We start from the raw sequence: 144,179 nt of genomic DNA, 5'->3' as shown, positions 1-144,179 counted from the left end.
TGAACAAAACAAAATGTACTCAACACCAGTACTTTTGCCACACCTTGACTCAGTTTAGCATCAAGTATCATAGCAGTGGAAAGTCAAAAACTTATTTTACTCAGCATGCTAATTTCATGGCAATAACAAAATATGTTTTGTTTCATTCAAGGTGAGGAGGGATGTAATGTTGTAGTATCCCTTTAATCTCAGAGCGATACGCATTCAGTAATGTCAGCCTTAAGATAAACTACCTGTGCGTGTGTTTGTTGGATGAATGTTTACTCGTGAAATACACCATCAACGAAAGTAATGTCCGAGTCACTTCAGTCATCATTAATGTCTGATTTTATCTAATACGTAACCCCCAAAGTTACTTCAATAGGGTATCCAGGAATCTGCTAGGGTATATTTGGAAGTGAATCTGAAAAAGTAGTGTGAAGGTGATAACCAGGTAGACCTGTAGCAGTGTCCAAAAATTCTGGATCAGTATGATTTGCAACTAATTTTCGCTATGAAATACCGCGTGAAATGGAAGCAAAAATATTTGTTTATTACGAACAATGATTGACTGTAAGATTGGTGGCCCTTTTGGAATTAATGAGTTGTCACGATATTACACCTGGGACTGTAAATAACATTTAGCATGGTTTTAGATACATTTTGTACCCAGCGAAAAATAACATCGAACAATGAAGTCAAGTGTTTTAATGTTAGGTGTAAATATAGTCTCGCGGGAGCATCTGTTAGTAGTCTTCTTTATCAGTCTTTTTTTTTAAAACCTTGCTGGTCACGGCTACCGCGTGACTCTAATTGAAAGTGTACATACTGCAGTTACTGTCCGTTTTCCTATACACAATACACAGAGCTCTCTCAATTGACGCGTGACCTCTACAAGTAGTGTATGTTAGAAGTATAGGCAATTGCCTAGTTAACGTCACTGTGTAAAAAATAACCGGCCAATATTTGCTGTATTTGCCGATGCTGTAACTGTTTGCAGCATTAAAATAAGTGATAGACAAAAGATTGCCGTGACCAGGATTCGAACCTGGGTTATTGCGGCCACAACGCAATGTCCTAACCACTAGACTATCACAGCGTCTTGGTAAAGCGTGACTTTATATTGGCGTCATAGAGTCAACGTTGTCTTGTTTCGTGACTGCGAAATAGCACCCATGTTTTTTTTATTTATCTATTTACTTATTTATTTATTTTCATTATTTATTTTAGCTTAAGGGCTCGGATAGCGGCGTTTTCACCTATTTTTGTGGGACCTGAGAGCATATAAGACATATTGAATTGCACTTCGAATGAGAGGAATGTCCTTCTGATATCAAATAATATTGATATTTTGAAAATCGCGATAAAATACACGAGTTATGGCACTATGATTAAAAATTGATATTTTTGAAATTTAACAGTCCTCAAAGTAAACTGTATAAACCTAATGGCAATAAAGGTGTATGATCTGCGATGACGATCAATTGAAAATTTTGTCCTTTTAAATTGAAGATAAACATTTTTTCCCAAAAAGACCTAAATAATTTTGATGTTTTTTGTCAAAAAAATATCTATATCTTCAACACAAAGTTCTAAATTTCCAATTGATGACCAACAATCCTAGCCACTCCGATAAAGGTGCGATGATTGTTATTTAGCGCGTTAGCGCTGCTCACTAGCAAAATTGCAAATTGCGCGGTATTTGCAATTTTCTGTTATTTCCACGTTAATAGCGCTAATGTCGCCGATAGCGTGATAATAGCAAACCTCTGCTATTTCGTGCTAATTGTGGTGAACCAATTGCGCGCTATTACCAAAAGTGCTCAAACTGTTCTCGGCAAGGTAAGTGATATTAGCGCTAATATCGTTAATAGCGGCCATTAGCGTAATGCGTGCTATTAGCGTGAGTCGTGCTATTTTCATCACTAACGCTATTAGCACTCATTAGCATGTCACTTGCAAAAGTTCTAAAAATGCTCTCAATAGCGTAAGGTTTGCTAGTGAGATGCGCTAATAGCGTAATGCGTGTTATTAGCGCTATTAGTGCTAATAGCGCTAATAGCACTCATTAGCATCAGATGCGCTATTAGCGCTAATAGCGTAAGGCATGGTATTAGCGCTATTAGCGCTAATAGCGACAGGTATGCTAATAACGATATTATATTTTCACGGATGGTAGGTGCTATTAAGCTACTTGCGGTTCGCCATTATGCACTATGTGCGGGAGAGCCTCGAACTGGCAGCATACATGAATGGGAATTGAACTAGTCATAACGTTCTGTGTAAGGTTACATAATTCTTCCTTTCATGTATGCTGCCAGTTCGAGGCTCCCCGCACATAGTGCATAATGGCGAACTGCTAATGTAATTAGCGTAATAGCACTCATTAGCATGAGATGCGCTATTAGCGCTAATAGCGTAGAGCATGCTATTAGCGCTATTAGCGCTAATACCGACATGTATGCTAATAACGATATTATAACTCATCGTATTATGTGCCAAATTGTTTATTTTCTGCGAATGGTAGACGCTATTAGCGCTAATAGCACTAATAGCACTCATTAACGCGAGGTGCGCTATTAGCGCTAATAACGTAAGGTGTGCTATAAGCGCTATTAGTGCTAATAGCGTAGTGTGTGCTAATAGCGATATTAGCGCTCATTAGTGTATCGTTTGCAAATTTTAAAATTGACCATTTTCTACGGATGGTAGGTGCTATTAGCGCTATTAGCGCTAATAGCACTCATTAGCGTGAGATGTGCTATTAGCACTAATAGCCTAAGGCGTGCTATTAGCGCTAATACCGACAGGTATGCTAATAACGATATTATATTTTCTACGGATGGTAGGTGCTATTAGCGCTATTAGCGCCAATAGCGCTAATAGCACTCATTAGCGTGAGATGCGCCATTAGCGCTAATAGCGTAAGGCATGCTATTAGCGCTAATACCGACAGATATGCTAATAACGATATTATGACTCATTGTATTATGTGCCAAATTGTTCATTTTCTGCGAATGGTAGACGCTATTAGCGCTAATAGCACTCATTAGCGCGAGGTGCGCTATTACCGCTAATAGCGTAAGGTGTGCTACTAGCGCTATTAGCGCTAATAGCGTAGTGTGTGCTAATAGCGATATTAGTGCTCATTAGTGTATCGCTTGCAAATTTTAAAATTGACCATTTTCACGGATGGTAGGTGCTAGCGCTAATAGCACTCATTAGCGTGAGATGTGCTATTAGCGCTAATAGCGTAAGGCATGCTATTAGCGCTATTAGAGCTAATAGAGACAGGTATGCTAATAACCATTTTACAACTCATTGTATTATGTGCCAAATTGTTCACTTTCTGCAAATGGTAGACGCTATTATCTCTATTAGCGCTAATAGCGTAGTGTGTGCTAATAACGATATTAGCGCTCATTAGTGTATCGTTTGCAAGGCACGAGGGCGGCAGGCCAGAGGCGGAGACTCCCCATACGACAACTAAACACTCTAAGTGAGTTCCAATATAATAGGGCCCCGCAGGGCAACAAAGCTAGTGTGACCACTGTCCCCACATCAACAAAAAACATCAAGGCCGCAGGGCCAGCAGGCCCGAGGCCGCAGACTCCCATACGACAACTTAACACTCCAAGTGAGTTCCAATATAAATAGGCCCCACAGGGCAAGAAACTTAGTGTGACTGCTGTCCCCAACATCAACAAAAAACATCAAGGGCCTTGGGGCCGACAGGGCCAGGCCGGTGACTCCCATCGACAACTAAACACTCCAAGTGAGTTCCAATATAAAAGGGCCCGCAGGGTAAGAAAGCTTGTGTCACTGATGTCCCTACCATCAACAAAAAACATCAAGGCCGCAGGGCCGGCAGGCCCGAGGCCGGTGACTCCTATACGACAACTAAACACTCCAAGTGAGTTCCAATATAAAAGGGCCCCGCAGGGCAAGAAATTTAGTGTGACCGCTGTCCGCAACATCAACAAAAACATCAAGGCCGCAGGACCGGCAGGCCCGAGGCCGGTGACTCCATACGACAACTAAACACTCCAAGTAAGTTCCAATATAAAAGGGCCCCGCAGGGCAAGAAATTTAATGTGACCGCTGTCCCCACCATCAGCAAAAAACATCAAGGCCGCAGGGCCGGTGACTCCCATACGACAACTAAACACTCCAAGTGAGTTCTAATATAAAAGGGCCCCGCAGGGCAACAAAGCTAGTGTGACCACTGTCCCCACCATCAACAAGAAACATCAAGGCCGAGGGCCAGGAGGCCCGAGGCCGCAGACTCCCATACGACAACTTCACATTCCAAGTGAGTTCCAATATAACTAGGCCCCACAGGGCAAGAAACTTAGTGTGACTGCTGTCCCTAACATCAACAAATAACATCAAGGCCGCAGGGCCGACAGGCTCGAGGCCGGTGACTCCTATCGACAACTAAACACTCCAAGTGAGTTCCAATATCAAAGGAAGGGCCCGCAGGGCAAGAAATTTAGTGTGACAGCTGTCCCCAACATCAACAAAAAACATCAAGGCCGCAGGGCCGGCAGGCCCGAGGCCGGTGACTCCCATACGACAACTAAACACTCCAAGTGAGTTCCAATATTAAAGGGCCCCGCAGGGCAACAAAGCTAGTGTGACCCCTGTCCCCACCATCAACAAAAAACATCAAGGCCGCAGTCCCGGTAGGGCTGAGTCCGGCGACTCCCATACGACAACTAAACACTCCAAGTGAGTTCCAATATAAAAGGGCCCGAGGGCAACAAAGCTAGTGTGACCGCTGGCCCCACCATCAACAACCAAACATCAAGGCCGCAGAGCCGGCAGGCCCGAGGCCGGTGACTCCCATACGACAACTAAACACTCCAAATGAGTTCCAATATAAAAGGGCCCCGCAGGGCAAGAAATTTAGTGTGACAGCTGTCCCCAACATCAACAAAAAACATCAAGGCCGCAGGTCTTTTTTTTCATGAGACGGCGACCACCGAGCTCTACCCTCTTTCCCTACGTGAGTTCCAATATAAAAGGGCCCTCGCAGGGCAAGAAAGCTAGTGTGACCGCTGTCCCCACCATCAACAAAAATATTAAGGCCGCAGGTCCGGCAGGGCCGAGGCCGGTGACTCCATACGACAACTAAACACTCCAAGTGAGTTCCAATATTAAAAAGGGCCCATGCCAGGGCAAGAAAGCTAGTGAGACCGCTGTCCCCACCATCAACAACAAATATCAAGGCCGCAGGGCCGGCAGGCCAGAGGCCGGAGACTCCATCGACAACTAAACACTCCAAGTGAGTTCAAATATAAAAGGGCCCGCAGGGCAAGAAACTTAGTGTGACCGCTGTCCCCACCATCAGCAACAAACATCAAGGCCGCAGGGCCGGCAGGCCCGAGGCCGGTGACTCCCATACGACAACTAAACACTCCAAGTGAGTTCCAATATAAAAGGGCCCCGCAGGGCAAGAAAGCTAGTGTGACCGCTGTCCCCACCATCAACAATAATATTAGAGCCACAGGGCCGGCAGGCCCGAGGCCGGAGACTCCCATACGACAACTTAACACTCCAAGTGAGTTCCAATATAAAAGGGCCCCGCAGGTCAAGAAATTTAGTGTTACCGCTGTCCCCAACATCAACAAAAAACATCAATGCCAAGAGGGCCGGCAGGCCGAGGCCGGTGACTCCATACGACAACTAAACACTCTAAGTGAGTTCCAATATAAAAGTGCCCTGCAGGGCAAGAAAGCTAGTGTGACCGCTGTCCCCACCATCCACAAAAATATTAAGGCCGCAGGTCCGGCAGGGCCGAGGCCGGAGACTCCCATACGACAACTAAACACTCCAAGTGAGTTCAAATATAATAAGGCCCCGCAGGGTAAGAAACTTAGTATGACCACTGTCCACAGCAACAAACATCAAGGCCGCAGGGCCGGCAGGCCCGAGGCCGGTGACTCCCTACGACAACTAACCTCCCCAAGTGAGTTCCAATATAAAAGGGCCCCGCAGGGCAAAAAACTTAGTGTGACCGCTGTCCCCACCATCAGCAACAACCATCAAGGCCGCAAGGCCGACAGGTATGAGGCCGGTGACTCCCATACGACAACTAAACACTCCAAGTGAGTTCCAATATAAAAGGGCCCGCAGAGGGCAACAAAGCTAGTGTGACCGCTGTCCCCACCATCAACAAGAAATATCAAGGCCGCTGGGCGGCACGCCAGAGGCCGGAGACTCTCATACGACAACTAAACACTCCACGTGAGTTCCAATATAAAAGGGCCCTGCAGGGCAATAAAGCTAGTGTGACCACTGACCACTAATAGCACGCTTTCCCTAGACTTACAAACTTTTAGATTTAGCACAATTGCATTTGACGTGCTATTATTTGCTAGCGCTAATAGCGCTATTAGCGCTAATAGCACACTGTCCCTAGACTAAGAATCTTTTTACATTTAGCACAATTGCATATGACGTGCTAATAATTGCTATTAGTGCTAATAGCGCTATTAGCGCTAATAGCACGCTTTACCTAGACTTAAAAACTTTTTAGATTTAACACAATTGGCAGCATACATGAATGGGAATTGAACTAGTCATAACGTTCTGTGTAAGGTTACATAATTCTTCCTTTCATGTATGCTGCCAGTTCGAGGCTCTCCCCGCACATAGTGCATAATGGCGGAACCGTGCAAGTAGCGAATTAGCGCTATTAGCGCTAATAGCGCTAATAGCACTCATTAGCATGAGATGCGCTATTAGCGCTAATAGCGTAAGGCATGCTATTAGCGCTATTAGCGCTAATACCGACATGTATGCTAATAACGATATTATAACTCATCGTATTATGTGCCAAATTGTTTATTTTCTGCGAATGGTAGACGCTATTAGTTCCAATATAACTAGGCCCCACAGGGCAAGAAACTTAGTGTGACTGCTGTCCCTAACATCAACAAATAACATCAAGGCCGCAGGGCCGACAGGCTCGAGGCCGGTGACTCCATACGACAACTAAACACTCCAAGTGAGTTCCAATATCAAAGGGCCCCGCAGGGCAAGAAATTTAGTGTGACAGCTGTCCCCAACATCAACAAAAACATCAAGGCCGCAGGGCCGGCAGGCCTGAGGCCGGTGACTCCATACGACAACTAAACACTCCAAGTGAGTTCCAATATTAAAGGGCCCCGCAAATCAACAAAGCTAGTGTGACCCCTGTCCCCACCATCAACAAAAACATCAAGGCCGCAGGGCCGGCAGGCCTGGAGGCCGGTGACTCCATACGACAACTAAACACTCCAAGTGAGTTCCAATATAAAAGGGCCCCGCAGGGCAACAAAGCTAGTGTGACCGCTGTCCCCACCATCAACAACAAACATCAAGGCCGCAGAGCCGGCAGGCCCGAGGCCGGTGACTCCCATACGACAACTAAACACTCCAAATGAGTTCCAATATAAAAGGGCCAAGCAGGGCAAGAAATTTAGTGTGACCGCTGTCCCCAACATCAACAAAAACATCAAGGCCGCAGGGCCGGCAGGCCTGAGGCTGGTGACTCCATACGACAACTAAACACTCCAAGTGAGTTCCAATATAAAAGGGCCCCGCAGGGCAAGAAAGCTAGTGTGACCGCTGTCCCCACCATCAACAAAAATATTAAGGCCGCAGGTCCGGCAGGGCCGAGGCCGGTGACTCCAGCACTCCTGAGGCACGGACAAGAGATCGGAAGAGCGTCCCCCACAGGGCAAGAAAGCTAGTGAGTCCTCTGTCCCCACCATCAACAAAAAACATCAAGGCCGCAGGGCCGGCAGGCCAGAGGCCGGAGACTCCCATACGACAACTAAACACTCCAAGTGAGTTCAAATATAAAAGGGCCCGCAGGGCAAGAAACTTAGTGTGACCGCTGTCCCCACCATCAGCAACAAACATCAAGGCCGCAAGGCCGGCAGGCCCGAGGCCGGTGACTCCCATACGACAACTAAACACTCCAAGTGAGTTCCAATATAAAAGGGCCCCGCAGGGCAAGAAAGCTAGTGTGACCGCTGTCCCCACCATCAACAATAATATTAGAGCCACAGGGCCGGCAGGCCCGATGCCGGAGACTCCCATACGACAACTAAACACTCCAAGTGAGTTCCAATATAAAAGGGCCCCGCAGGGCAAGAAATTTAGTGTTACCGCTGTCCCCAACATCAACAAAAAACATCAAGGCCGCAGGGCCGGCAGGCCCGAGGCCGGTGACTCCCATACGACAACTAAACACTCTAAGTGAGTTCCAATATAAAAGTGCCCTGCAGGGCAAGAAAGCTAGTGTGACCGCTGTCCCCACCATCCACAAAAATATTAAGGCCGCAGGTCCGGCAGGGCCGAGGCCGGAGACTCCCATACGACAACTAAACACTCCAAGTGAGTTCAAATATAATAAGGCCCCGCAGGGTAAGAAACTTAGTATGACCACTGTCCCCACCATCAGCAACAAACATCAAGGCCGCAGGGCCGGCAGGCCCGAGGCCGGTGACTCCCATACGACAACTAAACACTCCAAGTGAGTTCCAATATAAAAGGGCCCCGCAGGGCAAAAAACTTAGTGTGACCGCTGTCCCCACCATCAGCAACAACCATCAAGGCCGCAAGGCCGGCAGGCGCGAGGCCGGTGACTCCCATACGACAACTAAACACTCCAAGTGAGTTCCAATATAAAAGGGCCCCGCAGGGCAACAAAGCTAGTGTGACCGCTGTCCCCACCATCAACAAGAAATATCAAGGCCGCTGGGCCGGCACGCCTGAGGCCGGAGACTCTCATACGACAACTAAACACTCCACGTGAGTTCCAATATAAAAGGGCCCTGCAGGGCAATAAAGCTAGTGTGACCACTGACCACTAATAGCACGCTTTCCCTAGACTTATGATCTTTTTAGATTTAGCACAATTGCATTTGACGTGCTATTATTTGCTATTAGCGCTAATAGCGCTATTAGCGCTAATAGCACACTGTCCCTAGACTAAGAATCTTTTACATTTAGCACAATTGCATATGACGTGCTAATAATTGCTATTAGTGCTAATAGCGCTATTAGCGCTAATAGCACGCTTTACCTAGACTTAAAAACTTTTTAGATTTAACACAATTGCATATGACGTGCTATTAATTGCTATTAGCACTAATAGCGCTATTAGCGCTAATAGCACACTGTCCCTAGACTAAGAATCTTTTTAGATTTAGCACAATTGCATATGACGTGCTATTAATTGCTATTAGCGCTATTAGCGCTAATAGCGCTAATAGCACGCTTTCTCTAGACTTTGAATCTTTTTAGATTTAGCACAATTGCATATGACGTGCTATTATTTGCTATTAGCGCTATTAGCGCTAATAGCACACTGTTCCTAGACTAAGAATCTTTTTGGATTTAGCACAATTGCATATGACGTGCTATTAATTGCTATTAGCACTAATAGCGCTAATAGCACGCTTTCCCTAGACTAAGAATCTTTTTAGATTTAGCAAAATTGCATATGACGTGCTATTAATTGCTATTAGCGCTAATAGCGCTATTAGCGCTAATAGCACGCTGTCTCTAGACTTAGAATATTTTTTGATTTAGCACAATTGCATATGACATGCTATTAATTGCTATTAGCGCTAATAGCGATATTAGCGCTAATAGCACGCTTTCCCTAGACTTAGAATCTTTTTAGATTTAGCACAATTGCATATGACGTGCTAGTATTTGCTATTAGCGCTAATAGCGCTATTAGCGCTAATAGCACGCAGTCTCTAGACTCACAATCTTTTTAGATTTAGCACAATTGCATATGACGTGCTATTATTTGCTATTAGCGCTAATAGCACGCTGTCTCCAGACTTAGAATCTTTTTAGATTTAGCACAATTGCATATGACGTGCTATTATTTGATATTATCGCTAATAGCGCTAATAGCACGCTTTCCCTAGACTTAGAATCTTTTTAGATTTAGCACAATTGCATATGACGTGCTATTAGCGCTAATAGCGCTATTAGCGCTAATAGCACGCAGTCTCTAGACTTAGAATATTTTTAGATTTAGCACAATTGCATATGACGTGCTATTAATTGCTATTAGCGCTAATAGCGCTATTAGCGCTAATAGCACGCTGTCTCTAGACTTAGAATATTTTAGATTTAGCACAATTGCATATGACGTGCTATTAATTGCTATTAGACTAATAGGCTAATAGCGCTATTAGCGCTAATAGCACGCTTTCCCTAGACTTAGAATCTTTTTAGATTTAGCACAATTGCATATGACATGCTATTATTTGCTATTAGCGATAATAGCGCTATTAGCGCTAATAGCACGCAGTCTCTAGACTCACAATCTTTTTAGATTTAGCACAATTGCATATGACGTGCTATTATTTGCTATTAGCGCTAATATCGCTGTTAGCGCTAATAGCACGCTGTCTCTAGACTTAGAATATTTTTAGATTTAGCACAATTGCATATGACGTGCTATTAATTGCTATTAGCGCTATTAGCGCTAATAGCACGCTTTCCCTAGACTTACAAACTTTTAAGATTTAGCACAATTGCATATGACGTGCTATTAATTGCTATTAGCGCTATTGACATATTTGCAAATGATGCACTAATAACTGCTAAAACGCTAAGAGTGGTTTGGTAATAGCAGTTTTAACGGATTTTTCATTAGCGTTGCTATTAGCACTATAATGCATAGAGATAGCATACTAATTAAATGCTAATAGCATTTTTAGCATAATAGCGCTAATTCTGCTATAAGCCATCATCGCACCTTCCTCCACGCCTTCCGATCCTATAATTCATTATCTCCGGTACGGATCTGTAGACCGGACTACACCCTCTTCCTTAAAAAATAATAACAATAACAATAAAAATTACAACAAGAACAACAAAATGCAACAACAACACACACAAAAGGACAGATGTCCATATTTTATGAAAGTTTATTTCTACGCAATTTTATGACAGAAAAATATATTTTACGATAGAGAAGAATATATTTTTACGATGCTATAACTGTTTGCAGCAGTAAAATAATAATAGACAAAAGAATGCCGTGACCAGGATTTGAACCTGGGTTATTGCGGCCACAACGCAATGTCCTAACCACTAGCCTATCACAGCGCCTTGGTAAAGCGTGACTTTATATTGGCGTCATAAAGGCATTGTTGTCTTGTTAAAACAATGTTCGTGACTGTGAAACAATTTGATATCGCGAAATGGCACCCGTGTTTTTTTTATTTATTTATTTATTTATTTATTTATTTATTTATTTATTTATTTATTTATTTATTTATTTATTTGTTTGTTTGTTTGTTTGTTTGTTTGTTTGTTTGTTTATTTATTTATTTATTTATTTATTTATTTATTTATTTATTTATTTATTTATTTATTTATTTATTTATTTATTTATTTATTTCACGGCAAGCTTATGTTTATGGTACTGGTCATGACGTGTTTGAAATTGGTTTACTAAGTTACGAGCAGTTTCAGTATTGTTATAAGAAATTTGAAAAAATCTATCAAGATTGCGTACCAACAAAATATGAAGTGCGGACATCAATGTCTTTATGAGTGCGTTGTTTGAGTGTTTCGTTTTTGTTTGTTTGAATTGGGGAAGGGCAAGGGGTGTTTTCTAACCCAGCCGACGTTGTATCAATGTTGAAATAACGTCGAAATCCTAACCTGACCCAGTGGGTAAAGATCTATCACTCGATTCGTTAGTTATAGGAATACATTGCAAAACCTCTGGTTAAAATTCTGAATGGCAATCAACCAAGGCATGGCACTGTTATGTTTGAGTAATTTAATATTTGAATTTTATTTGCATTTTGTGCTGTCAAGAGTAGATATCATTTAAACATATATGGCATTATGTGCTATCTACTGTAGATAGCATTTAATCACATATGGCATTGTGTGTTGCCTATACAGTAGATAGCATTTAATCACATATGGCATTGTGTGCTGCCTACAGTAGATAGCATTTAATCACATATGGCATTATGTGATGTCTACAGTAGATAGCATTTAATCACATATGGCATTGTGTGCTGTCTACCGTAGATAGCATTTAATCACACATGGCATTATGTGCTGTCTACAGTAGATATAATTTAATCACATATGGCATTATGTGCTGTCTACCGTAGATGGCATTTAATCACACATGGCATTGTGTGGTGTCTACCGTAGATGGCATTTAATCACATATGGCATTGTGTGCTGTCTACAGTAGATAGCATTTAATCACATATAAGCATTGTGTGCTGTCTACCGTAGATAGCATTTAATCACATATGGCATTGTGTGCTGTCTACCGTAGATAGCATTTAATCACATATGGCATTGTGTGCTGTCTACAGTAGATGGCATTTAATCACATTATGATATTGTGTGCTGTCTACAGTAGATAGCATTTAATCACATACGGCATTGTGTGCTGTCTACAGTAGATAGCATTTAATCACATATGGCATTGTGTGCTGTCTACAGTAGATAGCATTTAATCACATATGGCATTGTGTGCTGTCTACCGTAGATAGCATTTAATCACATATGGCATTGTGTGCTGTCTACAGTAGATAGCATTTAATCACATATAAGCATTGTGTGCTGTCTGCAGTAGATAGCATTTAATCACATATGGCATTGTGTGCTGTCTACAGTATATAGCATTTAATCACATATGGCATTGTGTACTGTCTACCGTAGATAGCATTTAATCACATATGGCATTGTGTGCTGTCTACCGTAGATAGCATTTAATCACATATGGCATTGTGTGCTGTCTACCGTAGATAGCATTTAATCACATATGGCATTGTGTGCTATCTACCGTAGATATAATTTAATCACATATGGCATTATGTGTTGCCTACAGTAGATAGCATTTAATCACATATGGCATTGTGTACTGTCTACCGTAGATAGCATTTAATCACACATGGCATTGTGTGCTATCTACCGTAGATATAATTTAATCACATATGGCATTATGTGTTGCCTACAGTAGATAGCATTTAATCACATATGGCATTGTGTGCTGTCTACCGTAGATAGCATTTAATCACATATGGCATTGTGTGCTATCTACCGTAGATATAATTTAATCACATATGGCATTATGTGTTGCCTACAGTAGATAGCATTTAATCACATATGGCATTGTGTACTGTCTACCGTAGATAGCATTTAATCACATATGGCATTGTGTGCTGTCTACAGTAGATAGCATTTAATCACATATGGCATTGTGTACTGTCTACCGTAGATAGCATTTAATCACATATGGCATTGTGTGCTGTCTACCGTAGATGGCATTTAATCACATATGGCATTGTGTACTGTCTACAGTAGATAGCATTTAATCACATATAAGCATTGTGTGCTGTCTACAGTATATAGCATTTAATCACATATGGCATTGTGTGCTATCTACCGTAGATGGCATTTAATCACACATGGCATTGTGTACTGTCTACCGTAGATAGCATTTAATCACATATGGCATTGTGTGCTATCTACCGTAGATGGCATTTAATCACATATGGCATTGTGTGCTGTCTACAGTAGATAGCATTTAATCACATATAAGCATTGTGTGCTGTCTACAGTATATAGCATTTAATCACATATGGCATTGTGTGCTGTCTACCGTAGATAGCATTTAATCACATACGGCATTGTGTGCTGTCTACAGTATATGGCATTTAATCACATATGGCATTATGTGCTGTCTACAGTAGATATTATTGAAAGTATATGTAGCTGGGGTGAAAAGCCGACGATTAATTGAAAATTTTGTCCTTTGAAATTGAAGATAAACATTTTTTTCCCAAAAAGACCTAAATATTTTTTGATATTTTTGTGAAAAAAATATCTATATCTTCAATACGAAAGGTCAAAATTTCCAACTGATGACCAACAATCCTAGCCACGCCATCGGACCCTATAATTCATTATCTCCGGTACGGATCTGTAGACCGGACTAGACCCTCTTTCTTAAAAATAATTACAATAATAATAAAAATTACAACAAGAACAACAAAATGCAACAACACACGCACAAAAAGACAGATGTCCATATTTTATGAAAGTTTATTTCTACGCATTTTTATGACAGAAGAATATATTTTTACGATAGAGAAGAATATATTTTTACGATGCTGCCTACAGTAGATAGCATTTAATCACATAATGGCATTGTGTGTTGCCTACAGTAGATAGCATTTAATCACATATGGCATTGTAGGCAGTCTACCGTATAATTATAGCTTTTAATCACCTATGGCATTGTGTGCTGTCTAGTAGATAGCATTTAATCACATATGGCATTGTGTGCTGTCTACCCTAGATGGCATTTAAATATTGTTGATGTTTTTGTGAAAAATATATCTATATCTTCAATACAAAAGGTCAAAATTTCAAATTCAAATTCAACAATCCTAGCCACGCCATCGGACCCTATAATTCATTATCTCCGGTACGGATCTGTAGACCGGACTAGACCCTCTTCCTTAAAAATAATAACAATAATAATAAAAATTACAACAAGAACAACAAAATGCAACAACACACGCACAAAAAGACAGATGTCCATATTTTATGAAAGTTTATTTCTACGCATTTTTATGACAGAAGAATATATTTTTACGATAGAGAAGAATATATTTTTACGATGCTGTAACTGTTTGCAGCAGTAAAATAAGTGATAGACAAAAGATTGCCGTGACCAGGATTCGAACCTGGGTTATTGCGGCCACAACGCAATGTCCTAACCACTAGACTATCACAGCGCCTTGGTAAAGCGTGACTTCATAATTTTGTGTCATAGGGCGAATTTCTCGACGGGTGGCTTAGCAGTTGGCTTGTCTAACCTTTATTTATTTATTTATTTATTTATTTATTTATTTATTTATTTATTTATTTATTTATTTATTTATTTATTTATTTATTTATTTATTTATTTATTTATTTATTTATTTATTTATTTATTTATTTATTTATTTATTTATTTATTTATTTATTTACTTTTTATATATTTTATTTTTCATTTTTTAGATTTAATAACTTTACCGACAGCAAATGGTGTCATGCGTGATTAAATGTTACATCACTCATATTATATAAACTCTAAACAGTCAATTCGTTTGTCATTCAGCATTTTGAACACCATACTTATTTATCACGCCATCTTGACAGAAAATGTGTTTATTTTATTTTTTATTTTTTACAATGCTGAAAATGCTTGGGCCGCATATTGTTTGTTTAACCAGGTTGGTCCGTGAGGGGCACATGCTAATCCATGGGAAATCCATGGACAGTTCCAAGCTCATACAATAAAAATGCACAAGCCTGGATAGCTAGTGCAGGCTAATATTAAAGATGCATGCTGGCCCAGATAGCTTTGAAAAACAAAAGTAAGAAATGGAAGATCAAATCATCAACTCAAATCAAATTTATTTATCCAATTATGATGAAAACAATATACAATGAAAAAGTAAATATAAATATAAGTCGAAAACTTCCTACAAAATAAGAGTGCAACTTTGCTACGTCACCGCATCAATGACCTTCCAAATATATAAATTCACGCCGATCCTTGCTGTTTATGGTTGTATATATATAATATACAATAAGAGCAAATATTTTGAATGATAGACATTAAGGGGGATGATGGATGAGGACACTACTAAACGCAGAACGTGAGGCCTAAAGTTAGGCCTACATTAACGGAAGTGTTCGGCACAACATTTGTCTTATATGTTAGAAAAATAATTATCAAGCACGAATCACGTGGTTTTATTTAAAACAAACTCATATTAACCATAAAACGAATAAAAACCGCAATCTTTCAACACGCGATATTCAAAATTCCCGCGCCTAAACTTTCTAGAGCAATGACGTCATGGTTATTTGTGCTCATTTGTCGTCAGGCTTCATTGAATTGTTAGGACGTCATTGCTCTAGACAATTTTGAATATCGCGTGTTGAGAGATGGCCGTTTTTATTCGTTTTTATGGTTAATATGACTTTATTTTAAACAAAACCATGTGATTCGTGCTTGATAAATCTTTTTCTAACATATAAGACATAATGTTGTGATTGCCGGACACTTCATTTAAGGACAATTACTTATACAAACGACAAAAGAAAAAGGAATGCAAGGTACAAATTACACTGAACTTGAAATCGTGCACAGCTCGGTGCACATGGACGAAAAAGTGAAAAGTAAAAATGCGATGGCCAAATGCTGTCCACATGTCCACTGGGCAACAATTAATTAACAGTGGAATGATGCTAAATAATATTATGAAGTAAAAATTAATAGTAAAATGTACCAGAAAATGAGGGTGCCGATCACAAGTGCTGACATGACAGCAAAATACGAAAGATTAGAGACTATTATTTTGTACCAAACCCAGGGTACCAAAGAAGCTCAAAGAAACATGATGGAAATTAAAAATCACTTGGCAGATATTTTCCAAGGAGATTGTTTTTATGTGCATGTGCTGTTTGAAAACAGCAACCGAAGGTGCATTCTTCAGATTTGATGGTAAATTATTCCAATGTAAAGCACCTTGGATTCTAATGGTGTTATACGCATGAAGAAAATAGCAAGGAAAAGGAGAAAGAGGAAAAGGCCACTCCCAAACACAATTGTACAATTTATAAATTCTGAGCCCTTACTTCGTGAGAAAGGAAATTCCTTTCTCAAGGCCCGATGCAAAGGCTAATAATATCATATCATACACTTTTTAAATTTGACAAAACAAAGAAAGACAAAATTTTGCCGTGACCAGGATTCGAACCTGGGTTATTGCGGCCACAACGCAAGGTCCTAACCACTAGACTATCACAGCGAGCTGCGAGTGCGTGAGTCCAGTTTTGTGTCATAGAGTCAACTAGCTGTCAACTTATCTAATGTCTTATGCAAACAATTCTGGTGATTATGAAACACATGGTGAAACCACACAGGTGCAGGTGAAACCATGGAATATTGTGAAACAGCGCCCCTTATCAATTACGAGAGCTTATTAGATTACAATCGCAATTGTTATTTTTTGAGGGCGCCATCACACTTTTTCATCAGAGGTATTTAGTGGCATGCATTGGTCCTCGATCTCTGTAAACAAACGGTCCCATCGAATGTAGTGGCTAGGCATCCATGATGCACTGATGTCTACAGTAGAATTCACCACGACCTTTGCAGGACTTAAACCCCATTAAAAGCTATTAAACCAAGATAACACTCATTGAAAACAGCTCAACTATGTTACATCAGATCTTCTCTGGTTAAATCCACACACACACATGTGTCTGTTATGAGCAATGAGCTGGTATTATAGTTTCAGTTGGGTGAACGATTATAAAGCAAACGCAAAAGCAAATTACTGTGTGGCCTTTGTTCACGAAATGAGACAATACTGTGCATATTGTTAACCACATTCTTGAAAATGAGAAACATAATGGGTGTGGGCCGTAACACGGTTTGGAAATAATTTCTTCATATTTTTTGGTGTTATCTGTCGTTTACATATCCTTCCTAAAACACCAAAGTGCGAATATTTCCAAACACCTAAATTAGCTAAAAATTTAGGACATGTTACAAAACTATATTTTCTAGAATTTCAGAAGAGTACTTTTAATATTGGCCGGTTATGTTTCACACAGCGACGTTAATGTACTATTACCTATAACATACACTAAAACACCAAAGTGCGAATATTTCCAAACATCTAAATTAGCTAAAAATTTAGGACATGTTACAAAACTATATTTTCTAGAATTTTAGAAGAGTACTTTTAATATTGGCCGGTTATTTTCACACAGCGACGTTAACTAGGCAATTACCCATACTTTTAACATACGCTATTTGTAGAGGTTACGCGTCAATGGTAAGAGCACTGTGTATTGTCATGATTGTGTATAGGAAAACGGACAATAACTGCAGTATGCAGTATTGAAATTGATAATAAATTTTAGTAAACTGAGCTATATCACTCTACTGAAGACAGCGAAGATGTCATCTCTATAGACGAATCTCATTTCACGCATTCCTACACCTCAATGGCAGCCATAGCTGGGTCCCCGTCGGATATTTTCCACGTAAAATATGAAATGATGCGTCCTTGGTGGGGATTTTAAACTGCATTTCATCATCCGTGTTACACGTAGACAAAAGAATGATGAAAGTTTACAACACAATAAAACATGATATCGATTTTAAGGGGGTACTACACCCCTGGTCAATTTTGTGCCTATTTTTGCATTTTTCTCAAAAATTATAGCACATTGGTGACAAGTAAGATATTTATATTATAGGGGCAAGGACTACAACTACTGTACTGAAAATTCAGCAACTCAAAGCAAGTAGTTATTGATTTATTGATCAAATATTGGTTTCCCTCATTTTTGAAATGCAGCACTAAAATAAGTGATAGACAAAAGATTGCCGTGACCAGAAATAACATTTCCAGTGCAGTAGTTGTAGTCCTTGCCCCTAAATATACATATCTTATATACTTGTCCCCAATGCGCTATAATTTTTGAGAAAAATGCAAAAATAGGCACAAAATTGGACAGGGGTGTAGTACCACCTTAAGCGGCTTTAATCCACCCAATTGGGCAGTCACAACACCGGTTTGGTGCGCCGGGGACCCAGTCATGGCCGACTAAATTCTGACCATCACTTGGCTCGTGAGATTCGTCTATAATTAGGCCTACATGCTTTTTACTGAAGACAGCGTCAGATACCATTTAAAATAGTCCTATAATTAAATGCTATCTGCTCACGACAGAACAAGATAATAATGCCACGGAACACAACGCAAGATACCATTTATAATTAAATACCAGCAACTGAAGACAGCGCAAGATACTATTTGTAATTTCTACTGAAGACAATATAATATACTATTTATAATTAAATGATGTCGACTAAAGACAACACAAGATATCATTTATAATTTAATGCTATCTACTGAAGACAGCGCAAATATACCATTTATAATTAACGCAATGTATACTATTTATAATTACATGCTATCTACTGAAGACAGTGCAAGATATCATTTATAATTTAATGCTATACTGAACACAATGCAAGATACCATTTACAATTTATTGAATACCATCTACTGAAGACAGCGCAAGATGCCATTTATAATTAAATGCTATCTACTGAAGACAGCACAAGATACCATTTATAATTAAATGCTATCTACTGAAGACAGCACAAGATATCATATAAAATATTGACACCCGCCAGTGATAGTTTGTTTGTTTTTTCAATGCTGAAACTGCTACCTTTTTTAAAATGACAAAAATACAAGCAATAATTTGCCGTGACCAGGATTCGAACCTGGGTTATTGCGGCCACAACGCAAGGTCCTAACCACTAGACTATCACAGCGCCTTGAGAATTACGGGAATTCTGCATTGTGTCATAGAATCAGCTTTATCTTGCATGTGCAAACAATTTTAACGATTGCGAAACATCTGATATCGTGAAACAGCGCCCTTGTAAGTTGAAAAGGCTCTCTATTGCAATCGCTATTGTTATTTTTGAGGGCGCTGTGACACTTCTTCACTAGAGGTCCATAAGCGGAATAGTCCTCGACGGTCCGATCGAATAAGGTGGTACTACACCCCCCTGAAATCCTTTTTGACTAATTTTGCTCAAAAATAACAGCACACTGGTAACAAAAGTTATGTATATTATAGGGGCAAGGAATCCAATTACTTCACTGAAATTTCAGTGATTCAAGACAAGTGGTTCGTTATAATGTTAAGAAATGAGGTACAATCTAGCGGTACCTCTTTAACGCACCGCTTGTCTTGAAATTTTGACTAGAAAAGGGAGAATGTATGTAATCATGGTAGGTTATTTTGGGTCATATTTATGAATAATTCTGCACTGTTTTTCGCAAAATTTGCCCTTGATAAAATCAACATCAACTCTACAATTTGCAAAAAGTTGTGAAGTTTATGTACCCATTTTGTTTGTCTGCAATAGGCCTAACTGTTTACCTTCTATGTCTAAATTCTCTAGAATATTCACAAAACATGTAAATATCGCGTTAATTATGTTCTAAAACGATGCATGTATCAGTAGGTCTACTTAAAACATTCCTCTTTTAATTTTTGAAGGGAAAAAATCCAACATGCCAAATTTGACCTGGGAGCACATCAGACTCAACCAATTGCATTTTGAAAATAATTTTGATTTTTGAAATTCACGATATAACACAAATTTTATGAAAAATTATTTTTTTTAATGTTATTTTTGACATTTAACAGTCCTCGAAAAAACCTTTATAAAATCTAATGATATTGTACTTAAAGTGTATGTAGCTGGGAGAAAAAGCCGTCCATCATATGACAATTTTGACCTTTCGTATGTAGGTGTTTTGGGGAAAAAAAATAATTTTACATACGACATGTACGATGGACGACTTTTCTTCCAGCTACATATACTTTTAAAGTACATATCATTATATTGATAAAGTTTACTTCGGGTACTCTTAAATATCAATAATATAAACAACATAAATTTTGAGTAATTTGCAATAAAATTTGTATTATATCGCGAATTAAAAAAACAATTGATATCGTAAGGACATTCCTCGTATGTGTGTCTGATGTGTTCTCAGGCCCCACAAAAATAATGTGCAAATGTGGGTGGCCGACCCCTTAAACTTACTATTTTATGTTAATTTTGATAAGTGGTTATAAAATAGAATAGAAAATGTGTTTGCTAACGTCCAATGAGAGTGTATGAACTTTGTAGACGTCTTTGGGCTTGATTCGCATAGCCAACAAAAACACCCTTTTGACACTTATCTTACTATAAATAGGGGAATGTTGTATCTGAGTCCATCAAAGGCTCCGTCAGTTTCGATCCAAATGTCGCCAAATTCATACGGGACATCGAGGCATATACCGAGACGGCAATGCGAAAATTTGGTTGAAAACGGTCAAGAATTAGCTGCAAAAACAGTGAAAATATGGGTAAAACGGGTGTTTTGTTATAAAAATCAGTTGCCAGCCTACGCGTCACTGCAGCTGGCCGGCAGCGCGTAGGCGCCGCGTGCGTAATGCGCACTACGCCAATGAGCGCGTAAACGGCGCAGAGCCACGCGACTTGCGAGCCAGAGATCAGTGGACATGATAATACGGAAAGAAAGAAAAATAAAGGACAAAAAGGTACATGGACGGGTCACGGGATTATGATTACGGGTTTAACGTCCACAGACACGCTATGAGATGACGTAATAAATACGGGAAAAAGATGTGTGTTGCTGTATAAACAACATGAAGCGGTACTATGAAGAAAAATTAAATTAAAATGGGGACAAAAAAGATACGAGTAATAGGCCAACGGGTTAAAGTAACTAAATGAAACGGGAACGAAACAAGAAGTAGGCCTAAAGAAGTAACGCTCCTATTTACTCATCTAGCGGGGACCCGCGCAAAGCGCGGGTATCCCGCTAGTTCCCCCAAATTGGCCAAATATTAAAATTTGACTTTAATTGCCATTTAGGTCCAGAGGATTAGGCTTCGTGTGGCAAAAAAATGATATATTTTTAAAATCCACACAAATTAGTATAGGCCTACTGCATTTTTTCTTGAATCGTGATTAATGCTGTCTACTGAAGACAGCAGCGTCTGTGCGTTTTAACCCCCTGGACACTACTGGTCATCTAACAGCATTTCTGATTGGTTGATAATTTGAAATGCTCATTTCAATTGCCAATTATGACTAGGCTTTAAACTTGTATTTGCAAATGATTTTATTAATGCCCTCCTTGATTGGTTCAAAATTGGACACAATATTCATTCCGGCCAATCGGCAGGTAGTTCTCATGGGGTTAATCACCTAAACGTTTAATTTATTATAAATTTCTCTTCTCCAGCGAAGCACGGTGTTTTTATGAATTGTGATCTTATTTTTGTTAAAAACTAGGTGTTAAGATTTAAAATGACAAAATCCCATTGACTCACGAAATAAATCAACTGGCAGCTAACATTATGATTCTTACTCTTGGATAATGAGCCAATTTCTTTTATTTTTATTTGTTTAGTTTTTGTTTCAAAAACACCCGATATCTTACCAAATAGACAACATCATGTGGCCATGTATTGTGTTGACCCATGGAGCAAATTAATGGCATATTTCATAAATTACTCTCCCACCTCCACTACTTATACCAAAAGCTATATCATCAATAATGTTGTCATTCTTTTGAGATCTCCAAATTCCTCATAATTTTGAGAATTCTCAGGGATAGACCAAGACATATACGTCGTATTGTTGAGAATACCTGATTTGAAATGCTACAGCAATTTTAAAATCCCACGTTTGGAGTGGATTGGCTATAACAGTTATGCGGCCCATACACGTTCAATCTTATCGATCAATATAAAAGACCCCAGATACAAGAGTGTACAGGATGTATCAAAATGATTGGTACCCATCAGTTTTCAGTGATCGTGGACAAGATCAAAATACAATATAAGATCCACCAATTTGCGTATAGATTAATTCTGGCCATTCTAAGAGGATCATATGTTACATTTGGAAGAAGCGGGCTTTTCAATAAACACCAAAACCAATGGGTACCAATCATTTTGATACAGCCTGTATACAAAATCTACCATTGAACACGCATAATGGTAAATTTTGTACCCACTCCTGCATATGGTGCCAAATATTGATCAATATTTTGATATGAATGAATCTCACGATAAGATAATAGTCGTATTAAGTTTAAACTGACTCTGTTTTTATTTCTAAAAAATACAGATAGCTACAAAATATACACATTTATTACATCGAGAATACTTTCGTCCTTACGAAAGTAAAAAACACAGGAATAAGGATATTTACATTCTATATGCGATTATTCTGTCCAGAAAAATAGCTGCACAATATGAGAGTTTGGACTTCCAGATTGTTTCCCCCAATCACTATGATCACTGATTGCTGGAAATCCATGATTTTCAAGGTGTCCAAAAATATATTCAGTTAAAATTGGAAATCCTATACATTTGAGCTAGTTCAGGGCATGTGCCCCCCCAACTCAACACAAAAGTTGACAATCATGAGAGTTACCAAATCTTTCAAAGACCCCCTTTGCAATGATTTTTCATCAAATTTACCCCCCCCCTTTTTTTCATGCAAAATCGAGGACAAAATTTGGCCCAAAACAACCCCTTTTTTGTAGTTTATATTCGACCAGAATTTCAAACACCCCTTATCAATGACACTAAATATTGATTTCTCAAGTACCCCTTTTATCCAAATTTCGCGGACAGTGCAAATTAAATACCCCTATTTGGCTGATTTCACTGTCAAATTTCACGGACAGTGCAAATTAAATACCCCCTATTAACTATTTTGCCAATTTCACGGACCTTGCTACTGGTAAAAAAAGAACCCCTTTTCTGCGATTTGGTAACTCTCATGGGTGTCAACTTTTGTGTTGAGTTGGGGGGGCGGGATGTGGGCTGGGTGTTGTTCCGTGATTTTTTATTGAATTATCAAACTTTTTCCATGAACAGTTTCGATAGGAATTCAAAACTTCAAATTATAGAGTAGGCCTAGGCCTACTCCTTATAAACTTTTTATAGGGTGTGTGCACCTATTTTCTGGATTCAACCCATCAAAAATCACTGAATCCGTTTGGATTCTAAGAAAACATTATATTGTAGAAAGTTTTACTTAATCAAAATAAATCTTGGCATTCATTCGTATCTGCTCCTGATCCCAAAATGAAGCACCATTAAAAAAAATAATTAAAGCGATACAAATTATTAATAGACGTACACAAATTGGAGGTGACTTAAGGTGGTACTACGCCCCCTGATAAATTAACTAATAACTAATTGTGCATTTTTCTCAAAAAATAACTACAAACTGGTAACAAAAGTTTAATAATTTGTAGGGACAAAGAATCCGATTACTTCACTGAAATTTCAAGGCAAGTGGTTAAGAAATTAGGTACATTCTAGCAGTATACCTGTTTTCTTATCATAACTTGAATAACGTACCCATGGTACCGCTTGTCTTAAGTCACTAAAATTCCAGTGTAGTGAAAAATGCAAAAATAGTCACCAATTTTTCAAGGGGTGTAGTACCATATTATACCAAAGACCTGCATTATTCCCATATTGGCGGCATGTAATTTACCTCTCATCCTCCATAAATAAAATCGCAGGACACTTTCACAGACAGGAGTCTCTTATTATTTGTGGAGTTTCATTTCGATTATATTCCCCTCAGGAGTAATAACTTTGCATCCCCGTTTTGTATAACCAATTTCAGTACATTTCAGCTTTACATGTTTATCTAAAATAAAGTTTCAAGAAAATTTGACAAGTTCATAATTTATCACAAGGGTATCCCAGGAAGGGTATTCAAAAAACATCTTTAAAAATAAAGGCGTAGCCAAGGACAGCCCCACCCTCCCCCGTGAAAAGTCTTTCCCCCCTCTCCCTGCGTGTGATGCTTTCCGCCCTGTTATTTATTACAGATATTTGGACCTTTTTATAGTTTTTAGCCCATCTTTGACAATGTCTGTGCCGCTTGCGAGTTGCCTTGTTCCCCTCTGAAAAAGTCATGGCTACACCACGTTTATATTATGCAAATGGCTTGAGGCAAATACAAATATTTTTCAAAAAAGAAAATGAGTTGAATGATTGCATGAGTGGTGTTTTTTTTTCAAATTCAAATTATACAAAAAACTGTCGGCCTATTCCACTTCATGAATATTTACACATAATATTAAATTGGAGACAACACATCACATGATGGTGGTAGCATTATCAACAGCGATTCCCGTGATACCAATTTGTCATCAGTGTTCGTTGATTAGGAATTAATTAAATGCCATCAACCATCTTTGCTGTTTTGGGCTCCTTGTATGAGATGTTGAAGTTAAATGTCACAAAATTCGTTTTAGGGAGCTCAGACATATTTATTAGCGTAACCCAGCACAGCTAAGTTCTAGGAAGAAAACAAAAAGCCGGGAGATGCATCCAAATTTTCAATTTTGGTGCATTTTGAAAATGCACCCAAAATTAAAACCACCCAATTTGGGTTTTTTTTAAAGAAAATGTGTGATCTTCCTACATACCAACCTATTTTGTTTTCAGGCTGCATACCAGTTACGCCAACATAACTATATCTGAAGGCCTTACATGAACTTGGTGATCATTATAAGAGAAAAATTAAAAGTGGACGGAAAATAATAAAGTATCATACACCAAGTAAACTGTTCTTTCATGGCATCAGATTATAAGTTGTCGCAGATGGCTATAAATTTATACACCACGTATAACACCATCATTTCATCCAAATAAGCGTCAATGTAAGTCAGTATTAATCATTTAGTTATGACGTCATCACAATCATGACGTCATCGGTGATGTGTTCTGTTGGTGTCCATTTCTCAGGGCATTCAAAAGTTCTACATTTTTGCCGGAAGACAGGTAAGAGTCTACAAGATTCGACTTGAGAGTCTGTTGTGCGCATGAGCTACGCAGCAAGAAGTTGTCATTATCAGATGTTTGCTGTTGATGTTGCTGTTCTTGTTTGACGGTGACGTCAGCTGCTGGTGATGAAGTTGCTGATGATCTATCCTCGTGTTTGTCGTCTGCGTCAATGTCGTCTTGCTGCTCTGACCCTTGCTCGGATTGGACGCGCTTCTTGTTCTGCTTACGTTCCTTGGCTCGTCTGTTCTGGAACCAGATTTTTACCTGAATATGAGATAAACCAAACAATACGGGACAAAAATGTTAAAATCACTGAGGAAATTCGCATAGCAACTATTATAATATTAATAATTATACGCACCGTTGATTGGCTCACACATAAGATAAATGACACAAAACATTGTGTGAAATTTGAAATCCGTGTGAATATTATGCCCGCCTTGAAATAAGAGTTCATTCCTTTGCATCTCCATTTGGGGTACTTGCCATCCAAAGTATCAAAAACGAAAATCAAAAACAGATTTGTATTGTCAAAAAAGCATTTTTGTGGCTAAAATGATTAATCCATTGCTCTATACCTAACAAATGTATAATCAAAAACTACTTCAATTATTTTTGAGGTGCACCTCAAAATTGAAGCAGTTTTTAATTTCACTTTAAGCAATTATTACACTGTACAAAATGCAGTTCTCATGAATTTGAATTATTTTGAAACTAGTATAGAGCGGTTACCGCACCAAAGCTGAACCATGGCTTCGGCAGTATATTGTGGTATACCATTGTCACCCGGGAGGTTCACGCCTTCTTGGGATGTGAAAAGGACCCAAAATAGGAACATTGACCTCAGCCATATAAGGAGTGTCACCCCCGGTGGGGAAATTATTTTAATTATATAATCTGTATTTTTTTTCTCTTTGATTTGACACCACTCAGGGGGTCATACTTTCTTGGCAGTTCAAGATATGACCCATAATTATGAATAATTTGATTAGGACTCACTAAAATGCGAGTAAACAAAAATGCCACCAAATATAAAATCACAACATGCGATATTTTTTTAATTTCATTTGAACTTTCTATCTACCTGTCTTTCAGAGAGTCCGAGTGACACAGCAAGTTCCGATTTCCTTCGGATGGTGATATAGCGGCTGTAGTGGAATTCCTTCTCTAGTTCGAGCCTTTGATGATCAGTGTAAACCACACGATATTTGTCTTTGGTTCGGGTTTTACCTGCAAGAAGATAGAAAGTGAAATAGAACATCTTTAAATTGTCTTTTATGCATGGAAGGTTTTAAAACAGTTTGAATGCATACAAATTTGATCAAAGTGGTGTAGTATTCTGTATACCGGGATTCTGTAGGTTTAACAATCTACCTTCCCATATCCAGAAAACACAAACATGTTTTTAAAACGTTATAAACGTGTTATATGCCGGTTATGATAAAGATAATGATTTTAAATGAAAAAAAAAACCACATTCCCAACAACAGTATTAAAAGGTTGTCGAAATGTTTTTGTAAAATATTTTTGTCAATCATTTTTGCAAATTATTTTTTCAGCACTTAAATATAACATTATGTTATAATATTTTGCAGTAAGTTTTCAACAATGTTTTTGAATGTTATTAAAATGTTTTACACCCTTTATATAACCCGACATTTAAACGTTTTCTGTCAAAAGTTTCTGTGTTTCCTGTGTCATTATATACACGTTATCTAATAGACAAATAACATTCTTCTTTAATTTAATGAGATGTGCAAGTTAAATATGTTTCAAATTAACCCTACCAACAAGTGTCTCAGAACAATATGGTAATTAACACCAAATGTACATGTTTAATTAATATTTTAGACATAAGGTAAATCATTATTGCAAAGTAGACTTGATCCTCCAGTCCGTCAACATATACGCACGGTCATCGGGTCACCGATCGGGTTGTGCAGAATTATTAATATAAAGACGCCGCAAGTCATGGCCTAGTGCAAGGAATCAGGCTAATTGCAGAGAATATCATATGGAAACCACCAAAGTACGACATCGGGCCAAAGTTATGATTTGACCAATGAGCAGTGTCGTTTCTTGTCGGTTTATCCATACATGTCAGATCGGACCAATTGATTGGTCAAAATTGATCATATGCCGATTGTGACTAAAGTCTAAATGACCCTTAATTGACTGATAAATGTTGAACTTAGACCTGCAATGTTTTATCATTTTACAACTTTTTTACGGTCTCTTCTTGACACAAATGTAATAAACTGATTATCAATGTGATCAGAAAATGTAAATGATTTCAGGAATAATGTGATAATGATCATGTGAAAACTTCTCGCGAATGCAATTACCTGTATTACCGGGATTTAATCTTGACTAATTAGCTTATACGATCTAAAGCGAATTGTGATATTGATAATAATTGCATCAAGCTCATGACAGTAACATGCAAATTTATAACATGTTTGCCATTTTTTTCGTCACGTGCAGTACGTTTCAATTTGGTGAGCCAACAATAAATAATAAATTAATAGCATTTTTATGTATAAATTGGATGTGTGAATCAATCGAATCGACGTGATGACATTTCCATCATTTCCATCAGATTTCTACATTGTATTATAAATTTCACATACTAGCGAATATCATTCACCAATTTATGGTCGAGGCTCACATGTATGTAAAAATACCGCGAGCAGCCACTAGAGGGCGGAGTTCAGAAGTTGATTCACTGACCTAATTTATGGTATTGACGATGAAAAAGGAAGCATGACTTGACATTTTATCGTCAAAGGCAGCATGACTTGATATTTTATTGTCAAAGGCAACATGACTTGATATTTTATCGTCAAAGGCAACATGACTTGACATTTTATCGTCAAAGGCAACATGACTTGATATTTTATCGTCAAAGGCAACATGACTTTATATTTTATCGTCAAAGGCAACATGACTTGATATCATAGCTTGGCATATCTGTTCGGGTTCCGCCCTGAAAAAGAGCCTCGAACCATGTCTTTATATCCAGTCTTACGCGGGTAGTAACATTGAGGGTTTCAGCATGTTCAGAAAGGCATTTGAAATATTGATATGCAATCATCCGTTATCTTGTTTATTACTGCTGCTGGTATACACCCTATCTCTTTACAGATGTCCAATCTAAACATGATCTCAACTACCGCTACAAGCCGCTTCGATTGTTTTAGACAACTAAACACACTTTAGTAAACCATAAAATTGTCGTTTGCGTCTTGGATCAAAGTCGGTTACCGCGAAAATTTACGATCTTTTTAACAGTTATCTCTGCAAATACATTTGTGTTGGGAAACCTCTCACCTGGTTTCCCTCCTTGCTTTCAATGATTTAGCGTTTTGCCGTAAATATGCATGCAGGGTGGGAAAAATTGCTCAGATTTGTTTGATGAATAAATATAACGTTCAACCGTTGCTTTATAAGTATTTGCCGAACCCATGTGCCGAAAGTGCCGAATGCGTCATAGGGGAAACCATATTGTCATTTTCGGCAAAATAATGACACGGGCCTACTCATATATGCATGCTGAACTTCAAAGCTTCCGTCACGTAGAAAATTTGAATAAATTTGATATATGATAAACTGACATTGAAGAATTTGCTTTCTAACCAAACCGGATGATTGCATGCATATAGCCCTGTTTTCCACACCGTTGTTTATAATAATATTGCGCCCAAAAAGTATCCGAACACTTAAACCCTCATATATCATTCGGTACGATGCGACTTTATTCCCAACTTTTCGGGAATTTATGCCAAATGACGAATAATTGTCTACTGTTGAAATGTAGGCATAACAATAGATATAGGTTGTATCAAACTGATGTTCTTCATCCGTTTGTTGCTGGTGTTTTTGAAAAGCGCGCCTCTTTCATTCCCACCATTGTATCCGCTTAATTTTGAAGATGTAGATTTTATACTCTGTAGTTATGTATATCTTAAAATCTGGCATTTCAAGTTGACTCAATGGTATGTTTGGAATATGCAATCATTTCATTTCAAAAATACCAAAAGCAGACTCCAGAGATGAATAACAATCATTTTGAAACAGCATGTAGTCCTGTTGCTTTCTTGTCGCTCTTTCATTTCAATCTTAAACAGAACATTCAATTTATAGGCTACATGTTACTTGACTAAAAGCTGTAACTTTTCTTTGTGTGTTTTGTATCGTCTTAATTCTTCTCACACGCACACAAGAATATAAAATAAAATGCAACATTCGGAAATAAATAAAATCCCTTAAGTGTTTGCCAAAATGGTTGACAAAGACCTTTATTCGTATTTAATTGGTGTTTTACTGACCGTTTTACAATTTGTTTTTACAAGCTTGTCATAACTACATGTGTCAGCAATGGTCAGTGGAAATTATATGAACAATTTGACAATTGTTATATTGGTGCAATCTTGCACTGTCTGTGCAATCACGGTAATAGATGGCATATAAACCACTCACTAACCACTTTTCTTAAATTGCTTTATTACTTCTCATTGCCAGAAAACACTTCAGACTAACAGAATAACATTGACAACGAATGATGGACATATACATTGTAAAAACATGTGCTATAATTCTATATGGAAATTTCCAGTCAGCAAAGTTTACGTATTTCGTAAAAATGTTGTGTAAAACTAAACAACTAAACATCGTAAAGTTGCTTAAGTTTTAGTTTTTGAGCTATGGGACTGTGGTTCGTTGTTGGTTGAGGCCGTCGAGCGAACCTTTATAGGAGTAGTGGACCCTACCCCTAACCATTTAGATATCTAAACATTGAAAATAGTTTGAATTGAAACATAAAAAACAAAAGACAACTAAATGTATCTAACAGTATATGTTTAGCGTATGTCTTATTTTGATTTATTTAGTGGCACTTCAATCTTAATCAAATGTTTTTATCATGATTAATCAACTAAAGATCATTAACTGTTTCTAATGAAATTTTGAAGTCCCTGCTCTTCTTTTTTGGCAAAATATGTGCCATGTTATCAAGCAAAATCAGTCTGAAGTCGGATATAATTGATTTTCAGATATAGCCAAACAAAGACAATAATTTCTTTTGTTGCATGTTGTTTTGGAAACACTTCAACTGTTCATATCTTTGGAACTTCAATTTCAAAGGGGTTTTTCTGCAAAATGTAGCTTTGCAAATGCTTTATACCTGCTCCTATAAAAGGCAGGCAGATTTTGCTTGATCTCACCACATATATAGTATTTGAAATTAATTTCCAAACTAAAGGTTTCTTCAAAATCAAGGGTCGTTCTGAGTCATATAGTTGAATATTTTTGCGTCCAACCAGGATTATTTTCATATTTTTATGAACCTCTTTTATTTACAAAAACTTATAGAACAACGAGCCATATAGGATAATACTTAGACCTATATATTTGTAGGACTACTAAATTTAAATACGCAGATCTCACGTTGGGCTTTTAGAAATGGCAAAGGGTGAAGTGCCCTTAAGGTGGTAAGTGATAAATTTGTGCCAATTTTTGAATTTTTCTCAAAAAATAATAACACACTGGTAACAAAAGTTATGTATATTATAGGGGCAAGAAATCTGGTTACTACACTGGAATTTCAGTGACTCAAGACACGCGGTACGTTATGATAAGAAAAGAGGTACCGCTAGAATGTACCTCATTTCTTGACATTTATGATGAACCTCTTGTCTTGAATCACTGAAATGTCAGTGAAGTAATTGTATTCCTTGCCCCTATAATATATATATAACTTTTGTTACTAGTGTGTAGTTATTTTTTGGAAAAAAAATGCAAAATTAGTCACAAAATTTATCAGGGGGTGTAGTACCACTTTAAAATGACTAAACTAAAATTGACAAATCGGGACGAAAATTTGCCTTTTCTCCTTTACACTAAAATCCTGTCTATTATAGACTGTACAAATCCCGGGGTAGAAAATGTACTTTTCGTTTTGGACACCCTGTAGGTAAAAGGTTTGATCCCCGGTTTTTTTTCTTTCTAGGATCTTATATGTAAAACTTGTCACGAAAGTACATGACGCATGCATGACAACTTCAAAACCTTAAGAACCAAAACAAAGTTTCTTCAGTTCTAAAATGAGCAATACATAAAAGATTCCTTAATTGTAAGAACAACTTGATAATGAAGGAAGTGAATGACACAAAAGGAATGCATGTAATAAACGGATCAAATAGGAAGACCCGATGATATAATTACATATCAATGAGGTGATGGTCAGGTCGGTTCGTTAATCTGTTTATGGTTGAAACATACACTGGTTAAATTGGAATTAATAAATTTATGGGGATACAATGTTTAATGATATAGTATGCATTTGTAGTACAGCATAAAAATGATAAAATATGCACAATTTAAGCCAAAATAAAGGGATTTCAGCTCCATACAATTGTATTAATTAAACATTTGCAATGGTCGTCAGTTCCTACATGTATATTTCTGATAAAACCTACAATCTACATCAAAATCAGTTCCCTGTGGCCCCACCCAGTTCCTTAAAACATCCTTCTTCGTTCCTTCCTTCCCCAATATAACATTCAACCGCCGTTTTTCTCGCAAAAATTACAAAATTTTCAGAAAGTTGCCAATCTTCTTTATAATTCAAAATTGCACTCTCTAATCAAAATTTGACAAAGTTATATCTGTACAACTTGGAAATTGATGGTCAATTTTCTGCAACTTTCCACATGTGCATAGCATAGGGCCCGGCATAGGGCCTTTAACAAACAATGTTTAAGATCATCAAAATATGGCGTATTAAAATTAAACCAACAATAACAAAATGCATTTTCGTTTAAACAAATACCAAACAAGACAGTGCAAAACAAACAATTTCGAAAGTGAACAAAATACACATTTTTTAATGTTATAAAAGTTACAGACTTCATCGCTGAAAAACAACTTTTATGTTCGTATATTATATTACTTAATGACAAATCTAGAATAAATATCATGAAAAGGTGACGTTTACATGTTAGTTCTTACCTGTTTGTGGATTGACTCTATAGGTCCCTGAAGCCTTGGCCCATTCATATGAGCATCTCATCTGTCTGTCCAAACTCATCATGCCTTGTTGTCCCATTCCACCGTGAGGAAACATTTGGGTTGGAACCGTCGGGTATCCTGTCGTGAAGTCCTCAAAAGTAGGAATTGCACCCGCCATCGCACAAGCTGTTGGCGTCGAACCAGTGAGAAAGGCTGCATTAGAGTTACTTGATGGAAAGCCTTCAGTAGATTGATACCAATCGCCACCAGTAGGGGGAGAGGAAGGGTATCCTGGGATTGCTGATGAGACTGGGGGCCAAGATGAAACTGGGCTGTGTTGTTGAGCTGCAATTGCCGAACTTTCAGCGCAAGAAGGAAGATTTGATGTTGTAGTTCCTATCATGGTTGGATGTTGAAACTGAGTCGTGAATTCTGGAGGAAACTGTGTCTGTTGTTGTGTCGCAGTTGCTGTATAGTTGAACGGCGAGACGGAGTGATAACTACCCACGGGGCTCGGGTGTCTGTACATCTCTTCTTCTTGTGAGTAGGGAGAGGCTTGACGTTGGTAGGCACTGCTGTCTGGATAATCAGGACTAGGTGGAAGATATTGCTGATGTGCTATCGCCGGTGTAGATGTTCTTGGATAAGTCTGAGGCTGTTCCAATGTGTAATGATCATGCATCATGTCCAGAGGCGTAATGTTATCAAACGAAGGCATCGCTCAGTTTTAAATGATACGATTCGTATATTTAGTGTCTTCGCTAAATGACAGTCAGATATATGATTGACGATTTATTTGCTAAGCAAGTACTTGAGATATCAGTATCTTGACGACGAGTTCGCGTTAGACGTTCCTATCCTTGCAACTACAATTCGACACTGACACACACCTGTGCGAGTACTTTCAACTTTATAGGCCTACCAGGTAAATAACAACCCGCTTAATGAGAATTCCAAGTGATGATGCCTCGCACCCAAACTTGACAAAAAATATAATCCACATCAAAAGAGGACCAGAAGTTTATCCTATTGTTTCCTGTTGTCATTCATTTGCATAACAAACGGATTAGACCGATTTGAAAGCACGCCGCCAGTCGGTAAAGCTTTAAGGTGGTTTTGGGTCAAACAATTAGATGGGTAGATCAAAGGCAGCGCTGTAATTGGATCCATGTCATCTTCCAATGATAAGCTTCACGTACTTGACTGCATAGTGATATTTCAATAGAGAAAATATTCTTTCTTCTTTGATTAAAATTGTGTTCTTCAAAACCTACTTGAAAAGGATTTTTGATATCCACTTACCATGCCACTTAAGTTCTGATGTGCATGACCACTCACCTTTTGGTCGTGTGCAGAGCTAAGGAGACTTGAATCTTCGATTTCAACTTCAACATCGTTCAAGAGCGAGAAAAACTAATAAAATCTATAAACTTATGTTCAAATCTATTTTTGATGTTAGAGCATTCAAACTTATTGGTCTTATGTTCTTGATACCGGTAGAACAAGAGTTATAACATGGATTTATGATAAATGATTTGGATGGTTTCATGTAATGATTAATGTTACATAATTTCAGTTCTACTTTTATACCACTATTAATATATTATTGTGGTATTACTACATTTATTATTCCTACAACCTCCAATTTGTCATTGCTATTATTATCAGTATTTATAATCTTTCAATTTATTACATTTTCATTTGTATTTTTTCATTATTACTATTTATATGTATTATTATTACTATTATAAATAGTTACGACAATGATGGTCTCTGTGTTAAATTTAAATACTTAATTATATAAGTGCAATCCATGTAACATTAATTTCATTTATTTCTGTATGTGAAGATATGATTTTATAATTATGTGAAAATAAAACAATCTGAATCTGAATCTGAACTTGATCTTTATATATAGGCCTCTAATAGAAAACAATAATGAAGATGATAATAGTACTAATACATATGCATGTATATTATTATGTTATTTTAATATTATAATATTAAACCTGAGGCGAAAATACCTAAATAGATATTTTCGTCTCAGATTAAACCATGAGAACAATAAAACTAAAAATGTAATGTTGATTCGAAGTTGTAAATTTTGAATCCATTTATTTTGGTTCTAATGAATATTAAATTGTTTGGGCATATTATTATTATTAAAATTGAAAATGAGGAAATAAATAGCGAAATAAAAGCACTCAATAACTTATTAATTATTACTATTTCTATTATATAGTAATTATGAGTATAGTGCGAAATTAATTCACGACATGACTAAAATCGAAAGAATGTAATAAAATTAATATAATAAAATTAATACAACAAAATTAATTATAACTTCATCAATTAATTATAACTTTTATTAATGTCAAATTTTAGGCCGAACCTTTTGATTCCAGATGGTATTTTGTAAAAATTAATTTGTAGTATATAATTTGAACTATGTAATGGTCTCGATGCTGTGATTGTGTGAATGCATTTTCACTTACAATCGATTTGTAATAAAGTTATGATTATTAGATAATTTACATAATAAGTCTATTATATTTTCTCGTCTTTTCTAGTTCAACATCGCGTCTCTTTGCGCCAGTCATCGGTGACATCAGAGATATTGGTATAACACATGACTCAACACGAATCGATGTCAAGAGTGGATTAAACCTAAATTGATAAAGGCTTGATCTCATTTAAATAGCTGGTACCGTTATCCAATTATAGCGCATCCTTTGATCTATTCAAATCGTAGATCGCATAGGCCTTCCACGTGAGGCCTAAACGTATTCATCATGTTCATGATACGTTATGGTTCAATAGTTGACAATGGTTGGTTGATATTCACTGGACACTTGAAGTTTACTCGGACCACGGACAATGACCTATCCTTTTTTTTTCTTCTTTTTTTTCCTCAATTGAAATGAATGTTGCTTGTTTGTTTGTGTTTACGATATACATACATTTTTAGTCCTTGTAAATGTAGACATTTCATTTCATTTCATTTCATTTTATTCGCCAGAAAAACATTATAAAATACATATATTGCACATTTATAAGTACTACATCAAAAACAAATAGATATTTAAAAAAACGATTAAATATGAGCCCCTTGAATAAATTCATCAGGACTTTATGTTTCATTTGGCAAAATTTGAAAAAAAAATTAATCCCAAAACATTAGTGCTGTATTTTTCTGGAATGGGGAGTGAGGCCCGCTATTATATAGTCCTATCACTCTTATAAAAAAAGGAGCTTGAAAAAAAAGTGCAACTTACTCCCCATTCCAGAAAAATACAGAACTAATTTTTTTGGGATTAAAAAAATATTATGAAGTTCTGCCAAATAAAACATAGCTCAATCCTAATAATTCATTTAGTCCTAACTGGAGATAAAAGAAAAAATTAACTATTTTACTAATTTCTTGAAAAAGAACTAAAAACATGCATTTTCGGCATGTTTCCTGACAATCGAGTCACAAAAATTAAGGACTTTGAACAAGTCTAAGCATTCAAAGTCTTGAGTATACGCCGAAATTTTGCTCTAATTTTCACTTTTTTTGTGTTACTTCAATTAAATGGTTGGGTTAAATGGTTGGTTATAAGAATGTAACATATCTTTTCCAAAAATTAGAATGCATATACTGAAATTAGTCTTAGTACAAGTCCATGGGCTTGATTGTCACAGCATAGGACAAACACCCTAAAAACGCATGTTTTTGGCCCTTATTTCCAAAAATTGGCCAAATATTAAAATTTGAATTGTATTACCAGTTAGGACTAACTAAAGGATTAGGATTTAGCTATGTTTCATTTGCAAAACAGGATAATGTTTTTTTTAATCCCAAAAAATTAGTTCTGTACCGTATTTTTCTGGAATAGGGAGTAGAACCTTTTTGTTCCGTATATAGCACCCTAAGGATAAAGAACCTTAAAATGTTCTATAAATTGCAGCTATAAAAAAAAAACACCTTAAATAGGAATTTTCAATTTATTAATTCTGTGACTCATCGCAAAGTTGTATTTCTACACAAACCATTTCAACATATTGAAATGCATACATATCTCAGCTCAAATATTGTCAATAGATAGCACATCTCCATATTGCTATCTTCAGCAGATAGCACTCCACATTGCTATTTTCAGCAGCATATCTCCATATTACTATCTTCAGTAGATAATCTCCATACTGCTATCGTCAATTTACACCAACCAGAGAAGATGAGAATCAATCAGCAAACAACAACAACAACAACAATAATAATAACAATTTACAACAAATCGCAAGTCCTTAGAAAAAATAGCGCCATATAAGGATAAAGAACCTTAAAATGTTCTGGAAATAACGAATTTTACACAAATCATTTCAACATTGAAATGCATGAATGTGTCAAGTCACAATATTGTCAGTGCAAAAATTGAACACAAACATAACCATTTGGACAAATGAAGGCAGATTTGTTTTTCAGAATATGTTATCTGTTTAGTATTTTTGGTCCTCAATTTTTTAAAATTCTTTATGTAAATGATTTCAAATTAGCTTAACCTCTTTTTGGAAATCATGCAGTATGAAAAAAGTTTGTAATAGCTTTCCAGAATACAGATAGGCCCTGTATTAAATAAAAATTCCTTTAAAAAAGGAATGGGGCGCCCAAATTATGTGAGCTTGGACGAGATATGGTGAATTCCATGGCATGGTGTTTAGATTTGGTCCCGGGGATTTGGTATCATAATGATTTTTTCTAGGGAAGAGTAGAAGATGATCAAATGCAAGACAAATGTGTTTGATTGGGGAAGGTGTATCACAGGACCGTTTTGGATGAAATAAATTGAATTGGAATGAAGCTGTCGTGTCAATTTGCGATTATGTGGGGTGGGGGAGTTCAATTTTGGGGCATATTGTAGTGATGATATTGCTTTGGATATTGAATATTGTTGAATTTCGTTATGCAGGGGGGTATATGATGGATAGTATAGAAGAGGATCTACCCCTATGTTGACCAAAAGAAAAGTTTTTATGAATGTATAACGTCTGTGATACATATACATCATAACGTCTGTGATACATATACATCATCTACTTGCTAATACACTGAAAATCTAATAGAGATGAAGGATAAAAGACAATTACAGAACATTCATTCTTCAAAAGTAGCTATATGGGTATACAATGTTTACAAGATAAGAACGTTAATGTTTTGTACATGAACGTAACATCTTTGATACATAGTTGTTAACACACTGAAAATCTGACTAGAGATTTACAATTTGATGATATCCAAAAGAAAACTTAGCATTGAAGAATTAAAATAATTACAGAACTTTCATTTGTTAACATACACGTAGCAATGATTAACAATGTTGAAAATACAAACGTAACGTTTTGTTCATAAACATAACATCCTCGACACATAGGATCCGCATAATTTGTTGATTAATGTCATAAACAGTCACAAAAGATTTATGGTCTGATCATTTTATCATTTTAAGGGGACCCGATATTGCATTTGGAAGAACCAGGCTTTTCAATTACTATCAAAACTGCTGGGTACCAAACTTTTGATACAGCTTGTATAGTAATTTGTTCTAATTTCCATGCAAAAGGAGCCAGTTGTTTCATCCTTAAAACAAATAGGCTACACCATAATTTCCAATTACCCCATGCAGAATTGCAGATAGATAAGACCTTGGTAAGATAAGCGTGTTAATTGTTATGTCACTATCACTATCTTGATCTTGATAAGATGCCTGACTTTGAAACTTTGGGTACAAAAACTCATACTCTGCAAGTTAGGTCAAATTTTGCACTATGATTGTTTATTTGAGCTTATTGGACTATGCCATTCAGATTAGGCTATTGTAATCCATAGTGTTGGTCACCGTCTATCGGGTTCTAAGAGGCGGTAAACTGGTTACAAAGGTCAAAGTGGTTACAAAGGTCAAAGGTCTCGATTTATTTGGTGTTTTTACAAATCCATTAATTTTGTCTTTTAAACAAAGAATATACGCACACCATTTTATCCTGTGCATAACAGAAAACAATAATAAAATCAAATCCAAGCATATTGTGGATTTATTTCTGAGCAAGGGCATAATTTTAGCAAAATAGCACAACAATTGCGGAGTAAATCTAGTAAGACTGAAATTAGAAGCTACTCACAAGTACATGCCAATATTGTGGGACGCCTCCGTAGAGGGCGCCCCAAAAAGATAACGGGCCACATGTAGACTGGGCCCGGGGCATCCATAAACAAAGTTGTAAGCATCCGAATGCTGAATAAAGGTTGTGTAGTGGGTTTTGTTGCCACAACACTTTATTTTGACAATAACGATGACAAAAATCATTAGGTTTTGAAAATAAGGGTCTCTTTATAGTTCCACTTGAATCCGCGAGTTTCAGCTGAGCTGATCAAAACAAAAAATAACAATACTATTATTACTATAAAAAATAATACTAATGAATATGCATTGATTACATATACACCCTACAAGGTGACAAGTAAGATATGTATATTATAGGGCAAGGATTACAACTACTGCACTGGGAATTTTATTTCAGCACAGACAACAGTTGTGGAGTTACAGTCAAAAATGAGGGAAACCCAATATTTGATCAATAAATCAATAACTACTTGCTTTGAGTTTCAGTACAGTAGTTGTAGTCCTTGCCCCTATAAAATAGGCCTACATATCTTACTTGTCACCAATGTGCTATAATTTTTGAGAAAAATACAAAAATAGGCACAAAATTGGCCAGGGGTGTAGTACCCCCTTAAGGTTAGCAACTATTTTAAACTGTTGAGGTTTAGTAGTTCACATCATCAATAGAAGAATTCAAATATCACAGATATAGGCCTAGGCCTATACTTTTGTCGGTCTTGTGGTTCTTGAGTTATGTTGTAAAGAGGGCTGGAACAACAACACTTTTGTAAAACGTACATAAATAAATTAAGCAAGTTTTGCATGATTTGTAGAATGAACTTTTGCAAAACATCAAAGTGTTATTTTTCAATAATATATTGATTTAGATATTGAAAGTCGATATTTTGTCTGCTTGGACCAACAATACATCGTGTAGGCCCTACCCTAAAGGCTGTGATCACATAGAAGTATACGGTATACGGTTATTCTCTATTCGCTATACGGAATACCGTATACCGTATACTTCTATGTGATCACATCCTTAGGGAAAATATAGATTTGGCTCTATTTTAGCGAAATTTTAGGCCAACTCCCTGGGTACATTTTTTCCAACTCAATCCTTGTCTACTTCTTTCGGAATATCCCTGTTCTGTTAAGGGCTGGTGCGATTTGCTGAGCAAAATGCTTAAGGGTCAGTTTTTCATTCTTTATTTAGAAAAAGGGTTGAGAGTGCATTCACATCACACGCCGCATGCTTATAAACTTTTTTTTACAGAGAAGAAAAATATATATGCGCGCGCAATTTGCTAACCAGGGTTGCTGGTCGCCTGCAGCTTCCCACACTGAATAATGACAAAAGACAAGTACAAAATTGTATTTTGATGACAACATTTATGACAAGCAACTGTTTAAAAGTTGAAGGTTTGGACAGAGAACAAATAATTGCTTTGAAATGATAAAACTCAAGGACTTCGCGAACCGAAAAGGCTTCCAAAGTACTATTTTATTGTAGCACTTGACATAGGTGCAAGTGTTAAGCAACCAGATATATTTGCGTTGTTGTGCATTGGCGATGTCTTCAGCAACATAGGGAGGTGGTTCTAGTTATCTGTTTTATTTAATTGACGGTCACTCCGCATCAAAACAATTTAAATAGTCATAATCTAAGATGTGTTTTTGATGAATGACTATTTGCTTACTTGTGACACTCTTTTAATCATTGTATTTGAGCATTTGTAGGCTGATGATCGATTTTCTTATGGTCCAGGATGTTTCGGATTTCATTTTCTGCACTCTAAATTACAAGGATTTAAAAATAAATCCTTAAGACTGTAGTTAGGGACCAATCAATTTTAGATTTAAAATTAATCTTATAGATTTGAATTTTAAATCTTAAAGATTTAATTTTAAATCTTAAAGATTTAATTTTAAATCTAACACTTGATTGGTCCCTAACTACAGTCCCTTGGGATTTATTTTAAATCCTTGAAATTTAGAGTGTGGGTCTCCCCGTCAGTCCGAAACACCGTCAGTCCGAACCACCGCTAGTCCGAATTTTTAGAGATAGTAGGTTTAGGGTTAGGTTCAGGGTTAGGGTTAGGGTTAAGGTTAGGGTTAGGGTTAGGCTAGCCTTAGGTAAGCTTAAAATTCGGACTACGGCGGTGGTTCGGACTGACGGGGTACCGGGTGTACCCGCTCCGGGTGGTTTCAGGGTAACCTTTCATCGTACGCATGAGTTTGTGTGTCATCATGGGCCTGTTTTCAAAGAACAGGAGGTAGTCTTAAATTATTTTGAGCAGTACATAGTCAAGGGGAGTCGGGGGGGGGGGGGGGTAGTGTCCTCACAGAAATTTTTAAGGGATAAAATGGGGACGGCAAGTAAATAAGCACTGGCCTGGATACAGACAATTTAAGGATCGCTGTTCAACAAGAGTCAATACTATAGTTCCGGGTCATCGTGGTTTTTGAATGATGACGTCACTACTTTTCGATTCTGTATCATCACTGGACAAAAATGGATACTTTTCAGGATATCAAAATCATTCACGTCATCATTCCAAACATATTTTGAATAGTTGGTTGAATCAGAGATATTATATTATCGACTGAAGCCGCCGCTAATGGCACTCTGTGGCATACCCTGGGGTGGCATATACATGTATCCATATTAATATCTGCAGTAGGCCTATTTATATTATAGGCCTATCTTCTTATTGCTTATCTTCAATAGATAACATATCTCCATATTGATATCGTCCGCAGTAGAGATCACATCCGCATATTGCTATCTTCAGTAGATAGCATCACCATGATTGCTATTTTCAGATAGCTGCATCATTGTTATCTTCAGTAGATATTGCTATCGTCAATAAATAGCAGAATTTTATTTCTTCAGCAGAATAGTATTAATTCTATTTTTCAGCAGGTAGGCCTAATATAACTTCAGAAGAAATTATTCAACTCAATCTCTCCATACTGTTATCTTCAGTGGATAGCACATCTTCATATCATCTTCAGTAGATAGTACATCTCCATATTGCTGACTTAAATAACATACCTCCATTCAGTAGATAGCATATCTCCACATTGTCACCTTCAGTAGCATATCTCCATATTGCTATCTTCAATAGATGGCACATATCCATATTGCTATCTTCAATAGATAGCACATCTCCATATTGCTATCTTTAGTAGATAGTACATCTTCATATATATATTCAGTATATAATATATCACCATATTGTTATCTTCAGCAGATAGCATATCTCCATATTGCTATCTTAAGGAGGGCATGGTGGCTTAGTGGTACGGCCTTGGACTCATAATCTGAGAGCTTGCTCGACGTGCGTGGGTTCGATTCCCCGTCCCGCCACCGTGTTGCGCCCTAGGCCTTGGGCAAGGCGCTTTGCCTCGCTTGCCTCACCCCACCCAGGTGCAATGGGAAGCTGTTAGGGGTAGTCACAGTCGTTGTACTGATGGACCCTGCGCCACTTGTAGGCTGCAAACGTGGTTCTGACATATTCTAATTATTATTATTTCAGGTATATTTTATTAAATGTCATAGCAGTATTAAAACACTGAATTGCGACACAATTTACAATTTATAAACATCAACATTTACACATTAATTAATACAACAGAAAAATATATATCTATGTACAATTTCAAAGTAATGTATTACTACATCAAAAAACATATTTAAAAGAAAAAGGAATTATAAAAACACAATTTAAATCAAATTCATAAAAAGTCAAAGAGGTAAGAGTAGTGCACTGGTATGGAGCTCAATTATTGCACACAAAAAAACTTTCATATTGAGTGAATTTTATAATGATACTTGAATATTGCACACTGTTTTGGTGAAAGGTTTTCACTGAGAATATACGAGCTATTAAACTGCACTTTAATAAAAGTTAAAGGACAAGGATGAAAATAATGCAAACAGCTAGCACAACAAAAAATAGTAATTTAGGAAGTATAGGAGGGTAGTTCATTTAAAAGACTGGTAAGATAGGGCAGTGGGCTGTTCTTGAATCGGTCAGTTTTGAATCGGTATGGTTTGAATTTTGCTTGTTTCCGGAGTTGCATACTTGATCTGAACTTAGAGCAGGGGAACCACCTTGAGAATCTTTCAGAGCTGCTAGCTTTGATAGCAAATTCCTTGCAGATATGAATTCTGCGGTCCACAAGAGATTGAAGGTTGAGGACTTCCAATGCATCAGAGTAGGTTGTATAATCTGATGAAAGGATGCAACGGCATACGCGCTTCTGAATCTTCTCAAGGTGGTTCACCTGCTGCTGAGTGAGGCCAGCACTCCAGAGTGGTGCAGCATACTCTAGACATGGGCGGACATAACCTTTGTAAACGGTAAGGAGATCTTCTTTGTCAAGCCCGGCTCCTTTCAGTTTTCTGAGCATGAACAGCTTTCTGTTGGCCTTATTGTACATTGTATTTACCTGACCCTCCCACTTCAAATCCTTATCAATGATACCTCCAAGTAGTTTTAGTAGTTTGACCTTATCAACAACCACAAGATTCTGACTAGAAATACGGACTTCCACGTTGGGAGCAGGTTTTCTACCAAAATGGACTTGCATGACCTGACATTTTGTAGGATTGAGCATCATCTGATTATCAACAGTCCATTGGTGCAACGAGTCCAGGCTTTTCTGGATCTTACTAGGTTTCCCAAGGCCCCTGCTTTCACCTATGGTCAGGTCGTCGACATATTTCCATACGTGGATGTCCGATTTCTTGTCATTCTCTTGGGCACTGTTGATAATACTTAAAAATATTATTGGGGCCAAGATTGTACCTTGTGGAACCCCTCCCAATAAAGTTTCCCATTCAGACAGACTATTTTTATACTTAACTCTTTGTTGCCTACCAGAAATGAAGTCGGCCACCCACTGCACAATAGATGGTGACACACCCATGCTCAGGAGATTTGAAACAGCAATGCTGTGGTCGATGACATCGAAGGCTTTTGAGAATCTGTTAGTACCAACGTACTGATTGTACCAGATTTCTCAGCCTCCGAGACCAACTGGTGGTAAACATCTATCAAGCAGTGGGTAGTCGACATACCTTTCTGGTTGCCATATTGCCTCTCATCGACCTGGGATTGAATAGAATCAACAACAAATTTGGAAACCTTGCCTTCAGCTATTTTGGCCAAGTTTGATGTAAGTGACACTGGTCTTAATTTGTCAATGGAGGGGGGTGTCGTCTTCGGAAGCGGGATGACATTTGCTTGTTTCCACTGTGATGGCACTACACCTTCTTGAAGAGAAGTGTTTATGATGTCTGTGACAGGTGAGCTAAGCTCGTAAGCAAATTCTTTTAAAACCTTCTGAGGGATGTTATCAGGGCCACGCGCTGTCGAAACCGACACCTTCTTCAAGTCACCATAGATCTCCCATGGCTGGAATTGAGGGGGGGGGGGGATCTTTAATCGGGAGGTAGGCAGGCAATTCATCACAATTGAGGGGTTGTTGAACTTGGGAAAAACTTGCCAGCTGTTTGTTGATAGCATTAGAAACAGCAACATGATCAACAGGGTCTACACTCGGCACATGGATAGTGGGGTTCGATTTATTCATGTTGGCAAATAATCTTATTTCTTTGTGCCATTTACCAGGTTCAGTCTTTTGCAGATACTTGACTTTATTTATATTATGACTATGTTTAGCTTTCTTGATTTCATATATGACTTGATTCCGCAGTTTATTAAATATACATTTGTCCCCCGAGGCAAATGCTTTCTGCCTTCTCTGAATAAGATTCTTGACTCTGTCCGTCATCCAGGGCTTATCGGTGGAGTGCAGTCGGACAGTCTTTGTTGGAAAAGACGAGTCAATACCCTCATTCAGAGTATGATAGAAGGCATCAGCCTTGGATTGGACATCAGGAGCATTGTGAACATCTGACCAGGATTGTTTTTGAATCCATCTACCAAACTCACACATTTTAGAATCAGTTATTGGTTGAAGAGTCTTGTATTTCAACGTGTTCAATGGTTTGGAGTGCTTGGGTACTAAGCTGATGCATTGATGGTCACTACGGCCAATGGGAGCAAAGTGAATTGGTTCGCAATAAAGGCTCTCCACATTGGTTATGACAAGATCAAGGATGGCATTACCTCTGGTGGGTTTAGTGACAATCTGCTTCAGCTGATTACCCGAGCATAGGGGCTTGATGTTAGATCGATTAAAGTCACCTATACCGTGTGTCGAAAGTCCGTTCCGCCTATATTCCGACTTCCTCTGGAGCATAACCTCAATATGGAAGTACCCCCTCTGTTTATTTGCCTTTGGGCTACTAGCTGCAATGAATCTTAAGGCTCATTGCAGCGAAATAAATATGTCGGCCGTTGTTTTATAATTTTAGAGCTAATTTTGTATGTTATGGCAGATTTAAAGGTCTACAAACCTTGATTTTCAATGGAAAAACAACAATAACCGAGGTTTGCAGACAAACGGAGGTTATCGACCATAAAAAGACAACAACTTCAAATAAATTGCTAAGTGACATTTATATTAATCCAAACAATAACCAGTAACAAATTAATATCAAATTAATTGTGTAAGTTTAATTTAAAGCATGTTAAAATGGTTTTCCTATGGGGGAGGAACAGACTTATGACACACGGTATAGAATCATGATGGCAGCTTGCGATTTGCCAGTTCTTATTTGATCAACAGCTGCTATCAAAATAATGGTTCACCAGAAGATCGTGGTTGGGAGAGTCTATGCCCTTAGGGATATAAACTGCAGCAACGGCGATGTATGGCGCTGCTCTCGGCATGTTTGGGTGCTCCAGCTTGATCCACATAACTTCAAGTTCTGAGGGAACAGATATTTCTTCCATTGGTTCAGCTTTGATATTGTCTTTGACATAAATCAGCACACCGCCTCCCTTTGTATCTTGACGGCACTTACTAAAAGCATTGTATTTCTCCAAGGCATACTCTTCAGGTGCTGAATCTGGTTTTACCCAGGATTCAGTAATAACAGCTACGTCAGTCTGATTGTTATTTAACAACTCGGCTAGCTCATCCATCTTGTTCATGACTGACCACGCATTGGATAGAAATAATCGTGGCAGAAAGGATGACTTTGGATTTGAGTCATTAGTACTGTTGGTGGCCACGGGGGTGGACACTGGAGGTGCCTTAGGGATGCGAGGCAAAATTTGTGATCTTTCAGCAGCAATAGCATGATGATGATAGGGACGAGGGTCACTCTCTGAGTATATAGTACCAGTACATGATGAGATTCTATCTGAAATAATGGTACGGATTTGTCTTTGTTTATTTCTACCTGCACGACAGCCTCTCCTTCTTGTTCTAGCTATACCCATGGAATTTATATGGGTCCATTGTTCTGGAGGCACTGAAGTCTTGGTGCCATTATTAGCAGGGTTTAGCTTGAGGAGTTGTTGGGATGTGTACTTGGCGATGTACATCTCGTATAAATGTAAATAGTTCAATCGGTGCAAAATTCGGCAGCCTTAGTTGTGTGTGGAATAACGGCGGAATAAATGTAAAGCGATTTGAGGCTGTTTACGGCATAAAGCGCTATATAAATATCTACATTTTTTAAATCTTCAGTAGATAGCACATCTTCATATTGCTATATTCAGTAGATAGCACATCTTCATATTGCTATCTTCAGTAGATAGCATATCTCCACTATTGTTATCTTCAGTAGATAGCATATTGCTATCTTCAGTAGATAACATATCTCCATATTAGTATCTTTAGTAGATAGCACATCTCCATATTGCTATCTTCAGTAGATAGCATATCACCATTATTGTTATCTTCAGTAGATAGCATATTGCTATCTTCAGTAGATAACATATCTCCATATTGGTATCTTTAGTAGATAGCACATTTTCATATTGCTATATTCAGTAGATAGCACATCTTGATATTGCTATCTTCAGTATAGCATATTGCTATCTTCAGTAGATAACAAATCTCCATATTGCTATCTTCAGTAGATGGCACATCTCCATATTGCTATATTCAGTAGATAGCACATCTTCATATTGCTATCTTCAGTAGATAGCATATCTCCATTATTGCTATCTTCAGTAGATAGCATATTGCTTTCTTCAGTAGATAGCATATTGCTATCTTCAATAGATAACACATCTTCATATTGCTATCTTCAGTAGATATAACACATCTTCATATTGCTATCTTCAGTAGATAGCATATCTCCATTATTGCTATCTTCAGTAGATAGCACATTGCTTTCTTCAGTAGATAGCATATTGCTATCTTCAATAGATAACACATCTTCATATTGCTATCTTCAGTAGATATAACACATCTTCATATTGCTATCTTCAGTAGATAACACATCTTCATATGCTATATTCAGTAGATAGCACATCTTCATATTGCTATCTTCAGTAGATAGCATATCTTCATATTGCTATATTCAGTGGCGTACCGTGGCCGCCTCAACCCCGGGGGGCTGAAGAAGAAACAATTTTACCGCCCCTTCCTTAACAGCTCGAAAAGGTTGACCCAAATTTTTTCACCGTCGTTTGAAAAAGTGAAGAGCAAAAAAAAAAAAAAAAAAAAAAAAAAAAAAGGATTTTAGGTGATAGCGCCCTAAAAGCAACCTTTTTCCAAATTTTTTATGCTTTTTCAATTGTTTGCGCCCTTTTTTCTTTGCTAATTCGTTTTGCCGCCCCTTCGATTTTGCCGCCCCTGTTTTTGCCGCCCCTTCTTCTTCCGCCGCCCCTTCATTTTGGCCGCCCCCTACTTTGACCCCGGGGGGCTGGCGCCCCCAAAGCCCCCCCCCCAAATACGCGCATGATATTCAGTAGATAGCACATCTTCATATTGCTATATATGAATATATACGAGTATATTGCTATTTGGATTGCACAAGGTGTTGCCAATAAAAATGTTTCTATTTCACTTTTTAAGCAACGTTGTACAGACATAGAACTACAACGTTTTACTGAGTCTATGCGTACTAATTCTAAGTTAAAATATTATTCAATCTTTAAGACTGAGATCATATGTGAAAAGTATTTATTTATAATTGAAAATGTTATGTTGAAGATTTTGTTGACTAAACTCAGCTCCGACTGGGTAGTTTGAATTTGGAAGTAGTTTTAGGAAGATATGAAGGTATACCACGCGATGAACGTCTCTGTAAATTATGTGAGTCTGGATTGCTCGCAGATGAACTGCATTTTGTTCTAGTGTGTGATTATTTTAGGAATGAGCGGCAACGTTTTATTCCTAAATACTATCGTGAAAATCCATCTGAACTGAAGTATTGCCAATTCATGCAGACTTCTGATAGCAGGATCGTGAAAAATTGTGTGTAAATATCTATTTCATGCATGTAAGAAGAGAGATATATACTTTCGTCAGTAGATGTAAACGTTAATATTGTTTATGTAATTTACAATGTATTTTAGGGCCGGAGGCCTTTATATACTGAATAAATTTTCTTCATTTGAGGGAATTGAATTGAATTGAATTCAGTAGATAGCACATCTTCATATTGCTATCTTCAGTAGATAGCATATCTCCATTATTGCTATCTTCAGTAGATAGCATATTGCTATCTTCAGTAGATAACATATCTCCATATTGCTATATTCAAAAGATAGCACATCTTCATATTGCTATCTTCAGTAGATAACACATCTTCATATTGCTATCTTCAGTAGATAGCATATCTCCATTATTGCTATCTTCAGTAGATAGCATATTGCTATCTTCAGTAGATAACATATCTCCATATTGCTATCTTCAATAGATAGCACATCTTCATATTGATATCTTTAGTAGATATCATATCTCCATTAGTTCTATCTTCAATAGATAGCACATTGCTATCTTCAGTAGATAACATATCTCCATCAGCGTGTTTATACTGAGCGTACGGCTTTTTGACCCGCTATTTTCCGGGCACAAAATACCGATCATAATCCGGCCACCGTTACCCAGCTTGTTTCTACTGAGACCAGAAAGCCGTGTCTCGCACGATGCACGGCATTTTTTTCCTGTAAACCGGAAGTACGGAAAACAGATTTGACGGTTCAACGTTGTATCATAAATTTAAATGTCTACGCATGGCAGCTCATGGCATATGACCTACAATCACAATTTAGTGTTTTCGTAAAATACAAATTGCATTAATTTACCAGTGGATCTAATAATTGGCTATTATGATAATTAATTTACAGCCAAAATATAACCAACTCATTAACTATAAAGAAGAAGGCCTAGACTAAGTAAAGTCATATCCATTTTACTTCATCAAGTTCATGCGAGCCACACATCATGCCAGTGTATATAATATCAAAAAGAAGGAACCTACTACATTATAGGCCTAGGCTACTACTATACAAGTAGAATATAAATCGCGTTATTTTTGCAACACGCATGACCTCGACCCGGCAACCGATCACACGGCTCGTTTCTACTGCGCGGATTACACGCTTTGACCCGGCATGATCCACCTCAAGAGGTGGATCACGAAAGGCGAGCACATGACCCGGCATGACACGGCAACCCATTACCCAGATCGTTTCTACTGGGCTTGTTACCCGGTATGACCCGGCACGGCACGGCATGGCACGGAATTTGGCCCTCAGTAGAAACACGCAGCATTATTGCTATCTTCAGTAGATAGCATATTGCTATCTTCAGTAGATAACATATCTCCATATTGCTATCTTCAATAAATAGCACATCTCCATTATTGCTATCTTCAGTAGATAGCACATCTTCATATTGCTATCTTCAGTAGATAGCACATCTTCATATTGCTATATTCAATAGATAACATATCTCCATATCGTTATCTTCAATAAATAGCATATCTTCATAATGCTATCTTCAGTAGACAGCACATCTTCATATTGATATCTTCAGTAGATAACATATCTCCATTATTGCTATCTTCAGTAGATAGCATATTGCTATCTTCAGTAGATAACATATTGCTATCTTCAGTAGATAACATATCTCCATATTGCTATCTTCAGTAGATAGCACATCTCCATATTGCTATCTTCAGTAGATAGCACATCTTCATATTGCTATATTCAGTAGATAGCACTTCATATTGCTATTAGACTATGCCATAGTCGATTTTTGATAAATAAAAGCATGTTATTAATCATGATGAAAGCATTCAGTTGAACTCGAAATTATACTGATATTTATTACATCAAAATACTAGTCTAAAATTGTGAAGAAAAAGATTATATAATTATATTAGTGACAGTAAAAGTAAAGTGTACGTAGGCTTATATTATTGAATGCAACATATCATAATGTCATAATTATATTGGCACTTCAATTCAATACTCAAAAGATCAGTTGTGAAAATCTATCAATTGTGCACACATTAATTAAATCAGAGTTTTAAGCTTAAATACAATATCCAGAGTATACACAATGGGCAAGTGGACTACGGAGTAGTCTATATTGCTATATTCAGTAGATAGCATATCTTCATATTGCTATCTTCAGTAGATAGCATATCTCCATTATTGCTATCTTCAGTAGATAGCACATCTTCATATTGCTATATTCAGTAGATATCATATCTTCATATTGCTATCTTCAGTAGATAGCATATCTTCATTATTGCTATCTTCAGTAGATAGCATATTGCTATCTTCAGTAGATAACATATCTCCATATTGCTATCTTCAGTAGATAGCACATCTTCATATTTCTATATTCAATAGATAGCACATCTTCATATTGATATCTTTAGTAGATAGCATATCTCCATTATTTCTATCTTCAATAGATAGCATATTGCTATCTTCAGTAGTAGATAACATATCTCCATATTGCTATCTTCAGTAGATAGCACATCTTCATATTGCTATATTCAGTAGATAGCACATCTTCATATTGCTATCTTCAGTAGATAGCATATCTCCATTATTGCTATCTTCAGTAGATAGCATATTGCTATCTTCAGTAGATAACATATCTCCATATTGCTATCTTCAATAAATAGCACATCTTCATATTGCTATCCTCAGTAGATAGCACATCTTCATATTGCTATCTTCAGTAGATAACATATTGCTATCTTCAGTAGATAACATATTGCTATCTTCAGTAGATAACATATCTTCATATTGCTATCTTCAGTAGACAGCACATCTTCATATTGCTATCTTCAGTAGATAGCATATCTCCATTATTGCTATCTTCAGTAGATAGCATATTGCTATCTTCAGCAGATAACATATCTTCATATTGCTATCTTCAGTAGACAGCACATCTTCATTTTGCTATCGTCAGTAGATAACATATCTTCATATTGCTATCTTCAGTAGACAGCACATCTTCATATTGCTATCTTCAGTAGATAGCATATCTCCATTATTGCTATCTTCAGTAGATAGCATATTGCTATCTTCAGTAGATAACATATCTTCATATTGCTATCTTCAGTAGACAGCACATCTTCATATTGCTATCTTCAGTAGATAACATATCTCCATATTGCTATCCTCAGTAGATAGCACATCTTCATATTGCTATCTTCAGTAGATAACATATTGCTATCTTCAGTAGATAACATATCTTCATATTGCTATCTTCAGTAGATAGCACATCTTCATATTGCTATCTTCAGTAGATAGCATATCTCCATTATTGCTTTCTTCAGTAGATAGCATATCGTCATAATGCTATCTTCAGAAGATAGCGCATTTTCATATTATACTTTTAGTATATTCAAATATTTGTTGCAGTATAGATAAAATGGAACGTAATGTTGGGTTTTCAGTAAGAATATTAAACTCAATGTTCAGTAGATAACACATGCATCTACACATACCGCCTGCATTGTTATCGTCGGCTTAGCAGTGTCCATCTTCAGTAGATATATCTCCACCTTGCTATATTCAGTACTATATATATTTATTCTAGTCATATATTGTTCAGTATCTTCAGTAGATAGCACATCCCTATATTATATATCTTCAGTAGATAGCACATCTGCACATTGCTACCTTTAGTATAGCATATCTGCATGAGTGCTGTATCAGTAGATAGCACATCTCCATATGGCTATCGTCACGTCAGTAGATAGCTCACCTTCATAATTGCTATCATCAGTAGAAAGCATTTAAGTCTATATTGCTATCTTCATTACATTAGTATATCTCTATATTGATATCTTCAGATAAATAAGATAATTCTGATATCTTTAGTAGATAATATTACTCATATTGATAGCACATATCTATATTGCTATCAGTTAATACAGCGTGTCCCAAAAGTAACTTAACATTGTGAATTGGCCATATCTCAAGTATTTCCTACTTCATACCAAAATGGAGAACATATTCACATAGATTGATCTTTTAGAATTATTCTGATACCAAAAACAGCATTATTGATGACCGTTTGACCTTACTGTGCGACTGTACATATGCAGAGGATGATTTAAGCACTTCCCAGCAAGTCTTGCGGTTAGCACAGCTGTGTGAGTGAACATGACACCACTGCCGCCCACTGCATACACACGTGCATGGTTAAATTTGAATTTGGACAGATATATTTACAATAAAAACACCTTCTAAAGGTTGGTCGATTTCACATTTTATGTTATCTACAGAAGGTGTGGATTATCATTCATGCATACATCACTTTAGATCTGAAATCGACCAACTAATAATGACACACGGGCAATTCTAAAACAACATCTTTTGCACAGAGTTCAATGGGAATTGAAAAGTAAAGTGGCAGTTGAAACTCTAGTGATAACACTTTTACAGTGCATGATGGGGCTTCCTTAAATCATCCTCTGGTACATATGTGTGTATCAAACCCACAAAAGTAAGCTCATGTGTTCTTTGTTCAAGAACATGAATGATGTGCTTCCCTGAACAATAGAGTTGGTTCACTCACTGCGCACGCTACATTTAGGTATGAACATTCATGGATTACACGGCTTAGCGTAAGCGTGACTGCTGTTTTAGATTATAATTAGGACATATTGACAATATTAAACTTAACTTTAAAACAGTTGAAGTGAAGATGAATTTCCTACATCAACGGATTCAGGTCGTATGGTTCTTTGCCGAGACAAAGTCGGACAAACTCACTGAAGCAATGTTTAAGGAATAGTTAATGTAAATTATGCACTACCCAGCCGAAATACAATCCAGCAACTAGTGCTGAAATTCCTATCAACTGGACCTGTTCATGATCTACTTCGGGCAGGACGTGGAAGAACAGGAAGATCGGCTACAAACATTGATGTCATACGAAGAGCGGTGGCGAAAAGCCCAAGGCGATCAGTACGTCGACTTTCAATGGAGAACAACGTACCGCGTACAACTGTTCATCGAATCCTCAGAAAAGATCTTGGGTTGTTTCCATATAAAACCCAGATAAAAACAGAAAATGAAGATTACGCATTGAAAACAAACAAACAAACAATCAAACAAACACAGCCAAATTAAACAAAACAGATTTTAAAATGATAACACGTTATATCGTGTTCACGTCTCAAATGACGAGACTTATTTTGCGTTTATAAAAGTGGGCTTTACGGTACGGTAGATATCCATTAATTTCATGCCAAAGGGTCATGACCACATAGGCATGTTTGGTATCATAACATTTCTAAAAAAATTATCTACATACTGTGCAATTTTTGTAACAACACTATTAACCCAACGCAAGTTATGGCAAATTCACTATGTTAAGGGACTTTTGGGACACCCGGTACTTACCCACATGACATATTGCTATCTTCACTAGATAGAATATCTCCATATTGCTAAATATTTTCTATCTTAGCATCACATAATTCCGTATTACTATCATCAGTAGAAAGCATTTTAATCTAATATTTTTGTCAGAAGATATAACATAAAACGTAATGTTGGGTTTTCGGTACTTTAATCGAGTCAGTTATGGAAAACAATTCAACTCTTTCTCAAGTTCAGTACTATTATTTTGATGTTAAAATAATTTCGATAAACATTTGCTCAAGTCAGATGAGAATAATTTCATTAAATTTATGAATGTATCTGTATAAATTTGGTAGATTTAAATTATGTGTATATAAACTGTATTGTTGGAATGATTCCTAAAACCGCGATGCGCCGGTGCGTCGTTGTCTGGAGTAAGCCAATATTTTTTTATTTTTAAATTTTCAAGTTTAACTTTTAATTTTAAAGCCCCGGCAATTTAGTAAGAAAATAAAAAAGGTTAATGAAGCACTTTAAAGGTCACTAGTGTCATTTCAAATATTGGTACCCGGTATGTAAACAAAATTATGGCCAAAACTAATTGTTGGACAGCAACTTAAAATAATTCAGTAATTTTCAGATCTTATTAATTTTCAAAAACTAGATAGGCCTATCAATAATTTTAGGAACGCATTTTTTTTTTATTGTGACCAACTTTGAGAAATATAGCTATGCACCAAAAATGATTGAAAAATACTAAATTTCACCATTCAACCATTTTTTGGTGAAGTTGGTTGACATTTTTTTTTAATGCCTTCATATCTAGGTTTTGAAAATATAAGAAAAAAACAACAATAAAAAAACCCCCACCAAATTTAGACCTATTGAACAAGTTACAAGTATTGGGCTAGGCTACTTTTTGTTCAAAAACAATTTGGGCCAAAATCACATCATAAACCTACCTGACGTCAAGTTTGTGCCATTATAAACTGATTTTTTTAAATTTTAGACCCAAAATTTGGCAGTATTGAGGGGCGCGAAAATTGCCATAATTTCAGGTTTGATACCAATAAAAAAATTTTTTTCGATTTTACCACCAATGATAATGTGTCCCAGTAGGCCTATACCTAACGGTGTCACAAAGTCCTGTTTAGCGGGCCAATTTGTAATTAGGCCTAAAAAATTGTTTGATTGGCGTAACCCGACCTACCCTAAAAGTAGGTCCGACCCTGACTTGCACACAAACCCCCGGGACAAACCCCCAAATTTAAAAAAAAATTTTAAAAGAAAATGGAAGAAAAAAGCTGAAAAAAGTTAGTGGTTTGCGCCCCCTGTTCTGTTAAAAAATGAAATAGTAGTGAGCCCTCTCTCGAGCAAAATTATTTAGTTTATTTCCATCCGGGAGTCTTCCTTTTTGCTCCAGCCACCAACATGGCGGCCCAAATTTCGAAGAAGAGGAAGGTAAATCTACCCATTATTTCATCATTCTGTACATAAAATTTTAAAATAACAGGCAACGTGTCGACCCAACAAAACTAATAACATGCCCATTTATATTCCAAGTAAAGATGGCGTTTGTTGATACAGATATGAGGTGATCATACTGAAGCATGAATTGATACACGTAACTTTACCATGTTGTTACACACAGCCTCACAGGGGGGTGGGGGGTAAAGGTGTGCCATACGACATGGACGTGTGTGAGTTCATTCAGTCATTTAATTTACGTGGAATAGCCGTCCGGCTTAGGCATTCCTCGATTTTAAGCATGTAAGCGGTGAAATCAGAGCAAGCATGTCTGTCCTTCACTCAGTCTCAGTTTGTGACGAACTGACATTTGTTTGTAAACTGTTATTCAGAATCAGATTTCCGTTTACAAATTAAGCGTACTTAGACGTTCGCCTTTCGTATCTCTTTCCTTGTTGGAAAGGTATAACGTTGAGGAGATAGGAACATCATGTACCGTCATCCGGGACCTACTCTGCCATGTTTGGCTGAGTAACGGTACATGAACACGGTCTTTTGTGCCTATGTAAATTAGTCATTGTGTAAAGCTGTGTTTATACCCATGGGTTGCTCATCATCAGACTGAATCATTGTCGTTAACTGCACAAGTAATATGTGTGCAATTCTAGAGAACGTTGACCGACAGAGGGTGTCAATAATAGCCTACGTGTCGCTGTTGAAAAACAGCGAATCATGCGCATGCTCAGCAGGCAAATATGACGGCGATTTAGTACACTGATCATGCGTTCGATTCAGGTTTCTGCAAAAGCGATTAAAGTATAAATGCATCTTTAGAAATGACCGCGATTGTGTGTGTTCTCAAGTGGGTTTTATCATGTTAATTAGTGACCTGACACACATTTGTATTGGTTCGATCAAGCATTGAAATGATTTCATTTTTTGTACTGGATCGTTCAAGCATTCCCAACAATTTTTTCGATGTAAGTGCCTCTGGCCCTAGTGGAAGTAAAAACGGATACTATGGCCAGAGTTCTAGGGCTAAGCGTACTGCTTGCCGTCCAGCGCGTATTATTTTGCACCTGGTCCAATGCACACGCTTGACGTCGCGCACATATACGCGATGGTTAATTTGTAAAAGGGAATCTGAATAATACTTTAACCATGATGTTAACTGAACTCGTACGAGTTTTTTCGTCAACGTTAAACATTGCGTCACACGCACGATGCATGGATGTGTCTTTTGCCGTGCTTTGCCAACATGACCAACCATGTTTACGCAACGGCTGTAGACGTACTGATTATAGGTAGGCACCGGCACAACCGCATGATGGCGCTATTCACTTCCCTTGATATTTTTGCTCTATGTAAACATGTGCCGTTTCTGGTTTTTTCCATAACCGTTGACACCCCTATTTCAAACAATGGTTTAACCCATTTAAAAGGAAATTAGCATACCAAAAACGGGTCAAAGGTCACGAAAATGCATTATATATTAGTGAGCAGACGTCAAATTTGTCCTGGCTGAAAAAAAAACTGGGATTCCGGTAGCGCGAAAATCGGGTCCGAAAAGGGCAGATTTGAGCCTCATATTTCTCCCCAAAAACCACTTCTGACAAAAATGTGAGTAGGATTGACAGAAAATTCAATATTTGTTTTACCTAAAATGATGAAAGGTTATATTTAATAATGCTGAACTTTTTTGTAACACGATGGGAAAAATCATCGTAAAATACACCGCAAGCATCCAGTGCTTGCTCCCGTGGGCCAGGTAGCGCCCGCGTAACCCGTACTTGTGCTTCAGTGTTCCGCCTCGCAAGTCTTTCATGAATTTTTGCCGTGTTCAAGGCGGCGTTGTATCTGAAGATTTCTCCACATTAACTCACGTGCTAACTCGAAATCAAAGATGTACATTAAGATTAACATGTTTTGTAACTATAAATCACAAAAATAGATAATTTTGCGAAGTTTATCATGTATAAATAGCAAGATAAAATCCAGTGTGTGTCATTACTTGTTGCTCTTGACTGCGCAAGCAAATTTGCGTTGGCGATATGGGTACATAGATTCGGCCGGTGTGTCATATTGCGCATGTCTGTTGTCGGCCTTGTACCATGCTTTACTGTGTATTCGTGGAATCGCGCTGCCGTTATCGCACCTGGCGGTAGATATCATGAACTCATTGAAAGTATTGGTTTACTGTAGCATCAATAGGCTAGCGTACGTGTACATGCATAAATCAAATATTAAATTGTAATTTTGTTGTCAATTTGTATGAAATAAATAAATCACAAGATTGTAATTACTGAATATGGAGAATGTATTTTTATGTGGTGGTGGTGGTGGGGGGTAGCGTGGGGGGGTTGCGTGGGGGGGTAGGGTGGTGGGGGTAGCGTGGGGGGGTTGCGTGGGGGGTAGGGTGGTGGGGGGTGTCACAATTTTGTACACACAAAATTTAGGGTCATTTTTTACCAATAAAGCGGGGTCATAAAAATATTAATTTAAGGGCTTGTGACCTGTCATTTAAATATTTGCCAAAGTTAAATTGTAAAATATTAAAACGAAGGGAAAAAGTAATATGGAGGGGCCTTCGAAATTGGGGGGGTTCATGAATTTTTTGGGGTCATCAAATTTTTATACCAAAAATTAGGGGGTCATAATTTTGTTTGATCAAAATAGTGCGCAGTTATAAAATTAGGCTTAAAAATTGTTAGATTGCAAAACTTAAATCTGTAAATAATATTACATTTCATATTTAGGCCTTGGGACTTTTTTTAATTTATTTATTTTTTTATTTATTTTATTTTATTTCTTTATTTTTAAAAAAAATTTTATTTATTAAAAAAAAGTCTGGGTCGGTCAGGTTACGCCAATCAAACAATTTTTTTAGGCATATTAAGGGTTGGTGCTACTGCGGTGCGCACAAATTCTTTTGGATGACCAATCAAAACGTTTGTACAATCTAAAATTTTCAACCCGATATAGGGGTCATAATTTAGCTTGTGATGGGGGGAGGGGGTCGTAAAAAATTGATTTTGGTCACCAAAATATTTCATGACCCCACCTTCTGAAGAAAATGACATCCCCCTAAACATAGTTCTTGACTTTTTAGGTTTGTTGAGTTGGGGGTCATTTATAATAGGGGTCATATAAAAAAATTCAACCCGAAATAATAAGGGGTCATAAAAATTATAAATTATATTTTTATTTATTTGTGAGTTGGGTTATCCGGCAGGGTCAGAAATTCGCAACCAAGTGCAGTGGAATTTTGCAAAAATCCATGCGCCATATAACTTTGTATGATAAACTGAAATATTTACAAGAATCCATTTAGATTCTTGCAATTATTTTGTTGACAAAGAATCTTTGCGAGAATGGATTGTCGCCGAATTTCTGACCCTGTCCGGGAGATGTGTCATATGCTAAGGAAAGAACTCCTGGTTTCTATCCTTAGAATGAACTTGGAATTTTTTGTTACAATTTCAACACCCTTAAGGGCTCAGATAGCAATGTTTTAACATATTTTTTGTGGGACCTGAGAGCACATCATACATATCAAATTGCATTTTGAAAACAAGGAATGTCCTTCTGATTTAAATAAATCAAAATTATTTGATATCAATCAGAAAGACATGCCTATTCAGAATGCAATTCGATGTGTCTGATGTGCTCTCAGGTCCCACAAAAGATATTGTGCAAACGTTGCTACCCAATTCCTTAAATTTGTAAAAAAAATGAGATATATGGTAAAACTAAGTTCACTATCTTTTTTAGCCGGAGGCTGATGTTATGTAACAGTCTTCGAATGCTACGTAATTAAATAGAACCAAAAATGTCATATATGGTTTGATTGTTAGTGCCTTACTTTTGAATTCGTGTGAATTATAATAACTAGTTTTTCTGAAAGGGACCCTATTAAGAACCAATAGCCCTGACAGAGACCTGACTTACCTTTCTCTTGCTGTCAATTATCATCTGATTAATTGCAACTTCATTTTCTTGACCTTTGCGATGACCAGATTCAACTTTACTACACACAATCATGATTGACTGGACGGACTTACCAGACAGTGCAATTTTGTTAATTAAAAATAAAATCAAATTATTAAAAAAATTACAAATTAGTGGCAACAAGTTGGAAGAAATCTACATATATTTAAAAAAGCTAACAAATTTCTTTTCTTCTTTCTTTCCCCGTTGTTTTAAATGAAATTAATAAATTTTTATGTTGCCTTTAATTTTTGAAATCAAATGATCAGACTGGTGCTTTTTATGATTTGGACTTAAGTTTTTAAGTTAAGTTATATACAGGCGCTGGGTCATCAGCCGGTCAGGTGTGGAATTCAATATGGATGGTGAGGTCATCAGGGATGGGGAAATTGGGCCGCAATCAACAGCACATGGTATAACAGTAAGGGGGTCAAGCGTTCATGTAAAAAGAGGAAATTCCATCGTCACCAACTATATCATCAATGAATTATTAGAGTATCAATCCAAATTTAATCTATCAGATCACCAGCTATATACTTGGATCCACGACATATGTGTAAAAAAGGGAATCGACGGGAGTGGCTCTGAATATGCGGTCATTAAGAGGGCAAAGCGAGTAAAAGAGAAATTAAAAACACTTAAGTCATCACCGGCAGAACGGGAGGAGTATCTGTCGCAAGCATTCACATATCCTAAACAAAAACAGAAAAAGCAAATTCAACCAGAAACCCAAGCTGAGCCCGCAATTAATGAAATCGACTATGTGAAGCACAAATTGAACACAAAGCAAAAACAATGTAAAACCTTGAAGCAAAACTTAAAAAGAAAATCAGACAGTCTTGATCACAGAAATGAAATAGTCAAGAAACAGAAGAAAGAAGAAAAAAGAAACTGAAGAAAAAAATAAAAAAAAGCACAAAGAAACCCCCACCACTAAGCTTCTGCAGAAAGTCTCACACCAGAAATCATCATTATCACACTATCATAAGACAAAAAATTAAAAACTAAAGAACTGACACATGAAGGAACTGAAATCTTAGAATTAAAGAAACAACTGAAATATGCCAATCAAATCATAGAACACTTACAAGTAGAGAAAGACAAACTGTCTGATGAAGTTGAAGATCTAAAGAAAGTTTCAAATGTGCATACGATGCTGGATGGCAAAACCTATAATGCCAGCATCCATGAGACTGTGTTTTTTCTTAGGAAAAAAGGGGTTGCATCAGAAAATGTGGGGCCAGTAATCAATCACATTGTTACAAAACTTGCAAATAAAAACATAATTGGGGATTTGCCAACAGCTAGAACAGTGAACAGGATGGTGAGGGAGATGGGGGAATTATCAAATATGCAAATTGCAGAAGAACTCATACAAGAGGAGAATTTAACTTTGAAATATGATGGCACCACAGTAAAGAAAACACACGTAGGAGAAGTACAACTAGCATCAACATCAAAACATACACATTAGCAATCACAGAAATGACATCAGGCACATCAGACGCATATTTAGACACAATCACACAATCACTAGATGACATTCAAAGTTCAAGCAACATCCCAAATGTAAAATCACACTTACTTACAAACATATCCAACACAATGACAGACAGACACATTGTAAATAAAGTAACAAACACAAAATTAGAGGAACTCAAACAGGAGGAGCAAGAAGATGGTCACATCAATCAATTTTTTTGTGCTATGCATCCCTTAGACACATTTGCAAAGACAGCAGACAAAACACTAAAAACATGGGAAAAAGAAAGCAATGTAACACCACCGCAATCTTTCTCTCGTAGAGGTGAATCGTGCACGCAGGGTATCATTCAAGCTGCCGTGCGCTTGAAAGAGAAAGATGGTGTTGGGTTGCCCTCTGAAGTAAAAACATATTTGGATGCCAACAATATTCCTACAAACATTGCTGTCCCATTTCTAGGGTCTCGTTTCAATATTTTGTTCTTTAACGCAGCTGGTATATATTATTTGGCCCCACATTTGGTGAAACTCGTAAGCAAAGTAACAGGCACATCAAATCCCCTGCACACAGCCATCGTCCATGATTTACAGAATCCACACTATCTCGCAGCAATTAGATCACTGGGTCTTATTGACAAAGTAATTTCAGGTCCATGGATGAGACTCACTGACACACCCATCAACATTTTGGATATGAATCCACATTATTCTCATTTTGTTAACCAGCTTAGGCTGTGGGCAGATGATCCCACACCAATCATGGATGGGACATCTGGACCCATTTTTGGTCAATACTCAGATCTGGAAGATGACTTAATTTATGAAGAACTAGTCCAATCTAACCAATATGATCACATCACACTAGATATTTTGAAGGAAATACTGAAAGGGATTCTGAGTGACGCAACCAGGCAATTGGAAGACCAATTGCCTGGGGGCAAACACAGTCAACCAAATGCAGAACTCATACAAGAGAGCTTGTCATGCGAATGTAATAATATTAGTGGGGAGCGGGTTTTTGCGAAGTGGAAACAAATACAAGTGAGGGCACCAAATAGTAAATTATATAATACAGCATTAGTAAAGTGGGGGGACAATGACACCGGTACATGGTTTGAGAGCAAGGGGGAGTTAGAGAAGGAAAGGGATCTACGGGAAGCAAGAAAATTAGCAAGAACTCATACACAGCGGGACAAAGAAAGGGAAAAAGCAATAAATGAAATCAAAATGCAGAAACTGAGGGACAAGCAGGAGGAGTTGTGCAAGAAGGAAGAATTTATTAGGACAAATAGGGAGAACTTGATTACAGATTTGATGGAATGTGGAGGGTTATGGCGAAGTAAAATACAAATGGAAACAGAACTAGAGAAACTGAAATTCAATAAAGACAAACTGAAAGCAATCAAAACGCAATTAAATGTAAGAAAGAAGATTTTGGGACAAGAAGGAGATTTTTCATTTTCTGTTGACGGAAACCTTTAAGTTTAATTGCACTGCAGGACAAATTATTTATATTATTTTCCAATGGTAATGATAATTCAGAACTTACACAGGTAATGACAGATCCCACAAGGTTATTAATTAAGTTGATCACACATTTATGGGTAGAGGATGGCAAGGATATTTGGTATAAGGCGTAGTAAAGGACTGGAAGAGGGAGGGGGAGGGGTTGCAGGGGGCATATACTAGTGACGAAGGGGATTTATTACCACCTGTTTTTTTAACTGTAGATGAGGTAGTTACAGATATGAAAAGTGGTGATCTTGTTGTTCTTTGGGATGAATGAAATGAAAATGTTAGTCACAGGCTAGGCCCGTACGCAGGATTTATTTCGGGTGCGAAACTTCCAAAAAGTGGACCTCAATCAAAAATAAGTGTGCAGATTTTTTTGTAAAAAGTGGACCCCCTAAAAATTGTCCTTTTTGAACACCCTACCACCAGAGAGTGGAACAGGGATAAAAACAAGCATTTACATAATTTCCTGAAACTGCTTTAACATTCCTGAAAAAAATGTATTTCCCTATATACTTTGTACCTAGGGAAGATCCAAGCAAAATTAATTTACTGAAGATTTACATCCCTGATGGAAGTTGTGGATTTTAGGGGGTGGCTCCCACCCCCTCCTGCGTACGGACCTGGTTGGTCATGACAATTTAAAAATATTTACACCCAGTAATTGGACCATTCTTCAGTTACATGTGACATTAAGAGAAGCTTGTCTGATTTTGAGGCTTTACTGCTGATCTATAAATGTAATTCAAATAATATTTTGGACAGTCACATGAATGGAAATTTAAATTTATACATTACCGTATGTAAACTTATTTAGAACATTCTAGTGAACAAACTTCACTGTTATTAAGCTTCAGAAGTCACACAAAAAGGTTTTACGTTTGTTGATAATTTGTTCAGTTTCTGAAGAATGGCTCATCAATTACAGAATGAAATGCAGAGACATTTCCAGGAGATGTAAAAATTAAAATTTTAAAATGTAGAACAACAAAAATGTATAGGGGCAAAAATTGTGAACACAAAACAAAACAAAAATGTTTTTGAATCTAAGTGAATGTACATTATACTGTTCAATGTAATTATTTCATAATTGAAGTTTGCTCATACTGGAAGGAAGTAGATATGATTATAATGTACAGTGTATATAATATTGAATTTGAATGGCAATTTCTTATGGAAAAATGACTCAACATTTCGTACATACCCTAAAACAATCTTGAGTTCAGTGATATTGTTGGCCTTTCAAAATTCTACCAAAATTGGCACAATACACGAATGTATCGGTAGTTGAAATTTATTTAAAAAAAAGATTAAAAAAAATGATTAAATTCATCAAATTTATTGAGCCTGAAGTTGAGGTTATTTCAAAATTTGGACTTTGTTTTAAAATAATGATTTGTTGAATGTATATATATTTCTGCCAATTTTTATATGGAGAATTAGGCAATGTTATAAAGGTTGTTTCAAAATTTGAAAAGGAAAAAAAGAAACAATCAAGTGTAATTTAAATTAATATTCAAATTTGGTAGGCCATTTAATCTGGTCTTCAAAAATGGACAGAATGTATATATTATTGCCAAAAATCAATAAGGTAGGTAATTAATTACCAAATGAAAAATTATGTAAATATGAAAAAGAAAAAAAAAAGTGATTTTGAAACTGTTTTTAAACTATCCACCTGATACACCTACTTGTTTTTCCATTTTTATTGAAATGGTGCATTCCTCTCACTCAAGTAGAACAAGTTGGTATATCAAGTGAATAGATAATAAAAATCAGATGAAACACCATGTATGAAAACAATGAATTTGGATAACCAATCCTAAATTAGTTGAAAATACAATATCATTTTGGAGCGTAAAATAGACCTGGCTTCAGATTTGAAAAGTGTAAAAATTCATGACTGTACAGCATGATGCAAAGACATTTTATTGCAAATGCAAACTAATTTATTCTGAAGAAACACAAAATTTTCAATATTTTGATGGGACCAGTTCCTAAAGCTTGCTCTTTGGTTCTTCTGACAGGGAGACCTACAGGTGAGAAAAAGATAACACATGTGTCATTCAAAAGTACACATATATCTGTCTCTATAAAATTATGTAGAAATGTTAAAATGGTACCTGTTTTTGTAAAGTTAAAGTTTTGTTTTACTAGCTAAGCTTTTGATCCTACCAGAAGCAAATGCTGACACGAGGATGGTTGTGCTATGGATAGCGGATCAAAAGCTCAAGCCACTAAAATGTAATGTTTATTTTATGAACGTTTCCATCCAGTACATGTATGTGGAACAATGGGCATAAAGTAAAAAAAAAAAAAAAAAAATTTAGATGAAATTGAAAAATGATGTACAAAATGTTAAATAATTTTTCCAATAAAGTGATCGCAAAAAGTTGAAAAGACACAAATTTTAATTCATGGCGTATGTGTTCTTGTTAATAGTCTTCCTTCCTTCCTTCCTACCTAAACCTGGTTACTAATAATAGGCCTACAACTCAAAGCTCTCACTTAATTGTAATTAATCCAAAATTTTGCAAACACCCTTTTAGGTGTTTTAGACCATTCTGAACATCTCTAACATAGTCTTTAACTAAAAGAAAAAAGTGCGTATGTCACATCTGCCGAATTCAGGGAGTTTTGAGACCAAGACCAAAGAAAATGCAAAATTCGGCAGACATGACATGTCATATAGGACATTGTTTTTTATGTGTTTTAGACAATACTGAACACACCTATGATACTTTGTCAGGTAAAAAAATTTTTTCCCATGTCATGTCTGCCGAATTCGGCATTTTTCTTGGACTTAGTCTGAAAATTGTACAAAGGTGCCGAATTCGGCAGACATGACATGGGAAAAAAATTTTTACCTGACAAAGTATCATAGGTGTATTCAGTATGATTTAAAACACATAAAAAACAATACCCCATATGACATGTCATGTCTGCCAAATTTGGCATTTTCTTTGGACTTAGTCTCAAAATTGTATGAAGGTGCCGAATTCGGCAGACATGACATGCGAAAATTTTTTTTTTACCAAACAAAGTATCATAGGTGTGTTCAGTATGATCTAAAACACATAAAAAACAATATCCTATATGACATGTCATGTCTGCCAAATTTGGCATTTTCTTTGGACTTAGTCTCAAAATGGCAGGTAAGGCTCCGAAGCCAGCCGATGCAAATATCCGATTCCGGGATCATGATTTCAACGTGAATGGTCACTTTAGAACCATGAAACTAGCATTTCATTTAAATATGACTTACAAATTGCTATTATCAATTACAAAACAACTCATAAAACAAGTGAAACATACTATAATCTTATATCAAAATCTGTGATTAACACAATTATTGGTCAATATTGGTTAATTTCTGATTTTCACTCAATTAATTGCCGTTTTCGGGAATTTTTTTCAGCACTTTAGAAGTTCGGGCCAAGAAAAAGCTTGCTCTGGTGTGAAACTGGTGTGCTACAGACCACATTAAATTTTACTTCTATGAAATTTAGGAAGGTATCACAGGAATATGTAGTCCTACATTATGGACCTTTTGGTTTTTTCAATGTTTATCGGACTGCTGCCATGGCAACGTGGTACATTTTTTTCCAAATTGTACTGTCTGGTTTATGGACTTGCTAAATAATCATGCCTGACTGGAACCAACCTCCAGCAACATTTGGATGATTTGACAAAGACATCATGAAATGACCCATTCATGACTGACACTGACTCATATATAGCTGTACTGTTTGTATATACCAATACCTTGTGTGTAAGGCACAAAAAATACACTTAACACTACATAGTAACCTATATGGCACGATATCAGAATTTTTGGTCTCGCTCAATGTTACATATTTGGCCATAACTTGAGTTAGGAGTAACGAAAAATCACCATTTTTGTACCAAAATTTTTCTTACACTTTGCTCTTTCCAGCTGATGGTATAACTTTGAATTTAGAGGTGTTTGAAATTTTTGTGCCTGTGCCTATTATAGGTAACCTAGGCAAACCTTAGTTAACACATTTACTAGTCAGCGAATTCGCCGAGACCGGGGCCCCACCACAATGCATATTTACATAGAAATGTGAATTTTTTTCGAGAATAGGTGGGTGAAGGAAACCTACATAAATATGTTTTCTATACTTCACTTGACCCAAATATATGATTTTTATGGTGATAATCAAGTCGCACATGGAATTTTAGAGGATTTTGATTGCAGTTCCATTAAAAAAAAAGCTGCCATCGCCATGAGACTAAGATCTAGAAACACCCCGAAATGGGAATTTTGCTAGCTGAATCTTTTTGATGAAAGTCAATCTTTGACAAGATGTAACTTTGCTCCGGAAAGTGCTATGAAAAAAAGGTTTTCAGTTTTGGCTTAGTTTACTCAAGGGCTTTAATTTGATATATAAAACGATGCAATTTGATGGCAAATTTGAATTCACCTATCATACCTACTGATTATTTTGCGGTCATAATAATTTATCATCGGTAAATATCCTACTTATTCATGTTATTCCTAGACATTAACAAATGTTAAAAAACTACTTTGTCATGTTATACGTACAATGCAGGGGTGAAATTTAGTTCTCTCTATTAATTATATCTATTCCACAAATAAGAAAGATCACAATATGTGGGCTCATTTTGGGCTCCAAGGATATAGCCGACGAACTCTCTCAAGGACAGTTTTGGCCTGCATGGATGATTTTAATCCCATTGTACCAGAGTTTGGGCGTACATGGATGATTTTAATCCCATTGTACTAGTAACCAGATGACATGATGATGATGATCCAGCCGGCAACTTGTGAAACCGCCCGGCCGTATGGCATTTTCCAATATAGTCGGTTAGTTTTGTGGGGTTCATTATCGAACCCCAACGGTTTTAGCTTGTATTTATTTATCAACATAGGCCTATTTGTTTGTGATATTTCAAGCGTTTTAAAATTTCAAAATAATCCCATTCAATTACACGGTTGACGATGAAAATTTACTGAATTTAGAGAATGCAATGCGGCCACCACCTGCTAGTAACATACCAAAGTTGAGATAATTGATCTACATTGATCTCATCGTTTTGGTGGGTTCAACATTCCCTAAGTTGGCAAAACCTGCAATCTTCTGGAGTAATTTACTTCTAAAGTGCAAAAGTGGTCAAAATATTGCTCTGCAAAATTGCTCTATTTTCATGATTTGGATTTATCATATTGAGCAGCATATTCTCCTTGTGATGTTTCTGCACTGTGTACTAGTGTGTAGAGGGGGTCTACAAGTCCTCGAATTAAGGATCTGAAGGGGCACGGCAACTTTTTTAGGGCACGTTGATAATTGCCTTGGATTTTCACTGAAAAGGCAAGGCAGCACGGCAGTTTGTAATATTTCAAGAGGGCATCATGGCAACTGTTGAAAATTTGAGAAGGGCACCAAGGCAATTTCTCAAAAGTGACGAAAACACACACAAACATAGATACATGTAGATGATTTTGTAATGAAAGGGCAGGGCTGGGGCACCAACGGCAACTTCATTAGAGGGCACGGCAAGTGACTGCCTTGGGTAAAGGACATATTTTGAGGGCATTACGGCTAAGGGTGTGAGTGAGTCCCGGGAATTCGAGTCCTGCCCGAGAATCCTATTTCCGGGCAGGAAATTCCCGGCCCGGGTACCCAAAATTTTTTTTTTTAAATTATTTTATTTTATTTTTTTATTTTTTTTTTAAAGTTATTTATTTTTTCGGTTTTGTAGTGTCCCTGGACCTAGACCTAAATGCTAGGATCATTCATGATTGACCTAAAAAAAAATAATTGAATTTTGCACGATGTTTTGTGTTTTTAATAAGAAAATTTATATTTTGTATTCATGTCATACTCTATCAATGATATCAAAATGCATTCAAATTCAATGCATTTTGATATCATTAAGGGGACTCGATCTTTTGTGCGTAATTATAGAGGGCCAGGGGATTCACTCTATCATTTAAAAAAATATTTGAAGAAGTTAAAGAGCCCTAAGAATAAAAAAACTGTAGTGTAATTCATGCCAGACACAATTTCTTTATATGACAAAAATTAATTTTTGTAATCGATCAAAAAACAAACGTTTTATATCAATTAATAAGCCCGAATAGGTAAATATGGTACCTCTCGTCCTTTTTTAGGTCAAGGCTGTTTTTACCATTATGCAGCGAACCATTGTTGAAGCTATTTCACATACATGTACAAAACATTCTAGGGAAAGAATGAATATCTTTTGTTGATTTCGAATGATAATGTCATGAAGTCGTAAATTTTAAGGTCACATTCCTAAAACCAAAACAAAACATTACGACGCAGATATTTCCCGACTTACGCAATTTCATCATCACATCAGTGTCTTTATTATTTGTTTGAAACCTTTCCCAAACATTCGTGCTCTTTATGCATAAAACGGCTAATCTATCGTTACAAAACGCGTCTTTTTTTAGTAAACAAAAGGCTAAAGATGGCATTATGAGATTTATCATATCATTACACTCCTCCACTCAACTGCCACCGTGGACGAGCGGTAAGCGCTAGACGCGTAATCAAAGGAAGTTCCGAATCGCTGGTTCGAATCCCAACGAAGCCTGTGGAAACTTTTTTTTCTTCAAAATTCATGATCGCATTCCGAAATTTTTTTTTAGGTCAACCATGAATGATCCTAGCATTTAGGTCTAAGTCCAGGGACACTACAAAACCGGGAAAAAATAACTTTTTTAGGCATTCAGTCCAGAGTTCAAAAAGAGCTGATGTTTGTTAGATTGGTGTGTGTATGTTTGTCACAATTGGGTCAGCCTAGCAAATATGCAGCCATATTTAATAGGCCGTCAATCGAATTAACAATTCCAATATGGAGCTCAAATTACACTCAATCACATATGGGATGAGTGCTCTAATTTTCGTCCAACTTTAACATATGTGTCAATGGTAATGGTCAAATTTTGTATTTTGTGCCCCGATTTAACAATGTATCATTTTCTCCATTTCATAAACAGTTTGTAGCTGATGGAGTGTTCAAAGCTGAACTGAATGAGTTCTTAACTCGAGAGCTAGCCGAAGATGGTTACAGTGGTGTGGAGGTGCGTGTCACTCCAACTCGTACCGAGATCATCATTCTAGCAACGAGGACGCAAAATGTGCTGGGAGAGAAGGGACGTCGTATTCGTGAACTTACGGCTGTCGTACAGAAACGATTCAACTTCACCGAAGGCACCGTTGAGGTATGGTAGTGACATTAAGAGATGACATGTGTAATGGTATTATGGTGTATTAAGGGGGTACTACACCCCTGCCAAATTTTGTGCCTACTGCCTATTTTTGCATTTTTCTCAAAAATTAAAGCGCATTGGTGACAAGTAAGATATGTATATTATAGGGGCAAGGACTACAACTACGGCACTGGACATTTTGTTTCAGCACAGACAACAGTTGTGGAGTTAGAGTCAAAAATGAGGGAAAACCAATATTTGATCAATAAATCAATAACTACTTGCCTTGAGTTGTTGAATTTTCAGTGCAGTAGTTGTAGCCCTTGCCCCTATAATATACCGTACACATCTTACTTGTCCCCAAATTTTTGAGAAAAATGCAAAAATATGCACAATATTAGCCAGGGGTGTAGTACCCCCTTAATAACCAAAACAATCTGTTCAGGTGAATCAGATCACTAAGACTGTAAGCTACTGTAGGCAAACATGGTCATGGCCATACTTCACATAATCACCAGACATTAATTTACTTTAAATACCGTATTCTCTGTTATAAAGCAATCAAAGCAAAGCATTTTAACTATAAATTCATAAGTTAACCTATGCTGACAGTAGCCCCAGACTTTGAATCTATTCTAAAATCAGTGTTGTGAAATGAGAGGACAGCTGCTCTAAACTAAACTAAATTTCCGACTGCCCTCATTTTGCTTGATAGCTAGTATACAATATTGTACATGTACGCAGAGGTGCCAACCCTCCCGAAAAACAGATCAAACTCCCGACCTTAAGATAATTTGCAACATTATTTCCATTTTTGTACACAGTTGTATGCTGAAAAGGTTGCCACCCGTGGTCTGTGTGCCATTGCCCAGTGCGAGTCCTTGAGGTACAAGTTGATTGGAGGTCTTGCTGTGAGAAGGTGAGTTTCAAATCGGCAACAAAGGTAGTACCGTATTTCGTCAAATAGTTGCCCCCTCAAATAAACGCCCCACCACTTTTTTCAACCAAGATGTTTCAAAAATGCCGATATTTCCATGCTATCTTATGTAGTAAGCTTACCAAGTTGCCCACATGGTAGATAATAGCGTCAATAATTGGCGAAAATCTGGATTGGAAACCCGGAAATGAACCAGAAGTCAGTGTTTCTAGTTCATATTTCGTCATTTTAGCGTTTTATCATTCTAAAATTGACCTTGAATAAATCCCCCCCTTGGGAAAATGTAACACCCGGGGCGTTTATTTGATTTAAATACGGTATGTCAGTAGCCCTATGTAATTACAATTTTTTACAACTGCTTGGCTTTGAAGATTCAATTGAAAAATTACATTATGTTCAGTTTAACAAAACCTGATGAGATCCTTTGAGGTTTGATCCAAACAAACAAACCAGTTTTATTTTTAATCCATGAGTACAGACCTTGGGTATTATGGAATTATTTACATTTTGTTTTACTTGGTATGTATAGTGAAACCATCCCTTCCTCTCTGTGCCGGGTCATATACTTGAATAATTTTAAGGAGTGTTGAAATATGCAATTGATCAGTTCAGTGTTGTGGTTTTTGTGCATAGCAAAATCTTTACTAGGCCTGTGAGTAAGTGAATCATGCGACCATTAACCCATGCGGCACAAGTTCTAGGCCCATCTATACAATGTAAACCCAATCATGAAAGTGTAATGTGAGATTATTCATTGTCATTAACATATTTTGTCGTTTCTCCAGAGCTTGCTATGGTGTCCTTCGCTTCATCATGGAGAGTGATGCCCGTGGCTGTGAAGTGGTTGTGTCTGGCAAGTTGCGTGGTCAGCGAGCCAAGTCCATGAAGTTTGTAGATGGTCTGATGATCCACAGTGGTAACCCAGTCAATGATTATGTAGATACTGCTGTCAGACACGTCATGTTGAGGCAAGGTAAGGATTTAGTGAAACTGGACTGACCCTGGGTATAGTTCCATCACCTGTTTAAGAAAATTAAATTTAGGGTGTATTATACCGGATCTCAAGCCATGCATGAAATTCCTCAAGTGACAAAAGTAATTGTGACTCCTGAAAAAAAAAAGAATATTACTGAAAACAAATTGTTGATAGGTGACATGGTTTGATTTGGATTTGTGCTGTGGCCACTGGCAACTGTGGTTCGGAGTTATGCTGTGGCCGCCCAGCAACTGTTAACAACCTCATGAGGTAGATTATGTGGTGTGACTTTCTTTTCCGCAGAAGAAACACAACAGTTGGTGGATGTAATGGAAGTTAAACTGTTGCGGTTTGCTTGTAGAATGGCAAAATGTTATTTGTTCTCCAGTGCAGAATTAAGCACAATTTATAAGGACCTATATTCAAAATGGGATCATAAAATTATGTATCTTCAGCAATTTGTAGGGTTTTTCCTTTTTTTTCAAAGAGTTGGATTGTAACTGGGTATGAGACTAGACTAGTCAATAATGTAACTTATCTAATCAAGATTTTTAAAAAGTCTCTTCTAATTATTCAAGGAAAGATATATTAAAGATATTGTGTTGTGCATTTGTGTTCACCCAGGTGTGCTTGGCATCAAAGTCAAGATTATGTTGCCATTTGATTCTACTGGCAAGCAAGGCCCCAAGAAACATCTTCCTGACGCCGTCAGCATTGTCGCCCCCAAAGACCCGCAGACGCCAAGCCCACCCTACTCTGAACAGAAAGGAGCCAACCCAACTGACACCCAGCCTCCACCAGGCGCTCCACTCTCTGGACAAGCACCAGGCTTAGGTGCTGGCCCACCTGTTGAGCTGGTCCACCAAATCTTGGAGCTGGCCCACCAAATCTTGGAGCTGGCCCACCCTTGGGAGGAGGACCACCACCAGGCTCCCCACTGGCTTAGAATGGTAAGGGTCATCGATGTGTGTATGATATACAGTAAATTTATTGGATCCAGGACGATGCAAATTGGCAGTGATAAGCGATGATGGTACAAAATAAAATACAGGTGGGGGTAAAATTGTCATCCTTGCCTTGAACAAATAATGAGCAAGTGAACAAAGGTATTGATATTGGTAGTCTCGGCAGTTAAAAGTGCACAGCAGAGGTACTAATTGAAGATCCTTGTTATAAAATGGGGTTATGTCACATCGAGTGCATCTCGAGATAGCAAAGGTTTATATGGCTATGTAGTCTCAATGCAAACTGGTGGTTTTGTCCATGCAGTAGATAACCCCATTACAGCAGAAACTGACACAATTTCATTTTAATGATTTAGTTCAATATTTATTCCTTAACTTGTTGTATATGTGTTTGCAAATGATGTATTTTTCTGACACTTCTTGTATGATGCTATTGTGAAATCATCTTAATTACTGATGCAAACAATAATGCCACAGATGTTTCAAAGATATTAAATAGTAGCAAAAACAGGCCTTCTAGCTGAAAAAAAGAGCTCAAAACCAGGGGGGCAGCCCTCGAATTTAATTAACCCACAGCACCCATGGCATTTTGCCGTGGGTGCCCATCCCCACTGCCGTAATGCCCTCAAAATATGTCCTTTACCCAAGGCAGTCACTTGCTGTGCCCTCTAATGAAGTTGCCATCGGTGCCCCAGCCCTGCCCCTTCATTATAAAATCATCTATCTATGTTTCTATGTTTGTATGTGTTTTCTTCACTGTTGAGAAATTGCCTTGGTGCCCTTCTCAAATTTTTAACAGTTGCCATGATGCCCTCTTGAAATATTACAAACTGCCATGCTGCCTTGCCTTTTCAGTGAAAATCCAAGGCAATTATCAACTTGCCCTAAAAAGTTGCTGTGCCCCTTCAGATCCTTAATTCGAGGGCTGCAGGGGGGCCTGAAATGGGACCCTGGACACTGACTACGAGATGGTTTTGTCCATGCAGTTTCAATGCTCTACCACATTATTTCACTATGAAACTTGCACAGAGGGTGTAGATAAACCCCTTGTAGCAGAAACTGACACTAGCTCCATTTTCATGATTTCATGACTTGACCCCCTTTTCAGAACTAGCATCTTCAATTTTAGCAAAGAGATTCATTTGGTAGGATTGTTGAGAACATAAACTGGTTAATTATGCTAGCAGAATCCAATAAATATTACTCGCGGAACTGAGCTTTCGGTTGAATGATCAGCATTCAGCAATGATGGTACTAAATGAGATCCAGTTGGGGTGAAATTGTCACCCTTGCCTTGGTATATTCCATATACGGTGCTTACTTTGTATAGTACTGCAGTGACTAAAAGATCTGTAAAAGATATTCTCATCAATTATCTACTTTTGTTTATAGAAAAATTATTAAATTTGTGTACATCGTGGAACATTCAACTACGCTTGTTACTCCATGACTAATACACGAAGCGTGCATAGCGCCACTTCACGGTCCATATTGCGAGGTTATCTGCGTGCAACAGAGTATGTTCCACGATGTACACTAATTAAGTAATTTTTTATAGTGTACATAACGCAAGTCTTTGTCTATCATATTACATGTGACTGGCAGGAATAATAGTTGAATGGATAATTATTGTATTGAGCAGTTAATAAAGCTTGTGGTAAAACTTACCAATTTGCCTTCATCCTTGTATCTTTACAGAATATGAAGATCTGAAGTGGCTCTCAAAGACTGAAGAGAAGAAGCCTCCATCACACAATCCATCACAACACAAAGCTACAGCTTGACAATTCATATCCCAAACATTGGCTTTTTCAAAAAACTGCAAATTTTCTTCACATTGTTGGTTTGAAATGTCTCATTCCATATAATATTTGAAAACAAATATTTGCTTTTAGCTAATATAAATATGGAACACTAATAGCTAAGTGCAAATATTTCAAGTGTAACTTGTTCACCAAGTTTTTGATAAAGACAATGTTAACAAATCCTGTTTTCTTGAAACAGGCAAAGCAGCATGGTTGAGAATACCAAAAGAAGCTGAGAATATTAAAAATATCTGTGAAGTACAGAGAAGACCAATTTTTTGTGTATTTTGACTTCTTTTTGTCTGAGGGGTTACACAGATGTTGGCTTTGGTAATTAAGGCAACACTGAATCAATGAATGGGCTAAATTGTGTACATATTTTAAGGATCTCAACTTAATTCACAGTAGCAGTGAGATACATAGCAATACGGTTCTTGCAGATTCTGAATTTTTTTTTTTTTTAATTTTTTTTTTTCGGATTTGTCGTATTTCTGGACCTTGCTAGAGCTAAATGCTACAATCATTCATGGTGACTTAAAAAAAATATGCAGTTAAAGTTATAATTTGTGTTCATGTCATAGTCTTTTAATGATTTGGTGGACTTTTTTTATTTTCAACAATGAAAGGTCCAGAGATACTCCAAATCTGAAAAAAAAATTGAATTTTACTTATTTTTATAAAAAAAAAAAAATTGGAAAAAAAAAATATTGGTCAGGCCTTCATCTGAGGAGTGGGCGGTGGAGGACAAACAAACAACTTTTTTTTTTTGGCCTTAAGGAAGAACGTAATCAAAATTTGAAAGCTAATCATGCCTGAAAATTATTTGCCATGGTTTTTAGCCTGTATACATTGTTATTAATCCACTCTGCAGCCTAAATGCAATCACCGATCAACTTCAAATTTGGTACGGTGATAGGATGGTGACTGGCCTGATGTGCTGAATAGTGTCATTTTATTTGCACATTTATGGATATTAATGAGTTCTTTTGCATATGTTGCCTACATTTCCATTAATCCACTCTCCACCTTAAACGCAATCACAGATCAACTTCAAACTCAGTCTTGTGATAGTATTCTCTATATTTACCAACCTATGTTGTGGGGCCACCTTAATTACGAACCTTGTAATTCTAGTTACCATCTGCTCTCCTAGCGGTATACACCCCCAATAATTATAATTAAAGACGGAATTAAAAAAGACTAGTTTTCGTCTCACGTAATCTGCCCATCAAACTCGACCACGATACATGGAAGATGACCATAATCTCACGCACAGGGAGTGTGAATTTTAAATGAGGTTACCTGATGGGTTACTCCATTAGATATCTACACCCCTGTGTGTGGGATACGGGTCATGTGTCATGTCTTATATAGAGGTGTATGGATTTCAAATGGAATTAATAGTAGGGATGACCAGCACAACAGCTCGCTCATTTGGACATCTTTTGTGTTTACCCTGCAGCACTGAACACATACACAATCTCAATGGGGCTGTCCATGCAGAGACTATCTTGCTACACTGACCAATGGATCTAGCTTGAGTGCACACACTAGTGCATATCAGTAGTATTATTATCAGGCTGTTTGTCAGATGGGCAAAAACATGTTTTGAAAAAGTCCTAATATGCACCCCTAAAATATCAATCAATAGATCTATAACTTGGCCAATCAGCTGACAGGAACCCCCCCCCTCTGGTATAGCCAACTTTATGCTTTCAACTACACATAATTTTTCGTCCACAGCTAGCTAAATTGAAATGTACAGGTTATTTGTATAACAGAGTGATTTTACTGTATCATAAAATTTTGTTACTATTTAGAGGTGCATATATTGGATGATGAAATTTAGACCCTCTTTAATCGGATTCAGAATTATGCAGTACCATAGGCCTACATGCACAATGTACTCTGCAATGACCATGGTAATATCTTAAAATTGCACATGGAATTGGTTCAATATTATTATTATAATATACAAAACTTGACTCATCCAATATAACTTGGAATTTAGAGAGAATTTGCAGTAAAATCAAATTTTGATGCAGATATACTGTAGCTTTCACTTCAGCTAGCGGTCATTAACAGTCGCATAGTTCATATGTCTAACACTCCATGGGAAATTGAGCACATGGATGAGTTCTATGTGTAAAAAATGTATCACCAAATTTGTTTTTTAAAAGGGCATTTCGTGATCCACAGCATCATCCCCCCACTTTTCTCCAAAAAAGTTGAGATTTTTATATCACTGGAAACCTTTGGGTGCATAATGTTTATATACAAAACATTTCTTGCAGATTATTTCGTTTTGCAAAGATATCGTTAAATTTGAATTTCGTTCTGGTATACCAGAACGAAATTACAACACATTGTCTATGGAGCAGTGTAATACACATTAATCATGCATAACTCGCAAACGCAAAATCGGAATCAACTGAAATTTTGGGAATAAGCTTTTTTCGTGGATATCTACTGAAGGCTGTCATGAAAAGAGGATGCTAGGATCACGAAATACTCCTTTAAGTAAAAAAACATGTAATTAAGTTGATCTGTAGTGATGAATTTTTATGCAAGGTTTCCGAATTTTGCACTTTTTTGGACTTTGATAATTTTTGGGCCTTGGATGCAAAATTCGGAAACCTCGCACAAAAAATGGTCACTACAAATCAACTTTATTTTGTGACTTAAATAACAAGTTGTCAAAATTTGGTGATACATTTTTTGGTCAAATTTGCTCATAATTTTTACTCCATGACTGCCATCTTGGATTTGTACAAAGAAATATACAACGAAAAGGCAATTTCACAAGACCAGATCTCTGAATGCATTAATGAAAACCCGTATTTATAAATGATTTCTTGTAAGTATTTGTATAAATCATGTAATCCATTTTCAAGGGTTACTGAAAAAGTGTTTTTTGAAAAAACTGAATTTGAAACTGGAAATTATTAAATTTTGTCCATAATCTGTCCAAACTGCCTATTCAAAATACGCATAAAATTGGCCATAACTTCAGAACCATTTATCCTTTTGAGGTCATTTAAGGGGCTACTACACCCCTGCTCAATTTTGTGCCTGTTTTTGCATTTTTCTCAAAAATTATAGCGCATTGGTGACAAGTAAGATATGTATATTATGGGGGCAAGGACTACAACTACTGCACTGGAAATTTTATTTCAGCACAGACAACAGTTGTGGAGTTACAGTCAAAAATGAGGGAAAACCAATATTTGATCAATAAATCAATAACTACTTGCCTTGAGTTGCTGAATTTTCAGTGAAGCAGTTGTAGTCCTTGCACAGAGTCCACAGTCTTTTCTGTGTCCTATGGTTTTTAACATAATTATAACCTCTTGAAATTAGGGTTTTGGGTGTTTTGGCCATAAATTGACCCTTCTTAACCATACATTATAAAAGTTTGTATAGGCCTACATGTATTATGATATACAAGAATATTCGGAGAGAATTCAAAGATAGGTAGTTACCATGGCAATGACCATTTATACACATAATTTTAAAACAAATTTCCCAGGAAAATGGAAGAAAAAGTGCGCAAAGTTGCTAAAAAAAAGTCAGTTTAACTAAGTTGCCTTGGAGAAAAAAAGGGACCAAGTTGCCAGAATGAAAAAAGTGCAGAAAGTTGCCAAATTGAAAAAAAAAACTAGTGCACCAAATTGAAAAAAGTGGACCAAGTTGCCGAAATGAAAAACAAAAGTGGAGTAAGTTGCCAGAATGAAAAAAAAAAAAAAAGTTGCAAAATTGAAAAAAAAAAAAAAAGGTTGCTGAATTGAAAAAAAAGTGGACCAAGTTGCTGAATTGAAAAAAAAAAAGTGGAGTAAGTTGCCAGAATGAAAAAAGTTCACAAAGTTGCCAAACTGAAAAAAAAAGTTGCTGGATTGAAAAAAAGTGGACCAAGTTGCCGAAATGAAAAACAAAAGTGGAGTAAGTTGCCAGAATGAAAAAAAGTTCATAAAGTTGCCAAATTGAAAAAAAAAAGGTTGCTGAATTGAAAAAGTGGACCAAGTTGAAAAAAAAAAAAAAAAGTGGAGTAAGTTGCCAGAATGAAAAAAGTTCACAAAGTTGCCAAACTGAAAAAAAAAAGTTGCTGGATTGAAAAAAAGTGGACCAAGTTGCCGAAATGAAAACAAAAAGTGGAGTAAGTTGCCAGAATGAAAAAAGTTCACAAAGTTGCCATATTGAAAAAAAAAGGTTGCTGGATTGAAAAAAAGTGGACCAAGTTGCCGAAATGAAAAAAAAAGTGGAGTAAGTTGCCAGAATGAAGAGTTCACAAAGTTGCCAAACTGAAAAAAAAAATTGGTTGCTGGATTGAAAAAAAAAGTGGACCAAGTTTCCGAAATGAAAAAAAAAGTGGAGTAAGTTGCCAGAATGAAAAAAAGTTCATAAAGTTGCCAAATTGAAAAAAAAATAGGTAGCTGAATTGAAAAAAGTGGACCAAGTTGCCGAAATAAAAAAAAAAAGTGGAGTAAGTTGCCAGAATGAAAAAAGTTCATAAAGTTGCCAAACTGAAAAAAAATAGGTTGCTGGATTGAAAAAAAAGTGGACCAACTTGCCGAAATGAAAACAAAAGTGGAGTAAGTTGCCAGATGAAAAAAGTTCACGAAGTTGCCATATTGAATAAAAAAAAGGTTGCTGGATTGAAAAAAGTGGACCAAGTTGCTGAAAAAAAAAAAAGTGGAGTAAGTTGCCAGAATGAAAAAAGTTCACAAAGTTGCCATATTGAAGAAGAAAAAAATAGATTGCTGAATTGAAAAAAAAGTGGACCAAGTTGCCGAAATGAAATAAAAAGTGGAGTAAGTTGCCAGAAAAAAAAAAGTTCACAAAGTTGCCAAACTGAAAAAAAAATAGGTTGCTGAATTGAAAAAAAGTGGACCAAGTTGCCGAAATGAAAAAAAAAAAGTGGAGTAAGTTGCCAGAATGAAAAAAAGTTCACAAAGTTGCCAAATGAAAACAAAAAATAGGTTGCTGAATTGAAAAAAAGTGGACCAAGTTGCCGAAATGAAAAAAGTTCACAAAGTTGCCATATTGAAGAAGAAAAAAATAGATTGCTGAATTGAAAAAAAAGTGGACCAAGTTGCCGAAATGAAATAAAAAGTGGAGTAAGTTGCCAGAATGAAAAAAGTTCACAAAGTTGCCAAACTGAAAAAAAAAAAAATAGGTTGCTGAATTGAAAAAAAAGTGGACCAAGTTGCCGAAATGGAAAAAAAAAGTGGAGTAAGTTGCCAGAATGAAAAAAAGTTCACAAAGTTGCCAAATGAAAAAAAAAAAAAATAGGTTGCTGAATTGAAAAAAAAAGTGGACCAAGTTGCCGAAATGAAAAAAAAAATGTCTCCTATGTATTTCTCCTGACAGAACACAAAATCAAATAGCATATTTGGCAAAAAGGTTGAATTGGGGATTGAACCAGGCCTTTGCAACTCATATACTAGCGCAATGCAAAAAGGTTTGGACACTGTCGGCTTCCCCCGTGTATTACTAGGCCTACGTCATTGATAAGTCGAGGCGCTGCCATTAAATTTGAATATTGCTACAATTCATTTCTTTATGTTCCTTATATTCTTTCTTTTATACCTCTGACCATTTATACATGTGGTTAGTGGTAACATCCCGCTATCTCTAAGGACCGCTATCTCTAAGGTTCGCTATCTCTAAGGTTCGCTATCACTAACGTGTAAAGTCTATGGAGATCCGAATCCGCTATCTCTAATAGAGAAAAGGGTTCGCTATACCCAAAAAAAGGTCCGCTACTTCTAAGGTTTGATATCGCTAATTTGGAATAAGGTTTGCTAGTTCTAAGGTTCGATATCACTAATTTTAAATAAGGTTCGCTATCACTAATTTAAAATAAGGTTCGCTATCACTAATTTTGAAAAAGGTCCGCTATCACTAATTTATTGAAGGTTCGCTATCTCTAAGGTTCGCTATCACTAATTGCAATAAAGGTCCGCTATACCTATGGTTCGATATCACTAATTTTGTTTAAGGTTCGCTATCCCTATTTAATTAAGGTTCGCTATCTCTAAGGTTCGCTATCACTAATTTCGATTAAGGTTCGCTATACCTAAGGTTCGTTATCACTAATCTTAAATAAGGTCCACTATCTCTAATTTTAAACGAGGTCCGCTGGGTCCGCTATCTCTAATTTCAAATAAGGCCTGCTATCTCTAATTTTAAATAAGGACAGCTATAGCGAACCTTATTTAAATTAGAGATAGCGAACCTTATTTAAAATTAGAGATAGCGAACCTTATTTGAAATTAGTGATAGCGAACCTTAGAGATAGCGAACCTTCAATAAATTAGTGATAGCGGACCTTATTTAAAATTAGAGATAGCGAACCTTAGAAATACGTAACCTTATTAAAAATTAGTGATATCGAACCTTAGGTATAGTGGACCTTTTTCGTAATTAGTGATAACGAACCTTAGGGATAGCGAACCTTAAGAGATAGCGAACCTTAGAGATAGCGAACAGTCGCCATACATGTACCTTAAATATTAACTGTCATGACAGTATCCGTTTGTTTGCAGAGGATGATTTAAGCACTTCCCAGCAAGTCTTGCGGTTAGCACAGCTGTGTGAGTGAACACACACCCACTGCATACACACGTGCATGGTTAAATTTGAATTTGGACAGATATATTTACAATAAAAACACCTTCTAAAGGTTGGTCGATTTCACATTTTATGTTATCTACAGAAGGTGTGGATTATCCTTCATGCATACATCACTTTAGATCTGAAATCGACCAACTAATAATGACACACGGGCAATTCTAAAACAACATCTTTTGCACAGAGTTCAATGGGATTTGAAAAGTAAAGTGGCAGTTGAAACTCTAGTGATAACACTTTTACAGTGCATGATGGGGCTTCCTTAAATCATCCTCTGGTTTGTTTGGTACTATTTTCATGAAATATTGATTAATTGAAAAATTTGTAATTAAACCCTGGGCGCCACCAGAAGGCTATGGGAAATTTGCTGCAATACCTTGGCAGGCACCGTAGTAGGCCTACTGATCAAACTTACTCTGTCGTCTTTTCAATAGAAATACGGAACCTTATTAAAAATTAGTGATATCGAACCTTTATAGGTATAGTGGACCTTTTTCGTAATTAGTGATAACGAACCTTAGGGATAGCGAACCTTAGAGATAGCGGTCCTTAGAGATAGCGAACAGTCGCCATACATGTACCTTAAATATTAACTGTCATGACTGTATCCGTTTGTTTGGTATATTTTCATGAAATATTGATTAAAGGAGGATTTCGTGATCCTAGCATCCTCTTTTTATGACATTTTCAGTACATATCCACGAAAAAGCCTATTCCCAAAATTTCAGTTGATTCTGATTTTGCGTTTGCGAGTTATGCATGATTATGTGTATTACACTGCTCCATAGACAATGCGTTGTAATTTCGTTCTGGTGCACCAGAACGAAATTCAAATTTCACGATATCTTTGCAAAACGAATTAATCTGCAAGAAATATTTTGTACATAAACATTATGTAGCCAGAGGTTTCCAGTGATATAAAAATCTCAACTTTTTTTGAGAAAAGTGGGGGATGAGGCTGTGGATCACGAAATGCCCCTTTAATTGAAAAATTTGTAATTAAACCCTGGGCGCCACCAGAAGGCTATGGGAAAATTTGCTGCAATACCTTGGCAGGCACCGTAGTAGGCCTACTGATCAAACTTACTCTGTCGTCTTTTCAATATCGTAGCTTTAAAGTGTACAATTTCATGATAATTAATACTTTATATGTTAAATGACATTTTAATCTTTTATGGACTCTCATTTCGACAATAATCATACATTTAATCTGTATCTAAAGTGGTGAACGATCTGTAATACAGGGGTGTGAGAGTGCAGCTTTTAGCTGATTTCAAATTTTTTTATTGCTAAAATTTAAAAGTTTTCTTTTATTTTGTCGTTTTTACGCTGTTTTTCAGCTTTTTTTTTTATAGTAATTTTCCTTTTTGTCCGAGGCCTCTCACACCCCTAGCTGGTAATGATCTCTTTTTCTGCCATTTCATCATTTCCTCAAGCAAAAATTAGATGGCATCAACTCCTGTTTGAACTGGGTGCAGACATCTTGACAATGGGCTATTCCAGTTGAAATCCAAACACCCCCTATGGAAGACATGACCTTTATCTTCCACACAGGGAGTGTGAATTTCAAATGGGGTTACCTGAATGGGATACTCCATTTGAAATATACACCCCTTGTTAATAATGCCATGTCTTCCATTTGGATATCAACTGAAATAGCCCATTGTGTGATAACAGTGGCGTACCGTGCCCGCTCCTACCCCGGGGGGCTGAAGAAAATTCAATTTTGCCGCCCTTCCTCAACAGCCCGAAAAAAGGTTGACCTAATTTTTTTTTGGTGGTTTGAAAAAGTGAAGAGCAAAAAAAAGGGATTACAACTAAAAGCAACACATTTTGATGTATAGTACAATTTTTTCAACATTTTTATACTTATCAAATTTTTCCGCCCTTTTTGTTTACTAATTCTTTTGTCATTTCTTCTTCCGCCGCCTTCGCTTGTCAGCCCTTCTTCTTCATCCCCTTCGTTTTGGCCGCCCTGCTTTTATTCCAGGGGCTGGCGCCCAAAAATATGCGCATGGATAAGATTGTGTGAATTTCGACTCAAATGAAAGAAACACTACACATTTTAAGAAATGTTATTTAATTCAAATATATATCTTCACATATTTTATTGACTACCAGTCATATTTGACCATGTACATTTCCATGTACATGTATCCAAATTTCAATTGCCATCAATTCTTAACTGAATCAACAATTCCTTTATATTTTATTTTATATAATCATAAATCCTCATTGTAAGTATATTCTTTTGCTATCTCTGAACTTTACACATACATGTACTGAACAGCAGTTTTTGACCAGATTTGAGAACAATTTAATTGTCCTCTTTTGTACTGTTACAGGGAATCACACCAAAGAAAATTTGCCCCATCTCAAAGAAAATAAGACCTTATACTACATGCAGCAGAAAGACTATTTTGACGTTGCGAGTTGCCTGTTTAACATGGAAAGTCCTTGGAATTTAGTCCCGGGAGATTCTATTCTGTCGGTCAGCATGACGTCGCTCGCGATATATCGCTTCATCCCATTGGTTGTTTTTGCTGGTTTTCGGCTGTTCCATCTTGCACCCTCGGACACGAAGGGGACATTTACCATTGAACTCCATGGGGGAAAATCACAAAACATGCCGTAAAATAAATACCTCTTGAGGTTTGAGGCGAAACAATTCTTATCAGGGGAATAAACTCCCAATAATCAAAAGGAAAAGCAAATTGGTGTTTTCTTTGCGGATAAAATTGACCGAAATTGAAAGGCCCTGTACAAACCAATAGGAATTTTGTGAGGGTGTCCCCTTTGACAGATGTGAGAAATGGGCAGGTGCACTGGATGGAACAACCTCGACCAAGAGAATGTCCGCTTAAAACAAAGACCATATCTGTGTTTTAGAGACATGGCAGGCCAGAAGTCAAGTGAAAATTGACAACAGCTCGTACATTTTCATACTTCTTCCAATACAACCAATAACAGGCGGCGAGTGGCATGATAGAGCCGGCAACTTGTGAAACTGCCCGGCCATATGGCATTTTCCATATACTCGGTTAGTTTTGTGGGGTTCATTATCAAACCCCAACGGTTTTAGCTTGTATTTATATTATTTATTAACATAGGCCTATTTGTTTGTGATATTTCAAGCGTTTTAAAATTTCAAAATAATCCCATTCAATTACACGGTTGACAATGGAAATTTACTGAATTTAGAGAATGTACGGCGCATACCACCTGACCAATAAATAAGCATAAGATATGTTAAATTGTTAAGGGTATACGATATATTGTTGGTCGAAGCAGCAGAAAAATAAGTAGTTCACAGCATCTTGCGAATGGTAGTGAGCTTAAACAAAAATTGCATTGCTCAATTCATAGCGAGCGTGTAGAAGAATTCAAATATCACAGATATACTTTTGTAGGTCCTGTGGTTCTTGAGTTATGTTTTAAAGATGGCTGAAACAACAACACTTTTGTAAAACGTACATAACTCATTAACAACAATAAATTAAGCAAGTTTTCAAAGTATATGATTTGTAGAATGAACTTTTTCAATAATGTATTGATTCAGATAATGAAAATTGATTTTTTTTGGCTGCTTCGACCAACAATACCTTGTATACCCTTAAGGGAACTTAAATAGTCTGCCAGTTTTGAAATTTGAGATCAGGCAGTCAAAAATTGAAAGATTTCTTTTTATTTGCTGCATGGATGACTGACAAAATAATTTTGACTACTGTAAAAGTGGTAATTTTCGGAGAATATTAATTTTCATTTTTTTCCACTCTACGCAGCTACTGTGAGATAAAAATTGATGAATGTTACTTATGTATAGGTCTTTGTAAGAAGCTCTAAACCATCAATTTAAAAACAAGCATAATGTGGTTCAAATTGGTAAATTAACATGCACAAAAATTGCCACTTTTTACAGTATTTGGATATGGATATTGATTGATCCTGACCAGCTTCTAAGCCTTCATGAGCCCATTGATGAGCTTCAATCAAGTTCTTATCTGAAAAAATAAATGTTAAAACCATGACCCCCCCACACCCTGAGCTGTACTAGATATGCCACTGAATGGCTAGCAGCGGTTGGTGGTTGTGTTACAAAATATTTTGCAATCAGAGGAAAGAGGCAGGCTCAGGACCTGTGGTGATCAGAGGGTTTGTGTCCTGGCAGGGATATCCCTGGCACTAGTCACTAGATTGGACTTATGTCATATCATCTCTGGTCATATCATGAGGGCTCAGATTAAGAGCTAGATTGAATCTTATCTGCATTGGCTTACAGCAGTGAAAAGGTAAATAATTTTGAAGTGAATGCACCCTAACATATTTAAAAAAAACCAAAACACTTAATTGAATCTGCGTTGGCTTAGAGCAGTGAATGCACCCCAACATATTTAAAAAACCAAAAAACACTTAAATATAAAGACTGGTATCCAGCAAGGAATTTAGAAGAAAATAAAATGAGGTAATTAAGAATAATACATTTAGAATGAGACACGGTTTTTATGTGCATAAATATAAATAACTTTTAACGATAAGAATGCCTCATATATTTCAGGGACTGCCTTTTGAGGAGAGCAAGAGCAATCACACTCTAGGAGAGTGAATTTTAGCTCTTCTTAGTTGACCATTATCTCCTTACATTCTATTGTAAATGCTCTGAACAGCTCTCCTTAAAGGCTCCAGAAGAGCTATTTAATGCTCTCCTGCATATTCCAAAAGACAGTACCTGATATTTCTGTTTTTGTTTTCTTTCTAAATACAGCACATCCAATAAACAGTTTACTGAATTATGTTACCACAATAAGCATGTTTATAGTAAATATACTGTATATGCTGAGTTCAGAGCACATCATTTTAAAAGACACTTATCAGGGCCTAGATTTCATTTTGGTTTGCAAGAATCAAGATCCATCATAGTCACTGCACTTACTGCAAGAAGTTGATTCTCGCAAGCGACAAGAATCATTATCAATTTTGTGATTCTCGTCGAAATCTAAGTCCTGGTTAGTGGTTATACTATTCTCCATCCCAGCCAGTTTGTGCTCCTTGGTCTCTCAACATATAATGATGAAGTACCACAAGCCAGCAGGGATTGAAACTGTACAGTGCATTCCTGACACAGCGTTCATAGTGAGCAGTTTCCATAAACGATTTGTGACCGCATATCATTTACTCTATATGCCAAAGTATCGTAAATCTGCTCCAACTATAAACATGCTTAATAAACTTAAAGCCATAATATACATTTTTTGTCCAATTTTAATTTTGTTATTCTTTGCCAAAAAAATATGAAATAATAATTAGTAACAACTTTCAGGAAGTAACAACTGTCAGGAATTAACAAGTGTTAGGAAGGTTTTCTGTCCATTTTTAAGACAATAATGAGGTAAAATTACATGAAACAAAACCACACTTCCAATCTTAATGTCATAATTATGACAGAAATTCAAAATTGCTCTGCTGTCCTAAAACAGCAAATTTAACTGTAAGTTGGAATATGTGTAAACATTACAAATATGCCAAAAAAAAATCAAGATTGAAAAAAATAAACCAAATTCATTTAAAAAGATCATACATTCTTTCTTTATACCCACCTATAGCCTCTACAGAATACAGACATCCTGACAATTCGCTGCCGTAGTGCACGGTAGTAACCATTGGTTACTGTTCATATACAGCTGCTCCGAATTTTGATAGGCCATAGGCTTTGTGTTGTGATCACTTCGAGCAGTTGTTTGTAACAAAGAAAGCATGAGCCAGTTGACCTAGCAACGGTCATATTCTAACATGCACTATGACAGTATGATCTTTTCACTATTATTCACTTTATTATTGAATTACCATACCTCACATCAATGGTGTACTTGTTAGACTGCGACCAGGCACTTTCTGTTCCCCACACGTTTGAATGTGAATTGTTTTGCGCACTTTCTACATGTTTATGAAGCAGTTTTGTCAATATATTGACATCAAATGTTCTATTCTATATTGTTGCGCAATATAGTGTATTTTGTCCATAGTACATCCAAAATTGTAATTCTGTGCATTTCATCATAATAAAGGTGGGATATTGTAATTTCCGATTTGAATTCTGCACCTGCCAGGAAGCTTTGCAAGGGTGCAGATTTCAGCAGAAGTTTGACAGTAAAGTCACCTTTTTGAACACTAAAAGGCATCCGATCCTTGAATTTTGTTTCAATCGAGGCTTTTATTAGCAAGCACAACAAGGTGGGTACCAATTTCATATACATTTACCAAATTCAAATGTCTGACCTGCGCAAATCAAACAATCTGGGAAGGGAAACCACTAGAGAAAAGAAAAAAATGCTATATTTAACACAATCCCTACCCGAAGCACTTATTTTGTCTTATGATTTTGTTTGACACCACTTTGTTTCTCTATTTGTCTTCCTCTATACTTCCAACAGGTTCAAAACCTGTACCTTTTTATGGGGTGTTGCCCCATGGACCCCTGCCACAGCGTTACAGCCCGATCAATATAATTATAATCATCAACTTCTGTTATGGTTCCATTCCCGCTGTACCATTTAATAACAGCTGTATTCATCATCTTCAAGGCCCCAATTCTGTAGGATTCCATGAAGCATACTATTGGTTTTATAATACTATTGGATATAGTTAACTTGCCACAGTTGGGTTGTTCCAACAAATTCCGTAAATAACTTTGTACAGCCCAATGAGTAATACAACCCTATTGGATTGTCACCCATAGTCACAAAATATTCTGGCTGAAACCTTCCTTAAGCAAGCAGGCACCAAACAAAGCACACCAATCCAGGGGTATACTATTTCCCCTCCATGAGCTACATTACCTGTGAGCAGACACTATAATCTCATGCCCAATGGCATAGTCCAATAACCTCCACTCAACAAACATAGCTTGAAGTTGACCTCAAGTTGTAGAGTACCAGTTTTTGTACCCAACACACTCAAAGGTCATGATATGCATGTAGAAGCCTATTGGGGTTAAATAACTGTGTACTGACAGATGAGCATGTGTGAGTAGTTTGCATTGGACTGCACATTGCTGGTAATGATGCACCAGTTGATTCATTCTACAGTTAAATTCAATCCTCCCAACATTTAATCTCTGGCTGTGGATCATAATATTTCCAGCATTTTCTTGAGTTCAATCATGACTTGCCAGTCTGCTTTCTCAAGATCTTCTCTGAAGTAATTCTTCACAGCATCGATGGATTCTCTGCTTATCTGTTGAAGCAAGTGTAAAACAGATGGTTATTATTGAGTGCAGGCCTAGAAATCTGTGGCAGTGTGGGCGAATCCAATTGGATTCTTGCAAGAGAATTGTGCAAAAATTTGAAACGATTGAAAAAAGCCCTCTATCCGTCTGATTTAGTCACCTAAGGACCCAAGATGGCCGGTTTGGCGAACGAAAGATCGGCACACAACCGATGGCTGTATAATTATCAGTATTATTACGATTATGAAGATTATCATTCATCCAGGTATAAATAACTATGAAATTATTATAATCTGATCTACTGGACTTACGTTTTTTGTGAGTGGCAATATTTCACATCCTATCTCGGATGCATCATCAGGCCAACTGATGTTGAAGCGGCAAAAGTTTGTTGTGTCGTAGCTTGGCAGGGGCCTATTGTTCAGCGATAAAGAAGATCCCTCAGAGGTTTGGCTCATCTTCGACCTGTGACGTAACATCCTCTTCACAGCTCAACAAACTTTTGCCGCTTTAACATCAGTTGGCCTGATGATGCATCCGAGATAGGATGTGAAATATTGCCACTCACAAAAAAACGTAAGTCCAGTAGAGATCAGATTATAATAATTTCATAGTTATCAGTATTATTGTTCAAATTATTAATGATTGAATAAATGATACCATAATTCACTATTTTGGGGGTTCAGTTGCTTAAAAAATGAAGTATAAATAGTCAAACCAGGAGTCAAACTTGGTATTTCTTTTTTTCTTTCATGTTTATGGTTGATGTCTTACGAGAATCTTTATGCGAATCGATTCACAGATTTCTGAGCCTGGAGTTATTGAGCAATTAACCCTTTGTACAGATCTACCATCATCATGCTATCAAAAGGAGGTTCTCCTGAAAGCTTTCTTTCACACATTTACACGATGCGGAATGATTTTATGAAGCGTACACACTGATGAAAGAATAAGTATGATAGGGGTGTGCACAAACAACACATACTCTGTAATAACCTCATTTTGAAATGACTGTGGAAGGGATCAATAGCCCCAAAATAAAATTGTTTGCTTAAGGGATGGAGTATGAACGTTTGGACAGTATTTATTGTGGGACATTAGAGCACATCAGACATATCGAATTGCATTCTGAGTACTGAAGAATGTCCTTCTGATATCAAATAATTTTGATTTTTTGAAATTAGCAATGTAATACACATTTTATGGAAAATGATTAAAAATTGATATCTATATAAACAAGGCGGTTCTCGAACCACGAGTCTCGCCTGCTTTTGTGACCGCCTGCTTTTGTGACCGCCTGCTTTTGCGATAACTGTTGGTAGAGAGGTAAATGAATTTGGCGGTTATCGGCTGGGCACGATTATCTGGCCGATGGTAACTGTACCCACCAAGTTTCATGCCCATGCAACAGTTTTACTAATATGACCTCAGATGACCCCTGGTGGCCCTGAAATGACCTTCTAAAATTTTGGCTCTAAATGTTGACTGTACCACTCGTGCTAAGTTTCATGCCCATACGACAGTTTTTACTAATTTGACCTCAGATGACCCCTGGTGGCCTCGAAATGACCTTCTAAAAATTTGGCTTTAAATGTTGACTGTATCCATCAAGTTTCATGCCCATCCGACAGTTTTTACTAATTTGACCTCAGATGACCCCTGTTAACCTCAAAATGACCTTCCAAAAATTTGGCTTTAAATGTTGACTGTACCCACAAAGTTTCATGTCCATCCAACAGTTTTTACTAATTTGACCTCGGATGACCCCGTAATGACCTTCCAAAAATTTGGCAAAACCAAAGAACTATTTCATCAAAGTAATAAATCAAAACAGAAAGATGCTTCCTTTACGAGTTATCACTCATTGAAAGTGCTACTTTGCTATACTTTACATGGAAAGCGACTATCTTAAAGTCGTCATATTTCCTTAATTACATGACCGATCAAGCTGTTATTGGGATATGTGATGCACAGTTGAAAATTAATTATTAAAAGATTTGGTGACCTCAGTTGACCTTTGACCTTGTATGTGACCTTTGACCTCACGAAATTGGATGAAGTATGTTGCGCTGAAAAATCAAATTTGGCAATACCAAAGAACTATTTCATCAAATAAATCAAAACAGAAAGATGCTTCCTTTACGAGTTATCACTCATTAAAAGTGCTACTTTGCTATACATTACAAAGAAAGCGACTATCTTAAAGTCGTCATATTTCCTTTATTACATGACCGATCAAGCTGTTATTGGGATATGTGATGCACAGTTGAAAATTAATTATTAAAAGATTTGGTGACCTCAGTTGACATTTGACCTTGTATGTGACCTTTGACCTCATGAAAATCTAATCAGGTCCGAGAACCTCTGGCCATGCAACTCCCCACCAAGTTACGTCACTGTACCCCATACGGATCTCCAGATAATCTGTTTACAAGGTATTTTGCTTATTACGCATATATTATGCAAATTAGGTACTTAATTACCATATTTTACGCTCAAAATCTAATCAGGTCGAGAACCTCTGGCCCCGCTACTCCTCACCAAGTTAGGTCACTGTACCCCATACGGATCTCCAGATAAGCTGTTCACAAGGGTTTTTTGCTTGATACGCATCAAATACGCATAAATTGTGCAAATTAGGTACTTAATTAGCATATTTTGCGCTGAAATCTAATCAGGTCGAGAACATCTGGCCACGCTTACTCCCCACCAAGTTACGTCACTGTACCCCATACGGATCTCCAGATAAGCTGTTCACAAGGTTTTTTTTGTTTTTTATGCATCAAATACGCATAAATTATGCAAATTAGGTACTTAATTAGCATATTTTGCGCTGAAAATCTAATCAGGTCGAGAACATCTGGCCATGCTACTCCCCACCAAGTTACGTCACTGTACCCCATACGGATCTCCAGATAATCTGTTCACAAGGTATTTTGCTTATTACGCATAAATTATGCAAATTAGGTACTTAATTACCATATTTTGCGCTCAAAATCTAATCAGGTCGACACCCTTTGGTCATGCTACCCCCTATAAAGTTTCATCATCATAGCACTTACGGTTCTCAAGATAACGCGTTCACAAGCTTTTTCCGAACGCACACAAGCACACACCCCCCCCCCCCCACACACACACGGACACACACACACCATAGTGATTACTAAGTCTCTCCCTGAACATTCAGGCGAGACAATAAAAGGAAGTCGCTAAATCTTGTCCAGAAGCAGGCTCCGAGATGATTTGACTTTCAGCTCTGATTTATTCGTACATTGATCGGGTACATATTGCCATTAAACCATCTGACGTTCATTTTTGCAAAACTATTCAATCACTATGGAAATAACAAAAAAATGGCCAGTTGCTAGGCCCTTGAGGTCAATAACCTTATGGGTCAGGTCATGATAGCAAACGCGTCAAGTGGCGAGTCACGCACCTGCGCGTACACGGCACCATGGTTTCGTGCGCTTTACCACGCATGGTATGGACGCTCTTAATGTTGGCTTACCGCGCATAGGCCTACGTATGTGTACGTGACCCCAGACAAACAAGTGGTACCTTACCGCGCATAGGCCTACGTATGTGTACGTGACCCCAGACAAACAAGTGGTATGTCTATATACGTGACCAATGCACGTGACTGACTTCTTCTGTGAGACAGTGGCGGATCCAGGAATTTGGGAAAGGGGGGGGCGCACACTCGAAGTTTTTGCCGCCACCTTCTTGAATAGCCACAAAGCACCATTGTGTCACGCTACCGTGCAGGGGTTGTGTCCCTCAGAATTGGAAACTTGGTCAAAGTAAAGGCCTTGAAGCCATTTCGGGGGATCATTGGGTGTAAGCTGATGAAAAATGGGGTCATTGGGCCATGGGTGACAGATATGCAAAAAAGTCCACTTTTCAGAATTAGTCGTTAACTGTTCAGTATTAGCCCGAAAAGGTTAAATGTTAAGGGGTGGGTGAAAGTCCACATTTTGGGAATTCTCATCTGCGGCCCACGCCCCGCAATTAAATCATGGCTAAGATATAGGTTTGAGCTATTAACAATCCGGAATCGCTTCAAATGTTTTGCAGCAACTTTTAAACATGTTTTATACTATTATAACCCGGAATTGAAACATTTTCTAGCAACCTCTTCTAACCTTAATGTTTTATGTTTGTTGGGATAAAAGTTAAAATCAATCATTCTGTCACGAGCCGTTTCAAAAGTAATCTGAGGGATTGAGTGAGTAGGCCTAACAATATTATCACAGGTCTGGATAATTATGTGTATCAAGCTAACATGATCATTACCTATACATGTATACTGGATGAATAATCTACACCAAGACACCATGATTATCATCACCGTTTACCATGTTTACTAACCACTCCCGTTTACTAACCGCTCCCGTTTACTCAACTAGCGGGGTCTCCCGCTAGTTTTTAATATTTAAGGGGGTACTACACCCCTGCCAAAATTTATGCCTATTTTTGCATTTTTCTTAAAAATTATAGCGCATTGGGGACAAGTAAGATATGTATATTATAGGGGCAAGGACTACAACTACTGCACTATAAATTTTATTTCAGCACAGACAACAGTTTTGGGGTTACAGTCAAAAATGAGGGGAAACCAATATTTGATCAATAAATCAATAACTACTTGCTTTTAGTTGCTGAATTTTCAGTACAGTAGTTGTAGTCCTTGCCCCTATAATATACATATCTTACTTATCACCAATGTGCTATAATTTTTGAGAAAAATGCAAAAATAGGCATAAAATTGGCCAGGGGTGTAGTACCCCCTTAACAGTACTCGAAGTAAACTTTATAAATCTGATGATTTATACTTAAAGTGTATGTAAGTGGGATGAAAAGCTGATGATCAATAGTCACAGAAATGAGGACCCACTCTTTTGAGGAAAATTACACCGCCATGGAGGAACTCCTGCATAAAAATTGCACTGAAGAAAAGTGATACATACCTTGCTTACTAATATATCTTCATGATCAAAATGGCGTCCAAACATCTTGGGTGCGTCTCCTCCTACGTTTTCAATCTTGACACACACTTCCTGGCCTTTGCGTGCTGTTTCTACTTGCTTGTGGTTCAGCTCTAAGCTGCTGATTACACCAATGTTCAGATTCTGTTGGGTGAAGTTATACAACAATGAAATGAAAATTAATAGGGATGCGCATCTTGAATGGATGAGGAAAATTAACCAAATAAATAAATAAAATACCTTTCCAAATTACATTAAAGGATTCACAAATTCTAAGTTCCCCCCTGAGACTTTTTAAAATATAAGTTTTTATAAACTTTATAATAGTTATTGATAGCCTATTTTATTTGACACACCTGGCCCAATTTACAATGCTGCACATCGTTGCGTTCGCAATATGGCTCATTGTGTAAGAAAACAGGCAGTTTTGAAAGTTGCATCTTTGTCCATTCTCAAGCTGAATTTATACTCCATCGCTGAGCAACGAGACATTGGTATTTAACCAATGAGGTAGCATGCTTTTCCCAACGTATTAAAAAGCATGCTACCTAACTCATTGCTACAAACCATTCCCTCATTCTTTTTAGTGCGGACTTCATATAAACGAAGATAACTCGCACTGGCTTTACGTGCACAGTAGTTTTACCTATGGGAGGGAAGAGAATTTTCACCTAAGGCAAGCCCAAGGCTCGAACCCTCGCCGATCGTATCTCCCGGCCGACAGCGTAACGCCTTAACCACTCGGCCATCTCGCCGTTTAAATTAAGCTTCACAAAGCATGCCAATTATTCTTAACTTTGGATTACATTCTGCATGCTTTGTGAGAGTAAATATGAAGAGTAGAAGATCATTTCAATAGGCTCTTTTGACATTTTTGAAATCTGACCTTCTACCCTTCATATACCTATAACTTTGCTCAATGATATCCAAGTGCAACAAAAAAAAAGTTGTCAAAATTCACAGAACAAATTGCTGCATCCAGGGAGTGTATTAATTTACTTGATACATTTCGTGTTTTTAAATTACAACATCTCTTTCAACCGTAACAAGAGAAGTTTATATGAAGGCTTTGGTAAATTATAATTTCAGTTTAATAGGTTTATCTGGTCTTGAAACAAATTCATCAGGTTTGGTAATGAACGAATTAAGAGAGTTTTTCTTTTGTCATAACCAGTTTGAAGAAAACTTACTAGTTTTTCTTGCTGACAGTTTCGTCAGTGAGCCACTGACTATATCAAAGCTTGGTGTTGTTGTGATGATCCAACAGCTGACGACTGGCGGGAAGTTATTTCACTTCCGGTGACGTCTTGTTAGCAGTCTTCACTTCTTTGGAAGTGAAATAACTTCCCGCCAGTCGTCAGCTGTTGGATCATCACAATAACACCAAGCTTTGATAAAGTCAGTGGCTCACTGACGAAACTGTCAGCAAGAAAAACTGGTTTTGACAAAAGAAAAACTCTCTTAATAGGTTTATCTGGTTATAAGCAAAAAAAAAAAAAATTAAATACCACTTACTTCTCTACTTGGTATGCAAATTGGTGTGCCCTCTTTCACAATACCTCCTTCAACATTGACACCCACAACGATTGGATTTCTAGCGTTGAAGATGCACTGCGGAAGAATCTTTAACTTGCATGGAAACACCGCTATGTGTTTGAACTCCTCACGTTTCTTGAGACGGAGTTCTTCTCGGTACGCCATGAAACTGTCAAAAAGGTGGTATATGATGTCTGCTTGGAAGATTTTGATGCCTTCTCGGTCTGCCATCTCTTGTGCTTCTCTCTCAATCCTAACATCAAATGCTAGGATGACTGCATATCTGCAAATAAAATAGTACAAATAAAATATTGGTAAAAACCTAACTGTTTTACAATTTCAAATGATATTTTCTTGATCAGGGTTGTCATAAATGAAGTGTACTTTTTATTGTGTCCAAAAATTATGCAAATTAGCATGAAATTGTATATCATATGATGAATGATGACCATAAACTTTTAATATGTCATTATTGTGAGCCACCACATTCTTTGAACATAGCAAGACAACAAACACAATTGGTCCACTCTATTGTCAAAAATGCTAGTTTTGTATATATTTGACAACATTTCGAGCACACTTTCACCTTTGATAATCAAATGTAACAATCATTCATTAAAACCATTATTACTTACTGGTTATCGTGTTCTAACATGACGGACGCTTTCATTACATCTCTTTTGTGCACTGGACCTATGTTAATACCTGCATACTACATGTGTAAAAGGGAAAAGAAAATTATTAGGTCAAAATTGGAATGATGTGAAACACATAAAATTAAAACCTCTTCAGTGAGTAGCACATGTAGCACAGTGCTCGAATAAATTAACAAATTGCAGGGCTGTCAACATTCCAGAATGGTTTGGTGCGAGAAATTGTTGAACAGGGGTGTACTGGGATGGACATATTGTTTGACGATTAGACCATGTTAATTGTTGAGCCCTGATTTTTGTCGCCAGGGTGCTCGAGCATCTAAAAATGAGTGAGGTAGGAACAATTTTTTACATTATTATGTTTTGATGGATCCAAGTTGTGATAATATTGGATCCAAAACATAATAATGATAAAATTCGATGCTTTACGCCCAATATTTAATGAATCTAAGCTATGAGTTTTTAAAATATTGGACTCGACTATGTCTCGCCCAATATTTTAAAACTCATAGCTCGACTCAATAAATATGGGCTCAACCGATCCAATTTTATATCAACCTTAGAATGAGAGTGTGAGAAAGTGGCCAAATGCATGAAAATGTGTGCAACTCATGCCAAATTGGCAACTGGAAGAAGCAAAGCTGGGCAAAATAGTAAAACCTGGAAGGCATTCAAACACCCTATATGAAGCACAGAAGAAGAAAACAGAATCTATTCAACAGATTGACATCGTTATTTGGCCATATGAGTGAATAATGATCCAAAATAACGATGGAAAAGCCTATTAGCCACCGAAGAGTTATGTGTAATCCGATTATCACCATGTCAAGTGGATCACGCTTTTGAGTTCTGCACCACGATCGAAATGATCGTAACACAAAGTCTATGGCATGTACTACCAATTCCAAAAGGTGTGAGATCCAGTTACCAGGGAGTGATGTAACCACTTTGCTGGCGAATACCAAATACAGCTCATATGGAACATAGCACTTCAAACAACTTGAAAATGCATTGCTTCATTTGTTTTCATCAAACAGGTCAATCTACATTTATGACTAGATACATCCTCGACACACTTACAGGAATTTTTGAAGTCTTGAGGAATTCTAGTAATGCTTCTAGTGATCCTAGCGTAGATGCCTGCACAAATACCCCTCTCTCGGTAAGTTTGATAGACTTCAGGGCATCTTTCAGTATGGCTGCAACCTCTTCCTGTAACAGAGATATGAACAATGATAAACAGTAAACACCCCACAAAAACTAAGTCCAAAATTGTTAGAGGGATCATAACATGATTATGGCGAGTCAGAGCATACTACTCACAGGGAAAGGTATGGGTTCAATATGTGAGATCCCAAGGCACATTGTAATGGGTTTCATTTTTCCCCATGTGCATGATTTTCCCTGGGAAGGGGGAAAATAGCGAAAACTTTCATCCAGACAGGGATGTGATTCTTCAGGATTGATCCAGATTTCCTGGATTTTTTGTGGCCAAAATTTACTCAATTTTATTGAATTACAGCCCGTTTTAGGGTATTTTAGCCCAATTTCACACTGTTTTTCGGGATTTTCTACTACTTCCTGGATATTTCACACGCTTTGAATTGCACCACTGTCCAGATTTGAATGATTTTGATATAAATTTGGATCGATTGAGCCCATATTTATTGAAGTGAGCTATGAGTTTTAAAATATTGGACGAGGCGTGAGTCGAGTCCAATATTTTAAAACTCAAAGCTCGACCAATAAATATGGGCTCCAATTTTTATCATTATTATGTTTTGGATCCAATATTTTTACACACTTGGATTCAACAAAACATAATAATGTGAAAATTTGTGCAATTTGAAACATTGAAAATTCAATCAAATCATACGGTGTATAAACACTTAGCACAAGATGTTTTACTCTTCTAATGTGAGTGGCCATCAACATGTGTTAGCCCCCCCCAAATTGTTTGATTGGCGTAACAAGACTATCCCCAAAAGTAGGCTTGACCCTGACTTTTTTCTTCTTTTTTTTGCAAAAAAAATAATAAAATTTAAGAAAATAAATAAAAATAAATAAATTTAGAAAAAAAGTTCCAAAGCCTTTTTAGCAAACAAAATTTATAGCTTAAAAAGTATCCTGTCCGACCTACCCCAATTGTTTTTAAATGTTAAGCCAATCAAACAATCAATTTTTTTAGGTCTTATCGATCAGTAAGAACATGCACTGAATAATATCTTTTCATCTGGATTGTGCATGTTTGAAACCCATCAATAGGGCACCAATATTTCAAATGCATACCTTGAGTATTTCAACTTCATCAGGGTACTGTGCTATTAGTAGTGGCATTCCTGCTAAGGCTTTATCAAGGTCTTTGGCTAGAACTTTGATTCCTTGAGCACCTTTTAGCTCCTTGTACTTCTCATACGCGTTCTGTGATGCAAGACAAAAAAAATCAAATACAGTGATTACGAGTTGAATCAATAGTACCATAACAAACTATTACTCACTTGAATTGCGACACTTCCCCAGTTTCCACTGGTCTACAGCCCAAGAGAGCCCAGGTTCAAATCCTGGTTTGTAACACCTTGGCTAATTTGATAAAAGGAATAAACTGCGATCACAACAATCAAATATGAGAAACTACTCCATGAGACATAAAAGTTTGACACCATGGATTGGACCCACCATCTATTCTTCTTTGCTGCAATGTTTACTCACAAGTATTAACCCCTGGAAAAATTATAAAAATAAGCTTCAGTTTCTGGCAGAGAAGAACGGCAGTTGTATACATTTTGAGAGCGTGTACAGCGTAAACACAGAAGTGGGGTTCTGATTGGCTGATTCAATCGTCTGACAATCATAACAACAAACTGATAATCTGACTGGCCAAGTACGCATCAAAGTGTTGGTCAGCGCACAGCAGCGCTCTTGAAGGGAAGACAAAGCTCCGAGTATGTCGCTCATTAACAGGGTGCTCGGGTCAATCTGAGCAGGGGACTGCCGTTCTTCTCTAAAACCAAATGTAGAAGCAACATTTTTACATTCAAGTCTAAGAATAAGTAACAATGGGGCAAACCAGTGTACTTTTGCAAACAATACTTACCGGTATTATGTATCAAATTCAGAGCTGCCAACATTTGAATCTTGAAAAAAGGGAGATTTCCTGTTGCAATCAGGGAGATTTGTCAATGGATGAAACCATTTCCTTTTCAGGGAGATGACCAAAAATAAAGGGTTCTGAAGGTTTAAAAGTAGGGAGTCTCCTGCGAAAAGAGGGAAAGTTGGCAGCTCTGCAAATTGCACCAGAACAGACCACTTCTGATGGTCCAATGGGTTATTTCAGTTGAAATCCATACACCCCCTATGGCATTAAATCTGCCACACCGGGAGTGTGAATTTTAATAGGGGGTTGCCTAAATGGGCGACTCCATTTGAAATCTAGACCACCCTCTGTAGGAGATCAAGTCAAGTCTTCCATAGAGGGTGTATGCATTTCAACTGGAATGGGCCAATTACAAGTATCAACAGGTGCAAAAACAAGATTGGCAAGGTAACGAAATAAACAAAATTGACAGGTTCACTCACCTTTACCCTCAGTTCTCTGAGTGGTTGAGGCATAAGAAGGCCCCTAATCGGTGTCACTATGGGCCCCTCTTGTCCTGCTAATATCATTGTGTCACCTTCTTTCATAGTACCATTGACTAGTACCACATCTATTGTTGTACCTAAACCTGGCAGAGCTTTCACCTGTTGAATAATTTACAGGAAGAAACATTGGAATAAGATTATGTGTATTACGTTTATTTACACCTACAGGAATAAAATTTGAAATGTTCATATCAGGTATAAGAGGTGATATAAGTTACGATTAATTAGAGAATACAAGTATTGTTTAAGATCCAGCTGTTTATCTATCGCCTGATAGAAAATGGAAGATTTTTATCAAATTCAAGCGCAAAATACCACGCTGCCCTGATGAACTGTAAACTTATGCTTGACACAATGTTTGCGATTGTCTGAGAAATTAAAATGGCGGAAAAGAAATGCCACTAATTTGTACCTTTGCTTTAGGAGCGCAAATATAGCTTATTTAGCCAATGTCAACATTAAGTCATCAGACATAATGAACACTTAGCTATTTTGTACTTCACAATAGAATGGACAGTAATGGAAAGAAAATTCAATGATTGTAACTTTTTGGCATAATTGACAAATTGAAAATGGAAACATCTCATTTGCTTCTTTTCTTTCCAGTTTTGTGTTGCCAAGACATATCCCAAATTTAATGCAGTGTAAAAATGATGGATAAACTTTCCTGGTGGTTAATTTGCATATCCCCCCCCCCCAGCCAGCTTGTCAAAATAAAATTGGCCTAGCTTTGTTACAACTTACCTCTAGTGTTGTACACTGCAGGTTTTCTGAGAACGATAGTCTCTTGGCTAACATAGTTTGACTTAGTTCTACAATGAGAGCAATCAGATTACCCATACCGTCTCCAGAATGGGCAGATGTTGGCACCAGTGACACATAACTTTTGGGGTCTGGGTTATCGTAGAATGGAGCAGCATTCATGCCCTGGAAAAAAAAAACAACAACAAATATTACACTTTTTCAATGCTTGTCACAAATCTTTTTAGGTCATCTCTGGGAAACAGTGTTTACCCAGAAGCCACAGGTCACCATTTTGGCCCAGTGGAAATTAGATTTGGCACACAAGAATTTGAAATTCTGTTTTACAATTAGCCAATTTGAGGGATTTTTGAGCCAAAATTGGGGGAAAATGCTTAATGCACCCAATTTCTAGAAAGTAAACACTGCCTAGAAAGTAAAGGAGGCTACTGCAAACGTCGCTACAAAACATTTGATTCTTGCAATCACTTGCTTCTTTCTCTCATGCAAGGTAGCCAAATTCTGAAACTAAACTTAACATGTAATAGACTAGCACATGGGTTAAGCTATTTCATATCAAAGAGAACATGAGCTATTATGATCTTTATACATTTTTTTATGATACAGCAAATACATTTTTTTAATACATTTTTTGCAGTGGTAGTTGTGTATAAAATCTGCTCAACTGCAACTACGATACTGCAATGATGGAGTACTGTCCATTGCCAACAATAGTGTGACAACATAGTTATTGTTTAATTTTACCGAAACAAACTGAAGATGATTGTTCTGAAAAGGGGGTCAAGTCATGAAATCATGAAAATGGAGCTTGTGTCAGTTTCTGCTACAAGGGTGTAAAGCATTGAAACTGCATGGACAAAACCACCTCCTAGTGAGTGGCCAGGGTCCTGTTTCAGGCCCCCTGATTTTGAGCATTTTTTTTTTTCAGTTAGAAGGCCTCTTTTGCTTGTAATTACGGTAATATTTGTGGCATTATTGTTTGCATCAGTAATTAATTAAGATGATTTCACAATAGCATCATACAAGAAGTGTCAGAAAAATACATCATTTGCAAACACATACATAGCAAATTAGGGAAGACATATTGAAATATATCACTCATACATAAATTCTAGACAGTTCATTGGTTGATTGCCATTTATCATTTTTACCATCAGCCTCTCTGTGTGATAGTTTTTACCATCATAGTGCTGTGCCGTAGTGCGCCTCCGCCAGGCTGTGTGCTGACTCTTACTCGCCGATTTAGTTATGGGGTGGACACCAAAATGTGATGTATGTCACGGTAAAACATTGTGTTATGTTGATGAAAAATGTATTCCCTATCTTAAATAGTATTTTTAAGTAATAAAATTTGTGTATGAGTGATATAAAAGAAATATTAACTGTCTTAAATTTGTGTAATGGTCGAAATAAAATCATGAGGTGAAAGATGTATTGTTCCATTCCACTCGCCGTTCCGGCTTGTGGAATGGAACAATCACACTCATAGACACTTAATATTTGTATACTAAATCATGGAAATGGAATTGTGTCAGTTTCTTTATAGGCTTGCTAAACAATTCCTGTAGCAGAAAGGCAAACTATTTTGTGCAGACTATCTCTGCATGAACTTTTAAACCAAATTGATTGAGTGACTCCATTAATCAGAAAATAAGACGCATCCTAAGGCCTGGTTGATGATTTTCATTCAATACAAAGAGTTTTCATTCTTCATCTGTTTCCAGGTCATTTCTAACTCATAATAAATGTTTATGTAAAATCAATCTATATAATCATACGCATCGTCTATGTGTCAAAATTGGGGGAAAATGCTTCATTTGGTGCACCCAATTTCTAGAAAGTAAACACTGCCTAGAAAGTAAAGGAGGCTACTGCAAACGTCGCTACAAAACATTTTGATTCTTGCAATCACTTGCTTCTTTCTCTCATGCAAGGTAGCCAAATTCTGAAACTAAACTTAACATGTAATAGACTAGCACATGGGTTAAAGGCCCATTCAGTGATTTGCTCATCCGGACGATCGTAAAAATCATCAAAATTCAGATTTTGGTACCTTTGTAATTGGCATAGATGTGCTAACATAGCCTGCTAGTGGTTCGATCGAAAGCCGTGTATTTTAGACAAAATAAAGCATTTGCATGATTCTGGACTTTTGATACTGACAGTACAAAAAGTCCGACTCGAGATCGAAAGAAGCTCACTCTCCACGCACCAACACGCGTTGCGTATTGTTTCTACTACTTATTACATCAGTAGCTACTATTTTAAACAAAATACATAATTTTAACTGTTTTTCATATTTGAATTGACCGTTAGTTTGCCTCGGTGACCTTTAATTGCTTATTTTGTTTTCTACTACAAAAATTAAGCGTCTGTTTTAAATCAATTTAGACTCTACTTCCCCGTGTTAGAAACACTGGACTAGGAAGTTTTTCCAGTCGATTGGTGGCGCACTGTACGAAAATCTCGATTTTCTCGAGTCGATCTGAGTTGAAGTAGAAAACCTTTCTAAAACTTCTGTTTTTTGACTAATTTGTCGATGTATTCAGGGGAAAAGTGGTTTAATGAAATTCTGTAGACTTATTCTTTATTTCTAAGCAACTATGACAAATTTCCATTTTTTTTAATGTTCCTGTGAAATCACTGAAAGGGCCTTTAAGCTATTTCATATCAAAGAGAACACGAGCTATTATGATCTTTATACATTTTTTTATGATACAGCAAATACATTTTTTTAATACATTTTTTGCAGTGGTAGTTGTGTATAAAATCTGCTCAACTGCAACTACGATACTGCAATGATGGAGTACTGTCCATTGCCAACAATAGTGTGACAACATAGTTATTGTTAAATTTTACCGAAACAAACTGAAAATGATTGTTCTGAAAAGGGGGTCAAGTCATGAAATCATGAAAATGGAGCTTGTGTCAGTTTCTGCTACAAGGGTGTAAAGCATTGAAACTGCATGGACAAAACCACCTCCTAGTGAGTGGCCAGGGTCCTGTTTCAGGCCCCCTGATTTTGAGCATTTTTTTTTTTCAGTTAGAAGGCCTCTTTTGCTTGTAATTACGGTAATATTTTGAACAATCTGTAGCATTATTGTTTGCATCAGTAATTAATTAAGATGATTTCACAATAGCATCATACAAGAAGTGTCAGAAAAATACATCATTTGCAAACACATATACAGCAAATTAGGGAAGACATATTGAACTAAATCATGAAAATGGAATTGTGTAAGTTTCTTTATAGGCTTGCTAAACAATTCCTGTAGCATAGAAAGGCAAACTATTTTGTGCAGACTATCTCTGCATGAACTTTCAAACCAAATTGATTGAGTGACTCCATTAATCAGAAAATAAGACACATCCTAAGGCCTGGTTCTCACCACCAAATAGTATTATACAGTCGTGCACCCTGAATGCATTTCTCAGAAAAAAACATGCATAGCCTAAAGTCTCCATTAATCAGAAAATAAGACACATCCTATAAGGCCTGGTTCTCACCACCAAATAGTATTATACAGTTGTGCACCCTGAATGCATTTCTCAGAAAAAAACATGCATAGCCTAAAGTAAGCATTAAAATGAGCAGAAATTTGCATAACTTTGGCTAAATTTGGATTGGTCATGATTAGTAATATCAAATCCTGCAAGTGTACCACAGATGGGAGAGATCGAGTATTTTTTAATGATTTTAAGCAGTCGTTTCAGTACAGAAACACTGGCATGATTTTGGAGGTATATTAGGTAATTCCCAGACATCTTAGACTTCGAGGGCCAGTCGTAAAAAATAATGACGGTCAACCTATATTTTTTCCCAGTCAGAGGGATCAGGCTAGGGCTAATTTCAACCATCATAGCTGCCGCTAAGAACTGAGTCGCTCTTGTGAAGAAAAACTGATGTTTTCTTGAGGCTAATTTAGTACATATCTCTATGGGGATTTATTTGGTGGTGTGATATCTTCATGCTTTTCATTCAATACAAAGAGTATTCATTCTTCATCTGTTTCCAGTCATTTCTACCTCATTATAAATGTTTATGTAAAATCAATAATATATATCTCCACCAGCTATTCGACATCAAATATAAAATAATTATTCATCAACAAATATTCGTTAGGAGATAAAATTGAATCAAAACAGATTGAATAACAAATACTTGCACTATGACCAAAATGGCCTCATCCCAATGGCACAGTTTAATAACCTCAATTAAACAATCATAGTATAAAATTTGACCTCAAGTTACAGAGTATGAGTTTTTGTACCCAAATTTTTAAAGGTCATTCAATAAATGTACAAATGTATTGGGGTTAAAGAACTGTGCCCCTGATAGATGAGCGTGTTGTGGATCCTAGTGTTGTTGCATCAAATATTTGACATAGAATATTATTGAGTATGAATCAGCCCTTATCAGGGTAGTTGATTTTTTTTTTTTAATAAAAAAAAATCGGATTTAAAAAAATTTAAATCAGATTTTTTTAAAATTAAAATCAATTTTTTTGATTTTTTTGATTCCAAGAACTGCTATACCCCATGATAAAGTCAAAAGAGTCCCAGTGGAATGCTAATCATATGCACAATCCTACCAGGTATTTACAAAAAATCAAAACATGTTTTTACATGTGAAAATTTCAAAGAAAAAAATTGGTAAAATCATGGGAAACAAACCTGTTGAATTCTGCACCTTGAAGATGAATTTTTAGCAATAGATAAAGTGACATCATAGAGGTATTTTAATTGTATCCAAATGTTGTAGAAGCAATAAGAATGAAGTAAAACAGTCAATTTAAGTAAGAAATTAACTTACATTTATTAACAAGAGCACCAATGGCGCTGTGGCTCTGTGCTTTTTGAATGTGAAAGTAATTGCAGTCGAATGTGCAACAGGTGAAATCATATACATTGTATGTGCCAGATCACACGCAATCATACATCTTGCTGGTTGGTAGCTATATCTTATTTGCAGAGCATAATACATCCATCAATAAGTTTCATATCCACATGAGGTTTTAGTAATTTGACCACAGATGACCCTGAGTGACCTTGGATGACCCCAAAATGACATTCCAAAAATTTGGCTTGAAATGTTGACTGTACCCACCAAGTTTCATGCCCATGCGAGTTTTAGTAACTTAACCTCAGATGACCCCTGGGTGACCTCGGATGACCCTGAAATGACCTTCCAAAAATTTGACTCTAAATGTTGACTGTACCCACAAAGTTTCATGCCCATACAACAGTTTTTTAGTAATTTGACCTCAGATGACCCCTTGGTGACCTCAGATGACCCCAAAATAACCATCTGAAAATTTGACTCTAAATGTTAAGTGTACCCACCAAGTTTCATGCCCATACCAAGTTTTTAGTAATTTGACCTCAGGTGACCCCTTGGTGACCTTGGATGACCCCGAAATGACCGTCCGATAATTTGACTCTAAATGTTGACTGTACCCACCAAGTTTCATGCCCATACGACAGTTTTAGTAATTTGACCTCAGATGACCCCTTGGTGACCTTGGATGACCCTGAAATTACCTTCCGAAACTTTGACTCATAATGTTAAGTGTATCCATCAAGTTTCATGCTCATACGACAGTTTTAGTAATTTGACCTCGGATGACCCCGTAGTGGCCGCGGATGACCCCAAAATGACCGTCAGAAAATTTGACTCTAAATGTTAACTGTACCCACCAAGTTTCATGCCCATACGACAGTTTTAGTAATTTGACCTTAGATGACCCCTGGATGACCTCGAGTGACCTTCACCCACTAACCAATACAAACTTGTTCTGTCTGGGGTCAAGATGCACCCGCCCACCAAGTTTGAAGAATGTGCGACCCCTAGTCTCCGAGAAAAAAGGTTTTTGCATATTATGCATAAATTATGCAAATTAGGTAGGTAATTACCATATTTTGCGCTGAAAATCGAATCAGGTCGAGATCCTCTGGTCATGCTACCCCACCACGTTTCATCATCATAGGGCTTAGCATTCTTACGGATCCCCAGAAACAGCTTCACAAGGCGGATTTCTTCAGATTTCCAACCATTTTGTAGAAGCGCCCGCATAAATTATGCAACTTAACAACTAAATGCGCATACTTTTCGCCAAAAACTAATCAGGTGATCAGCAGGTGTGTATCATTCCTGTCACAAGGTTTCGTTACCATGCACCGCTATCAATTTGCGCTGATATTCGCATAAATTATGCAAATTAGCTTTGTTAATTTGCATATTTTCACCGAAAACATACAATTACGGAGCAAACTTGGATACCCTTCCTCCCACCAAGTAGCGTCCCCGTAGGTCTTACGGTTCCCCAGATACAGCTCCGGGCAAACATTCGGACATCCCACCCCCACACACAGACGGAAATAGTGATTACTAAGTCCCATCCTGAACAAAGTTCAGAAATGAAATTTTATCAATTTGCGCTGATTTTTGCATAAATTATGCAAATTAGCTATGTTAATTTGCATTATTTTTCACCCAAAACATACAATTACGGAGCAAACTTAGATACCCTTCCTCCCACCAAGTAGGCGTCCACGTACTCGTGAGGTCTTACAGTTTCCCAGATACAGCTCCAGACGGACACACGGACATCCACACCCCCGGACAGACAGAAATACTGAGGCGAGACAAAAAATGAAATTTTATAACAAATTTTTGTGACTTGATTTGAGATCATTTGCATTTTTTTGTAAACACCAAAACTGTTCTGTCCTGACATGTCTGTTGTGTCATGTGTGTTGAACCCGGTCCAACCGAACAATCGTAAGTTCTGTTCGGATCTGGATCTGCCTGGTCTGGATGCTGTACTCCGATTAAGCAGGACTAGCCTACATCACATCAGTGTTTATTTCTGATAGATTTCACTTCATGATTTTTTCTTCAATTTCATCACTTACGAAAGTACAAAAGTAGACAATCTAGTAGTCAGTATAACCTCGGAGCAGTTCGTGTGAGACCTACGTACATGGAATAGTAGTACATGGCTTCCGAATTTGGAACTTCACATGTTCAACTTGTCATGCCGGTCGAGTCCCGCGTTTACAACTAAAATCAAACCACTTCTATATTAAGTCCATCGCTGAATTTTACAAATAACTTAAATAAACATCTTTATATTTAATAAAAAAATATTATGGTATGCTCGTAAATGCTTCGGAATGACATTTACCAGAAGCTCATTAGCTCAGATTGCCTCAGAATGGTAAACAAACTAGCGTATTTTCACCTCGATTATGCACCGTAGCTCTCTGTGGTTGAGTTTGCAAGGTCAGTGGGTCAGTGAACTTAGTCTCCTATGCAGCCAGTTTGGTTACGCTCCCTCCACAAAAATGTTTGTGTGGAAGGGCGGAACCAAACTGGCTGCTGTGGAGACTACTGCAAGAATCGATCAATCACACAAAACTGTTTGCTGATTGGTTCAGAAATGGTGATGTCATCAATCAAGAAAAACTAATCGATTTATTGGTTCAAAATAGCCTCATAGAAAAGTACGAAGTTTGTTGAGCATCGCAGCTTATCGGTAAAAACGTGACCTTTAACAAAAAAATCGGCACAGTGCTTTCGTACTGCACTTGCATAAGCCAAATAGTCCCCAGAAAAGTCATTTGTTCATATTTATTCGGGGATTTATTCAAGATTCAGACATGTTCTTGACTATTTTTTGACATTCCTTACCTATCTCTTTATTTAAATTATAAAGAAATAGTGAAGAAAAGTTAAGAAGTAGTCAAATAAATTCTGATCTGAACTAAATCTTAAGAAATGTACCTCCATTGGTTTCCGTCTGTATTACGCATCTTAAATTATACAGACCAGAATAATCTCTAGCACACACAGGGAACCAAGATATAACTCGATTAACGTGACTATTTTGGTCTTTTTATACCCAAAAATAATACTTTTATCGCCTGAATTTCAATAAAATCTGGAGTGCAATCGATTCGAAAATAACTTAGCCAAACTTAGAAACGAAACTTAAGTCTTCATATCAGTCATTAAATGATCCTTAGCATAAAAACCAACAGCGTATTGTGGCCTGAAAATGAATGCTAGTTAGTTGCATGACAAAGGCACTGATAAGCTCCGCTCAGAGCCAAAAATGGTAAAAAATGGAAAAAGTTGATTTAAATCAGTGATTTAAAAAAAAATCAAGTAATTTAAATCAAACAACCCTGGCCCTTATATGTCTGATCACCTTACCTGTTCTGCAAATTCTGTAACAATTCCTCGTAACCTCTCATCAAATTCATCTTTAGTGTTTTTCTTTTGTTTCTTGATAACATTAGCTACATCTGTGTTTGGACCAGCCTTCCATTCAAATAACCTATCAATCTAACAACAAAACAAATATTAGCGATATAGATTTTAATTCTTAGCAATTTTTCAACAATACAGCTAATAATATGAAGCTTTGCAATAACACAGTAAATGATTTATAGGTTAATAAATGCGTATCACTTGTTGGGAGTGAAATTGTTCAAAATAATGCATTGAGTACTGAGAATACACGATAAAAATCCAATGATTTTTGCTATATATTTATAATAAAATTATCACTAAAATGTTGGAAAATACAAGCAAATGTAAATGTACCAACCCTCAAGATAAATGAACGAGTCCAAAAGTACTACACATAGTACGCGTCTGTGCATTGTACACAATCAATGCATGGTTTGCATTTTTCTAATGTTTGCTCTGATTAGTTCTCAATATCTAAGAGTGTATGAAATGATGTATTAAATTAAATGTGTTATTATTTTGTTTTACAAATACAGGCAAGCATACACAATACATGCATACACATTAATGTGACTACCAGAGGGAGAGCATAGCCACTGATTATGGTACTTGTTTCTGGTTCAATTCCTGCGGTGGAGATTAGCTTGGATATTGCCTTACCACTGGTAGAGTTTTCACCAAACTATTCAGGCTCAACGCAGGAACCGCAAAAAAACCCCACTCAAATAGGTTCTTTTATGCATAGGTCTATGTATGAAAACTTTAAAGACAAGCAAAATTGTTTAAACAGGTCAAAGCACAAAAAATTTACAAATGCGAAAAATAACCACTTTCACCTTAACATTTCTCAAATTGTACAGTTATGCCCCATCATACTTTCCTGCACGGCAAGCGGCATAGCGTATCAGCCAATGACAAGCCTTGACTGTGTTCGTTTGTTTGCACTGCGCGTGCGCCACGCCGCGGCATGGTAGTATGAAACCAGCATGAAAGTGGTCATTTTGGCTAATGTAATTTTTGGCACTTTAGTATTTTGGACTACTTTGCCTGTTTTTAAATTTTGTGATTTTGAGGTTTCTTACACAGACCGATATGTAAAAGATTATATTTGAGCGTTATTTTCGCAGTACATGTGTTGAGCGCGAAAAGTGTTAAATTTAATGTTCAGCGAAAAGTGTTAAATTTAATGTTCATCGAAAAGTGTTAAATTTAATGTTCAGCCAAAAGTGTTAAATTTAATGTTCAGCGAAAATTCCCGCTTTTACAGTACCGTACCATCTTTCATATGCAGGTATACATAAATAATCAACTTACCTTGTTAAGTGCCACAATAAAAGGTGTTTTTCTTGACTTGAGTAAATTGAGTGATTCGATAGTCTGGGGTTCGAGCCCATGCATTATATCTACAACTAGGATGGCTATGTCGCATAGTGATGATCCTCTGGATCTTAAATTGCTGAACGATTCGTGACCTGGTGTGTCAATGATTAGGAGAGCGGGAAGTTTCATTTCAGCTTTAGCAAACTGTAATAGAGACAGGAAAGTTAGAAAACAAATGTAATAATGGGTTGAACTTGTTGCATGGGGTGGTGTTAAGGCGATTCGGATGTTGAGACAAATAAAGCTAACGAGAGGAATGGTATGGTCTCTACAAAGTCATTTCTGCTCCATTTGCATGATTTTTCTCGGAAAGGGGAAAATGCCCAAAACCTTTACTTTTTTTGGATATCTATGGAACCATACAAGAAAAGTGGATACCAGAATCAAAAAATGCCTCCAATAATTTCAGAGAAGACTTGTAAATTACAGGCTCAGCTATTCATTCAATAACTTCATAACATCACATCACAAAATGAAAACTTCATCTAGCTCTTTATGACATCCCCTTTTCCCCCCAAAAGCAAGCCTCTTACCTGCCTACACATCTTGGTCTGTTCCTTGATGGTATCGGCCGGTACTCTAGTAGCACCTATTTGTTGTGTGATACCCCCTGCCTCACCATCTTGTACATTAGTGTGTCGGATCTTGTCCAAGATTTTGGTTTTGCCCGTGTCTACGTGACCAAGGACGCACACAATGGGGCAGCGGAGATCATCGGTGGTACGTTTGGCTTCTGCTTCTTCTGTGCGTTTCTGTGGATAGAAATAGTTATAAAATGCTTGAATGCAATCAATTTATCTTTAAAAATGTTTATGACCAACCATCAATCCATACATCTAGATGATGACATAAGTCACATAAATCAAATTTTGAATCTGTAGAGCACAAAATATCTCCTTTGAATAAAAAGTGCAATCCTAAACACTAACCTTTATTCTTGCCAACGCTCGTTCTCTTATCTTCTCAGCCAATGTCAATTCCTCCTCCTCAGATGATGACTCTTCTTCGCTATCGCTCTCTTCCTCTTCACTACTCTCCTCCTCACTGCTTTCATCTTCCTCATCCTCCTCATCTGCATCCCCCTCTGCATCTTCCTCTTTTTTGGCTTCCACTGTTATTTCTGTCTTGAGCACAGCATCTCGAGTTGGTTCTTCTTCTGTAGAATATATTTTACATAAAAACAGGACAGAAAAATGAAACTTTCCTATTCAAAGAATACTACTTATAAGGCAAAAAAAAACAGGTTTGTTTCCTGTAGCGCGCATTTTGTTTTTGACGGCTTATTGTGCGCATTTGAATTTTTGTTCACTTTAATACAAAGGAAAAAAACAAACCGGAAAAATCACACAAAAAAATAATATAAAACACTACTGGAATAAACATTTACACATTACACAACAAACGAGCATAGTGAAAAACTACTGCAGGTTGAAAGGGGGTCATAAATATTCTTGAATATGAAGAAATATGATTTTTTTTTTTGTGTGTCGGAGAGACCCACTGTAACTTCCCATTCCAATTTGCAGCAAAAAAGATTTGTTTTTCTTAATTTGAAGACATGGATGATTAAAAAAAAAATAAAAATAAAAAACTGCATTTTGCATTTGACTTTTGGATCTGCTACAAGAAACAAACATGTTTTTTTTTTTTTTTGGCCTAGAGTTGATTAATCGTAGACTGTCAAATAGCACTACAGGCTAAAACCACAACCTGTACCACTTGATGCAGGTATGATGTATATATGTATATATGTATATGCACATATAATGAAGCAGCAATGTGGATATCAGAATCACTTTAGTTTCTCCATGGCAGCTATATTTGTGTAAATCATGTCTGTACTTAAGATTGTGAATACGCAAGAGAGTGTTACTGAAACATACCACTTTCTTTTTAAAGCTGATTCATTGTGAGCTATACCGATTGTTTGTAATAAACGCTCCCTCACTAATAAATGCCCCCTCCAACATTTCCATGAAAAATTGACAAAAATGCAAACATTTCCATGTCATATCATGTAAGTAAGCTTAAAACTTTCATCAGTCATGCAGTGACGATCGCTAAATTGCATGGCCAAATCCTATGACTCCTCAAACTTCCACCATTTCATTGCCTAATTATGGTATTCACTTCCAATAAACGCCCCCCTTTTGGAAAAATGCAACGCCCCCGGGGCGTTTATTAAAAACAATACGGTAGTTGGATTTTGCTCCGAAAAAAGATACAAAACCAAGCCCAATTATTGGCAATTAACCCCTTTGGCCAATTTCACTTCCAACTGGCCAAGCACACCACAGTGGATAGACCAATAGATAGAAAAATGCCATGTAATAATGTTATTATGGAACCCATTTGCACCCCCCCCCCCTAGTTGACAGCTTTATCAATAGGAGGTCAGCAGGGGATAATTGGAGCGATTAGTGCTTTTAGATTTATTCAATTTTTCATAAGGAAACTGGACATGTCGACTGCTCAGTGCCAGAACTGGGTAAGTGCAATAGCTGCCATGTGTAGATGAGTACAATATAATGTGTGTAAATTGCCAAATGATAACAGGGCAGCTATTGCACTTACCCACTTCTAGCACTGAGCAGTCGATGTATCACTATCAACGAGTTAGAGCCAAAGAGTAGTAACTCTGCCTTGATTGTGTGTCGCTCATGGGGGGCAAGTAGTGTACCTCCGGCACAAGCACAAGGTAAACTTTTAACTATAGACCCAGTAAACTTTCTATTCAAAGTAGTTTATTCACTTTGATTCAATTTGCATTATTGTTTGCGTTCTGCATTTAACATGTTGTGGTGTATGTAGGGTTTAAAACACAGGCTTTCAGGATTTTCTGAAATGGTTTATTAGGAGGGCAAACTATTTCATTTTTTTCTAATAACCCTTTCCTATCTCTTACCTTCTTCTTCCTCCTCTTCTTCCTCCTCCTCAGATTCAATTTCCCATGATTCCTTCACTTCTTCCACCTCTTTCTCCTCCTCTTTCTTCTCTTCCTCTGCTGCACTAGTTTCTTCTACAGATTTTTCCTCAGCACCTTCTTCCATGACAGTGACATCTTCCGTTTTTGCCTCTGCCGTTTCACTGGCCACAGATTCTGCATTTGATAAACAAGAAATAAATGGTCACAAGAGTGCAGATATTATCTTAACGTTGGCGCACACCCTCTCTGCTAAAAACTGACATTTATGTGTGGTTGAGTAATAAGCCACTTTAATAATTCAGAAACAGAGTGTATATTGGGACATCATAGTGGGGTTAATAACGCAATCTCTTCCATCCATAAATGAACTGCAACTTGTCACATTGGCAGCTTTATTCAGGCACACCACTACTTTGTTTGTTCTTTTCAAGTGATGTGAAAAAGACATCAACACAAAACAACATGCAAAACATTTTTGTTTACAAAGTGCTGCCCCCACTGAAACACTATACGAGTTCTGATCAGTTCATCCCTCTCGACATTACCCACAATGCACTGTTCCGAATTATAGAAGTCGCTTAAATTGCAAAGTGTTTACTTTGTAGTGGTAGCGTACAATACTGTAATGATATAGAGTATTGCTTAACAATAGTGTGACAAAATCCTTATTGTTTTATTTTACAGAAACAAACTGAAGATGCTAGTTCTGAAAAGGGGGTCAAGTCATGAAATCATGAAGATGGAATTGTGTCAGTTTCTGCTACAACAAGGTTATCTACACCCTCTGTGCAAGTTTCATAGTGAAATAATGTGGTAGAGTATTGAAACATGGAGAAAACCACCTTGTAGTGAGTGTCCAGAGTCCCATTTTAGACCCCCTAGTTTTGAGCTTTTTTTTCAGCTAGGAGGCCTGTTTTTGCTACTAATTAAGATTTTTAAAACATCTGTGGCATTATTGTTTGCATCAGTAATTAATTAAGATGATTTCACAATAGTATCATACAAGAAGTGTCAGAAAAATACATCATTTGCAAACACATACATAGCAAATTAGGGAAGACATATTGAACTAAATCATTAAAAATAAAATGAAATTGTGTCAGTTTCTGCTGTAATGGGGTTATCTACTGCATGGACAAAACCACCTGTTTGCATTGAGACTACATAGCCATATAAACCTTTGCTATTCATCTCGAGATGTGACATAACCCCATTTTATAACAAGGATCTTCAATTAGTACCTCTGCTGTGCACTTTTTAACTGCCAATATCAATACCTTTGTTCAATATTGATCATTATTCGTTTATTTGTGTTCATTCCTTTATTTATCCCTTCCTTTCATTTTGAACCTTTAATCTCCTTACCTGTTTCCATTTGAGCTTCTTGAGATCCTGGGAAACAAAAATACATACAATAACGAATCAATGTAAGAATTCAATCCACACATCCACTCCCTAATGGGTATTGGGCTATTCCATTTGAAATCCACACTCCCCCTGTGGAAGATTTAGCTAAAGTCTTCCACAGAGGGAGTATAAGTTTTAAATAGAATAGACAATTGGGTAACTTCCATTTGAAATACTCACTCCAATCGTGGAAGATATAGGTAATGCCATAATACAGGGGGAGTATGTGTTTCAAAATGATTACCTCTGACCAATTACATTTGAAAAACATACTCCCCCTGTGGAAGATATTTCCAAAATCTTCCACAGGGGTAGTGTGGATTTTAAATGGAATAGTTCATTGTCTGCGCCTGGTTTTTTTCTTCTTCTTTTGTACATGATGAAGTTATTGAGTGAGTGAATGTTCTTAGTCATCCAGTAGTTTCAAACAGAGTTTTGGAATTAACTCTAATACTGGAACTTACTTTTTGCAACTATTGCGACGTTGCGTCTGGAACCACCAGACTTCATCAGGCAACTGACCCGTTGGACTGGTCACGTGATAGACGGCTAGGTATCGACCCAAGTACCAACAAAGCTCAAAACTCCGCTGTTTACCTCCATTTAAAGGACACTGGACACTCAATTAAGAACGAGGAAGTCGTTATTCTTGATAAGGAGGAACAATGGCATAGGAGAGGCATAAAAGAAGCCATTTGGGAACGCATTGAGCAACCGTCACTGAACAAGAAAGGGGAACTCCGCTTCAATTTATCTCATGCATGGGACCGTGCCATCGGGCCGATACCTAGCCGTCTATCACGTGACCAGTCCAACGGGTCAGTTGCCTGATGAAGTCTGGTGGTTCCAGACGCAACGTCGCAATAGTTGCAAAAAGTAAGTTCCAGTATTAGATTTAATTCCAAAACTAAGTGGCTTGTGCATGAAGGCCCCATCTATAATAAAGGCCTCTTTACATCTAAAAAAGTCCTATGGCATTATTGTTTGCATCAGTAATCAATTAAGATGATTTCACAATAGCATCATACAAGAAGTGTCAGAAAAATACATCATTTGCAAACACATACACAGCAAATTAAGGAAGACATATTCAAATATTTCTATATACAATTACAATTATACATACGTATGAATGCCTTTTCATTGGTTACAACATTAGTTGGCATTGTTCTTTGAGAGGTGATATGTGGGCACATCATGTTTTGTTGAAGACCCATGCTTTAAAAACTTGTACCGAGTCTGACATCGGGCAATAAGCTCAATGATCAGTGGAGTCGTCATATGCTATTCCTTCAAGTATACTGATAGACCAGTTGCTAACCTCTACAAACATTGACATAGGGTCATCTTTAGACCCTGCGCGCATTAGTAAAATCACACGCATTGCTAAAATCACCCACTTTTTGCACATTATTCCCGCTGGATTGAGAATTTTTTTTCCTTCAAATTATTATGTTCATGTGTGCTGATGAGGCTGTTAGTGTTATTTTTGTCACACAAAAGATTAAGGCAGGGTTTTTCCTATACAAATTACACTACAAGATTCTTATTGTGGCCGCTTGCACAGGTACACTATCGCCAAGGTACATGACTGGTGCACACTAAGTACCTACATATAGTACCAATGCTGTTACTGCACAGGACCAACCAGCAGTGGTACTGCACTGGTACTACACTGGTTCTCCACTGGTACTGCACAGTACCAGCCAAGTACTTTGGCAATGGTACTTGGCAATGGTATACATGTGCAGGTGGCTCCAAAAGGAATCTTGTAGTGTAGTTCTCACTATCGCAATAGTCTGTGGGATACAATCAGGTACCAACAAATGTAATTTATGTTGTACCATTGAAAATATCAAGAAATGTATTGCAAATAAAAAGTCATGACTGATGATGCTTTTACCACAAAACAGAAGTCCTCCTTGTACTGGTGCGAATCCGTTATAGCATATTCGACAGGCTGTTAAAACTGAATTCACAAACCTGTGCATTGGCATACATACCATATATAATAACTTCCAAAATATACAATACCTTCAAACATATATACAAGGTAACAAAAAACTTTGAACTTTCTAAATACTGCGACCAAATAGAGTGCAGTGAGCATCCAGGGTGCTGCTTCAGGGCTCCTGGGTTTGAGTTTTTGTTTTCTCAAAGCCTGTTTTTGCTACTAATTAATATCTTTATCTGTGGCATTATTGTTTGCATCAGTAATTAATTAAGATGATTTCACAATAGCATCATACAAGAAGTGTCAGAAAAATACATCATTTGCAAACACATACATAGCAAATTAGGGAAGACATATTCAAATATTTCTACATGTACACATGTATGAATGCCTTTTCAGCGTCTGACAATAGTTTGATAGCTTTTTGGAAGATGGTATGTGGGCACATCATGTTTTGTTGCTTTAAAAACTTGCACCATGTCAGACATAGGGCAATAAGCCCATTGATCAGTGGAGTTACACAGTCGAGTTACACACCCGACTGGCTACTGCTAAAAACAATTAAGGTCGAGTCCTGATAACAATACATTTTGTGTGCAGTTTTACAAGGAGATGGGAGTCTAATGCAAACTTACCCTGATCTTGGCCCTTTTTGTTCTTTTTCGTGCGCGTTCCATATCGCACCTTCTTGGGCCCTGCTTCAGCTGCAGCTTCCTTGTTGCTGCTGGCCAAGGTGGGTACTTCGATGCCTTGTTCTCTCATCGCTGCAAGCTTAGCCTCTGCTCTGGCTTTAGCTTCTTTCTGTGCTTTGGTCATATATGTTCCTTCTCTCTTCTGTCGTTCTATCCTCTCCTAAAGGGTTGCAAATTGATCAGTTTATTAATGAAAACAGTCACACTACACCTACTCACGCCTGTCAAAAAGGGCCTCCAATAGAGGTTATCCACTTCACTCATGTGCGACTTTTAACAAAAGGCACTGGTTCCCGTAGTATTCCTCATTCAAACTAATTCAATGCACGACCTCAGAGTTACCTGCATGACTTTGGCGGGCTATTTTGAAACAGTCATAGTTGCACATGCAGGTACTTCTTTAGAATGTCCTAAACAAGGTATAGCAGTCGTTGATAGGATATGCAGCTTATAGAACATGGATAACCTCTATTGAATATCTTATTTTCTTTTATCATATTTATAAACAATCGATTTACCCTTTTGACAAAGTAGGATGATAAAAACTGTTTCAAGATCAATTTTAATATTCTAGAATTTTATTTGTTCCGAGAATATTCAGTATTCATCACGGATATTCATCAAGAGCATTAGCTTATCCATAGTCAATCTAACAGGTAGTGGTTACGTTCACAGACCTTTGCTACAAGGCTGTGTGAAATACGGCTTGTCGTCAACTATCAAACAAATATCTTATTTTAAAATTATAGTACGCTATTGGTTATTGCAGCACTGGTGCAGCTGGTCACTGTGTGAGTGGTCAAGCTTTCGTCAGATGTATTTCTGACTTCATCTTGATGTGATAAAGTTAGAGACACACCAACCACTCACAAAGGGACTGGCTACACAGGGACAGGCTACACCCGTACTGTGATAATTGACGGCATACTCGTAGAAATACTGCAACTTATTATGAATTCCTGTCGAACAAGCTTATTTACTTAAACATCTTGTTATCACAACTATTAACATCGCCAAATTTCAGCAAATCACAAACCTTTTTCTTTTGTTTTTCCCTCTCTTTCTTCTCCTTCTCTTTTTGTAATTTTTCTAATCGTTTAGCCTCCGCTTCCTCTGCCGCCTTGGCTTTGGCTTCTGCCTCTGCTTTCAGTCTCTCTTCCTCTTCTTTCATCTTTTGTAATGCTTCTTGCATAGCCTTGAGTTGAGCTGATGGAAAAACAAGTAGATTAGTATTTATGTTTTGAGTACTATCCCTGTCATATTTGTCAGTTAAGAAGAGTTGACTTCTAAATGACCTTTGACCTCATGCATGTGACCTTTATCATCCCCAATAAATTTGTGAAGTCATACTCTGTGATCCAATTTGGGTTACAATTGGCCAACCGGAATGTACCCAAGTCATATTCTTTAGATCTTTACATCTTCAGAGACTGACCGCTAGTCCTATAAAGGTTCACTAGAACGAAAATACAGTTCGCTAATCAAACAAAATGCAAGGCTTTGCTATTCCAAAAGTTAGGGTTAGGTTTAGGGACTAACAAACCTTAGAACGTTAAACAGTACCTTTCTTAACATGGATTTTAAATTGTAACTATAGTGATCAAACTTCCAAACATAAGTCCATTTTGATTAGCACTACAATTTCACAATCTTTTGCAATTCTATCTTAGAGCTGTCATTTGTAAAATTTCATGTAAACAAATCCAATTGATTATTTGGTAAAATGATGTTAAACATACCTAACAATGACGTTTCGTGCTACATCATAGCACTTTCTCAAATCGACTGACCAGTTCTCCCAGTCCTCCTCGTCTGCTTCCTGTCGGAGCGTGACGTTGGTGGCGCTGTTTTAGGAGTTGGTCATAGATCTGCGCCAGGAAGTGATTTCCTTCATCCCGGTTGAGTGTGTTGGGCCCCCTTCTCCGTATCCAAATCGCTCCTTTTATGTGTCTTCTAACCCTATGTTTAACATCCTTTTACCAAATAATCAATTGGATTTGTTTACATGAAATTTTACAAATGATATAAAAAAATAAAAAACTCCTGATGAACTTGTTTACGTATCTTAGAGCTATTTTTATTTAATACTGCCTAATTCAAATAGGCACCATGACTTCACTCACCTTTGCCCATCTTGCTCTTCTTTTCCGGTTCCTCTCCTTTACCCTTCTTCTTTTTCTTCTTCTTTTTCTTATCTACGGCTTCCTCTTCACCCTCTTCTGCATCCTCTTTTTCTTTAGATTTATCTGCAAGGAACAAGTTAGAGACATGGTCACATTAGAAGTCACTAATAGTATGTGAAATATTGATCAAAACTTCATCCAGATCCAATCATTCCTGCCAACATTCTCAGGTACATAGTTAAATAGGAGAGAAGATTTAATGTGCATCCAAGAGGTATTTCCTTGACCTGCACTGCATAGAAACTACAACACTCTAGAGTGAACATTGCATAAACATGGACTGAATCAAGCCGTCAAAAGCTATGAAACGGCAATGCCTCTGTTTTGCCTCATGTACTGACTGACTAGCCACAATGCATTGCGTGATCCTGGTCTGGCCATCTGACACCATTTTTTTCACACGATAAACAGGGCGCACACATCAATAAGTGCTGAATTTTCCTAGTAGCAAGAGTAGCATCCCACAATACTCACTGCATGGTGAATGCTTTCACTGACACTCCCAGCAGCAACTGCACTGCATCTTGCAATGTAATACTTAAGGGGTGCTTACATTATGCAGTGTATGACATATACCTTACACTACAGTTGTATTCAAATGTTACACTGTTACTCAGGCCCGTGACGCAGGATTTTTTTTTTGGGGGTGCTGATTTTGAAAAAGTGGACTTTTTTCCAAAGGGGTGGATTTTGTGAAAAGTGGACTTTTCCCCAAAATTTGGACCTTTTGACCAAAAACCGTAAAAACCTGATTTTTTTTTGCTGCTTCACGCTCGCAAATTCTTAAATGTTGGGACTTTTTGTATACTTTTGCAAATTTGGGGAGGTGCGGTCGCACCCCCCGCACCCCCCCTGCGTACGGGCCTGCTGTTACTGCATGTAATTTGGGCCATGCAGTTCCATACTGAGCTATGTAAGACCATATTGATCCAGATTACAAAGTGTTTCAATAGTACAGATTAACTACAGGCATGAGAATGAATGTTCAGGCAAAAACCTGAAACTAACAGAAAAACCTGAAAAGGCATGGGAAATTGAACACCCCAAAATAGCCTGAAAATTAAAAAAATGCGTAAATTTTGGTAACAAATACACTTGAATTCATATTTAAACCTGAAACGTCTCATGCCTGTTACTAACTAATTAGAAATTCTTCTTCACCCTACCTTCAGTTGCCAAACCCTCAGCCCCATCTTCTTTTTTAACATCTTCTCCGCCCGCCTCAGGTTCCTTGGCCTTGGCTTCTTGCTTCAGTTTACGGTTTCTAGCCTCCTGTCTTTGCAGTTCTTTCTTCTTCTTTTCACGCTCTTTCTTTTCAGCCTTCTTCTGAGCAGCCGTTTTGACACCGCCTGACTCTGCTCCGACTCCTTCCTCATCATCAGGCTTGGGAGTAGCTTTCTATAACAAAATTAGCAAACATGTGACTAGTTAACAGATTCATTTCCTGAAAATCATCCTGACCCCTTGGCCAGACGCTTGCACCCGGCATCGATCATTTATTGGAGGTCGCCCGAGGAATAGGCTAAGGGGCATATCACCCCTCTCTTGAAATTACATATTTTTTGCTTTTTTATGCTTGAAATATCATCATCTAATTCCAGGGGGAAGTACAACATTTTTCCCCATTACATTTCCAGAATTTTCTGGGAAAGTTGCATCTCTGAATTAGCAATATAAGCATGCCAACTGTGGAATAATGCATGCCTGCCCAGAGGGAGAAAATCAGGGTTGCTAAACCCGCTGATTTTGTAGCCCAATTGGGCGACTTTTGAAGATTTTTCCACGACTTTTGACAATTTCCTGTCCCATAGAAACCAATGGTAAAAAAAAAAATGGGAGACTTTTCAACTTTAGCTCCGCGACTTCCGATAGTTTCCTGCCCCATAGAAACCAATGGTAAAGAGAAAAAATGGGTGACTTTTCAATTATTTGACCCGCGATTTGGGCTGAAATCTTTTGGCTACCCTGGAGAAAATGGGTAGGTAAAACATTCAAAAGCTCATTTAAATTAGGCTAGTTACCTTCTTTGCTGCATCAGTTTCTTCCTTCTCCTCCCCAGCACCATCTTGTTTTGGTTTTTTGCCGCCGTCCATCTCTGCTTGAAGTTCTGCCAACTCGTCTAAAAGATCGTCTTCGTCAAAGTCTTGTTTCTTTCCCTTTTTGCCCTTCTTCTTCTTTTCCTATCAAACAGTGAAATACAAGATCATGGTATGTAATAAATTCACTGTTGCGATGAAAATGTAAACATTGCAAGATCAACCGTTTTACAAAAATAATAATGTGTTAAGGGGGTACTACACCTGTGTCCAATTTTGTGCCTAATTTTGCATTTTTCTCAAAAATCATAGCGCATTGGTGACGATTAAGATATGTATATTATAGGGGCAAGGACTACAATTACTGCACTGGAAATTTTATTTCAGCACAGATAACAGTTGTGGAGTTACAGTCAAAAATGAGGGAAAACCAATATTTGATCAATTAATCAATTACTACTTGCCTTGAGTTGTGGAATTTTCAGTGCAGTAGTTGTAGTCCTTGCCCCTAAATATGCATATCTTACTTGTCACCAATGTGCTATAATTTTTGAGAAAAATGCAAAAATAGGCACAAAATTGGCCAGGGGTGTAGTACCCCCTTAAGTGTTTGCCAATGCAAGTGAATGAGATGCTACATAAAACATTTTTCTTATACTTCAAGAAGCCAACGGTATGTTGTAAAAGTTAAATATTTCTTGCCAAACATTTGACTTGTGGGTTTGTGAGGGATGGGCAAGTAGGCTGCCCCTCATCCCTAGGGTTGGGGGGGTTAAATGGATTAGTTTCTTCCTGATTTATTTTAACCCATTTGATACAGACAAATCCGACGAGCCAAGTGATGGTCAGGATTAAGTTGGCCATAGCTGGGGCCATCTGTGCCAAACTAGCTTAGTTCATTTGGATTGCTATCCAAGACACCCACTATTGCAAGCACGTAGCACTTGCGCCGCGTCACGGGAGCGGTTAAACGCTGCACACCTTTTTTGCCAGGGAATATTCTGTCTAACTGAATCTCTTTTTCCAAGAAGAACTGCATTATCAAGGATGTATTATAACAGAAGGAAGTATACATGTATATACTTTCTTAAAGTTACCTTTTTGGACATTGGTGCTGAATCTTCTTCAGCCTCTCCTTCTATGGCTGCAATATCTTCTATCAGCTCATCCTCATCAAAATCCTTCTTCTTGCCTTTCTTCTTTTTATCCTAAATATCAATAAACCAACAAAAAATATGCTCAAAATCATTCATTTAAGTTGCAACCTATTAAAAAGCTAACAACTTTTTAGAAGAGCAACAATATACACAGAGTAAACAAAACGGTTTAAATAAAGGCAAGATATTCATCAATGTGTGAACGATCTGTAGATTCAGCCCGACAGCTAGGTAGCAGTGCACCTCACAGTGTCAACACCCTGTATTATAAATATTTTTTTCCATACAGCTCAATACTCCGTTGAAATCAATATTCTATTATTGACACAGATAAAGAAAGTTTCCATTTGCATTGTGTTATAGGATGTGCACCTGGAACTTAACTAAATGGTCTAAACACATTCCTTTAAGTATAATTGTCATTCTCAAAATTAAATATATCTCAATTTTTACATTGGATTTCAAATGCAGTAAAAGATATCCACAGCAAGCTGCAAGGCCCCGCTAATTAGTGTACTGCTTTTCGAGTGAGTGTACTGGAAACAAAACCCTGGTTTTACCTCAAAACAATTTTTTTTCCCTTGTAATAGAAACATCATATGGGGTACTAGAGCATGCACAAATCGTAATAATGTGTAGAATATAGAAACGATGTGGTATCTCATATGATAGTCATGGTATGGTTAGCCTGAGTCGCTCGGCCTATCTCGAACAAAATCGCGATGCGTAGCTGTTAAAAAACGAGAGGATTCGCTGTACCCTGTACTATCACGGCAATTTTTAACACGAAGATATAGGGATGATGACGATGTGCACCTGTCATTGTGCGATTTAGTGCATGCTGTCATCGTGCGATAAAGTGCACGACAATGCCGCCAATGTAATCTTACACCTCATATATAGAGGACACCCAGAAACCAATTATATTTAGCCCATCCAAGCTAACCCACACCCACTGACTAAGAATGATAGATGACTCACCTTTTTTGATGTGGGTGCTGACTCTTCTGGTTCCTCTGTTACTTTTGACTCTTGCGATTCTCCTTCGTTGGCGATGGCAGCAATTTCATCAAACAGCTCATCTTCATCCCAATCTTTCTTCTTACCTTTCTTCTTCTTATCCTATGAGAGTACAGTGAAATTCAATTAACATCAATTACCATTATAATATTAAGTAACCAGTTAAATGTGGTAAAGATACAATCTTCTTAATTTGTTTTGCAATCAAGTCAAAAGCAAAAACTTGTAGGTGTTCATACTTTCTTTTTTAGATCATTCTTTTCTCTCTCTCCCTCCAGCAAACACAAAACATTTTTGTAACAATTTCAAATGCGAGCATCAAGGGTGACAGAAAATATTTAAATGTCAAGTTATGCCACGGTTGTAACATGTTATCATAACAATACATTATATTTGCAAACAATTTTTACAAAACATTTTGGTGGTACTTTTTGATACTAAATGTTTTGAAATGTTTTATAATCTATTAATTAATCTACTTAAGGGGGTACTACACCCCTGTGGTAAATTTCTGACTATTTTTGCATTTTTCTCAAAAAATAATAACACACCGGTAACAAAATTTATGTATATTATTGGGGCAAGGAATCCAATTACTACACTGAAATTTCAGTGACTCAAGACAAGCGGTTCAGTATATGATAGGAAACGAGGTACATCCTAGCGGTACCTCTTTTCTTATCATAAATAACAAACCGCTTGTCTTGAATCACTGAAATTCCAGTGTAGTAATTGGATTTCTTGCCCCTATAATATACATAACTTTTGTTACCACTGTGTTATTAGTTTTGGAGAAAAATGCAAAAAGAGACACAAATTTATAGAGGGGTGTAGTACCCCCTTAAAATTTTATTTATCAAGTTTCTCATTTCCTTTGCTTTACCTTTTTTGATTTAGGAGCTGATTCATCTCCAGCATTAGTTTCTTTGTTGTCTGATGCATTCACTTTTAACCCCTCTATTTCATTCACTATGTCATCAACGTCCCTGCAATATGAAAAACAAAACTTATTAAAACTTAACCCCACATGGATACTACCAGCCAATTTATCAGCCTCTAAAAACCATTTTGATTGGTTACAAAGAGGACTATATCATGTATTGACCATGATATGGTACCAATAATCGGTAGGACTGAAGAGGATTAAGCTGAAAATTGCTAAGAGATCTAAAAGCTCTATTTTGATTGGTTACTCAGATGACTATATCTTGTAATTAACCAATCAGGGGCTCTGTAAGAAAATCAGTAGTGCCCACAGGGTTAAAACTGACAGACAAACAATACATTTTATACATATAATCAAGGAAAAAAATATTTGACACACTTCGACAAAATATTGGAACTCTTCATTGTTGCTCTGCTAGTCCAGTGAAATTAGCATAACTATGTTTGATGAGAAGTGCAAACCTTCCCCTTTCCCCCTGAACCAATGTTAGGGAGACTGGAGAGCCCAATGTCAAAATTGCTTTCATCAATATTGAATTGGAGAAGGGCAGTGATATACAATTAGTATGCCAGTGTGTGCCAACATTACTTCCCTTGATACCGACACTGCACACAGGATGAAAAACATAATAATATTCTTTATATTTTCAACTTCTAACAACAGTGAATAAAAGGGATGAGTTATAATGTAGGGGTTAATGAAAAGGGGTCCTATCTGCAATAGCTGCCCGGTGTCATATAATAAAAATGTACAATATAGAAACTGCCAAATGTCTACAGAGCAGCTATTGCAGATAGGCCCTTCTTGCACCAAACCCTTAATTTGTACCACATTGATCCAGGCATTCCCAATAGAATGCACCCTAATAGATAAGAGGGACGACCTACAATGTACATAATTACAGGTAGATTGTAGGTCCATGGTTTAAATGTGAAAAGTAATGTGTGAGTCCTTGTTTGCCAGCAAACACTGACGCATTGTTGAAAGTACTACTTGTATTTGTAGTTTTCATGGCATGTTTAAAACCGCCAATATTTTTCCTAACGTGAATGTTAAAAATGTGGACAATGGACATTATCAGTACACGTAGCAAGTCAACGCACCAGTCTTTATTCTTCCTGTCTTTTTTCCCTTTTTTCTTTCCTCCTTTAGCTTTACCACCGGTATCCTCATTCAAGTCCTCTGCCTGGTCGATTGATTCAGTTGCTACGTCCTCATCTCTGAAAATCACAACAAGATGAACAGAATATATAGCTAATGGCATAATACGAACAGCAAAGTGGGAGAACTGTGATTAACTTAACATACGGTACCGGTAACTCTCTACTATTTACTTCAATGATGTATGCTCTCATACACAAACAACTGCATAATTTACTTCTAAAATTTGAACTAAAAATTTGAATTAAAAATGTACCATCTTGCTTCAATACTGGTATAGCGGTTCGTTCAAGCATATCGACAGACCAGTCCCTCGCCTTTCAATAAACAATGATGTCATGAGGTCTATGCAGGTCTAGGACTTTATCAAAATATGTATTCAGAACATAAAAGTTGCTATAAATTTGTGGCTTCCCAAGTTTTAACTTGTGGAACTCATGTTTTATGCATTTTATAGAAGGATACATCAATGCAAATATGCAAACGTAAAATTTGGCATAATATTTTAATTCCGAATTAACTTCCTTCAACTTCAGACAGACTTTGGAGTTTGGACAGACAGTAAGTTATGACAGTATAAAATTAATAAATGAGAACAACAATTAGGCAGATTCGTACAATTTTGAAGTTGCTTTGATTTCTTTAAAAGTGGTTTCATCTTATAGATCTTGAAAAATGCAAGTAAATAAGTGGTCTCCCATCTCTGTAGGGTAAAGCATTCCAAAGTTAGGACATTTTATGTCGTCAAGATTTTCAGCTATTTTGATACCCATTTGGGGGGCAAATGTTTGTGACCAAAGAAGACAATCTAGCTGCCTGTAGTAGTTTTATGGACGGTAAAGAAAAATTGTTTTCAGATATTAGACAAAATTTAAAATTGTATTTCTGTCAACACCAAAGATCAATGAAATCTTTTCATTCAAGAACATTATACAAAGAGTCCCAACATTTTTAGAATTTGCGAGCATAGCAAGCCAAAAAAAAAAAAAAAGGATTTTTCAAAGTTTTTTGGTCAAAAAGTCCAAATTTAGGGAAGAAAGTCCACTTTTCACAAAACTGCACCCTTAGAAAAAAGACCACTTTTTCAAAATCAGCACTCCCACACAAAAAATCCTGGCTACGGGCCTGGAATAGTCTCATGACACGATAGCTGCCAGGAATGAATTTTCTAATTTTGAGTACCCTGTAAAAAAAAGTGAACCAACACAGATTTATGAAATGTTGCATCGCAATTCAATGATTTACAACCACCATCCATTGCTTCAGAATTTTGCAGGCCTTCAGATTCATGGCTGGTTTGGAGAACCTGACTGGATTCTCGTAGTGTAGTTTTACATGAATCCACAGATTCAGACTTGAGTTATAGGTGACCCTTGGCCTGCGAGCGCCTTACATTGTACAACAGCCATTACACAGTCAATGCAGGCAGTGTGACAGACTTGAGTTATAGGTGACCCTTGGCCTGCGAGCTCCTTACATTGTACAACAGCCATTACACAGTCAATGCAGGCAGTGTGACAGACTTGAGTTATAGGTGACCCTTGGCCTGCGAGCGCCTTACATTGTACAGCAGCCATTACACAGTCAATGCAGGCAGTGTGACAGACTTGAGTTATAGGTGACCCTTGGCCTGCGAGCTCCTTACATTGTACAACAGCCATTACACAGTCAATGCAGGCAGTGTGACAGACTTGAGTTATAGGTGACCCTTGGCCTGCGGCGCCTTACATTGTACAACAGCCATTACACAGTCAATGCAGGCAGTGTGACAGACTTGAGTTATAGGTGACCCTTGGCCTGCGAAGCGCCTTACATTGTACAACAGCCATTACACAGTCAATGCAGGCAGTGTGACAGACTTGAGTTATAGGTCACCCTTGGCCTGCGAGCTCCTTACATTGTTCAACAGCCATTACACAGTCAATGCAGGCAGTGTGACAGACTTGAGTTATAGGTGACCCTTGGCCTGCGAGCGCCTTACATTGTACAACAGCCATTACACAGTCAATGCAGGCAGTGTGACAGACTTGAGTTATAGGTGACCCTTGGCCTGCGAGCGCCTTACATTGTACAACAGCCATTACACAGTCAATGCAGGCAGTGTGACAGACTTGAGTTATAGGTGACCCTTGGCCTGCGGCGCCTTACATTGTACAACAGCCATTACACAGTCAATGCAGGCAGTGTGACAGACTTGAGTTATAGGTGACCCTTGGCCTGCGAGCCCCTTACATTGTACAACAGCCATTACACGGTCAATGCAGGCAGTGTGACAGACTTGAGTTATAGGTGACCCTTGGCCTGCGAGCGCCTTACATTGTACAACAGCCATTACACAGTCAATGCAGGCAGTGTGACAGACTTGAGTTATAGGTGACCCTTGGCCTGCGAGCGCCTTACATTGTACAACAGCCATTACACAGTCAATGCAGGCAGTGTGACAGCTCTTTTGACACGTGAAAACATTACCATATTAATCATTTAGTGCCGTACTATTACGCTGACTTTCGTATTCGGCGAGGAGGACAATTTCGACCTCCTCGTTTGTTTACAAACAGAGAGGTAGACAAAAGGCCTGTCAAAACTGTTCCACTTGTCCAAATACTCAAGTATCAACAGGATGGTCCACAATAGAGTGATTAACGCAGCATGAATAGGGGATTAAAAAACTGTGAAGTAGGACCATGTGCTTCTTTTGTCCAATTTGCCATCAAGATTTCGAATGGAAACAGTTTAGACCCAGAACACGATCATGTCAGAAATTAATATTTTGTTCTGGGTCTGATTATTCGGACTAATTAATCATATTCCCGACGGCGATACATGGATCTAAAGTTATTATTTAAATCATTTTTCATTTGATGACTATGGGTACTAGGTAGTTGCAAACAGTGTTCGAAATAAGCACTTATCCTCTTGTCCAAAAATCACTGGGGACAACCATATTGAGCTATGTACTTATCCCCTGGACAACCATATATTTTACCTCCAAAATCATGATTTATAAAATATAAAACTTGACATTAAATTTTGACTTTTAGAAACAAAGTAAGGAAGCAAATAGGAAAAATAACAAATATATTTGGGACATGTTATTTATTTTGCTTGGCCTTACCCAATTATGGCTGTGCTTGAGATCCGCATGATCAGAACAAAAGACATTTGATTTTTTGCACTCAAAAATATGCCGCACATTTTGGGGACAACCAAAATGTTTTGAGGACAAGCATAATTTATGCTTTAGTTATCCTCTGGACAACCTCCATTATTTTCCTTATTTCGAACACTGGTTGCAAATATCGCAAAATAGGTTTTGTGTTTATAAATGTTAATTGCAATCACTGTGATTGCAATATTAATAAAGAACATTAAATTTAAAAGGATAATAATGTGACGATGGAAAAACTTTGCACTGTGATTTATGATATGGGTAAATTATGTCAAGCTAGGGTATGAGGTCGTGTGTCACGGTCAGGGTTGTTCCATCTATTGTCCTTACCCAATAGTAACCATGTAAATCGTTGAATTTTTTAGTACAAACGCATTTGGCCCCCAATTCATGGCGCACGACATACATATGGAGTGATCTAGATCGAATAATCAGTCCCCAATACAAAATTCACTTGCTGACATTAACCTGTATCTATGGGGACTGAATGGGTTTCAACGGCACATTGAATGGTAAACATTATGTCACTTTTGAGTTGCACTAGTACTCACTTGGATATATAACACACTCCAAATTGTTGCTTGCATTAACAGAAAAGGTTTGCTGTACAATCGACGTCAAAAACCATTCTACATTCCTTGCACAAAAGGTATTTTTAAGCTTTCGTTTAGACACAGCATCTTCCACATGTTCATATTTATTTGTATATTTAAAATGGCTTGCCGAAGAGGTCAATGATTGCATTGACCTCATGCATAATGCATATTGATTAGTCTATTTTTCAAATTGGGGTGTTTTGATCACATTGATGGGCGTGCTGACAACTTCATCAGGGGATAGCCAGAGAAGTACTAGTACGTCCCACCCCCCTGACGCGGTTGGTATTTCCCTTAAGAAATAATGGAATATCCCTTGTCAATTTGCAGATGACACAGGTCATACCGGGTTACCGGGTCAACCATGATAAATTTTGACGGCCAAAACAACACAATGTGATTTATGATACTCTCGAAGAAAGTTCTGGCAAAAAATTCACTTTTTCAGTGCACATCGAGAAGTTTGAAGTATTGCAGAAGAGTGAGAAGTAAGTTGTTATCACACAGTAAATTACGGGTGAAAAATAGCATGTAAAATGAAAAGGACAATATCGACCTCTTCGGCGAATAGCAACTTAGTCTTAGCAGCGTTAATACGGCACTAGGAGTGATCCAGTTGTGAATGATGGGAAACTGGGTGTTTCTTTATTTTAGGGGGTTTTATTCTTACATAATATAGCTGCCTTGTGGAAGTACAGTGTTATAACCCTAACCCGAACCCTAACCAGTGCAGAAGGCAGCTATTTACATGTAAAAATAAAATAAAACCCCCTAAAAACTAAAGTAAACTTAAGGGGGTACTACACCCCTGCCAAATTTTGTGCCTATTTTTGCATTTTTCTCAAAAATTATAGCACATTGGTGACAAATAAGATATGTATATTATAGGGGCAAGGACGACAACGACTGCACTGGAAATTTTATTTCAGCACAGACAACAGTTGTGGAGTTACAGTCAAAAATGAGGAAAACCAATATTTGATCAATAAATCAATAACTACTTGCCTTGAGTTGCTGAATTTTCTGTGCAGTAGTTGTAGTCCTTGCCCCTATAATATACATATCTTACTTGGCACCTATGCGCTATAATTTTTGAGAAAAATGCAAAAATAGCCACAAAATTGGCCAGGGGTGTAGTACCCCCTTAAGGAATGCCGGAAACTGAAAGCCAAAACTAGCTCGAGATACTCTAGCTAAAATACAGGTTTACATTTACTATCTTACATTATCTTGCTGTATTTCAGCTAGAGCGCCAGACAACAAGCTTCCAGGTTTTTTGGGAGAACAATAGGGGAGATTGGGGTTAGTTGAAACATTTTTCACAAAATCGTCTTTTTAACGCAAACTGATTACTTTCAAGAAACACTAACCATATCAGTATAAACATATACATACATGCTACAAATACAGCCTTAAACTTTATTGGACCTGCTTATGATTATTCATATAATCCAATTTGAAAATTTGAAAAAAGTGTTTCAACTAACCCCACCCCTGGGGTAAGTTGAAACATAGGTGGGGTTAGTTGAAACATGGCTTGTAAAAATTTCAAAATAATTATTATTGTGTTGTTAGGGTTATACTTCCCTTGAAGGCACCCTTTAACATACAATCAGTGTGAAAAAATGAATAAATAAATATGTGGGAGCGGGTCAATACTTTGGACACAAGGTGTGAGTGTCACCATGGACAAAAATATGAGAAGCCTAAAATATTATAAAATGTACTTTCTGTGTGCACTTTTTGCTTGTATTATTGCTTTTTAACCATATTAAAGCAATATTGAAGAAATGGTAAACATGTTACAAATTTTAAAAAGTCAAATTTTTAACCATATTTTTCTATCACGATTTTCACGTTTCAACTAACCCCACCTCAAAAGTTTCAACTAACCCCGATGCCTATTTTTACATTTCAAAGTTCATTACACAAAATAAGAAATACAATAAATTTTTTATTTAACATTATTCTGGGACTTACTACTAGTGCTTATGATACTCAAAAAATAATCCCCTGAATCTTCAAACAACATGGAGATAACGCATCTTTTCTGAGGGGTATAAAAATTAGTCAGCAAGTCAAAAAACAGATATTCCTTTCCCAAGCCAACACTGGTGGGGCATCAGTGCTGTTGCTAATTTGGTGGATGACCCTTACTAATACCTATTACTAGGTGCCAGTATTTTACCAAATTAATTTTTTGTGTCAGAAAAAAAAATACAATGTTTCAACTTACCCAGTGTTCCAACTAACCCCAATCTCCCCTACTGTTACGTAAGACGAAGAAGAGACCCGCCCCGGAGCCCGCCCTACTCATTATTTCATTGTACTTATTGCAATTTGCCTCCACACATTACGTAATCAACACAAAGCTTTTGTGAGGACTAGTGAGTGGATAAGAAATTGACAGCGGAGGATACGATTCATACGAACGACACACCAATTTTTAGTTGTCAATCATGAATTGCTGCAACGTTTTAGTATTTTACTGCATGGCATTTTGCAAGCACCATGCCAAATTATGCCGTATTTTTCCAAAGATCATCTTATCTGAAGTAAGCTGAATGCGATCTGTACTTTTGTAACATTCCGATCGCTTTTGATCACCTATTATCGGCGAATTTGCTTGAAAACACATGTATGAGTTCATGTTGTGTAAACATTAGCATTGCAGGGCACGGTGGCTCAGTGGTTACGGCCTTGGACTCATAATCTGAGAGCTTGCTCGGCGTGCGTGGGTTCGATTCCCGTCCCACCACCGTGTTGCGCCCTTGGGCAAGGCGCTTTGCCTCGCTTGCCTCACCCCACCCAGGTGCAATGGGAAGCTGTTAGGGGTAGTCACAGTCGTTGTACTGATGGACCCTGCGCCACCTGTAGGCTGCAAACGTGGTTCCGACATATTCTAATGACGGCGGAATAAATGTAAAGCGCTTTGAGGCTGTTTACGGCATAAAGCGCTATATAAATATCTACATTTATTGACACAAATGAAATTACGATGCAATACAATGCAATTTGAATGCGTAGCAGATCTATAGAAATAATGTTGCCCGGTTTTATGCAGAACCACGTCTGGCCAAAACGGTAGTATTTATCCCCGGGTATAAATTATCAAACAAACGAAACATCAGACAAGTATTCATGTATTAGATCATGTATAAACTGAGTGAATATAAACTTAAACTTCTATTTAACCTGTACCATGGTACTGTCAATCTGTCATCATCATGATCATGCCTGTCATTGCCTAGCGCCTACACATGACATGGACCATCACCATCATCCATGTCATCAGCATGCATGCATCATTGCATGTCAAATTGTCATCATGTCTAAATTAATTCAATTAATAACATATATCCTCGTCAATATTTGGTACTTACACATCATCAGCAGCTTTAGCATTGCGTCCTTTTTTAGGTTTACCCATAATGAAAAGATATCATTGGTTTATATATGAAAAATATCTAAAATTACACAACAAAGACGCAATATGCTTCCCCAAATTTCTCACACATGTCGCGATAAGTATATTATAACGTGCATATTTTGAATTCAATTTATATTTGACCTTTGACTAAAATAAAACTGAAAAACATGACATTAAGCTTTAGATTTAAAAGAAAGCCAAGGTATTTGATACGTTTAACAATTTTCATACGTGTTATGTCAAAATATTCTGGAAATATCTCCGTAGTTTATAATATTTCGCGGGGTTTTACTTTAAGTATACGTTATAAATTTAGATAATTTTATTTCAAAGCAGCTGTTAATTTTTAATATTTTTCTATACTTGATTGCATGATTTAAAATGTATTCATTAATAGCTGCTGCACTTGATTTAGGAAACAGTAAGTGTTTCTGGATTCCTGTACCTCGTAATTTATCTAAAGCATGATGTAATCTTTGTTTGCTTGTTTTCTAGATAAGAATTTCAAATTAATGATTGGCATTTTAGGTGTCAAAACGATAAAGATATCTTCTTAAAAGAAAAAGAAACAAGTATTATTATTGACAGGTGTCTTCGTGAAAAAATGTGATTTTAAAAACACTGAACATCAATTGTGCAATCCCGATGGTCACACCACATTTCGCCAAAATACATTCTAGAAACGCTTGCTGTTAGAATAAGAAAAATTTTAATGCTAATTTATTGCACATTCTAGGGAAGCGTGGTTACCTTTTAAAAATAACCGAGTGAGAGGGTTTTCAAGAAAAAAAATTTCCTGTCAAAACTGAAGCATCCTCTGTATAAAAGAAAATATGAATATTAACTGCACATCATATATAACGATTCGTGATACCCAATTATGGCGCATTTGATGCCGTTTAAGAGGCAGAGAATTTTATTTCCATTTTATATACGCCAAAATTTTTTTTTAATTGAGCAAGAATAAGGATAGAAAAAACGTTGAAAATCCTATGTGAATATTACATTAGACCCGGCAAAAGATTACTGTTTCGTTTTTATGGTAATCTAATCTTTTATTTCCTGAAAAAACATTTGGGGTCTAAAATGGAATTTTTATGTAATTGATAAAAACATCGAACGTGTATACAAGAAAAATGGTAGGTTCCTCTATAGTATTTTACTGACCATGGAAATGTACTGACACCGTGAGAGCACGTGTCAAAATCGATATCATGTATTGTCCATATAGACGCGCATTTATCATGTTTATGGTCGGATTAACAACAACTGAGCGCTATTAATACACATTAATGTATTTAGGCAAATAAAATTCCAAAATATGGTACGTTTTCTGCTTTTGCTTGTCACGTGGTATGCCTATATTGAAGTTGCGATTATATCTTCAAATAAGTTTCAAATGAATTCCATGAAGACAAGTGGTCGAGTGGTCTAAGGCGCTAGGCTCATAGAGCATTATAAGCGGCGCCGTGAGTTCGAACCCCGCCTCTGCCAAATTTTAAAAGAAGCAGAATTTAAATTTTACTTTTTAAATTTCATATTGGGGAAATGTGACTGGGAGAATTTATGTATGGCGTGGAGTGGTGTGCCCGATGGTCTTTTTTTTTTTTTTTTTTTTTTTTTTTTTTTTTTTTTAATTCCCTGTGCTTGGAACTGATGGAGGGAGAAAAGACATACATAATGAGCCATCAGTTCCCAACGATCATGAACAATAATTACATAATCAAAATATTCTTTTTGAGCAACAGGTACAAAAAGAGACAGACGAGACAAAGACTATGGACGAAGACAACGAACACCCACACTCATACAAAACATACAGAAAGACAACTGAACAAGAAAAAAAAAGGATTCATATTCTACTCACACACTTAAACAAATCTAGCCATGATATATACATAATATACATAATATAAAAGTTACTTGAAAAAAAAAACACAATCAAATTTTATCGATGTCGAAAGAAAACTTTTTTAAGTGCTTGCCAAGATTGCCATTTTTCTCAGCAATTTTGTACTCAATGTTGAATTTAAGCTTAACAAAATTGCGGAAATTCTGAAGAGAAGGAGCCACCTGTTGAAATTTGCATCTATGAATATAAAATTTAAGAAAGAGAAATAAAAAGTTAATGCCAGTACTATGAGGAGAAACGTCCTTAGTAACTCCAAATAATCTCTCAAATGTGGAAAAGGTTTGATTCTCCTTAGTTATATCATTGATGAAAACCAAGAGATTATCCAAAGAGGAGTGATAATAGTACATTCACAAAATAAATGCACAAGGGTTTCGGTGGACCTGTCACAAAAGAAGCAATTGGGAGATGTAATTCTGCCTATCTTATGCAGGAATTCATTTGTACAAATAGCCCTATGGAATATTTTGAAGTAAAATGATTTGATTTTAGTATCCATAGAACATTTGAAATTGTTGGCATGAATATCGGACCAATTAATGTCGTCCTCAGCTACATCACATGATTCTGTCCAAAATTTTTCAGCATGATCAGCTTTACTACAGGATTTTAGAACAGAGTAGCAATGACGAGTTGCCTTGTCAGCTTTGATCAGGCCCTCAACAATTTCATCAAATATATTCACATCAACATTAGGAGAATGGTCTTGCAATCGCTTTGCAATATTAAGGGGGTACTACACCCCTCGATAAATTTGTGCCTATTTTTGCATTTTTCTCAAAAACTAATAACACAGTGGTAACAAAAGTTATGTATATTATAGGGGCAAGGAATCCAATTACTACACTGAAATTTCAGTGACCCAAGACAAGTGGTTTGTTATTTATGATAAGAAATAAGGTACAGCTAGCATGTACCTCGTTTCCTATCATATATACTAAACCGCTTGTCTTGAGTCACTGAAATTTCAGTGTAGTAATTGGATTCCTTGCCCCAATAATATACATAATTTTGATTACCAGTGTGTTATTATTTTTGAACAAAATGCAAATGAATAGTCACAAATTTACCACAGGGGTGTAGTACCCCCTTAAAGAGGCTAATAAGCTGTAGGCCTAATAGTAAATTTTCATCGTTTTAATAGCATATAATTTTAATATTTTATATTATTGTTGATAATTGGCTATTAAATTGGCTAGAAAATGTGTTTTCCAAAGATTAGAATGCATAACTTGAAATTAGTCTTTCGTTTTTGTATAGACCTAGGCCTAAAAGTTTTTGGGCTGTCTTGATTGTCCGCAGCATCAGCAGCCGATACGAAAAATGTCCTAAAACTACGGGGCTAAAAACCCGGGCTAAATTCGCACGTTACCCTTATTTCCAAAACTGAATTGACCAAACTATTTATAGTGCCATTGCCAGTTATAGATATTAGAAGACTATTACAGTATTAGAGCTATGATCGTTTTTAACCTATGGGCAATTCCAAGCAAAAGTGGACATGACTCAAAAAAAAAAAAATTGCCTCTATGTATTTTTTTTTTTTTTACTTTCATATTATTCCAAACAGATGTAATGTTCAAGTTCTAAACTTTTTCTGCATTTTTCTAACATTTTGTTAAAAAAAAAATTTCTTCGGAGAGTGTATTTTTAGGGAAAAATCCTGTTCAACTTAGATATTTTCTAAGTGGGCCTATTTTATTAAACAGGGCACTTTTCTTTTTAATTTGATACATTTTATATCTATGAAATATGGTCTTCAAGAAATATCCATCACATTTTAAATAACCCCCGCTAATTTTTTCCTTTCATAGTGTTTTCATAACACTAAATATGGTGTAGCACGAGTTACCGAGAGATGCATTTTTTAATATATTTACAAAATGTTGGCAATTTAATAGACCCTCCCTCGGGTCCGTGGAGAACGACTGGTAATGTAGATTACATAGCATTAAAAATCAACCCAATCAGCGCTCAATGGACTTTCGCGTTCACTTATAATACGAGTATATTTCTATATTGCTGCATGGTTGACTGTGGTGGGTGTAATTAGTGGCGTCGATTTGTGGATGAAGAGGAATGGGTTTTTGGCATTGAAGAAAATAAGGGGGGGAGTTGGCATTTTTTTCATAAGGCATTACGTAATTATTTATTGTTACATTATCCAGAGATGGAACCGAACCGAGACTGGGGGCCAGTCTAGCAATTTAATTGATGCCACTTATTATTTTCCTTCTACTAGTACTAGTCTAGTACTATGTATGCATAAAAGCTCACAAAATATGTTGCCGATAGGGGAGGGGTCTAGTCCAATTAAAAAATCGTGAAAATCTGTGTTGACGTTCCTTTATTTGATAGGCCTATATATAATCTTGAACTTTTACAAATTACTTAAGTTTGACATGCTTTATTTGAAATGATTTCATATTGAAAGCTACTGAACTTAAATGGAATTTTTTTAAAAGATATCAAATCGAATGTAGCTTTAGGCCTAAATATGAAATACTAAGCAACAAGAAATAAATCATGAAAAAAGTGGGCCTTCAAGCTGACATTCATTAGGCTTATATTATTAAAGACAAAAGGGAGAGAAAAAAAGAAAGAAAAACGGACTGAAAAATTCGAATAATAACATGGGAATCGAACTCTCAACCTTTCGCACTGCAGACCTTCGCTCTGTCCACTAAGCCGTCGCATCTTGTTCTTGCAAAGGGTATAATTTTGCTATCTTATTTCTCGTTCAACATGTTCAAGTATCTCACTCAGCAACAATCTTTTCAAAACTGCTTGTCATACTGCAGTTACTGTCCGTTTTCCTATACACAATACACAGTGCTCTTTCCCATTGACGCGTGACCTTTACAAATAGCCCTATACGTTAACAGTATGGGGATATGACTAGCGATAGTTAACGTCGCTGTGTGAAAAATAACCGGCCAATATTAAAAGTACTCTTCTAAAGTTCTAGAAAATATAGTTTTTAACATGTCCTAAATTTTTAGCTAATTTAGATGTTTGGAAATATTCGTACTTTGGTGTTTTAGTTAATGTTATAGGTAATAGTACATTGCCTAGTTAACGTCGCTGTGTGAAAAATAACCGGCCAATATTAAAAGTACTCTTCTAAAATTCTAGACAATATAGTTTTGTAACATGTCCTAAATGTTTAGCTAATTTAGGTGTTTGGAGAGGGTCGTACTTTTGTGTTAGGAAGGACATGTAAACGACAGATAACACCAAAAATATGAAGAAATTATTTCCAAACCGTGTTAAGTCAAAAATCATTATGTTGCTCATTTTCAAGAATGCTGGTTTACAAAAAGCACGCCATTGTCTGATTTCGTGAACAAAGCCACACATAACATTGTTTCCTTTCGTTTCCTTTATAATCGGTTACCCAACTGAAGCTATGAATACCAGCTTTATTGCGATATCGCACATGAAAACAGTCACTTGTGCACAACCAGAGAAGATCCGATTTAATCAGTTGAGCTGTTTCAATGAGTGTTATCTTGGTTTAATAGCTTTTAATGGGGTTAAGTCCTGCAAAGGTCGAGATGAATTCTACTGTAGACATGACTGCATCATGTACTTCAGTTAAATGAGATGATACTACCTTCTTTGACGACTACGATATTTTGTTACACAATAGAGTATTTTGCATTAATAAAATATATAACAATAGACGTTTTTAATTGCTATATTGATCAATATAACATGTATAATAGACAGCGCCGGCTGGGATCCATTTCGTGAAGCACCGTGACACTTGCAACGTGCGCTTACGACACGATAGACTTCTCCGTAGTCCACTTGCCAATTGTGCACTACTCTGGCTATTACATTTAAGCTTAAAACTCTGATTTAATTAATGAGTGCACAATTGATAGATTTTCACAACTGATCTTTTCAGTCACCGTACGCCCTCTGTTTGTTAGCTTCCCAAGTGGACTACTGACTTTGCCTTGAGAGTTAGGCCAATTTCTGGCCTAACTAAAATTGGTGATGATGTAATGCATCTTTAAAAATGAATCTGGCTTGTGATTGGTCGCCCAGATCTCGTTATTGTTTAAATCCTCCCGACGCGTACTGGTACCATTATAACTATACATGGTACACAACTATCTAGGGAATGCGGCGCTTTTGTGCTGGTGGATGAACGTATGCATCTAGCGCGGTATTGTACCACCATGCTTAGTCTTGTGGTTAGATTTTATTGATAAACAAGTATGATTGACAGTGTGTGAGTCCCGAGGTAAAGTTCTGCTTAAAAGTGAAAGTCCATAGTCGGTTTTTCGGATAATAAACTGGCAGATTCTAAAATTAGAATTGTTCAGTATTGAAGTGTCATTATAATTATGCCATTATGATATGTTGCATTCAATAATATAAGCCTACGTAGGGCCTATACTTTACTTTTACTGTCACAAATATAATTATATATAGCCTAAACTTTTTCATAACCATTTTATACTAGTATTTTGATGTAGGCCTACTAAACATGCTAAATATCAGTATAATTTCGAGTTCAACTGAATGCGTTCATCATGATTAATAACATTTTTATTTATCAAAAATCGACTATGGCATAGTCTAACGACACAAGGGCTTAAAGAACGCAACTTTTCAACCTACGACTAGGTTATTCCACCGCTCATTTTCGCTGAAAATTTAATACAAGCTCTGGTTAATTAATGTTATCATAACAGAAAAGCATTAGACCGGCGTTTCCTCAAAGCTGTAGATATAACCATTTTAGTGATCGTGACATGCATTTTCTCTCATTTTTTAGGCTACTTCGCGCACCAAAAGCATTCATTTTTTCCACAATAATTCAACTTTAACACGTTATTCTTTGCCTTATACTCATGTTTCATATCTTATCTATGGGCTCAATATGGAAATGAAGGGAGAAACGACTCGTGTATTCCATTTTTTTTGATGTTTTCTGAAAAACCGTATTTGCCACCTGATTTTCAACATTGCGTTACGTAACAGCAGAGGTCACGCCGGTAAAAATTACCGGAAGTGAGCTAAGTTGCTGTCGTACTGAAAAGTGATGCTGAGTTGAGGCAGTAGATAGCTACTTCATCAACACTCATATCAGCAGTAGATAGTTACTTCATCAACATCCATATCAGCAGTATATAGTAGATAGCTACTTCATCAACACCCATATCAGCAGTATAGATAGCTTCATCAATACCCATCAGCAGTAGATAGCTACTTCATGAATTTTGTATAGGCCTAATCTTCTTCTTTCGGTATTTTCTTGTTAAAAACTTTTTAATCCCCTCTATAAGGAGCAAAAACGTTTTGTACCCCTCTTTTTAGAGCCCTATAGGCCTACTCCCCTCCATTTTGCCTCCCCCACCAAAGTATTATAATGAACACTCCCTACCGGCAAGGCATTTTTATGCCCTCCAAAAAAAAACCACCCAAATCACGTAAATTTCCACTTTCTGCGGCAATTTTGGGCAAAATTTGTCGATTTTGCCCCCTCCCCGATGCCCCCCGAAAAAAAACCCCATTCTTGGCGCCCCAACTGATTATAAACATAGATAGCTACTTCATCAACACCCATATCAGCAGTAGATAGCTACTTCATCAACACCTATATCAGCAGTAGATAGCTACTTCATCAACACCCATATCGGATAGCTACTTCATCAACCCCCATAATTATTAGCAGTAGATATATAGCTACTTCATCAACACTCATATCAGCAGTAGATAGCTACTTCATCAATTTTGGGTTTTGGTTTAGATAAAAATGTTTTAATAACATTTAATGTCGGGTTATAATAATAAAGGTCATGAAAACGTTTTAAAACGTTTTGTATGTTATTGTTTCAAAATGTTATTGTAAAATATTTTTTGCAAAAATTTTTTTTTACCAAGTATTTTGTCAAGACTTAAATAACATTATGTTAGAATATTTGCAGTGGGTTATCAAAAAATGTTTTTTAATATTATGAAAACGCTTTTTACCCTTTAAATAACCCAACATTTAAACGTTTTCTGGCAACATTTTAAAACCATTTGTGAATGAAGTCGAAAACGTTTTGTGTTTGCTGGCTACTTCATCAACACCCATGTCAGCAGTAGATAGGTGCTTCATCAACACCCATATCAGCAGTAGATAGCTACTTCACGAATACCCATATCAGCAGTAGATACATAGCTAGGCCTACTTCATCAATACCCATATCAGCAGTAGATATTATAGCTACTTTATCAACATCCATATCAGAAGTAGATAGCTATTTCATCAACACCCATATCAGCAGTAGATAGCTACTTCATCAACACCTATATCAGCAGTAGATATATAGCTACTTCATCAATAACCATATCAGCAGTAGATAGCTACTTCTTCAATACCCATATCAGCAGTAGATACTTAGCCACTTCATCAATACTCAGGGAAGGAAGAAGCATAGGCCTTTTACAACCTTTGGTTAATTTTGTCCCGCTATTTTGATCCAACTAACGAGTTTCATGGGGTTTTTCAGGCGTCAGAGAAGCTGCCCTATAATATAGCATTCATGATTTAGGCCTACATATAGAAAGGATGGAATTATAACTCATCAAGACCAAACAGTGTTGCCGTTTCATCAAACATCTAGAAACACCACAACAGAGTGATCAAGATTCCTGATAGGAATTGAAATATTTCTGAGTAAGTACCAGCATTATTGGATCTGAAAAGAACCTTTTCTACTGTATTATTGATATTGGTATGAATATTTTTGATTATTATTGATATTTGATATTAATATTTTTTATTATTGAAATTGATATTAATATTTTTGATCATTGTTGATATTGATATTAATATATTTCAAGTTAAACTTCAAGTTTACTTGCTTTTTTTCAATCTCAATTCACAAAAAGTTATACAAATGGAAATGCAGGATAAGGAATACTTAATGATAATTACTTATAGAAACACAATATATAAGAACATGAAAAGTGAAGAGATGTGGATGCCGCAAAGACGCAGAGCGTGAAGCTTGTGGCACCCAATCTGAACAAGATATTATTGATATTGGTATGAATATTTTTGATTATTATCGATATTGATATTATTATTTTTGATTATTATTGATATCGATATTAATATTTTTGATTATAATATTATTGATATTAACCCTATAGAACTACGAAGTATATACCAACCCCCTAAGATGTTTTATTCGTCATAAAAAAAACCGCACGCATTTACGCCCAAACGACAAGCTAATCGATGATCCATCCTTTGCTCTCATTTTAGTGTTAAAATGAGAGCAAAGGCCGTCAAAGATGACCGGGGGGGTGAAGCCCATCATTGGTTTCGACAGTAAAATCAATGATTTTCATTTCGCTCGTGTAAAATTATTATAATGGCAACACTTATTTTGTGCTCTAGTGTTTAAACATTCATATAACAATCAATACTATGTACATTCGATGTATGAAAATTTGAAATAAGCATTTCCTAACCAAAGCATCAACAAAAAATCATACTATCAGTAAAATGCTAATATTGGGTGTTTTATCAAGATTTCTGGCAACACTAATTTTAAGTTTCAGTATCTAAATATTTACAAAGATGAAAAGGTGTTGATTGGATTCACCTTGAAGGAAACTATTCGTCATTTTGCACACATTTGTGACAAAAGGCGTAATTTGACAAAATTTTGACAGAGATATGTTGGTGCGTTGGATATAGCTTTACATTAGTTTTGTATGTGTATACATAATTGTTAGAATCCGTTCGTATATCCTTCGGTTACCTTCTTTTTACGCACCATAAATCACGCATTCCAAATACATGCAGCAAGTGGCTAATAACTGACCTTGATTGGCTTGAATGAACACTGGCATCTGCTACAAAACCACCACACTCTAGGACCTGGTCACTTCATAATGCTACAGGGAGCACAATACTTTAACAATGGAGTGAAAGTCTTAAGCTGAATTTATACTCAATCGCTTTTGCAGAAAAGCGATTTTCACGCATGCTCAATGTTTACTTACATTTCCAGAGCGTCAAGCCGATCAATCGATTCAAATCGCGGAGGCAAAAACGACGTCGCTTTTGCAAGTTGAAGAAATCTCAACTTCCCAGCGATATCGCTTGACACGTGAATGCATCAACCAATCATAAACAACCATCTGAATCTATTATTTTGCTAATTAATTTACCTCTCTCAATTATTAATTTTTGGTGATGAATTAATTCAAAGCAATAATTATTGACAGCAACTGATGTTTTAAAAATGTATTTTGTGGCATTTAGAATATTTTAATTGTCGTCTGCAATCGCTATCGCCGTGATAAGTATAAATGCAAAAGCGACGGGCGATGCATCGCAAAATTCGGCGATTGCAAATCGCTTTTTCAAAAGCGATTAATCGCATCGCTCGGCGATCGAGTATAAATTCAGCTTTAGGCGCGTATTTTAAAAGTACAGCTCCTCAGTTCGTGTATAGCAGCGCAAGTCAGTGTAGATAGTATAAAAAGTTTAGGGTTGAGATCAGGTGAAAAATACATCAAATGAGCACGAAACTTCACATTTATGTTCAGAAAGGTGTCTATTTAACATGACTCGAAAGGTGAATGGAAATTCCAAAGGGAAGCTGGTGATTTAATTTGTAACTCGAGATCTACATGTCCATTTTTAAACCTTTTTACAGAGGGTATGATAGAGGTAATAATGGCAACTCTGCCGAATTACAGCTCAGTAGGTCAAGGTTTTCACCTGATCTTATTGATCTGAATATTTTGTGCCATTCTGAGCAGTGCTGTACTTGGCCACTGGCAATTAAAGACCCATTCAGTGATCTCAGCGCAAGTGTAAATAAATTAAAATTGTTTATAAATTGCTTAAAAGTGAAGGATAAGTCATTCGCATTTTGGTAGTTGACGAAGTTGAAGCCCCATTCAAATACATGTAGCTAATTTAGATACTGTCAGTATCTAAATTACAGATTCGTGTAAAATGTCTTATTTTGTCTTAAATACACGGCTTTCTGCTGAACCACTCGCAGGCTATATGTTAGCACATCTATACAATGACAAAGGTACCAAAATCTGAATTTTGATGATTTTTACGATCGTCCGGATGAGCAAATCACTGAATGGGCCTTTAAAGTCATAATGTACGATCTTATAATATGAATTTGGTTAATTTTTTTCAAACCTGATTTTTTGGCATATTTGTAATGTTTACACATGTCACAACTTGCACCTAAATGGAATCAGCCAAATTTGTTGTGTTTGTAGGTAAACAGAGCAGTTCGACATAAAGTCATAATTCAAGAAATTATGACTTTATGTCCGCCCATAGAACTGCGTGTTAAACGGCCAAAATAACAGTGGCGTACCGTGGCCGCCCCAACCGGGGGGCTGAAGAAAATGCAATTTTGCCGCCCCTACCTCAACAGCCCGAAAAGGTTGACCCAATTTTTTTCTCGGTCGTTTGAAAAAGTGAAGAGCGAAAAAAAAAAAAAAAAAGAAGTTTCAGGCGCTTGCGGCGCAAGCGCCTTAAAAGCACCACAATTTTATGCTTCATTAATTTTTTCCGCCCTTTTTTATTTACTAATTCTTTTTGCCGCCCCTTTGTTTTTGCCGCCCCTTCTCCTTCCGCCGCCCCTTCATTTTGGCCGCCCCCTGCATTTACCCCCGCCCCCAAAGCCCCCCCCCCCCAAATACGCGCATGAATGAGCAGTGTTTCTTTCACGTTACCTCGTTATTTCAGCTCAAAATGGACAGAAACCATTCCCGATCATTATTTCAGCATTTTGAGTATATAATGATAAATTTAAAATTTGAAGGAAATCGTACATTAAGCCTTTAAGCGCACTGTGGCGATGGACCAATTTTGACTCACACTTATACAGGAAAACCAAATAAGTTATGTTGCTGTAATTTGCAGGATAGTTATTGGCATTTAACATCCTCAATTTTTACAGAAAAATTATGAAAAATAAAAGAATGAGCTCAATTTAGAAATGTCTGTGCAAGCAGTGCACAGTTGAGCTCCCTGCATGGGGGGGGGCACTCAACTTAAATTTTGGTAGGGGGTGCGGCGCGGAGCGCCGAACTTTGGGAACTAAGAACTGATTTTCGGGCAAAATAGGGGCTTGAAGAACTGAAATTAGGGCCAAATTATAGGCTGTTGAGCTAAAAATTTCTACATTATTTCCTAATTTGCTCGTCTCCAGCGTTTACAGAACAGAGCTGCTCGCATTGTATTCCAAGTCCCTCGCCGCTTATACTCGTCATCCGAGCTTCTTGACTCCCTCCACTGGCTACCCATCGAAAAACGCATCATGTTCAAAATCCTCTTATACATCTACAAGTCACTGAATGATCTGTCACCAATCTACCTGTCTGATTGTTTGACGATCTACATCCCAACCAGAGAGGGTTTACGCTCGGCGTTAGACGCAACTCGTCTAGTTGTCCCCAGGAGCAACAGATTAATTGGTGATAGGTCTTTCAGTGTACAGGGACCCAAACTGTGGAACAACATCCCTTTAAACATCAGAGTTTCCCCACTGTAGATAGTTTCAAGAGTAACCTAAAAACTCACTTGTATTGATTGTTGCTGTTTTTTAAGCCTCTTTCTGGTATTATTTGTTTTTTGTATATTATTTGTATCTTTGTAAAGTGCTTTGATCAGGTTGGAAAAGCGCTATATTAAGTGCTGTTATTATTATTATTATTAAGGGGGTACTAAACCCCTGGCCAATTTTGTGCCTATTTTTGAGAAAAATGCAAATAGCGCAAAATTGGGCAGGGTGTAGTACCCCCTTAAAGAGCTA

General features: G+C 37.0%; 3 protein-coding genes and 5 non-coding genes across 8 annotated transcripts; 1 reads left to right on the top strand and 7 right to left on the bottom strand.

The window, feature by feature from the left end:
- Positions 1-1,006: 1,006 nt before the first annotated feature.
- Positions 1,007-1,078, bottom strand: Trnah-gug (transfer RNA histidin (anticodon GUG)). The gene has a single exon. It is a non-coding gene; the product is annotated as a tRNA-His (tRNA).
- A 9,959-nt stretch (positions 1,079-11,037) lies between these two features.
- Trnah-gug (transfer RNA histidin (anticodon GUG)) lies at positions 11,038-11,109 on the bottom strand. The gene has a single exon. It is a non-coding gene; the product is annotated as a tRNA-His (tRNA).
- A 3,602-nt stretch (positions 11,110-14,711) lies between these two features.
- Positions 14,712-14,783, bottom strand: Trnah-gug (transfer RNA histidin (anticodon GUG)). Its single transcript has one exon. It is a non-coding gene; the product is annotated as a tRNA-His (tRNA).
- A 1,995-nt stretch (positions 14,784-16,778) lies between these two features.
- Positions 16,779-16,850, bottom strand: Trnah-gug (transfer RNA histidin (anticodon GUG)). The gene has a single exon. It is a non-coding gene; the product is annotated as a tRNA-His (tRNA).
- A 2,480-nt stretch (positions 16,851-19,330) lies between these two features.
- Trnah-gug (transfer RNA histidin (anticodon GUG)) lies at positions 19,331-19,402 on the bottom strand. The gene has a single exon. It is a non-coding gene; the product is annotated as a tRNA-His (tRNA).
- Positions 19,403-23,390: 3,988 nt separating this feature from the next.
- LOC140160590 (uncharacterized) lies at positions 23,391-33,450 on the bottom strand. The gene is made up of 3 exons (XM_072183831.1): positions 32,494-33,450; positions 26,570-26,715; positions 23,391-25,749 (listed from the first exon to the last, which is right to left on the bottom strand). Exons 1-3 carry the CDS (start codon positions 33,209-33,211, stop codon positions 25,402-25,404), a joined length of 1,212 nt encoding a protein of 403 aa, XP_072039932.1. The 5' UTR covers positions 33,212-33,450; the 3' UTR covers positions 23,391-25,401.
- Positions 33,451-54,718: 21,268 nt separating this feature from the next.
- LOC140160589 (small ribosomal subunit protein uS3B-like) lies at positions 54,719-73,986 on the top strand. Its single transcript, XM_072183830.1, has 6 exons — positions 54,719-54,814; positions 68,817-69,041; positions 69,854-69,948; positions 70,752-70,939; positions 71,567-71,892; positions 73,606-73,986. The coding sequence occupies exons 1-6, from the start codon at positions 54,785-54,787 to the stop codon at positions 73,618-73,620; spliced, it is 879 nt and encodes a 292-aa protein (XP_072039931.1). The 5' UTR covers positions 54,719-54,784; the 3' UTR covers positions 73,621-73,986.
- Positions 73,987-86,997: 13,011 nt separating this feature from the next.
- Positions 86,998-131,563, bottom strand: LOC140160588 (eukaryotic translation initiation factor 5B-like). The gene is made up of 24 exons (XM_072183829.1): positions 131,407-131,563; positions 124,201-124,317; positions 123,035-123,137; positions 122,113-122,253; positions 121,072-121,182; positions 119,960-120,118; positions 119,105-119,336; positions 117,879-118,001; positions 116,792-116,961; positions 115,699-115,915; positions 113,068-113,094; positions 111,682-111,876; positions 109,706-109,932; positions 109,310-109,528; positions 108,711-108,920; positions 107,358-107,489; positions 99,122-99,304; positions 98,315-98,476; positions 97,028-97,159; positions 95,819-95,950; positions 94,721-94,797; positions 94,065-94,368; positions 92,532-92,693; positions 86,998-87,572 (listed from the first exon to the last, which is right to left on the bottom strand). Exons 1-24 carry the CDS (start codon positions 131,451-131,453, stop codon positions 87,465-87,467), a joined length of 3,690 nt encoding a protein of 1,229 aa, XP_072039930.1. The 5' UTR covers positions 131,454-131,563; the 3' UTR covers positions 86,998-87,464.
- Positions 131,564-144,179: the final 12,616 nt, after the last annotated feature.

The sequence above is a fragment of the Amphiura filiformis genome, chromosome 9, assembly GCF_039555335.1.
Source record: "Amphiura filiformis chromosome 9, Afil_fr2py, whole genome shotgun sequence".
Classification (NCBI taxonomy): Eukaryota; Metazoa; Echinodermata; class Ophiuroidea; order Amphilepidida; family Amphiuridae; genus Amphiura; species Amphiura filiformis.
This window is presented reverse-complemented; position numbering and strand designations above follow the sequence as displayed.

Coding starts and splice junctions, on each gene's coding strand:
- LOC140160590 (XM_072183831.1), bottom strand. CDS start 33,211: ATGCCTTCGTTTGATAACATTACGCCTCTGGACATGATGCATGATCAT. Junction 26,716..32,493: donor TAGAGTCAATCCACAAACAG/GTAAGAACTAAC, acceptor ATCTTCTTGCAG/GTAAAACCCGAACCAAAGAC. Junction 25,750..26,569: donor TCGGACTCTCTGAAAGACAG/GTAGATAGAAAG, acceptor TCTCATATTCAG/GTAAAAATCTGGTTCCAGAA.
- LOC140160589 (XM_072183830.1), top strand. CDS start 54,785: ATGGCGGCCCAAATTTCGAAGAAGAGGAAG. Junction 69,042..69,853: donor TCACCGAAGGCACCGTTGAG/GTATGGTAGTGA, acceptor TTTTGTACACAG/TTGTATGCTGAAAAGGTTGC. Junction 70,940..71,566: donor ACACGTCATGTTGAGGCAAG/GTAAGGATTTAG, acceptor GTGTTCACCCAG/GTGTGCTTGGCATCAAAGTC.
- LOC140160588 (XM_072183829.1), bottom strand. CDS start 131,453: ATGGGTAAACCTAAAAAAGGACGCAATGCTAAAGCTGCTGATGATGT. Junction 120,119..121,071: donor CAGCACCAATGTCCAAAAAG/GTAACTTTAAGA, acceptor ACTGTTTGATAG/GAAAAGAAGAAGAAGGGCAA. Junction 107,490..108,710: donor TTATTGTGGCACTTAACAAG/GTAAGTTGATTA, acceptor TTTTGTTGTTAG/ATTGATAGGTTATTTGAATG.